This window comes from Bidens hawaiensis, unplaced genomic scaffold (assembly GCF_021521415.1).
Source record: "Bidens hawaiensis isolate Kalapana, Puna unplaced genomic scaffold, B.hawaiensis_p1.1 tig00033212_1, whole genome shotgun sequence".
In the NCBI taxonomy this organism is placed as follows: Eukaryota; Viridiplantae; Streptophyta; class Magnoliopsida; order Asterales; family Asteraceae; genus Bidens; species Bidens hawaiensis.
Genome location: NW_027495690.1, coordinates 13156 through 157334, shown reverse-complemented (window position 1 = coordinate 157334; position 144179 = coordinate 13156). Strand labels below are relative to the sequence as shown.

Below are 144179 nucleotides of genomic sequence, written 5' to 3'. Positions count from 1 at the left end.
TAAACTTTTCTAGCTTCTTGCTAGAGTTTTGTAATGAATTTGTTGGTCTTTCAAAAAAAAACATTCTTTACCCTTACGTACACCTAAAAAACCAAATCTTTAATTTACATAATTGTTTTTCTTTCTCTGTTTTTTTTTCTTTTAGTTTATAGATTATTGAAACCAATTAATTAGTTAATTAAATTAAAAATATAATTATAAAATTTTTACATTATATTTGTTTTGGTTTGCTTATTTTAGTTATTTACGTTTTGTAAATATTGTATATTTAAAACATATTAAATACTTATTTTAGGGGTATAATTTAAGTTTTGTATTTATTTTATTTACAAAACAAATTAAATATTTATTAAATACTTATAGGGTCATTTAATAATTTAAAGTATTATAATTGCACTTGAGTCATAATGTTATTATAGCATAATCTTCAGCCACATATATAATAATCTATATGCATTTTTGTAAATCTAGGATCGTTTATAAATTTATTTTATATAATTGATTTATTTGATTGTGATGAATAGTTAAAAAATTAAAATAAAAAATAAAAGATAAAAGATAAAAGAGCTACGACTACGCTAAACATGAATTATCAATGGTTAAAAACCCAAGCTACCTCAACATGGCCTTCACTTATCATTATCTAACCCTTCATCAACTTATGTAATTCATTGATTGATGATCAAGAAATTGGCTAATGCATGTTATGAGATTTTCCGTTTATCTACTTCTACCAAGACCAAATCGCCCAACTCCTTACTCTAGAACTACGTGGATAAGATGATGAAAAAGGTTCGACAATGGTGGTGTGACGATGTGGTGCATGAGGTTAAGGAATTGGTGCAACGTCTGATGCCAATAAGTTATGATGTAATATAATTGATTCGTTACTACTATTAATCGTTAGAAAATATGAAATTTAATCATTAAAATAGTATGAAAGTTTATAAACAAAAAAGATTTTTTCTTGTTTATTCTTTTTGCCTTAGGATGAATAGCATTGTCGCGTTGTCGCGTGTATGATTTTGAAGAAAGCAATATTGCACGTAACTATTGAAGCAAACACAATGAGCTTAGGCCGGTCCATATAGCCCTACAATTTGTTAACATAATTGTAGTTTATTGAAACATTGCCAACCAATGACCTTCATTGGTGTCACATCTTGTCCACTGTTCAAAAATCTTGTTCATGACTTTGGTGTCACCCTGGACCTTAGCATTCATTCTTCCCGTTCATATCTCATTCAATGCTTTCTTTGAGTATATGTACGTGTTATTTAGCCGACACAACACACGCGTGTAATGCTCAATCAATAGCTATCTTCGATTCGTATTATCTTAAATGAGTGTTTGTAAACCAAATTCTAAACTGATACAAGGAATTTTAAAGAAGAAAAAATAATGTTGGGATTAATTAAATAAGAAAAAAAATAATGTTAGTATTATATGAGGAAAAAATAAAGGTTTATAAAAATACCCTCAAATCATGTGACTTGCACGTGGAATAAGGTTATCAAAACTAACCGTGTTAAGTTACTAGATTAAAATGTAACAAAAATAAAACTAAATGACTAAAAAAGATTTAAAAATATATATATTGGACTGAGAATGAGATTTTGAGCAAACTACGGTGACTAAAACACTACTTAACCCTAATTTAAATATTCTTGTATAACTGTAACATTATATATATTTTACCATTAAAATTAAAAAAAAGCATATACTTATCTATAAAATAGTTTAAATTACATAGAAAATGAGAATACCATTTAGCTTTTTTTTTAGAAAAGCAAATTTCATAGAAAACCATTTAGCTACTTTATTTATGGGGCTTTTTATTAACAGAAGTCCAAACCATATCGACAAACCGGCCTATACATGTATGATTTAACCTGTCTCTTCTAATAATGACGTAATACATGATAAAAACATATAAACAACAAATTGATCAATGAAAATGATATAAATAAGGATACATATAGAAATAGTTTATAGATTTAAACAAATTAATTAATAAATATACATATTTTCAACCCTAGATAAGATGAGTTGGAAAAAATGGGAGGAAGACTAGTGGAAGTAAATAATACCCTATTTGGACCATTTATTGTTTCTTCAAGGGGGTACATAGTGGTAGGTTTTGGACCATCGTATCCAAACTAAATATAGCACATAAAATAAAATAATATTGTATACGTATAGGTAAGTATGTTGTCTGTTTGCCTTCTATTTCGATGTAAAAACCAATTATATATTTAGCGTCTTTAATTCTTTATTGGTTTTGCATATATACCAGCGTTTTAAAACCATTCTTTCATCGAGCTGGCTCATTTACCAATATGATTTATCGGTTAAAAATTATAATTTATGTACATTGGTTTCCAACTATAACCTAAAGGCTAAAACCCACTTTTCAAATCTTCCGTATATATGAACTTATACCCTTCTCATATAAGGGAAAAGTTAAAATGCAAAGAGAGATTAAAATGAGAAGTGTAAGAATGATTTGTGGTAAAAAAAACTCTAAAAAATTCAAAAAAATAAAAAAAAATCATAACTCAAAATATAAATAAAAAGTGAAAAAATTTAAACAAAAAACCAAAATGTTTCCTCCGTCATTCAGGTTCAAAAAAAAAGGAAAAAAAACGACGAAAAGACACATTGCCGAAGAAAAAAGACACAATGACGAAAATAAACGAAAAACACAATTATACATAAAAAAATACAATAGAGCGCAAAATATAACACAATGTCGAACAAAATATAACACAAAATCAAGAAAAAAAGACTTGTGTCAAGGAAAAAGACACAATCAATTACAAAAATAAACAAAAAACACAATAATAAATAAAAAAGACACAATAATCTTTTTCCTCACGCGGTATTTTTTCCTCAACATTGTGTGTTTACTTTTTCGGTTTTTTATTATATTTTGAGTTATGATTCTTTTTATTAAATTTTTTCAAGGTGTTTTTTTTCTACAAATCATTCTCATCTTTGCCCCTCTTTTAGAATAACCTGGCCCCTCATGGAAATCAAGAACTCAATGCTATCTCCTTAATTTGCAACTTCTGTCAATGCATATCAGACAACCTCTTTATATGGATCCGGCAAGCTCTATACAAGTACGAGCTTTTAACAAGTCTACATGTACTATATTTGGTTCGTTCCGCTATAATCCATCTGTTACCGATCCATATCAAACAATGACGCAACTATTATGAAAATATCACTAAACATGGAAGATGAAAAAAAAAGGACAAACTATTTTTTTTCGCGGCGTTCTAGTATAAATTTTTATGACAAACCGAACGAATACCGACATTCGTTTTTATGGTAATTTTAGTGCTAGAGTACTATTGTTACCCTAATGAACCAAACCGAATCGATACCCAACTGAACTCCGATTGTGTCCATGCCACATACGACTCAAACTTAAAAGTATTTGATAAGATAAATTTTAGTTGTAGTGAACATTATAAACATATGTAAATTACAAAAATGATGAAGAGAAACACAAAGTGTAGGGAACATATTTATGAATAGTTTGCATAGTAAAAATGCTTTATGTAGAAGCAACAATGTAGCAAACATTTTAATAGTTTTTGAATGGTCACATTATTTTGTGAGAAAAAGTAAACAATGAAAACAAAATTTGTAAATGCATGTCATAACTCATAAGGAACCTAAGCCACCAAGTTTGCCTTGGATACAAGGTAACCTATCTAAGCTCTTAAAGATGTGGATGCAGCCCTGAGTGTGAATGGTCCAGAGTTAACTACTATCATCCATTGACTCAATTAAACCTCTTTCAAAAACTATTTTAAACCACATGTTTCTTCTTTATGGTTTATACATAAAATTTTGTATTTTTTATACACTCAAATACACCTATTTTGTTAAATCTTAATACTAAACATATAAATGTATATAATTCGTATAATATACATGTTTAAAACATGTAAAGCCATCAATAATGCTCGTTTGCTTGACTGCGAAACAACTTATGGTCTTCGCACGAATGAATTATATTCGCTGCATTAGTTAGAAAATTCGTAACGAACCAAGACTAGGACTTGACAAAAAGAAAGAAAGAAAGAAAGTGACAAATCAAAAGAACATGCACATATAAAGAAGAATAAACTTAAAAGAACTATGGTGATTGAAAATAAAACACATACAAAAATATCCACTTCTCCCCACATGACAATTCAGTCCACTACATTATATGGTATGATCCATCACAACCCAAATCAGAAATCCAAAGTTGGACCCTACAAAACTCCCATATTGAAAGCACAGAATCTCATCATAAATCTCAGCCATTGAGAGTTTTTTTTTTTTTTTTTTTTTTTGGGGGGGGGGGGGGGGGGGTGGGGTAGGATTATATGTATAGGTGTATGTGTGTGTGTATATATATATATATATGAACTCAAACTTAGTGGGGAATACCAAATTTGGAATCTGATAACATCAGAAGAAAGCAGAAAACAAGAAGCAAGATAAAGATCCTTCCCACATGCATAAGCAACAGCAGCAGCAGCATACACCTCCTGTTGTCCCCATGTACATGCCCACTATATTACTATAGAATAACATTCTTTTTTTAGTAACACCTTTGTTATTCACTTGTACCTTGTTCAAGAAAGTTTGTACAATGCTTCTCTGGATAAAGCTCTAGTCTTTCTTTATAAAGAACCTGTTTTGCAACTTGCAAGTGACTGTCTTTACATAGCTTTCTTGTTCTTCATCAACTTGCACACAAAAAAAATGACATTTTCAAGGTTATTACTTATTAGTAGTACAAAAAGATTGATCTTTAATACCCAAGAAATGATTTTTCTTACTTTTTATATCATTTTTAGCAAAGGGTATTTTAGTAATTTACTTGCTGTTATTTTTTGTGTGAATTTTCAGTCTTGGAGACTATGGAGTTGCAGAAATCACATGGCAGAATGGTCAACCAGCCATGCATGAGTTTGGAAGGACTAATGAAACACTAGAGTCCATTGTTCATCATGCTACAACAGTTTACAACCAAAGTCAAAGTCAAGAACTTGACTTTGACTTGCATACAAGTCAAAATCTGCCAAGAACTTACAATCTAAGCTCGAATGTCGCGTGTTCGAGTGGGAATTGGGTCGATACCGCAGGCCCGAGTTATTTAAAAAAGCGGCCTAGATCATCTGCTATTGTCCATGATCAAAGTGTAGGAAATTTGGCTTTGCAGCAAGAAGATAATAATGACACTACCATGATGACGTGGCCTTCATCTGAGTCGCCTAATCAGAGCTTGAAGAGTAAAAACACAGATGATGATTTTAATTGTCAATATGAATGGGTAAAAATTTTCATAATTTTATGAAAAAAAAAGTTGACTTTTTAAGTCATTTGAATTCATATTTTGAAAATTAATGTTTCTTGATTTTAAACAGGAAAATAAAGAAGAGGAATGCAGGACCGAGGATGAAACGGTTCGGTCTCGATCAAGTAGGAGAAGCCGAGCTGCTGCTATTCATAACCAGTCTGAACGGGTAATTTTGTTTTTATGTTTTATGTTTATAATATAAAAAAGTACTAAAATTTGATACGTTGAACGCTAAATGTGATCTTATACGATATATCGATATTCTAGCGACGAAGAGAAAGAATTAACAAGAAGATGAAAGATCTACAGAAGCTTGTGCCTAATGCTAATAAGGTTAGAATTTAAAGTCAATCCTATCAATTTTTATACCTAAATTCATTATTCATTTTTCGATAAATTTTGCTCCGAAAAAGTTTATACATAGAAAATAGCATAAAGTAAATTGGGTTATCAGAAAACATTTAAAACCATGATCACTTGTTATCCATATTTAAATTTTAAAATTAGTATTTTGACTTCAAAAGTCAACATGTATCTATGAAAAGTGTCTAAATTTGGTAATTGTTTATACAGACAGATAAAGCTTCAATGTTGGATGAAGTAATAGATTACTTAAAGAAGCTTAAAGCACATGTGCAAATAATGAAAAACATGTCAATTCCAACTCATCAAATGATGATACCGGTACCGTTACAATTGCAGCAACAACAACAACAGCAGCAGCAATTTCAGATGTCAATGCTAGCCCGAATGGGAATGGGATTAGGCCTTCAGATCGGTATGCACCCGCCAGCTCAGCATCCTTTCATGGTCCCACAAACAATGATTAGCCCCCTCCACGTAGGCGCCACGTCACAAACAATCCACAATCACCTGCCTGCCAACACCACTGTTCCTTTCAACGATCCACATAGCGCGCTTCTAGCACAAGTATGTCAAGAATCAAATTTTATTCAACTTCATAATAACTAACCATATTAAGTTTTCTTTATTATTGCAGCATATAAATATGGATATGTACAACAACATGGCAGAGTTCTATAGGCAACAGGTCAACCAAGGAAAGTCAATGGGCCCGAGCTCATCGCAGCCGGACCATGTTCCGGGCGAGTGATGCTAAAGAAAACTGTCTTGTAGTTATTATTAATATGTCTATTATTACAACTTAAGTATGCATTATATGTTGATCATGTAAAAGTTTTTTTGTTGATTTATTCATAGTATTAGTATCTATCCATTGTACCGGTTTGTTCCAAAAACATGTTACACTAAAGGTGTCATCTTTATTGCACACAGTACAACCCATTGATGATAAATATGGGAAAACACCAATCTAACCAATTGACCAACCATTTTAACAAGAATGAGCAAATTCTCGCCCAAAAAAAATAAAAAAAATATTTTATTACATTCTCGCTGAGTCAGCGAGATAATATGGCAAATTCTCGCCTAGAGAGAAAAAGTATGTGACACGTCGGAGAGAAACTATGAACTATTCTCGCCCAGGCGAGAATTTGAAAAGAAAAATTAAGAAAAACAAGTCAATGTTCATTTTCGTAAAAATATGTGGTCAACTGGTCATATCCGTAATTTTCCTATTAATATTGATAAGTAAAACACAAAAGACAGTGGATAGGTTTGACAAAAAGTGGGGTCAGACCATGGATTTCAGTGATTCTAAACCACAAACTTTGATGTTCCCATAAAACTGGATCAATAAATTATCCCCAAAAGATTTGATCTTGGTTTTCATGGCCTCAAGAATGATCTTGAATTTGAAATAAAAATAAATAAAAAATAAAAAGTAAAAAGGAGTAATAGGATAATCTTAATAATTGAAAAACTCAATGTAAGTGTGCTGAATAATGGAGAAAGAGTTTAGTTTCTATGGAGTTATGAGGTTGTTCCCAGCATTAAATCACACAGGCTGGATTCATGTGAAATGATTGGATAAATGTTGTACTATTGAGTTGCCTGATGCTGACATTTACTCCATGAATGGACTCCACTTTTGTGTCAATCATTTCCATTATCTGTCTGTGTTACTTCACACAACAAAACATACTCTTTCCTTGCTTAATATATTATATCAACCTAATAACCAAAAAGGTACATGTTTTTATGCTTAATATAATACTATATATATTAAATAAGTTGGTTTTTGGTGAAAAGTGTGTGAATTATATCTTGAACTTAAAATCAAGTTTTTTTAATGTTTAAGATTGAGACAATATTGTGATCATAAAAAAGTTAAAAATTGTTAAAAGGGTAAAAAAAACAATATTGTTAAAGAATTGTCTTTGTTTAAATCTATTTTTACAACTTTTTTTTAAAAAAATTATATATTTCACTATATTTAAAAACAATATACCATTTATTATAATTTATTTGAGTATATTATTGTTGTATCTCAAAAAAATTTCTGAACTTTGATAGTAGTTGTTGCATAATTATAAATTTATAATACATCTTGGTACATTGTCTATCCTGGTTCATTTTGTTTCATGATATCTTTTTTTGTTCTTTTTTTATGTATACAGATTTTAATAACAAAGAGCATGAAAGCAAATAAGAAAGTTAAAATAAAAACTTAGGGGTTTGGTATTTTTAAGATGTATCAGATATTGTCATATGACTTTTAAAAAAGGATGCTGTCATATGACATTAGAAGAGAAATATAATGATTTTTCAAATATGCTTGGAAAATAACGCCAGACACGGTGTTTTGTATGACTTAGTAGGTTAATTTGGGTCACATATAATATTTTTACGGATCGGTATTGAAGAGGTAGGTCCCCGCAAAGCCCAGTTGAATCCGCAAGACTCACCTTGAAGAGGTACGTTTGCGCAAAGACCAACTGGATCCGCAGGACCCACCATGCTCAGAGAGATGAAGACCTTACACGCAGTAAGCCAGCTGTTCCCGCAGGAAAGCCTCCCCTGGTACAGTACCCTGCCTGTCCCCGCAGCTGTGGGTACAAGCCAAGAAGGAAGGCTACCCGCACTAACAGTAAGGCTACACGCATAAGGCACTAACTCTTAATACTTCAGTAATGTCACCTGAAGAATGAACGAGCAGGGCGGGAATATTCCCGCCCAAAAGAGCCAGTCCGTACGCTTCTAGAATATCTTTTGTACTATACCTACCAAGGTATGGACAAATGGACAAGATCTGACAAAAGCGACCCATGAACCAATCACAGGGTGACAGCTCACCGACAATAGTACGAGGAGGAGCACGCTCCAGTACAAAATGTCACTATCAAGCCGCTGCCTACCCACCAACTCCCATCGTGGCACGAACGTAGCCCATAGTTGGTGGAAAAGGAATATTATATACATCTGGCCGTACCTGCTTGGAAACCTACCTTCGGCTATAAATACTCCAACACCTTGGAACGGTATCATCATCTTCTCTCTAGCTATTTCTCTCTATATACACTTATATTCAGAGCAATCTAGTCTGATTCTCACGCCGGAGGGTGGTCACAAGGAGGAACCCCCCCCCCCTTCTCAGTGACGAGCTCACGGTGCTGTTTTGCAGGTTGAGAAGAATAACCATCTTTGCCAGACCTAACCCTCGTGGGAAACATCTATTTAACCCTAAGATTATCCTTAATCTGCCGGGGTCATTTAGTGTTTCTTCATTGGCGCCATCCGTGCATTAAGCTAGAACTAATTATTTCTCAGTTTTTTCAAACTTCTGGAAATATGGTTAAGGTTACTCCGATGCCAAGGCCACTGAGTGACCAAGAAACTCCGGTAACCACAACCCCAGCTACTGGGGGGAACACCGGTGAATACACGATTTTTACGAACACTACCCCGGTTACCCAAGCCGGGGCAAGTGCAGTAAACAATCCTCCCCTGGGATTCATTGATACCCAGTTGGAGAAACAACAGACGAGGCTTCCCCGACAAACACTAGATCAAGTTAAAGCTTGGGCGGAAACACGTCAGAAAGAATTCCAAGCCGAGTTGGACGAACGTTTACGTTCACTCCAACAGGCCAATGACGGATTCGGAAGCACTCGACAACAGCTCAACATGAGCAATGATTGCGAATATGCGGATGATGAAGATTGGGAAGAATCTGACAGTGACGCAAACCCTCGTCATAAGGCGAAAGGGAAGCGTAAAGAAGCAGACTTCCACTCGAGAAGGAATTTCGAGGGAACCTTAACACGAGGGGAAACCCACGTGACTTCTCCAAAACTTTCAAACCAACTGTTGCGAATGCGGGAACGTCCAAATTTGCAAGGGACATTGCGGAAGCAATCGCTCCAAAGAGTGCCAAACAGATGTCCAACATAGGCACTTACGATGGCATATCTGACCCGGACGATCACTTGAACAGATTTATAGCGGGGGAAACCGTCAGTAATTGGACGGAACCCACATGGTGTTACATGTTCCAGATGACGCTCGTGGGGGCAGCCAGAGCGTGGTTTGATCGTCTACCGGTACACCACATCTATGATTGGGCAGACTTCCAGCACAAGTTCAGCCAGCACTTCAGTCAACAAAGAAAATATACTGAAGAGCAATGGACGATCCTCAACTGCATCAGAGAGGAAGACGAATCTTTGCTAGACTTCATCACTCGCTTCAACTCAAAGAAGCTAAGTCTGGGCACTATTAGCGAAGATCTTGTTCGCGCCGCTTTTATCCAGGGCGCTGAGTACCCAGAGCTCATCCGCACGTTGACGGGTAAAGATGGCATGCCATCCACGTGGGATGCCATCATGACGGCAGCTAAGCGCTTTGCCGAGACGGAGAAGCAACTGGGTAGAAATCTTCCCCAGAGCACAAACCTCTACACGCAGAGAACAAGAGAAAATAACGTCCGTACCGCCCGATAAAATAAAAAGAGGAAGCTTGGTATTTGGCAGTCAAGGATAAACTTTGACACCTCATCCAACTCTCGCCCTCTCTTTGGCGGAAGAGACAACACGCACTCGTCGAACCGGAATACCAGATGGACGCCACTCACCAAAAGCGTCACCGAGATATTTGCCACCGAGAAACTCCCATGGCCAAAGGCTCCAATAATCCGACAGCATCATAACGTTGATCAGAGCAAATCCTGTGACTTCCACGGGACAAAAGGCCATACCACAGAGGAGTGCACATCTTTGAAGGATATCGTCGAAACATTCGTCAAAGATGGGAAACTCACACACCTCGTGGCGTCAATCAAGAACGGAGGGAGGAATGACAATCGGTGCAAGGGCAATGGACGAAAGCCCGTCGACATCAGCATTCACATGGTTCATGGCAACGTCAGAGGAAGAAAACAACGAACAACAGAGCCAAGTGCGTGGAAGGAAGCTGAAGTGCGCTTCCCGCGTGTGCCAGGAGGGCCCAACAAAGAAGGCCCCATAGTCATCAAAAGCCAGCTGGGGCACTACATCACCTCCCGCACTCTTGCTGATAATGGCGCTTCGTCAACGGTCATGTATAGGCAGTTCTTCGACAAGCTAGACGACGAAGACAAAGAACGCCTAGAAACGGTTTACGCCTCGATGGAAAGGTTTGACGGCAGCACAAACACCCCCTTGGGTATCCTATCTTTCCCCGTCACTCTCACGGACGGGAAGTACTCCCGCACAAAAGACGTGGACTTCGTTGTAATGAGGAAGCCACACCACACATACGACATTCTCTTTGGGAGAGATGGGATGGCAAGATTTAATGCCGTGGTGTCTTCGGTCCATGGTATGATGGGATGGCCAACAGCTGAGGGCGTTGTTATGATCACGAGCATTCCCCAGGTATGCATCGCATCTGTCTCATCTAAACCCAAACCAAAAAATGGCTAAACCAAACAACTCTGAACCAGAATAATGGGCCTTCAATGGCAAATACCTTGACCAGGCTGTTACCATTGGCCCAACGATCACTAATCCCATACGCACCTTACTCAAACGCTTGTTGCAAAATAATGCCGACATCTTCGCGTGGACACCAGCTGACATGACTGGTGTACCTCGAAGTAAGGCTGAACATAAGCTCAAGTGTGACCCGGCGTTTACGCCGGTCATACAAAAGCGTCGCGTAATAGGTGCTGAACAGGCTAACGCGTGTAGAACCCAAGTCAAGGAACTTCTTGACGCAGGCATCGTACGCGTTAGTAAATATCAAACATGGGTTGCAAATCCCGTCATGGTACCAAAATCCAACAAACAATAGCGCATGTGCATAGATTTTAAAGACCTAAACAAAGCATGTCCCAAGGATTGTTACCCGTTACCCGAAATTAACCTTAAGGTAGATTCATTAGCACCGTTTCGCCTTAAATGTTTCCTTGATGCGTATAAAGGATACCATCAAATCCACATGGCTGTTGACGATCAGGATAAAACCGCATTTCGGACGCCCGATGGCACATTTTGTTACCAAATGATGCCATTCGGACTAAAGAATGCCGGATCCACATACCAACGCCTAATGGACAAAGAGTTTCATGCCCAGATCGGGAGGAACTTAGAGGTTTACATGGATGACTTGGTCATCAAAAGCCTCGAGCCAGAAGCGATGTTGAAAGACATCGAAGAAACTTTCAACACGCTCAGAAAAATAAACATGAAGCTCAATCCGAGCAAGTGTTCCTTCGGGATGGAAGAAGGGAAGTTCTTAGGAGTCATCGTTACCAAAGATGGCTTCAGAGCGAACCCTGAAAAGGTCGAAGCCATTATGAAAATGGAATCACCTACTACCATCAAACAGGCTCAGACACTGAATGGACGACTAGTCGCACTTAACCGCTTTTTGGCAAACCATGCGGATAGGTCATTCCCATTCGTGTCAACATTGAGAAATTGCTTGAAGAAAACGCACTTCCGCTGGACACCAGAAGCGGAAGCAGCTTTTCAAGAGATTCGGTCACGCTTGATCGAACTCCCAACGCTCACAGCACCAGAAGTGGGGGAGGAATTAATTCTCTACCTCTCCGCCACAGACAGAGCAACCGGGGCAGTCTTACTAATAGAACGAAAAGGCATCCAGATGCCCATCTACTATGTAAGCCGCGTCTTAACAGACGTAGAAACCCGGTACTCTACCCTGGAAAAATTAGTCTTAGCGCTTGTACAGGCTTCACGCAGGCTAAGACGATATTTCCAAGGTCACTCAATCACCATTCTCACAAACTTCAAACTTGCAAACGTCCTAGGCAAACCCGAGTTGTCAGGGCGCCTAGCCAAATGGGCAATTAAGTTGGGGGAATACGCGATAAAGTACAAGCCAAGACCAGCCATAAAAGGCCAGGTCTTGGCCGACTTTATTGCGGAAGTCCCCGCATCACGAGAAAAAGAGTGCCAGGAAGAGGCTCAACCCTCTCCAGCACAAGACATTAACGATGTCTGGCGACTCTATACTGATAGAGCAGCCAACGACGAAGGTTCAGGCGCAGGGTTGAAACTAACTAACCCAGCAGGCCAAGAATACACTTACGCTATTCGGCTGGATTTCCCAAGTACGAATAACGAAGCGGAGCACGAAGCATTCTTGGCCGGATTAAGAATTGCGCGTAAGATGGGGGTGAAAAACTTGGAAGCCCACGTGGATTCCATGCTAGTAGCCAACCAGATAAACGGGACGTACACGGCCGTGAACGACACAATGGCCCTGTACCTCGCACAAGCAAAAGCCCTTATGCGCGATTTTAACGATTGCAAAGTTATGCACATCAAGCGAAGCGAAAACAAATCTGCGGATGTGTTAAGCAAGCTTGCATCGTTAGCCTTCACCCACTTGGGTAAGGACATTCGCGTTGAACTTCTTGGAGCATCATCAGTCCCGCACAAGGAAATTTGTGTCATCCAAACCGGCACAGAAACATGGATGACGCAAATCATAAATTACCTTGCGACGGGTGTACTACCAGAGTCAAAGACACATGCAAGAAAGAGACGCTGTAAATCATTGAACTATCAACTTGTTGACGACATACTTTACAGGCGTAATTTTCTTGGCCCACTCCTCAGATGCGTTGACGACCAAGATGCCGACTACCTCCTAAGGGAAGTACACGAAGGCATCTGTGGAGTACACGCAGGTCCACGCGCAGTTGTAGCCAAGCTAAACAACGCGGGATACTTTTGGCCGGGGATGCATACGGATGCGCTGGCCTACATCAGAAAATGTAGGTCCTGCCAGCTCTACGCATCCAACACGCATCGCCCGAAGAACGAACTTGTTCCAGTCACTTCTTCATAGCCATTCCAGAAGTGGGCCATCGATGTGACAGGCCCATTTCCAACAGCAGCAGGGAACGTTCAGTTCCTAGTGGTAGCCATCGACTACTTCACCAAGTGGATAGAAGCAAAACCCCTAGCCCAAACAATCGCAAAACACATCAAAAATTTTATTTGGGAATTTATTATTTGTCGTTTTGGACTTCCACAGAATTTAATGAGCGATAACGGCACCAACTTTGCTGACCAGAAGCTATAAAAGTGGCTGAAAGAGCTTCAAATCACTCACACCTTTACCTCAGTGGCACACCCGCAGGGTAATGGTGAGGTGGAAAGAGCAAACAAGAGCATCTTCGACGGCATAAGGAAAAGACTCTTGGAGCATAGATCCGGCTGGGTGGACGAGGTTCCACATGTCCTTTAGGCAAACAGAACGCTAAAAAGGCAAGCACGGGCGAAACCCCGTTCAGCCTCACCTATGGCACTGAAGCCATGGTTCCAGTCGAGATCGTTCTACCCTCACCAAGAGTCATAACTCAACCAGAAGACAATGATGCGGAAAGACGGTTAGACCTTATGCTAACCGAAGAGCGCAGAGACTTAGCCGCAGCGCGTGAAGAGAACTACAAGCGACAAATGAAAAAGTACTACAACACGCGGGTGAAACTCTGCAACTTCAATGTCGGAGACTACATACTGCGTAACAACGAGGCTTCGAACCAGGAGCGCCCAGGAAAGCTGGCCCCGGTCTGGGAAGGGTCATACATTATTAAAGAAGTTATGGGAAAGGGCGCGTACCGGCTCGAAAGGCTCGATGGCACCCCCATCCAAAGAACATGGAATGGAGCTCAATTACGCAGATGCTACATGTAGATCAATTCCAAACTTGTAACGAACAGGCCAAGAGCCACTTCTAATGGAAATGATTCTCCTTATCACATTGATGTCGATAGCCTTACCTTTATACTTATGAACTGACCACACTGATATGCCGGTATTCACCGCATAAATAAGTGAGGGAGGAAGTAAGTCGTTGCGTGTGGAAAGCAACACAACCCGCATAAACACAAAAACAGTAAAAATTTCTAAGGGGAAGATGAGGAAAAACTCCACGCAGTTCAGATATAGATAAAGTTTGGTCATCCTACTAAGTGAAAGTGACGGTCCTACCCGCACAATCATGATAGAGGAAACAGAACATTAATCTATTGTCTGGCACGCGTCGAAAGGTTAACTTATTCAAAACACTTAGAAAATTGCTAAGTTAAACTAAAATATGCATGAGCAAATAATATAATGTTTACAAGGCAAGGCGTTAACAAAACATTTATATTCACATTAAAAGCTGTTCAAAAATTACAAAATGGCTAGGTATTTACCCGCCTACAAAAAATTACAAATCTATCCTAACGGCTTGGAGGAATCTCAAGATTCAGGCTTCGGGACCACTCCCTCCAAACCCACTTCAACCCGCACCATCAGTTGGCTGCGGCTGTTCGAAGAAAGATTTGAGAACGGCTAGCCCGTCATCAGCAGCAACAACTTCGTTCACCTTCTCCACAACCGGATGAGAAAAAGCAGCATACTGGTTCACGGCTTGGTCGTAGGCAGCTTCAGTATCAACATCATGTAGAGGAAATTTGGAAGGCGGGATGCCTTTCTCTGCAAATCCTAGACCAAGTAAGAAACCAGCCTTCTCTCCATCCTCATGAGAAGCGTTGAGGGCTGCACTCATGGCATCATCATAGGATGTGTTCGCGAAAATTCGATGCACAACCTACAAAAAAAAAATTCTAAGTATAAAAAAAAAGCAAAAAGCAAAGAATAATGGAGCTATGTGTACCTGCGGCAACGCTTCTCGTAGAAGCCAATCCTTACTGGACAGAGCCTCTTGAAGGGTAGCGTGAGCTTGATCGCGTGCGCGTTCTGCTTCATTCTTGTTTAAGTTGGCAAGCAGCACTTCCTTGGCAGCAGCCTCCTCAACGCTTTTAAGCTTGCGCTCAGTGCGATCAAGCATACCCTTCTGATCCAAGAGCTCCTGTAGCTTCTTGGCATCCTCCAAAGCCAAAGCCTCATGAGCCTGCTGAAGCTTCTCCAGTTTAGCTTTTAATTCTTCATTCTCAGCGCACAGAGGCTTAGCAACAGCTTCAGCTTTGGTGGCCCTTTCAGTTGCATTACGCGCAGTTTCCTTAGCCAACCTAAGCTGTTCGTTAATAGCTTGGGTAGCCTTGGAATGGGCCTCACGCCTAGCTTGAATTTCAGCCTCAAGATCCTTGAAGGCTTTATCTTTCTCCGCAGCGGCGGCGGCAAGCTTCTTGTTCTCCTCCCGCAGCGATCGCACCTGAGCCCCCTCCAAGCTACGCGCAGGATCCGGGCGAGAAGGATTCGGAGCTCAGTGGACAAGCGGCCTTCCTGGTAGCTAACCATCGCCTCCCCCAATGCACCACTTGGAGCGGCATGGCGTGCCCAGTCGACGCAGTCTGCGGTAGTCCGGAGAGTTGTTCCTCGGCGGATATTCCACCTTGGAGCATAAACCTCATTGGAATCCGAAACTGCAAAAATAAAAAACAGTTAGGAAAAAATGACAAGAATGGATAACAGGCCAATGTAACCCCACGCACCTGTAGGGTCGATAACAGGCCGATAGCCGCTAAACCCATCACCCGAACCTAAAGGATATCCATCCAAGAGGTCAAGGAGATGGGAAGGAGGCAAAGATTGGACCCCCTCATCAACAGAGGTAAGTCTAGAGGTCCCAACTCTAAACATACCTGAAGAACCGGCCAAAGACGAGGTAGTCGTTGACGCCGGAAGTGACGCTGAAGAAGCCACTAAGGTAGAGACCATCGGAGATGAACTCATAATCGTGGTAGCCGCCGCAGATGAGCTCGCAGAAAAAGTCACCGCCAGTCCGGTGAATGATGTAGTAAAGATGGCACTGACAGCCGGCGGAGAAGTTGAACTGCTCAACGCAGCAAAACTGGACGCCATCGTCGGCACAGCAGCCATGACAGATGACGTCATAACCGGAACAGTTGCTTCAACAGTATGAGCAACTGAACCAGCACCAGAAACAGGCGCAGCCGCCTGGGTCATCGCCTCGGATAGGTTAACCAAACCTATCGTCGTGGTTCCTGAACCGCTTCTTCCCGCACCGCTCTCGAAAGCAGATAAGTCCACTCCTGCATGAAGAAAAACCAAAGATATAAAAAACAAATGCGGAAGAAATGCGGAAAAGGTACACAAAAAGTATACTTACTGGCTTTCTTGATCCTGAAAGACCTGACAGGCGGAGATGGACCCGAAGAAACTGGCCTCTTCACGCCAGTTACCTTCGCAACGCTTGGCGACTCGGAAGTGACAGTCTCAACCTCTGAGACAATGGTCTCGTCACCACCAAGGTTCCCAGCCGCCTCCTCACTTTCAGTCTCGGAATCAGACTGATTCCCCAGGTCAACGAAGGTAGCAACCTTCGTTTTGCCCTTCACACCAGCTGCCTTCTTCTTCCTCACAATAAAAGGCCCATCTGCGGATCCCTCATCAGAAGATGACAAGATCAGAGGAATTCCAGCAGAAGTTTGAGCGTGAAGAGGACGAGGGTTAAAGAACTCCTTACCTGGCCGAGTGGCGCTTAAAATCTCGTGGCCTGGCGGGTAGACCTCCACGAATCTATCCGCAGTCTGCTCCAAAATGGGCAACTCGTTCTCATCAAGATCACGAGTACCCAATCGCGCGGGACCACCAGTCTCCCGCGGGTGCAAGAGCGACTGTAAGTCGTTCCCCTCTGAAATAAAACGATAAAAATGTTAGAAGGAAAACCCTAAACCAACACAAAAGACGGGGCGTACCAAAAGGAAGATAGTTCAAACCGTATTCGAGAACGATGGGTATTTGCGGCGTCCCAGACCCGGCTTCCTTCCACACGCGGCTCATCCCAAGCATGACCATCCCAGACTCCGCGAAGCGATAAACCGAAGTCTGAATCTGGGAAATTTTGGTGAACCATTCCGTCTCCTGGTAGTTGGAGGCCGGAAGGTTAAGAAGTGCCCTCCCATTCTTGAACGTCATCGCAAGGGGAACGACGCGAGCGGAGATGTAGAAGAACTCACACTTCCAAGAGCGAAGGCTACGCTCAGTAGCACAGATCGTCAAACCCTTGATCCGAGTGACAAGGGTATACCAACCCTGGACGCACCTCCAAGTATAGAAGGTCATCAGGCGGTCGACTCGGGGCTCGATACCCAAAATACGGCACACCCATTCGAAATGGCGAACTTTGGCAATCACCATTGGGTGCACCTCTGTCAGATGAACACCATGTTTCTCCAAAACACGGTATACGAACTTCATTAATGGGAATCTTAGATTCCCATATAGGAAGAACGAAGCGTAAACCCCTATCTTGCCCTTAAGGGCATCGTACACCGTCTGGTTAGCCTCCGGAAACTCAGGCTCATAAGGCTCCAGCATGAACTTCTTGACGATGTAATGGTATACATCGACAGAAAGAGTACACTGACACTCGCCAGCAGTACTCTTATCGTCTTTATCGGACGTAGACATCGGGTTCTCGAGGTAAACGTCGGACTCCTCGACGTTAACCTTTGGGTCATGAGTAGAAGAAGACATTTTTTAGTGTTAAGAAAGCGGTTTCAGGAGAATGCTCGCCGGAAAAGATGAGTATTCGCCGGAAATTGCTTAAAAGGAAAAGAAGAGTGAAGTGAAGATGATGGATGAAATACACCCTCTCCCCCTTATATACGCATCGCAATGAATGCGATGAATTTAATGCGGATGAGAGAGAAGGCGCATGAGCAATGACACGGCGACACGTGTGGATAAAGCAATGACAGGTGTCAAAAGGGCGCGTGCCATAAAACTCGCGCCCACGCGCCTGAAAAAGCATCCTGATTGACCACATGCTGTCACGTTGTCGTAACTTCCTGTACGTCCTGAAACCGTCAGAAGACGCCAACGTCCCTTCAACCGTTTGGACTGTCCTTATCATTTCACCAACTCTCCGAATTCCAAAAAGATTCAAAAATAAGAGGGAATATACCCCCTTACCTTGGAAAGCAAGAAACCGTAAGACAAGTGCGGGTACAGTGTCAAGGCGAAACCCTTCACATACTTAGCACCTGCAGGGAATTGAAGCCAAGAAGATACCTTGGAAAACAAGAAACCATAAGACAAGTGCGGGTACAGTGTCAAGGCGAAACCCTTCACATACTCAGCACTTGCAGAGAATTGAACCCAAGATGGATCTTATGGGTCATGCTTGCGGAAAGGGAAATAAGACCCCCGCATGGCGGGAACGTTGAGAACTAGATTGTTTGAAGCTTCAAGGTGGAATTGGTTGTTTAACATAACTGATCACTATGTCTAAAACTACCAATACCCCGTGGAGAATCTACACAAGCGAAACTCAACGCTCCCGACTTGCGGAGAGGTTACGCACCTACCCGCATCATACCCAAAGATCAGGCAGAAAAAGTCGGGAATTTTCTGCAAGTGACATTGGGAAAACTGCGGGAAGAATCCCCACGGAGAACCTTAAAAAACGAAAACCCCTTTAAAACCCCTTGCTTAAAGTCCAAAAGTTCACCTCACTTATTAATAATTCATGAGAAGAACAATGGACTGGGGGGGACTTGAAGAGGTAGGTCCCCACAAAGCCCATTTGGACCCGCAAGACTCACCTTGAAGAGGTACATCTGCGCAAAGACCAACTGGATCCGCAGGACCCACCATGCTCAGAGAGATGAAGACCTTACACGCAGTAAGCCAGCTGTTCCCGCAGGAAAGCCTCCCTTGGTACAGTACCCTGCCTGTCCCCGCAGCTGTGGGTACAAGCCAAGAAGGAATGCTACCCGCACTAACAGTAAGGCTACACGCATAAGGCACTAACTCTTAATACTTCAGTAATGTCACCTGAAGAATGAACGAGCAGGGCGGGAATATTCCCGCCCAAAAGAGCCAGTCCATACGCTTCTAGAAGATCTTTTGTACTATACCTACCAAGGTATGGACAAATGGACAAGATCCGACAAAAGCGACCCATGAACCAATCACAGGGCGACAGCTCACCGACAATAATACGAGGAGGAACACGCTCCAGTACAAAATGTCACTATCAAGCCGTTGCCTACCCACCAACTCCCATCGTGGCACGAATGTAGCCCATAGTTGGTGGAAAAGGAATATTATATACAGCTGGCCGTACCTGCTTGGAAACCTACCTTCGGCTATAAATACTCCAACACCTTGGAACGGTATCATCATCTTCTCTCTAGCTATTTCTCTCTATATACACTTATATTCATAGCAATCTAGTCTGATTCTCACGCCGGAGGGTGGTCACAAGGAGGACCCCCCCCCCTTCTCAGTGACGAGCTCACGGTGTCTGTTTTGCAGGTTGAGAAGAATAACCATCTTTTCCGGACCTAACCCTCGTGGGAAACATCTATTTAACCCTAAGATTATCCTTAATCTGCCGGAGTCATTTAGTGTTTCTTCAGGTATGGGTTTAACTGAAAAGTCTAAAAAAAAAACTTCAACAGGTCATTATGGGCAGGCTGGAAAATTTGCTGGTTATAATGGGCAGGCTGAAAAACGCACTAGGATTGTAAGTGAATGTTGCAAAATGTACTTGATGAGATTCAAAGCAATTTCACTTTGCAAATGGGTGCTACATTTGAGAGATGGGACAATGATGCTAACTTGGCGGTATTAATTAGACGGATAGTTGTATAGATATAGAGATACTACTGTATATTTGTATAGAGTTTGTGTAACAGATTTTGTTTAGATTCCCTTTTATCATCCTTGTATGTAAGCTACTCTTGTAGACATTTTGATATAAGATTAACAGCAGATTTACACTAACCTCATTACAACACTAATACGCGGAAGCGTACGTTGCTCTCATAGATCAAACCAAAGTTGGACTAGCACACATTAATACGATGAACTCAATTTCAAGGGTCGGTGTCTAAATTCTATGTATCTTGATATTTCAGAAACTATTATTGGGAGTGGATGTTGCAATCCTTAAGGGTTGGGTGCCCACCAAAGAGAGACACCATAATGTTAGTTTTCCTACTGGTGTTATCAATGGATTGTTGGTTTTTATTTTTTCAATTTTGTTTGGAGTACAATGATATAAATCATTAAATGCATCTGTTCATTGTAGAAGTTCTGGACTTCTGGCTGCTACCTGTCTCATTTGACCTCGAAATCTGGGCCGCACTATAAGGATATGTGTAGTGAAGGAGTTACAAAATGTGGCGTTTTGCTGTGACGTCCAATCAGCAAAGGGTGGGCTTTTGTTTTAGTGATGTAGTGGTGTTGTAGCCTAATATATATATATATATATATATATATATATATATATATTTATAGAGGATGGTTTAAGAGAAAAGTCATTTTACTGCGAGAAATGTAAGAAATGATTTATAACCATTGATTAAGATTGATCTATGGACTAATTGATTATGGCATAATTGTAATTATTGAGTTCAAGATTTTAATGGTTTTTAAGATAAAAGGGTATTGATGTAATTGCTCTCCCCCCCATCAAACACGATGTAATAGGCTAATCTTAACTGTAATCCCCCATGATTTCATCATCCCTTCACAGTTTCCAAAATTTGACAAAGTTGATTTTTTAACACCAATATACTAATTGAAATAAATAATTGACAACGTATATCATTTTAATTTAATTCATATTTTTCACTTAAGTTCTGTTACTTTTTTTAAAGTAACTAAATGCAAAACTTACATAAAAAGCTTATTTACAAGAATATATGATTTAACATAATAATGTGTGCACATTTTTTTAAAGCGTAACTTTTACGTCAAACTCATGACTATTATCGAAATAGTTGAACATCTAAATTATTCTTCTTTTTAACATCTCAAAAGCTTGCATCCCAAAATTTATTATGTATTATTTAAAATCAATCTTATATTTACGTCAAACTCATGACTATCATTGTAGAGATTATATCAATAATTCAATACTTTGCATTGTAGAGATTATATCAATACTTTGCAGTGTAGGATTATTTTATTGTGTAGGGATATTGCATTGTGTAGGTGAGTAATAATAAGTTCACCTACACAAGTAACATTAACATAATTATCTACATTAATTCTAATTATTTATTTTAATCTTATTTTGTGTAGGCAAATGTAGGTAAATATTAGTTACATGTAGGTCAAAATAAAATGAAATAACAATTGTTTAGGCGAATATGAGTTATGTGTAAGTGAATATTAGTTACGTGTAGGTGAAAATAAAATGAATTAACAATTTGTTTGGACGAATATAAGTTATGTATAGATGAATATTAGTTACGTGCAGGCGAAAATAAAATGAACTAACAATTTGTTCAGTCGAATATGAGTTATGTTTAGATGAATATTAGTTACGTGTAGGTCAAAATAAAATGAACTAACAATCTATTTTAGGCGAATGTGAGTTATGTGCATGTGAATATTAATATAAAACTTTTATGTTTTTAAACTTAATTAAAACATAAAGAAATTAAAAAAAGAAAAAAGGTTATCTGAATGTTATCTTGTGTGACAATAGTTCATCTTGAAGTATTGATAAATTTTTAATTTAAGTAAAATTTCATACTTAAAATCATTATTTTATAAAATGAGATCTGGAAACTAAGAAAAAAGGTCATCTAATGTTATTTTGTAGGATTTGTTTTAAAATTTTAAATAACTACATAACATATTAATAAAGTGATAAATATGAATAATTTTGTTTTAATGATTTGAGGTGCTTGATCAAATAAAACAATTACAGCATTCTAACAATTTGTTAATTTTGATGTCATGTTTTCTTTAGATTTATATGTTAATAAAATAGTAGATTGAAAACTTTCAAATATATTAATAAAACAGTTTCCATATATAATTCTTATGAGAGTTTACCATGCTGTCCCTATATTTAATTAAAAAAGAAAAAGAAAACAATTTTTGATTGACTTGATTCATTTCTCTCATTTCTTGTAATAATTTGATTTTTTTCTTGAACTTAAACCTATATTTATATATATATATTACACTCACATAGTATAATAATAATAATAATAATATAAAGTCAGATTGATTGGGCGACAAACTCCCCCCCCCCCCCCCCCTATCGGCCCTAAAATCGCCCATGTAGCCCCTTCTCGCCGGAAGTCGCCCTTTTTCGCCACCCACCCCACACGGCCTAAGGTATAACTATATTGCCTTCACTATTAGAGAGAATTAAACATTACCATAAAAAAATCCAATATCATAAAGTAAATAAAGAGTAGAGTCTTCTTTTTACAAGCATTGAGCAGATACTTTATGTTTACATCCCAAAGATTGAACAAGTTTAAAACTTTAAACACAAATACTAAAAAGAGGTCCAAAATCAAGAACCAGAAGCCACCTCAAGTGATGATTTCTCTTACCAGCCAATCAAGACTCGGGTACGCGAAATAAAGAACAAGAAAAGACGGAAGAGCAAACAAAATTGTGATGAGTATATACACAACCAAGATGATTGCACTCGCGGGTATTGCATACAGAACAATCAGAAGAAATATCAACACCAGCGGAAGCTTAGCCGTTAAGTGAACAAAATAGATTAATGACTTACGGATGGTCGTCTGCAGCCTCTCACCATGGGACCCACCTTGACGGTTAGACTCACCAACACGTGGCCTCGCCAAACCATTACCATGACCATGACCGGTAACTAAACCTCGAGCCCAAGACCAACCAGGGCCCGGTACATGGTCATTACAAGAAGACAGATGAGATTTGACCCGATCACCATTCAAGCTCTCGACCATCCAAAGAAGAAAGTAATTCTTTTTTGGAAACTTCAGATTCCCTTTATAAACGAGGCGAAACGATAACAAGTTGCACCATGGGCAAGATATGAAAAAAGGGAGCTGGATCGGAAGAGTGGGTAGTTTGACAACAGCCCATTGCAGCCCGAGAACACAGTTTTTACAGAGTGTGTGTCCACACCATAAAACATAAGGCACATTTTCCACAATATTGAAAGATTCCCAGCAAATTGGACACTCTAAACCTTCTTCCCTGCTGTTATTTACAGAGATCTCATCATCAGAACCGTCTGAAGAAGTTTGACCAACCCTTGCGGAGTCAATTCTCGGTCCGGATGCGCCCGCTATAGCTTTCGACCCAAAACCCCACATGTTATAAAAAGTATAAACAATATATCGTATTCACCTTCTACAGAATTATTAGCAATAGCTGCTCATATCCACGCCTGCAACATCTAGACATGTTAACAATTCCATTCTGTTTCAAATTCATATGCTTTTTAATCAAAAAAATTAAAACTAGGGCTGTAAACAAAGTAACAAACCAAACAAGACCTTGTTCATGTCTGTCCGTTAAGCTTTATCGAACAAGTGAACAGTTCAAAAACAGCTAATCGAACAAAACTTTATGTTCGTGTTCGTTCACTAAGGAAATGAGCTTGTTCATGAACAGTTCACAAGCACAAATAAACACAAACTATGCTTTATTTGATTTGATTTGGCTAACCGAGAATGGTAGGTGTCAACGATTCGGTCAATCTACCAGCTTTGTGGTGGTGTTTTCTTAACTAACATTCATATTTATATGCTAATTTTACATATAAACAAATCACATAACACTCATATATATTAAAAACCTTTAAATGGCAAACCTAAACAAACAAACACTAAAGAACACCATCGGACGTAAACGAAGACATTATCGAGCGTTCACGAACACAATTGAATGAACATCACCTCCGTTTGTGTTCGTTCATTTAGTTAAACGGACGAAATTCCGTATTCATGTTCGTTCAGTTATTAAACAAAAAAACTTCTCGCCGAACAGTTCGCAGCTCTATATTAACACCGATTACATGTGAAGTCCAAAGCCGAACCAATTATCGGTTAAAACAACGAAATGCAAGTTCAGTAGAGTAAGAAACTGAAAGCGTGTAATAATAATGTTTTCAATAGGCAAAAAAAAGGCCCTAAAATATAATCAAAGAGAGAACAAATCATATACAGAGAATCAGAACATATTCAGCAAGCAATCTATCTACAGTACATCATATGCGAATCTAATCCAAATCATATAAACATAATATCTAATAATATATTCAGCGTTACTAATAAAAAAAAAACCTAATCAATTCCTATCACATAATAAACAATTAAAAGCTAAAAGCAATCTAATTAGACTGAAAAAATATAAAATCGTGTACCATCCGTTGGATATACGCAGTGGCTGTATGATTAAACGGTGAATTAGATATATATGTATATATGAACAAAGGACGTCGGCAAAGAGATATGACCACTAAGTGTGAACTCTCAAGGATCATGAAATGAATCTGCTACGTCGCGGGCCCGTGTGTGTTTCAGTAGTTTGGGCTAAGTTAAGATCGGGCTTGATAAGCCCAAGTCAAAAGTTAAATAGTGCCCAAAAAGGTCAACCACATTTTATTACTAGGGCCCGGGTGCAAGAAACCGAAAATCCGATCCGAAACCGAAACATCAAACCGTAATAAAAATCGACAGTTTGGTTTATGTTTTTTTAACCGAAAAATTAGACCAAACTGGAACCGAATTTCAAGATTTTTAATAAATAGGTAACTCAAATAATTTGTGGCCAGATGTATAATTGTCACTTAGTTAATAATTAATAAAATTATTTGTACCTATATTCATTATTTTCGGCCTAACTTTTTTTTTCGGCCAAAAATCTTCAAACACAAATGACAATAATAAAAACAAACTGAAACCAAACCGAACCCACAACCGAAACCGGACAGTTTTAAAAATCTAAACCCTAAAGTTTTGGGTTTTGGTTTAGTTTTAGCCTAAAACCACACCAAACCATACCGTGCACATCTCTAGTTTTTAGTAGAGGTGGGCAAATCAGGCTTTTTTAGAAACCGGTTCCAGAAATGGTCCATAAAAGTTAAGAACCAGCTCGGGTAAGAACCGGTTCAAATATGGTCCAAGTTATGACCGGTTTTTCCAGGTTTTTATCAGGTGGACACAATTCCACCGGCTCTAGGCACGATTTTCTAGATGAACAATACCTTATTTGTACTCACAGGTCAAGAAATATTGAGTCCAGTTCCAGATTAGGCACACCGGGCCGGGTCTGAAATAGGGTTTTTTTCCAACTTATTTATTTATTAGTGGTCAACTTAAATAGTGTAAGAACGAAAGGCATAATTTTGACATACCCAACAATGTTCAATCATTTTTGCTTCTTTTCTAAATTTTATTATTAAAATTCAATTATCGCTAAAAAAAGAAGCTTCATAACGGTCCCATTTTGAACCCCCTGTTATCTTTTTTAAAAGCAAGATTCGAGTGGTTGTGTCACACACAAAAGCTAGATAGGAAGTATGTGATTGCAAAAAGAAAACTAAGAAGACACTCGCACGTGATGTAGTATATATCGTAAAGCATATAGATGATGAAACGTCAGTGTGGATACATCACCAACATTATTAAAAAGTATCAAAGTGAATTGAGGGTATTCGGTTCCGTTTGCAATCGTTATAAAATTAGTCAAAGGCAAACTGGTTATTTTTCTACTCTAAAATTTCGTTTTTATTTTTTTTGGTTTATATTTTTTTTAAATATTTTATGGAGTCTAGTTCTTAAACATATCCAAACAAGTAATCCTTTGTGAAGAAACACTAACCTGACCCCGGGCAGATTACTGGTAACCTGGGGGTTGGAGAGATGTTTCCCACGAGGGGTTTGACCCTTGGAAGATGGTTCTTCTGATAACCTGCAAAACAGACACCGTGAGCTCGTCACTGAGAAGGGGGGGGGTTCCTCCTTGTGACCACCCTCCGGCGTGAGAATCAGACTAGATTGCTCTTTAAATATAAAAGTATATTAAGAGATTGCTAGAGCAGATATCAGGTATATATGATGATAATATGATAAGATATGATAAGATGAGATGATCATACCATTTGTGGTATTTATAGCCGAAGGTAGGTTTCCAAGGGGTTTAGCCGGCCCAACACGCTACCAACTGTAACCTATGCACGTGCCCTGCCTGTGAGTGGTGGATAGGTAGCGGCTGACACAGAGCAGGCGTGTCGTGCACTCTTCCTCTTCTGCCAACTACAGGCTAGGCACGTGGTATGGCAGGAGTTGGTGGGTAGGCGGCGGCTATTGGTCACAGTGCTGTGGCGTGCTGTCTGCCATGCTGCTGTCAGTGAGCTGTCGCATCTCTGATCAGATCTTTTGCCCATACCTCGTCAGGTACAGTAAAAGATCCTTCAGTATACGGACTGGCTTATTTGGGCGGGAGTATTCCCCCTCCCGCCTCTGTGCGGGATTGCTCCCGGCTTGGCTCATTCCTTCAGGTGACACTGAACGATTGAGAGCTAAGTGCCTTGTGCGTGTAGCCATGCTGCGCGGGTGGCCTTCCCTAATGGCTTGTATCCGAGGCTGCGGGGACAGGCGGAGTCCTTCACCATTGGGAGGCATTTCCTGCGGGACCAGCTTGCGTACTGCGCGTAAGGACGTCACGTCTCTGAGCATGGTTGGTCCTGCGGATCCAGTTGGTCTCTGCGCAGACGTCCCTGTTTAAGGTGAGTCTTGCGGGTCCAACTGGGCTCTGCTGGGACCTACCTCTTCAAGTCCCCCCAGTCCAATGTTCTTCTCATGAGTGTTTAATGAAGTGAGGTGAACTTTTGGACTTGAGCAAAGGGTTTTGAAAAGGGTTTTGTAAGGTTTTCTATGGGGATTCTTTCCGCGGAAGTCCTTGTCACTTGCAGAAATGCCCGAGTTTCCTGCTTGGTCTTTGGGTATGATGCGGGTAGGTCTGTAACCTCCTCGCAAGTCAGGAGCATTGAGTCCCAGTTGTATGTATTTTCCATGAGGTTTTGGTAGTTTTGAACATAGTGATCAATTATGTTAAGACCACCAATTCCATCCTGGAGCTTCAAACAACGTAGTTCTCGATGTTCCCGCTATGCGGGGATGCTATTTCCGTTTCCGCAAGCATTGCCCAGAAGATCCTTCTTGGTTTCAATTCCCAGCGGAGCGCTAGGTATGTGAAGGGTTTTGCCTTAACACTGTACCTGCGCTCGTCTTACGGTTACTTTACTCTCAAGGTATTCCTGGCGTCAATTCCCTGCGGGTGCTAGGTATGTGAAGGGTTTTGCCTTAACACTGTACCCGCATCCGTCTTACGGTTACTTGTTCACCAAGGTTCTTGGCTTCAATTCCCTGCAGGTGCTAGGTATGTGAAGGGTTTTGCCTTAACACTGTACCCGCAGCCGGCTTACGGTTACTTGTTTGCCAAGGTTTATTTGGCTTCAATTCCCTGCGGGTGCTAGGTATGTGAAGGGTTTTGCCTTTACACTGTACCCGCATCCGTCTTACGGTTACTTGCTTGCCAAGGGGTAAGGGGTATTTTCCCGCTTACTTTTTAATACTTTCGAATTTTGAATTTTGAAATTCGAAGAGTTGGTGAAAAGATAAACCTCTGAAACGTCGTGCGACGGTTTCTTCTGACTGTGTCAGGACGTGCAGGAAGTTATGGTGACGTGACAGAACATGGTCATTCCAGTCGCTTTTTCAGGCGCGTGGGAGCGATTTTTCGGGCGCGTGGCCGCGAAATTACTGGCACACGTCCTTTCAACAGCTGTTGCCAGCTTGCTTTTTGCCACGTGTCATAGTTTCATTGCACATTTGATTTCTCTCTCCTCCGCATTAAATTCACCGCATTAATTGCGATTACTATATAAAGGGGGAGAGGGTTGTTTGCAATTCACACTTTCCACTTTCATCTCTTCTTCTCAAGTAATTTCCGGCGAATTTTTCTGTTCAGTAAAGCATTACCCTGAAATCTCTTTTCGTCTTTCTTCCACCATGTCTTCTCATGATGCTGATGACCAGAAGACTGCTGGCGAATGCCAGTGCTCTCTTCCTGTCGATCTGTACCAGTATATCATCAGGAAGTTCATGCTCGAGTCTCTCGAGCCTGAGTTTCCTGAACCCCACCATACTGTGTACGATGCCCCTAGTGGCAAGATCGGGGTTTATGCTGCATTCTTTGTCTACGGGAACCTTAGGTTTCCGTTGACAAAGTTTGTGTACCGTGTCCTAGAGAGGCACGGTGTGCACCTGACAGAGGTGCACCCCATGGCCATTGCCAAGGTCCGGCACTTTGAGTGGGTGTGCCGGATACTGGGCCTTGAGCCCCTCGTTGATCGCTTGATGACCTTCTATACATGGAGGTGCATCCAAGGGTGGTACACTCTTACAACCCGTATCAAGGGTTTAAAGATTTGTACCACCGAGCGGAGTCTTCGCTCATGGAGAAGAGAGTTCTTCTTCATATCCGCTCGCGCCATCCCCATCGCCATGAAGTTCAAGAATGGCCAGGCGCTTCCGAACCTTCCCGCCCTCAACTACGAGGAGGCGGAATGGTTCTCGAAGATTTCCCGGGTCCAGTCCCCGGTTTTCCGTTTTCCGGAGTCGGCGATGGTGATGTTGGGGATGAGCCGGGTGTGGAAGGCGGCGAATGCGGATAAGGTTCCGATCGTCCTTGAATATGGTTCGAACTCTGTCCCTTATGGTACGTCTTGTTTCATTTTGCTGACTTCGATTTTTACTCTTGTTGATTTCAGAGGGGAACGATCTTCAGTCGCTCCTGAACCCGCGGGAGGAAGATGGTCTCGCGCGGATGGGTACTCGTGCTCTGGACGAGAACGAGTTGCCCATCTTAGAGCAGACCGCGGGTCGGTTCGTGGAGGTTTACCCGCCAGGCCAAGAGATCCTGAGCCACCGACGGCCAGGTAAGCCTATCTTCTACCCTGAACCTCTCAATGCTGTGCCTGCTGCTGGAGTTCATGACATTTCTTCTTCTGAGGAATCCGCAGAAGGTCCTCCACTGGTGCGGAAGAAAAAGGCTGCCGTCGGGAAGGGCAAGGAGAAGGTGGCCTCTACGGCCGACCCGGTAGTCCTATCTGACTCGGAGTCAGATAATGCAGAGGTGGCGGGGAAGCCCGGTGGTGAGGAGACCACCGCTCCGGAGGCTGCAGGTGTTACCTCCGGGGAGGCAGCGACGACGACGGTTACCGGTGTCAAGAGGCCGGCTCCATCGGGTTCGCCCCCGCTCGTCCGTGCGTTCAAGCTCAAGAAACCCCGTGAGTACCCCCATAATTCTTGTCTAGATTTGTTGTTTCAAATAAATTTTTCTAACACTTTTGCTTGTGCAGGTGTGGATGTTGACGCATTCCAGGGTGGAGTTGGAGCAAGTATTCCCCCGCCAATGACGGTAGGCTCGGTCAGCCTTCCCGAGGCGTCGACCCAGGCGTCTACGCCTGCTTCCGCTGGTTCCAGCCTTCCTGAGGCTGTTCCAGCTGAGAAGGTGTCTCCGCCGGCCATGAGTGCAATTTTTACAGCATCTTTCACGGAGCCGGCGGTTACTGTTGCTGAGGAGGTGGCGCCAAACATGGCTACCACAGCGGCTGCCACTATACCTGCGCCACCGGCACCGACGGCCGGACCATCAGGTATGCGCCAGGCTTCCCGCCGATCTATGCCACCTTCCCGTCTGCCTGACCTGTTGGATGGATTTCCTTTAGGTTCAGGTGATGGGTTTGGCGGCTATCGGCCTGTTATTGACCCTACAGGTACGTAGGGTTCTTTTTCCCTTATATATTTTTATCATCTTTTCCTAACTGCCTTTGTTTCTTTTGCAGTGTCGGATTCCAATGAAGTGTATGTTCCAAGATGGAACATACGCCGAGGAACAACCCTTCGTACCCCTGTGGAGTGCGTGGACTGGGCTCGCCACGCTGCTCCTCATGGTGCGTTGGGGGAAGCCATGGCTAGCTACCAAGAGGGTAGGCTAACCAATGAGCTTCGGGTTCTCCAGGCCCGGACGCAGCCCCGCGTCGAGCTGCTTTGTCGTGAAAACGACAAGTTAAAAGCAGCTCGCGCCAAAGATGTATCTGAAGCGCGGGCTCTTCGGGAGGAGAACCGGCAGTTGGCCGCTGCCGCAGCCGAGAAGGAGAAGGCATTCAAGGCCCTCGAGGTTGAAGTCCAGGCGCGACTCGAGGCCCGCTCCAAGGCTGCCCAAGCTGTGAATGAACAGCTTCGGCTGGCCAAGGAGACTGCGCGAAACTCAACTGAGAGGGCTGCCAAGGCTGAAGCTGTTGTTGAGCCGCTTCGCGAAGAGAATGAGCAGCTTAAATGCAAATTAAAGGCTCTTCAGCATGCTCATGACGCCTTGGCAATGGAAGATGCCAAGAAGCTGCAGGAGATCCTTGACCAGAGGGGGGTGCTTGACCGCACTGAAAGGAAACTCAAAAGCGTCGAAGAGGCTGCCGCCAAGGAAGTTCAACTTCCAACCTTGATAAAAACGGAGCCGAACGTGCTTACAAGGAAAGTCAAGCTACCCTCCAATGGCTGCTTCGAGAAGCGTTGCCTCAGGTATCTTTATCTTTTTCTTTACGCTTTCCGCTCGTAATTAGAAAATGTTCTAACTTGTATTCTTTTGTAGGTTGCGCGTCGGGTCCTTTCAGAGACCTCTTATGACGATGCGATGAGCGCAGCCCTCAACGCTTCTCATGAGGATGGGGAGAAGACTGGCTTCCTGCTTGGTCTAGGGTTTGCTGAGAGAGGCTTTCCGCCCTCCAACTTCCCTTTATTCAATGTTAATACTGAAGCTGCTTATGACCAAGCTGTGAACCAGTACGCTGCCTTCCCGCATCCAGTGGTGGAGAAGGTGAATGAGGCTGCTGCTGCTGATGATGGGCTAAACATCCTTAAGGCTTTCCTTGGGCAGCCACGCTCAGACGGTGCTGGTCCAAGCGGAGGTGGCCCTGAAGCCTGATCCTGAAGATCTCTTCCCACCGCTAGGATAGACTTAGCTTTTTATAGATTTCTTTTAGGCGGGTAGTTACCCGGCCACTGTTGTAATACATCATTGAAATATTAATCTTTTTGCGTATAAGACTGTTATTTCCTTCTTTGGGTTCCTTGCTTTATAAACTTATGACTTGCATACTTAGTTTAAATTAGCAATTTTCCAAGTGTTCAGAATAAGAACCTTTGAACGTGGTTGATAGTGGGTTAAAGTTTCGCTTCCTCCTTCGTGATTGTGCGGGTAGAACCGTCACTTGCACTTGGTAGGATGGCTAAACTTTAACTTTTATCTAACCTGCGTGCTGGTTTTTCTTACTTTTTTAGGATAAGTTAACCTTTGAACGTGGTTGATAATAGGTGTGAAGTTTTGCTTCCTCTTTCGTGATTGTGCGGGTAGAACCGTCACTTGCACTTAGTAGGATGGCAGAACTTTACCCTTATCTGACCTGCGTGTAGGTTTCTCATCTTTTGAGGATAAGTTAACCTTTGAACGTGGTTGATAATAGGTGTGAAGTTTTGCTTCCTCTTTCGTGATTGTGCGGGTAGAACCGTCACTTGCACTTAGTAGGATGGCAGAACTTTACCCTTATCTGACCTGCGTGTAGGTTTTTCTCATCTTTTGAGGATAAGTTAACCTTTGAACGTGGTTGATAATAGGTGAAGTTTTGCTTCCTCTTTCGTGATTGTGCGGGTAGAACCGTCACTTGCACTTAGTAGGATGGCAGAACTTTACCCTTATCTGACCTGCGTGTAGGTTTTTCTCATCTTTTTAAGAATTTTGTTTTGAACCGTTCGACGCGCGGTTGTCGATAGGTTAGTGTTCATTTTCCTTTCATGATTCATGCGGATAGACCGGCACTTTCATTTAATGGGATGAACTCTTTCAACTGACCTGCGTGAAGGTTTGCCACGTTATTGGGTTCGTGCGGGTAAGACCGCCTTCCCACGCAACGACTTCACGTAATTATGCGGTGAAAACCGGCATATTAGTGTCCAGAAAAGTATAAATGTAAAATCATCAGCTTCGATATTCTTAAAGAGAATCATTTCCATTAGAAGTGGCTCTTGGCCTTCTCTTTACAAATTGGAATTGATTACATGCAAACTGTGTAGTTGAACTCCCTTCCATGTTGGGATGGGAGTGCCATCGAGCCGATACGCACCTGGTTCGGGATCTCGTTCTTTACGCAGCATGTAGTCTCGTTTTTGAAGCTGGAATTGGTTCGTGTTTTCCCCAGCTGGGGTTCTATACGCACTCGCCTGCCTAGCTTTTATTTCGCCACGAGGTGCGCGAGCGTCCCATCTCTGACGAATGTTTCGACCATGTCTTTTACGTCTATGCATTCTTCAGTGTTGTGGCCTTTTGTTCTGTGATAGTCACAGTACTTGCTCCGATCAGCATCGTGACGATGCCGGATTACTGGAGGCTTTGGCCATGGGAGCTCCTCAGTAGCAAATATGTCAGTGACGCTTTTGGTAAGTGGCGTCCATCTGGAGTTCCGGTGCGGCTTTACATTATCCCTTTCACCCAATCGGTGCTGTAAGCCGGATGAGGTGTCAAAGTTTACCCTTGACTGCCAAATGCCTTGCTTCCGTTTTTTGTTCAATCGGGCGGTGAGGACGTTGTCCTCTCTCGTCCTCTGGGTGTAAAGGTTTGTGTTCTGCGGAAGGTCTCTACCCAGTTGCTTCTCCGTTTCCGCATAGCGTTTGGCTGCTGTCATGATGCCATCCCATGTGGATGGCATTCCATCTTTACCCGTTAGGGTGCGGATAAGCTCTGGGTCTTGCGCGCCCTGGATGAAGGCTGCGCGAACAAGATCCTCGCTGATATTGCCCAAACTTAACTTCTTTGAGTTGAAGCGAGTGATGAAGTTTGGCAGAGATTCATCTTCTTCCCGTGTGCATTTGAGGATTGTCCATTGCTCCTCGGTATACTTTCGCTGCTGGCTGAAGTGTTGGCTAAACTTCTGCTGGAAGTCTGCCCAGTCGTAAATGTGGTTAACCGGTAAACGATCAAACCAAGCCCTAGCAGCCCCCACCAGCGTCATTTGGAACATGTAACACCACGTGGGTTCCGTCCAATTGCTAACGGTTGCCCCCGCTATGAACCTGTTCAAATGATCGTCTGGATCAGATAGGCCGTCATATGTGCCTATGTTAGGCATTTGTTTAGCACTTTTCGGGGCAATTGCTTCAGCAATGTCCCTTGCAAATTTGGACGTTCCTGCATTTGTAACGTTTGGTCTGAACGTTTTAGAGAAGTCTCGTGGACTTCCATCTATGCTTTTTGGTTTGAAGGCTTGTCCAAAATGCCTTTTCGGTTGGGTTTCCGTTTCTTTACGCTTCCCTTTTGCTTTATGACGAGGGTTCGCGTCGGAGTCGGATTCCTCCGAGTCATCCTCCCAGTATTCGAATTCGTCGGTCTGTTGCACGGAACGCAAGCGTTCATTTAACTCAGCCTGGAATTCCTTTTGTCGTGCCTCCGCCCATGCCTTGACTTCGTCGAGAGTCTGGCGGGGGAGTCTTCGTTTTTCAAACTGGGTATCGGTGGATCCCAGTAGGCGGTCATTTACTGCACTTGCCCCTGCTTTAGTAAGTGGGGTAGTGTTCGTAAAATTTACTTCACTTGCTCCGGCTTCGGTGGCCGGAGTAGTGTTTGTAAAAACTGTGTTGCCGGTATTCCCCCCAATAGCTGGGGTTGTGGTTACCGGAATTTCTCTAACCATCTTTTGTATAAAGTTTTGAAAAAACTGGAGAAAATTGTAGTTCTAGCTTTATGCACGGATGGCGCCAATGAAGAAACACTAACCTGACCCCGGGCAGATTACTGGTAACCTGGGGGTTGGAGAGATGTTTCCCACGAGGGGTTTGACCCTTGGAAGATGGTTCTTCTGATAACCTGCAAAACAGACACCGTGAGCTCGTCACTGAGAAGGGGGGGGGGGGTTCCTCCTTGTGACCACCCTCCGGCGTGAGAATCAGACTAGATTGCTCTTTAAATATAAAAGTATATTAAGAGATTGCTAGAGCAGATATCAGGTATATATGATGATAATATGATAAGATATGATAAGATGAGATGATCATACCATTTGTGGTATTTATAGCCGAAGGTAGGTTTCCAAGGGGTTTAGCCGGCCCAACACGCTACCAACTGTAACCTATGCACGTGCCCTGCCTGTGAGTGGTGGATAGGTAGCGACTGACACAGAGCAGGCGTGTCGTGCACTCTTCCTCTTCTGCCAACTACAGGCTAGGCACGTGGTATGGCAGGAGTTGGTGGGTAGGCGGCGGCTATTGGTCACAGTGCTGTGGCGTGCTGTCTGCCATGCTGCTGTCAGTGAGCTGTCGCATCTCTGATCAGATCTTTTGCCCATACCTCGTCAGGTACAGTAAAAGATCCTTCAGTATACGGACTGGCTTATTTGGGCGGGAGTATTCCCCCTCCCGCCTCTGTGCGGGATTGCTCCCGGCTTGGCTCATTCCTTCAGGTGACACTGAACGATTGAGAGCTAAGTGCCTTGTGCGTGTAGCCATGCTGCGCGGGTGGCCTTCCCTAATGGCTTGTATCCGAGGCTGCGGGGACAGGCGGAGTCCTTCACCATTGGGAGGCATTTCCTGCGGGACCAGCTTGCGTACTGCGCGTAAGGACGTCACGTCTCTGAGCATGGTTGGTCCTGCGGATCCAGTTGGTCTCTGCGCAGACGTCCCTGTTTAAGGTGAGTCTTGCGGGTCCAACTGGGCTCTGCTGGGACCTACCTCTTCACTTTGATACGAGTTGTGTTGCTATATTATATTCTAAACATACACCAAATCAAACCTTAATCCTTAAATAACTAAAATAATCATTTTTATTGGTTTTAACGTGCATGCGTGTGGACAGACTAGAACATGTTTTGGGTGAACATCCTTTTCAAAAGCACCCCTACACTTTTCCAATATTAAAGTTTCTTTATTCTCATTTCATTTTCAGTTTTTCACCTTTTATCTTTTTCTGGTCATAACCATTCATATATTTGACCAATGGCTTCTTTTATATCTTAACTCCCTAAAATAAGTTTATCATTTCTCATAATCAAGTAACCAACCTCATTGTTAACATGAAATTATTGCTAATTAAAGGCATATTTGAGGTGTGATGGAAGTTCTTTAACTCACTATTTTCTTATAGATATCAATTGATCGAGTTATGGATTTACGATCTAAAATCTTACCACTTCAGTAAATTTATAAGAGTTTTGTGGATTATCACATTTCTGACCTAAGTTTCCTCCATTGCCTAATTGAGTGTATTTGAGAATCTATCCTTCTGTCTTAGGCTAAGAACTAAAGAACCTAAATGGTGATGATCCAAAACCAACGGTCACGAACATAGCATTGATTCAAAATCCTCCTTAGGATAGGGCTGGGAATGTTTGTAATTGTAAATTAATCAACAAATGAAAGCTCAGTTCATAAAAGTTAAATACAAATTTGTGAATACACCTTAACTATCACAAGATCATATAGAGACTTAAAGCCTTATTACCAACAATTTGATTTTTGTTACTTGTTTTTATTTTGAAGATCGATGGTTGTATCCCATATACAAAGTAGTCCATAAGACAGACCCTATGCATTTGCAAATTTTGAATCAAACCACGACTTGTCCCAACAATCTTTTTAACCTTGATTTTTTTGAAGGATATGAATACTAGATCATGATCTGGGTCTAACAAACGTTAGAAGGTTGTATTACCCGAGTCATGATCTAATAATGAAAATCTATAAATTGTAACTTTTCTTCCATTTTTTTTGGATTCTTTATCTATCCGACCTGTGTGTCACCTACACCTCTTATGTATTAAATAGTTAAAAAATTCATTTACAAATCGACTAACTTCCTGATCCGATTCTCGCAGCCCTCTAGGTTGAATCTTAACATGTTCCCATAAATTGAATTATAATAAATTTAACAAGAATATGAATAAAATCTTTTAATTAGTAAAAAAAGGTTCACGGATTAATGTCTCGATGCATTTTTAATAATATATGAAGTTCACGTTTAATATATTAGAAAACCGTAACCCACGTGGGCTGAGAGTTGAAACAAAACACATTCATGGCATCTTTTTAATAAATTACATATAAAACATACAATACTTTTATCTGATATTATATTTTGATAAATCACACAAAATTTACTTGTTGGTGCATGATGTCAGTAGTTCAGTGTCGAGTGTCTGTAATCGTGTTAGTTAGATTTGTGTTTGTATGTAAGCGAAGTTGCTAACAAGTTCGCTTATATGGGCGAACTTGTTAGACAAGCGAAGTTAGGGACAACTTCGCCTGAACATGCCAGGCGAAGTTGTCGTGTCTATATAAGCTATTTTGTTTACGGCTTATTCATTATTAGAGTTTTGTTATTCGTGTATTCGAGTCAGAGAGTTTGTATTCAGTGATCATAGTATCACGTGTTTACGGTTGGAATACAACGTGTGTTTGATTATCGTATCGTGTGTTAGCTCGTATTGTTTTCTATACTCGTAACGTCTTACGTAGGGATTCCGCACCTACGTAGAACGCGATATCTCGTGTAGATCCGGCTGGGAACCTACAATTGGTATCAGAGCTTTTGCTCGATTGTGTGGTTCGGGATTATCACGCGGGTGTAGAAATCGTTCCGTTCGACTATTCGCGGGACAAGTTTTCTGAGTTTTTGTGCTATACTCACCTCCTACAATCATAAACAACCCATAACACCTTCACAAACCTCGAAAAACCCAGAAATCTAATCTGCAGAAAGTTCGTGTTCATCAGGCGAAGTTGTCGTCACTGTTAGTAGGGTTTCGGCGAAGATATAAGGTTAAGCGAAGTTATCCACAACTTCGCCTACCTCTTCAAGTTCGCTTACCTCAAGCGAAGTTACCCACAACTTCTCCTACCTCCCAAGTTCGCTCAACTTAAGCGAAGTTGTTCTCAACTTCGCCAATCCGGCGAATTTAAGAAAGTGAGCGAAGTTACAAACTCACGCGAAGTTAAGTCTTAAGCGAAGTTATCCACAACTTCGCCTAACAGTGCTGTTTGAAAATAAAATTTTTGATTTTCGGATTTCTTTGAGTTTTGTGAAAGATGTCTTCGATAAACATTACCGAACTGGTAAAGATGGAAGTAGAAGCGGGTTCGGCTACAAAGGCACCTAAGATGTTTAAGAAAACTGATTATGTAGCGTGGAAAGATCGTTTTGAACAATATGTCAAGTACCAAGATGCTAAGATGTGGGTGTGCATACAAGATGGTTACATTCCACCTACTGCTGAGTATGAGGGTCGTGATCAGATCAAGAAATACAAAGAGATGGAAGAAGAAGAGAAGAAAATGTATGAGGCCGAAAGCAAAGCTCATGCAGCAATTACAATGGCTCTTCCACAAGAGATTCTGCACACTTTCAGAAAGTATAAAACTGCCAGAGAGCTTTGGGAAGCGCTTGAAAACCGGTTTGAGGGCAATGTGGGAATTCGTGCATCGAAAATTAAACTTCTAAAAACCCAATTCTCGGTCTTCAAGTATCTGAAGAATGAATCACTTGATGATATCATCACTAGATATTATCATCTGATGACTGAACTCAGCAACTATTCAATTGTTTACAAAGAAGATGAGATTGTTGAAAAGCTTCTTGATGCTCTCCCACCGAAATAGGAGATGTATACTGTGTTGATGAGAGAAGACAAAGACTTTGCTGACTATGACCTGGAGACAGCTGTTAACAAGCTAAGAACGTTTGAACTGAACATGGTACGAAAGGAAACACCTACCGATCAGGTTCAAGATCCGGGTATGTATGGTGCAAAGGTTAACTCAGGATCAAGTTCGAAAACTGAATCATCTGCTTATTACTCTAAGGGAGAGTCAGGCGCTAACTCAACACACGAAGGACATGTATCTCTCAACATGAACGGTGATGTGTGCTTTATAGCTGGAGGATCAAATGCTTCTCAACCTCAAGCGACCAAGAGTAGTTTTTCCCCAAGTGTTTCAAACAACAACTACTCGAAGATGCCCATGAGTGTTAAATCTGCTGAACAGCAGTTTGCTCTCTATGCATCTTTTATTGCTTCGTATGAGAATTACATTCAGGGTAAGATTGTTGATCCTGCAATTTTGGATGAAGACTATGATCAGATCGATGCTGATGATCTGGAGGAGATGGATCTGCAGTGGCAGATGGCTATGATTGTCAGAAGGGTTAAGAGGTTCATGAAGAAGACTGGCAGGAAGTTTGTCGGAGAGAGGCCAGGGTTTGATAAGTCGAAGGTTCGCTGTTACAACTGTCAGCAGAATGGCCACTTTGCAAAATAGTGCAAAAATGAACGTGTAGAACGCAGTCAAAACAGATCTACACAGCAGAGTGGTAGTGGTAATGACTATAGAGCCATGATTTCCAGACAGAACGAGGAGTACAACTGGAATCTGCATGTTGAAGAAGTATTTGAACAGGCCAATTTGGCAAACATCGAAACTGCAGATAGTGAGAAGGGAACTGGCGAAAATGAAGCTTACATGGCAGATGTGGCAGACCAGCTCTCCGAGGTAAGTACCGAACTCCCTTGTACTAAGTGTGAACATCTGTCTGAACAACTGACAACTATAACTGATCAGTTTGTTAGTTTGGATGCGCAATTTAAAACTTTAAAAGAAGATCATCATTTCACTAAAGCTAGAGAAAATAGTTACAAAGTAAAAATTAAAGCTAGTGAGAAGGATATTAAAAGTCTTAAAGCAAAGCTTGCTGAAAAAATTCAAGTAATTGATCTTAGCTATGAAGTTCTAGAAGAGAAAACCAAACTAATAGCTGAAAGGGAAAAACAGATAGCTGATCACCAGGTAAAAGTGGTAGAACTTAACAGGAAACTTGAGCAATTCAGAAATTCCTCCGCTATACTTGATCACCTCGTTAGTGATCAAGGTTCCCCAAAAAGGGGAGGAATTGGTTATCATGAAGTTCCACCACCTTTCAATCATAATTACACTTATGATCCTAGTAATCAGAAATCTGTTGATGTTGACTATGGTCAGACAGTTCCAGTTAAAGTTACTATTAAAGAACCAGAAGTTAGTAAGCCTGTTGCAAGTGTTAAGATTTCTGCTCCGAGTCCTGTCTCATCTAACTCAGACAAGTCTTCTGAGTCGAGTGAGACAAAACAAGAGGAAGTGTTACCAAAAAGTGGAGATAAAAATAAAACACCTGAAAAGAAGTCTCCACTAAACCCGTATGTCCCACCATATGTGAGACAAACGGGCAGTAATACAGCCTCAACATCTAAGACAACTTTTGATAAGAAAGTTGGACACATGAGTTGTTTTAGATGTAATCAATTAGGACACCTTGTTGCTGATTGCCCTCTGAAGCAGAAATTCAGAGGTGTGAGGACTTCAAAATCTGAGAAAAGAACTAACGGTATTCAATATAATGGTAAAAATGAAAACCCATAAAATTTCAGAAAATGGACTAATCCAGGTTTTCAAAGAAACAGATCTCAGTTTTTCACTGCTAACAACAAAACCTTAAGTAATAATTCTTTTAATTTACGAAGGTTTGGATGGCCTCATAGTCAATCCACAAGAAGGTATCCTGTTAGGACTCACAGAAATTATTATGATACTAACTTTGGACAGCCAAGGTACGGAATGTATCGACCCAAGACCAATCGGTCTTGGGTCCCCAGATTTTAATCATCTGATTTAATCGTGCAGGAACAGTTGAACAGGGCTGCCAACAATCAATGGGTTGTGGATAGCGGCTGTTCCCGGCACATGACGGGTAACAAGAAATTGTTACACGACTTGAAACCTGTTCAAGGAGGAAGAGTGAGTTTCGCAGGAGAGAGCGGTGGAAGGATTACAGGAATAGGGACGGTGTCGAATGGAAAGATGATTTTGGAGAAAGTAAATTTTGTTGAAGAACTGAAGCACAATCTACTGAGTGTTTCGCAGATCTGTGACAAAGAGTACACCGTACATTTTACAAAGAATGAGGCGATCGTGCTATATCCTGGTTTCAAGATACCAGAGAATTGGATTGTTATGAAGGCTCCAAGAGTGAAGAATACGTATATCATGGATATGAGGTCGACTGAGATGGCCACAGAAGAATCGTGTCTTCTGTCAAAAGCAACTGAATCGGAGTCCGAGTTGTGGCATAGGAGAATGGGGCACATTCATCTTCGGAAAATGAACTACCTTGTCAAAAATGGGCTTGTGCTGGGTGTTCCCTTGAAGAATTTCAACTTTGAAGACAAATGCTTATCATGCAAAAAGGGAAAGCAACACAAGAAATCTCATCACACCAAGAAGGTCAATTCAATTGTCAGTACCCTAGAATTACTTCACATGGATCTCTTCGGTCCCGTGAATGTAAGAAGTCTAGGGGGAACATCGTATTGCTTGGTGATCACTGATGATTTCTCTCGATATTCCTGGGTATATTTCCTGAAGTCAAAGGATGAAACAGTGCAGATGGTAAAGAATTTGATTACCAAGGTTGAGAATATCATGGGGAAACGGGTTAAATTCATCAGGAGTGACAATGTAACTGAGTTCAAGAACTATGAGATGGAGATCTTCTGCTTACAGAAGGGGATAGAACACCAATACAGCGCACCGTATACACCGCAACAAAATGGAGTGGCTGAGAGGAAGAACAGAACCTTAATTGAAGGAGCCAGAACCATGCTGGCTGATTCGAAACTTCCCGTGGTGTTCTGGGCTGAAGCTGTTGCAACAGCCTGTTATATCCTTAATAGAGTGTTAACTGTTAAAAGATTAAATAAAACCTGTTATGAACTTATGCATGGGAGAAAGCCCAACTTGAGTGGTCTTGAACCATTCGGGTCCCCGTGTTCGATATTAAAGACCAATTCTAAATTTGGTGAAGTAGCCGACGAAGGAATCTTAGTCGGATACGTTGTTGGGACTCCCAACAGACGGGTCTTTAATACATCGACCAGCAAGGTTGAGGTGGTGTGTAACACTGATATCACAAGTTACAAATCACCAAAACCAAGCACGGGACCCGCTGGGGTTTTCGACTATGATAGACTTTTTAAATCTTTTAACATACCTTATTTGGATTGTGCAGAAGTTGAAGACAGACTTTCTACGAAGATGATTTGCGATGAGGAAGACACCTTGGTGCAACGACCACAGTATGATGAATGTCAGCCTTCCTCGTCAAATGCTGTCAATACCCCTGCTGCCTCTACTGAAGAGGAATTCATCAATCCGTTTCACTCTCAACATCAATCACCCATTGATGAGCTATCTTCGAACTTGGAAGATAATCTGAATGTCAGTTCGGTTCCGACTACGAGAATTCACAAAGATCATCCTTTGGAGAACGTGATAGGTGATCTGTCCGCCGGTGTACAAACAAGAAAAGGCTTGAATGAGCACACCTGTGTTTACACATGCATTAAAGACACGGGCATTATCAACGAATGCTTGTACACCTGCTTCATCAGCCAGATTGAACCAAAGAACTATCAAATGGCTCTTAAGGACAGCTCGTGGGTCGAAGCCATGCAAGAAGAGTTAGCTCAGTTTAAGAAAATGGAAGTATGGAACTTGGTTGCAAAACCAAGGAATGTGCATGCGATTGGCACAAAATGGGTCTTCAAATGTAAGAGAGATGAGAAAGGGATTGTTATCAGGAACAAGGCGAGGCTGGTTGTTAAAGGCTTTAATCAACAAGAGGGGATTGATTACAATGAGGTGTTTGCTCCTGTGGCAAGATTGGAAGCCATTCGGCTGTTTTTGGCATTTGCTGCTCATAAGGAGATGAAGGTCTTTCATTTGGATGTGAAGAGTGTGTTCCTAAACGGTAAAGTCGACGAGGTTGTGTATGTTGAGCAACCTCCGGGTTTTCCTGACCCTGACTTTCCCGATCACGTGTACAAGCTAAGTAAAGCGCTGTATGGACTACATCAGGCACCTCGTGCCTGGTATTCAACCTTATCAGATTACTTGCTTGAGAATGAGTTTGAAAGAGGTAAAATTGATAGCACATTGTTCTTCAAGAGAAAGGGTAGCGACTTTCTGCTGGTGCAAGTCTACGTGGACGACATTATCTTTGCTGCATCAAAAGTCTCCATGTGTCAGGAGTTTGAGGCCGTCATGAAGAAGAGATTTGAAATGAGTGCTATGGGTGAACTAACTTTCTTTTTAGGATTGCAGGTTGATCAGAAGAAAGACGGGATGTTCATTCATCAGACGAAGTATGTCCATGATGTTCTCAAACGCTTCAAGATGGAGGACAGCACTCCATATGATACTCCAGTCTGCGTCAATCACAAATTGGGTGCTGATTCAGACAACGATGCAGACGTGGACCCAACCCAATATCGGGCAATTATAGGTTCTTTAATGTACTTAAATGCTTCTAGGCCTGATATAATGTTTGCTGTTTGTCTTTGTGCACGCTTTCAGGCAAACCCAAAAGAATCTCATTTGAAGGGTGCGAAGAGGATACTGCGGTATCTCAAAGGCAAGCCGAAGCTGGGGTTGTGGTACTCGAGAGGAGGAGACTTGGAGCTAGTCGCGTACACAGATTCTGATTATGGAGGGTGCAATCAGAGTCGGAAGTCAACGACAGGTGGATGTCAGTTTCTTGGTGGCAGACTAGTGTCCTGGCAATGCAAGAAGCAGACCTCAGTCGCAATTTCAACCTGTGAAGCAGAATACATGGCAGCATCCAACTGCTGCTCCCAGGTTCTTTGGATTCAACAACAGTTGCGCGATTATGGTCTGAATTTCTCACTTACTTCTATTTGCATTGATAACACTGCTGCTATCTCAGTAACTAACAATCCCGTAAAGCACAGTAAAACTAAACATATTGACATTCGTCATCATTTTATACGGGATTGTGCTGAGAAGAAACTGATTGTGCTCGAAAAGGTTGACACGTTAGATAATTTCGCTGACTTGTTCACGAAAGCGTTTGACAAAACTAGATTTCAAAACCTTGTTGAGCTGAATGGGATGATCAATCCCGAGTAACCATGTCATATGTTTGTGTTTGAATTAAAAAAAAAAAAATTCTAGAGTTCATAATGTTAATGATTATCAATCAAGACGCAAGAAGGTGAACGGGAAGCAGAGTCTAAGATCGAAGAGTAATTACTACTTAATCAGACACTACGGGTTGAGGTCAATTCAGGGTGACTTGGGGAAAGCCAAATACGCTTTGAGAATAGATAGGAGGCATCATAATCTCTGAGTTGTTGCCCACTTAAGTTTTGAGCTTAATTGAACCTAACTCGTATCACAGAAACGATGAAAACCATTTTAAGTATATTACCTGCTTACAACCTGTTTCTTTAAGTCATAATACAGCTGAACACGGATCTGTGTGACAGTCACGTAATTAGTATGATTCCTGTTCGGATCTTTTCTAAAACATGGTAGTCCCTGTCAAGACTGAAATTTGATCCCGTGTACTTTAATTTTTCAAATTTTTGTTACTTTTGTAATTGTTTGATTTTATACCTGGTTACGTGGTCTTGATCGTATCATTTAACGCTTTAAAGGAAGTTTTTTAAAACTTTATTGAAAATTGTTCAAAGTATAGGGGTTTGTTTTGTAAATACCGGCGAACTTGTTCATAACTTCGCCTGGAATAGGCGAAGTTATCGATAACTTCGCCTGTACTAACTTTGACCCTATATAAAGAAGTTTTTAGGTCAAAAAGTTTCATTATTTCAAAACCAGCGAACTTATCCTCTCCGAGACCTAGGCGAACTTATCGAGCATTTCTCTTCGATCATCTGTGTTTTTCTTACTTCGATTCTAATCAAATTCAAGGTGTGTAGGGTTCGATTATCATATTATCATTGTCTATTGAGGTTAATCATCGGTCGTTTCGACTCGATTCACAACCTCGTTCTTTCGAACCTTAAACACCCGATTTCAAACTTGTTATTACGTGATAGTAATTTACTTGAACGTCTAAAACTTCATAAAATCATGTGTTACGGAGTCCTCGATCTCCAAAATCATCATCTACACGTCGTTCGATTATCCTAACTGTTGCCGATTCGAATTCGGCGAAGTTACAGGTTAGGCGAAGTTATCCGTAACTTCGCCTGATTATAGATTTTGAAACAGTTTATGAGGCGATGTTGTGGTTAGGCGAAGTTATCATTAACTTCGCCTGGACCATTTTACTTAACAGTTATCAGACGAAGTTTAAGTTGAAGCGAAGTTGTTTCCCAACTTCGCCCCACCTTTAACTTCGCCTATGCAGAATAGATCACAACTTCGCTCATGGTAACAGGCGAACTTGTGACTTGCTTTGACGTTTATCTAACTTAACCTGTTTGTTGCAGATATGGCTGCTGTTGCTGGAGCAGGTGGTGCAGGCGGTGATGACGGAGGTGATAACCAGAGGCAGTTCTTTCCGGGTCACAACATGTACATAACATTAGACCCGGAGGCGAGCGGAGTTGATGATTTCCGCGAAATCATCACTTTTCTTTTACGCTCGCGGATATTCCACGCGATTACAACAACTCTGCCGATATCCTTGCCCAACATTGAGGATTTTTGGCAGACCGTGGAATATGATTGTAGAGTCGAACCCCCGGTGATGCGCGCAACAGTCAACAATCAGATTGTTCATTTCTCTTCTGAACAAATCCGGGCGGCTTTACGGTTTGGAAATGAGACAAGGGATGACCCGATAGAGTTTGTAGCTCCTTTCCGTGATGGAGCTTTTTTGAGAATGGGATACCCTGGTCCCTTGGGGGATACGCAGAGGAGGAAAGGATTTTTACTTGACCAGTGGCGCTTTCTCATGCATGTTATGATTGTTCGCATGTCAGGGAGAAAGGCGGGCACTGATGGCATGGGCGCGACCATGCAGTCAGCGATGACTGCTCTGACTTACAACAAGCGATACAACTTTAGTCAGATGGTCTTTTATGAGATTGATCGTCAAAGAAGAGCGATGGCGCGTGAGCGATTTATCATGTATCCAAGATTTCTTCAAATGATCTTGAATCATGTTGCTCCAACGCTTCCTCAGCGCCGTCCGATCCGATACGTTGAGAGTATGAATAAACGGATCTTCGCCCAATGTAGATCCTCCAGTGCGAGGAGCAAACCTGAGCTCCGTCCTCGACATACTCCACTTTTTGGGTACTTGATCAACCCGGGGTATGTGCCTGCTCGTGGGGACGAGTTTAGGGACCCGGCACCACAACAGGCAGGAGCACCTCAAGCTATACCTGCTACTCCTGTTGTGTCACCGGAGGAGAACGTTGACCTTGACGCAGCGTTTGGCGGTCAGGGATTTTTTGACATGGATCGGGTGGATCCAGAGGAAAACGTACAGGTCTCGGTAGCCCAAGTGTCGACTGTGAATGTTACTAGGACAGCTGCTATGGTGGCTGGTTCTGATTCTGATGATGAAGTGGCAGAGGCAAGAAGGATTATGGTAACTCGAGAAAGACTACATGGGAAAAGAAAGAGAACAGATGATGACAGCAAGTCAGATTATGAGGAAGAGGTACAACAGTTGATCCGGAGGTCAAGAAGGGAACGGATAGGTGCAGGATCGGGAGCCGGTGAGAGCTCTAGGGTGGTACGTTTCACTCCACCAGCACTATCCGGTATGACAATGGTTCCCTCAACATCACAGGTTACAAGGCCAAGCGCTACGGTTGTTCCCGTGGTGGCTACCTCATCTACATTTGGCCTCCCACCCACTACTTTCCAACTTTCGACTCCTGAGATCGTTTCGTTGCCGCCTCCGACTGTTACTCCAACGGAGGTCGTGGCACAATTTATCGAGTCGACTGTTGTGGCCACTGCAGGGTTATCGGTGACGATACCACCTGCGTATACGTCTATTTCTACTTCTGAGGTCCCGGTGACATCGGAAATCCCTCCTCAGTACACTCAAGATATATCACATATGAGGTTCGATTTCGATGCAACCCTATCAGACTCTGAACGAATAGCAGCACTTGAACGGGTCGTGGCAGAGCAGTCAAGGATTAATCTTATCCAGACCCAGGCTATTCAGCGCCTAGTTGCAGAGAATCAGATGCAGTCGTCCCTGCTGGTAGAACATGGAAAAATCATAGATGCTTTCAAGGAGTTCTTGGCATCTCAGGGGGAGACGAGCTGTAAAGGCGATGAGTTGAGGACCAAGAGACGAAATGATAGAGACGATGATCCCAATGCATCGAAAGATGCAGGTGGTGAGTTGCCAAGAACTGATCAAGCTCTTGGAACTTCCACAACTCAGGGGGAGTCGACAACTGCAGCTGGTGGTGATGATGTGGTGGTAGTGGACGTAGAGGAGATGGATGATGGTTTGGTTGGTGATGATGATGTACTACCGAGTGATGTGATAGAGAAGATTGGAGAAGAGATTGTGATTGATAATGAGATTGAAGAGGGAGAGATAGTAGAAGAGAATGTGGAGCATGAGATACCAGATGTTGAGAAGATAGATATGAGTCAACAGATTGGAAGTGATGAGACTGAATGGGAAGAGCAGCCTAGATGGAAAGAAGGCTATGCTCAGTGGTTCGTCAAAACGAAGAAACCGGCGGTTCCTACAATGTTTAAGAAGAGTTACAACATTAAAGGCTATGCTGAAGCGAAGAAAGGAATTATTTGCTGGATATATGATGAGCAGTTGAGGCTCTTCGTGATTAAAAGGTATGACGGTGTTCAGTACTTTAGAAGGATGTTGAGATCGTTGAATACACTGCCATAATGTAAAGTGAAAGACTTAGCCAGATTGGGATTGATAAACAGAAGTGACGATAATATGGCTAGAGTCATTGGGAAGATTGTGTGGAAAGAGAGTATAAAAGAGAAGAAATTTGAGCTGTTGAAACCACAAAAGGGAAAACTTGTTGAAGACAAGGATAGAGGTTTGAGAGCAGACGGAAAGCCTTGGATGATTATGAAGTATAAACCGATCAGGTGTTTGAAAGAAGTACCGATGAAATTAATGCCCAAGGATGTGCTTAAAGACCTGAAGTGGTGGTATGTAGATTGTGAGACAGCTGAGGCAGTGATGGAAGACGAGGATGAACAAGAGGTGCTAAGAGTTTATGATCCGATGCACTTGGTAAACTTATCGCAAGCTGATTTGCAGGTGTTGAATGATAAGAAGATATTTTATATTCCTGCTTGGAAAGACGAAGCGAGGAAATATCAAAGAGTTGTCTCGGTTTGTGTTCGAGAAGGAGTGCATGCTTGAAGATAGAAGATTGAAGATTACTAGACACGTGTTTGAAGCTAAAGAGATGAAGCTAATGCCAAGGGGGAGTCTGTTGGTGCATGATGTCAGTAGTTCAGTGTCGAGTGTCTGTAATCGTGTTAGTTAGATTTGTGTTTGTATGTAAGCGAAGTTGCTAACAAGTTCGCTTATATGGGCGAACTTGTTAGACAAGCGAAGTTAGGGACAACTTCGCCTGAACATGCCAGGCGAAGTTGTCGTGTCTATATAAGCTATTTTGTTTACGGCTTATTCATTATTAGAGTTTTGTTATTCGTGTATTCGAGTCAGAGAGTTTGTATTCAGTGATCATAGTATCACGTGTTTACGGTTGGAATACAACGTGTGTTTGATTATCGTATCGTGTGTTAGCTCGTATTGTTTTCTATACTCGTAACGTCTTACGTAGGGATTCCGCACCTACGTAGAACGCGATATCTCGTGTAGATCCGGCTGGGAACCTACATTACTTAAGTTGTTTTCTTTTAAATAATAAAACTTTCGTTTCAAGTTTTTTTATTTTTATCTTTGTGGGTGATATATAGATTATTATTAGGAAAATCAGAATTTAAAAATCAAAACTATCACTAATTGGCCTATAATAACAAATTAACAATGCTATCAATTCGACCGCTAAGAGTAATGCATTAAGAAGCATAGTCATCATAAAACCTAGAGAGTAAAGTGTATATTTTACACATTAATCCTTTATTAAGTATAAAATTAAAACTATGATATCATAAACATTCTGAAATGTAAAGAAAAATAACAAATAAGTGAATAACAACACATTGTTAATTAAAGATGGACTAGACCCCACAGAGATTGCCCCTACTTGAAGCCAAGGGAACATACTTGGACTCACCAACCCCCTTTTCAACAACACAATGTTCATTTATTTGTTTTTTCATTATTTCCCTTAACCAATTACCAATTATGCATAATTATAATAATATATAACAAGAAATAGCTAATATATATACACACAATTTCCCTTTGTTTTATTTTCAATTTAAAAATCAATTAAATTGTTTGTTTGATTTATAACAAAAGATAGTTAAAAGAAATGAGAAAAACATGACATATCTTATTTTTCCGTTTTAGTCTATAATACAAAGACATATCTTATTTTTCCGTCCTTGCGTCTCCTGGCGGCCTAGCACATGAAGAAATCGAGGTTTTTGCCATAAAGAAAATTAATAAGATAATATAATTAAAGAAAACCACCTTGCGCAACTTCATGCTCCGTATCGATGATTTTCCATAAAACAGTTTAAATAATTACCATTTTAACATTTAAAATAAAAATAATTATAACCTAGTAGATCAGGCAAAAACTAGATTTAGAACCAACCACGTAAGAAGGCTTGCAAGACAAACTACATTGATGATTCTTGGCCCCAAATCTAACTTATGATCAAGTTGTGTCGGTAGCTAACTAGCCAACCATATGCACTTTACTTAACAAAATCTACTCCTACATTATGATTACAACCCCTACGTTGGTACCCTTATAGCCTATGATTGCATGTCACACTATTAGAAATATGTTAACAGTTCATGTATAATAATAATCATATCTTAAAAAAGAATTAAAATAAACTAATAATACAAGTTACAACCTACTTTAAGATATACAATGTTGGAAGAATCAATCTTCCTAACTTTGTTTACCTCTTTAGAAGCAATCTTTTTCACATAATAACTTTAGTATAAAACACCACACAACCTTCACACAATATGCACCCAACTCACTCATTTTTAAACTACTTCAATCCCATTTACACACACTATGGTTTCGGTGAGGAATCCGCCCCGGTGTGTGTGTGTCATTGGCGCTGGCCCCTCGGGTTTGGTTGCCGCTCGGGAGCTCAAGAAAGAAGGCCAAAATGTGGTGGTTTTGGAACAAAATCATGATGTTGGAGGGCAATGGTTATATGATCCCAAAGTTGAAGGTCAAGATCCGTTAGGCGTGGGTTTAACTGTTCATAGTAGTAGCTATGATTCGTTAAGGCTCACATCGCCTAGAGAGATTATGGGGTTTACTGACTTCCCATTCTTGATCAAGAAAGGTAGGGATACAAGAAGGTTTCCTGGTCATAAAGAACTCTTTTTGTACCTTAAAGATTTTTGTGATTGGTTCGGTTTAAGGGAGATGATTCGGTTCAATACAAAAGTTGAATATGTTGGGATACTAGACTATGGTGCATTTGGAGAAGATTTGAAATGGATTGTTAGAAGCAAAGTTAAAGATTCCGATGAGGTGGTCTCAGAGGTGTTTGATGCAGTTGTTGTCGCCACCGGACACTATTCTCATCCTAGATTGCCTTCTATCAAAGGTCATATATCATATATATATGATATTTCATAGTTATCATCCTTTACACATACATTTTATATATTGACCTATGTTTTTACTTTCAAACTATGAAGGAATGGATGCATGGAGAAGGAAGCAAATGCATAGCCACCTTTATAGGGTTCCTGAACCGTTTCGTGACCAGGTAACCAAACGGTTGTTTTTAATGTGTGTGTGCACGTGCACGCGTTTATAATAAGTCGAATACTTGTAGGTGGTGGTGGTGGTGGTGGTGGTAGTGGGGAACTCATTGAGTGGGCAAGATATATCAATGGAGCTTGTGAATGTAGCTAAAGAGATCCATCTTAGTTCCAAATCACTTGATGTTTCGGAAGGTTTATCAAAAGTGATATCTAAACATGATAATCTACATCTTCATCCCATTGTAAGATTGATATATAATATATTCATTTCTTGACCATTTGTTTAATAAAAAAAAAGTGTACCATCCAGCCAGTTTAACGAGGTTTTCGTGTTATAGATAGAATGCCTACATGAGGATGGACGGGTTGTTTTTGTCGACGGTTCATGGCTCACTGCAGACACAATCATATATTGCACAGGGTAAAACAAACAAGAATATTAACTTTAGTCTTACACAAGCTTCGTGTTTTAATTTATATAAATATATGTATAGATTTTAAAACTCGTATTGACACGTATTGTAAGTTGTAACAACCAGGTATTCATATTCATTCCCATTTCTTGACACTAAAGGAGCGGTAGCTATTGACGACGACCGAGTGGGACCGTTATATGAACACACATTTCCTCCAAACCTTGCCCCATCTCTCTCCTTTATAGGCATTCCTAGAAAGGTAAACTTAAAAGCCATTTTGCTTTTCTTTACTTGTTACATAATACAACTAACTTATATTTTATAACCACCCATTAATATTAACGGAGTCCCTTCAAGTGTAATACTATTAAAAGCTTGTTTCTTTAACTTATTTTGGTGGCCATTGATTGATGTAGCTTATAGGGTTTCCTTTCTTTGAATCACAAGCAAAATGGATAGCTCAGTTGCTTTCTGGCAAGAGAAGTTTGCCATCAAGAGATGAAATGATGAAAGCCATTCAAGAGTTTTATAAATCTAGAGAAGCCGCCGGTATTCCTAAGCATAATACTCATGATATAGCCGATTTTGAGGTAACCAAATTTGTTTAATTAACTAATGACTCAATATATATATATATATATATATATATATATATATATATATATGAAACATACTAATAGTGAGCAATGTGATGTAGTATTGTGATAAGTATGGAGATTATGTTGGATTCCCTCACTTAGAAGAATGGAGGAAAGATCTTTGTCTTTCGGCTTTGATCAATTCGGATGTGAACTTGGAGACATATCGGGATGCATACGACGACGAATTGCTTCAAGTTGCGCATCGAAGTCCTCATTTTACGCAACTTGAAGCTGAAGCGTTTTTGAATTCACTTTAAATAAATTATGGGTTTGAAATCATATAAAATTATATATTATGATTAGTTTTCCACAAAAGGGCTTTTGTTGTTTTTGAAAGCAAAGATCAATGGCATTCTTTTGCTTTCAAAAGCAAGATAGTACGGCCAAAACAATAGTTTTACTTAGACAACAACCCAACAAGGGCATGGTTTGGACTTGCAAGTGTACCTTGTTGAATTTATAATGTTGTCCAGCTTCTTTACATGATTGCAATGTCAGCACTTTTGTTTTCAGATTTGTTGGTGCTTTTCCTGCCTAAAATGGTCATAAATTGGGGATGGCAATTATAGTTTTTATATAATCTACACACAAGCGCGCGTACGTACTTACGTACAAGATACTAGGGACTAGGGGTGTTTAACAAATCGATTTTAGAATACTAGAATTAATCAAATCGAATTAGTCCAACTTTAAAATTTTAAAGTTGGATTCAATGTCAATCTAGAAATAGATTCAAGAAAATCGATTCGAATTAATTCGATTTGGATTCAGTCTGAGTTCGAATTGATTCGATTCAAATTCAGCGATGATTTTTTTTAATTCTATTACTAAAAGAACTATAAAGTTAAATTTTTAAACATCTTTAAAACAAATAAGCATTCAAAGTGTAACATCCCGAAATTTCTAAAAATATTATTTAATATATTATTTATTTATGATGGAAAAGTTTACTTGAGTTAGTAGAGAATTAATAAAATAATAAGAATGGAATGATAAGTAAGCTAATTAGATGGAGTTAATTATGGACCAAAAAGAAAAGATGGGCCTTAGGTCCATGGGCTTAAGGGAGTATAAATACCACTTAAAACCCTAATCCTTTCCATTTTCATACATCTCTACACCATAGCCTCCATCATCAAAACACACACTTAACCCAATTCCCGTTTTTGAGAAAACCACCCACAATGACACAAAGATTCCCGGAGATCTAGCCGTAGGATCGGTCCCAAATTTTAACTGAGTGTTCACGGTATATAAATGAAGATTCCCACCGATTAGATCTTTGATCAGAGGTCGGGAAGTACGGTTTTTATCAGCAAAACCGTAGCAGCTCAAAATGAAGATTTCCGGCCACTGTTACACTATTCCGGCGACTGTATCGGTGGTTTCCGGCGAAGGTGAGCTGATGGGTTTGTATATCGGGACGAGACGGTTCCGTGGCCGCTTGAATCACTCAAATCGGAGTTCGTTTGATATGGTTTTGAGCATCTCGAGTGATTTCAAACAAAAACCTCAAATGTACGTTTTTGTTAAAAAGGTTTACTTTTCGTGAATGGATTTATATGAAAATTGGTAGGATGATAGATCGGGTCTAGACAAATCGTAAAGTTGCAAACTTGAATATTAAAATGGACTTAACGAACTCATGGTTATGAACGGCTCGTTTAAAATAAACCTTAGATCTAGTATTTAACGTTTTAAGCCTAAAGGTCCAAACTTTATGGTTCCCCGGGTTAAGACTTATCCGGAAATGGATGGCGGAACGTTTACGGGAATGGTTAGCATCATATCAAGGTTTAAATGTTGTTAAAACCAAACCCGTAGCTACTGCTGGTTAACTTCGCTTACTGAATAAGTTCGCCTGCTGGTTAACTGAATAAGTTCACTTGCTGGTTAACTGAATAAGTTCGCCTGTTGGTTAACTTCGCTTACTGAATAAGTTCGCATGCTGGTTAACTTCGCTTATGTAAATTCGCTGACATACAGGTTCGCCTTTATCTAAGTTCGCCTTAATCTAAGTTCACTTATATATCTAAGTTCGCTTATATACCTAAGTTCGCTTGTATATCTAAGTTCGCTTATATATATAAGTTCGCTTACATTAAGACCCGGGTACATGGCGACTCGTATATGTATACTTACAGGTGTACACACGCGATGGTATGCCTTGTAAGGGCTTAAGAGAAGGTTAAAATAAAGGAAAACCATAAAAATGCTAAGTGTAGGTTCCCTGGACGGATCACACGAGATATCTCGGTCTACTCAGGTGCGGAATCCCTGCGTAGATCGTTACGAGCGTAGAAAGCAAATCAAACAAACACACACGAACAAACCGAAACACGTTATATATTAATAACCGAACTCACGTGATATGAATCACTGATACAGACTCTCGATTAACTCAAACGACTAACTCCACGATTTTCTTACTAACAAGCCGTAACCTATATATAAATACACGACAACTTCGCCTGATATGTTCAGGCGAAGTTGTCCATAACTTCGCTTGTTCAACAAGTTCGCCTAGGCGAACTTGTTAACAACTTCGCTTAAACAAAAACATAAATAACATTACAGACTCGATTACAGACACTAGACTATGAACTACTGACATTCATGCACCAACAGACTCCCCCTTGGCAGTAGCTTCATATCTTGATCTTTAAGCACTTGTCTTGTAATCTTCACGCATGCACTCCTTCTCTAACACATACCGTGACTACTCGCTGATACTTCCTCGCTTCGTCTTTCCAAGCAGGAATATAGAATATCTTTTTTTCATTTAACACTTGCAGATCAGCTTTCGATAAGTTAACAAGATGCATCGGATCATACACCCTCAGCACTTCTTGTTCGTCTTCGTCTTCCATCACGGCTTCAGCAGTCTGGCAATCAACATACCACCATTTTAAGATTCTTCAACACATCTTGAGGCATAATCTTCATTGGAACCTCCTTAATGCATCGAATCGGTTTATACTTCATTACCATCCATGGCTTGCCATCTGCTCTCATCCCCCTTTCTTTATCTTCCACTAGCTTTCCCTTCTGTGGCTTTAATAACTCAAACTTCTTCTCTTTTATGCTTTCTTTCCACACGATCTTGCCAATAACCCTTGCCATGTTATCGTCGCTTCTATTGATCAGCCCCAATCTAGCCAAATCCTTCACCTCACATTCCGGCAATGTATTGAGAGATCTCAACGTTCTTTTAAAATACTGAATCCCATCAAAACGTTTCACCACAAACAACTTTATCTGTTCATCATACAGCCAACAAATAATTCCTTTCTTCGACTCAGCATAGCCTTTGATATTATAACTCTTCTTGAACATGGTTGGAACAGCAGGCTTCTTAGTTTTAATAAACCAATGAGCACAGCCTTCCTTCCACCTAGGCTGCTCCTCCCACTCAGTCTCATCATTTTCCATCTCAGTACCCATATCGGCTTTCTCAACATCTGGGATCTCATGTTCAACATTTTCTTCAATTATTTCACCTTCTTCAATCTCATCTTCAATCACAATCTGTGCTCCAATCTTCTCAATCTCCTCAATAGGCAGCACATCATCATCAAACATCACATCATCCTCTAGCATATCATCATCCAATTCTTTCAACGCATCGATCACATCATCATCATCAACCATCACCACCTCATCACCACCAACTGCACCTGCAGACTCCCTCTGAGCTGTGGAAGTCCCAAGAGCTTGAGTAGTTCTTGGCAACTCACCACCTGCACCTTTCGGTGCATTGGGATCATCGTCTCTGTCATTTCTCCTCTTTGTCCTTATCTCGTCGCCTCTACAGCCTGTCTCCCCCTGAGATGCCAAGAACTCCTTCATAGCATCTATAATTCGCCCATGTTCAACCAGGAGGGACGACTGTAATTGATTCTCTGCCACAAGGCGCTGAATAGCCTGGGTCTGGATAAAGTTTATCCTTGATTGCTCTGCCACGACCCGTTCAAGTGCAGCTATTCTCTCCGAGTCTGAGAGGGTTGCATCGAAATCAAACCTCATGTTAGATGTGTCTTGAGTATACTGAGGAGGGATCTCGAATGTAACCGGGACATCAGAAGCAGTTGTGGACGTAACCGCAGGTGGTATCGTGACCGACAACCCTGCAGTTGCAACAACGGTAGACTCTACAAATTGTGCCACCACCTCTGAAGGAGTAAGCGTTGGAGGTGGTAACGACACAATCTCCGGAGTCGTCGTCTGTAGTGAGATGGATGGGATGCCGACAGCTGATGTAGCCACCACGGGAACATCCGCGGCGCTTGTAACCTGTACAGACGTAGGAATAATCGACATACCTGACAGTGCGGATGGAGCGAAACGTACAACCCATGAAGTCTCTCCAGCTCCCATACCTGCACCTGTCCTCTCCCGTCTTGAACGTCTAATTAACTTGTGGATATCTTCTTCCTCTTCTTCTGATTCACTATCATCCACCGTTCTCTTTCTCTTCCCTAACGTCCTCTCTCTAGTTACCAACATCCTCCTCGCCTCATCCATAACGTCATCAAGATCTGAGTCAGCCACCGTCGTAGCTGCTCTAGTAACACACACTTCCCTAACCTGTGCAGCAGAGACCTGCATTTCTTCATGTGGATCAAAACGATCCATGTCGAAGAATCCTTGGCCGCCAAATGCAGCATCAAGGTCTACATCCTCCTCAGCCGCCACCACAGGCACAGTAGGTACATCTCGAGTTGCTCCTGCCTGTTGTGGCTGAGGATCTCTGAACTCATCCCCCCGAGCTGGCACATACCCCGGGTTTATTAAGAACCCAAAGAGTGGAGTATGCCTTGGACGAAGTTCAGGCTTGCTCCTCGCACTCGAAGTACGGCATTGAGCAAAGATACGTTTGCTCACACTCTCCACGTATCTTATTGGGCGTCGTTGAGGCAAATTTGGAGCCACATGGTTCAAGATCATCTGGATGAATCTTGGATACATTATGAACCGCTCACTAGCTATCGCCCTCCTCTGTCTGTCGATCTCATAAAAGACCATCTGACTAAAGCTATAATGTTTGTTATAAGTCAGAGCAGTTATTGCTGACTGCATGGTCGCACCCATACCATCAGTACCCGCCTTCCTCCCAGACATACACACAATCATGACGTGCATGAGGAAGCGCCACTGATCTAGAAGATAACCCTTCCTCCTCTGGGTATCACCTAATGGACCAGAGTAGCCCATTCGTAGGAATGCTCCATCACGAAACGGAGCCACAAAGTCAGTTGGGTCGTCCCGAGTCTCCTCTCCAAAACGTAACGCCACCCGTATTTGTTCAGACGAGAACTGAACTTCGTGGTTGTTGACGGTTGCTCGCATAACCGGGGGCTCAACGCGGCAATCGTACTCCACAGTCTGCCAGAAGTCCTCGATATTGGGTAAGGATATCGGCAGTGTCGTCGTGATAGCGTGGAATATCCTCGAGCGAAGGAGGAATGTGATTATCTCCCGGTAGTCTTCAACTCCGCTCGCTTCCGGGTCTAAGGTAATGTACATATTGTGACCCGGAAAAAATTGCCTCTGGTTATCTCCGTCATCGCCTCCAGCACCTCCAACACCGGCAACAGCAGCCATATCTGCAACAAACGAACCAAGTTAGATACACGTTAAGGTTTAACACAAGTTCGCTTATCACCATGAGCGAAGTTGTGATAACTTCTGTATAGGCGAAGTTAAAGTTGAGGCGAAGTTGAGAATAACTTCGCTTCATCTTTAAGTTCGTCTAATAATTTAAAAATTTAAAAGGTCCAGGCGAAGTTTATGACAACTTCGCCTCACCACAACATCGCCTCAGGCGAAGTTGAGCCTCAGGCGAAGTTACGGATAACTTCGCCTAAACCTTAAGTTTGCCTGAATCTAAATCGGCGACAGTGAGATCGATTCAAACATCGAAAATCTGGTGTTTCGGCCAATTTAGACGATTAAGGAGACTAAAACACATGATAGGAAAGTAATCCGGACGATCAGTTTGCTCATGAACACGTAAAACAAGTTTTGAAATCGGGTATAGGTTTCGAACGTCCGAGGTCGTTAACCGGGTGTCGAAACAACCTAGGATTAACAACATCGAGCATCGAGTATAAGATATAGAACCCAAACACACCTTGAATACTGATTGAAATCGGTAAAAAGATAATCGGATGAAAACAGATTAAGTTCGCTGTGTGAAACGAGGATAAGTTCGCTGTGATTTTCGATGATAAGTTCGCTGTGATTTCAAATAATGAACTGATGACCTTTGAGAATCCTTATATAGGGGCAAAGTTATACAGGCGAAGTTACGGTTAACTTCGCCTAGGCGAAGTTATTCACAAGTTCGCCTGTTTAACAACATCACCTATATTTACAAAATCAACCCTTATAATTTGAACATTTTGCAATTAACTTTTAAAATTTCCCTTTAAGAATTAAATAACACGATCAAGTCCAAGTAACCAGTTATAGAATCATAAACTACCTAAGTACGAAAAAACTTTTAAAAAATTAAAGTACAAGGGATCAAATTTCAGTCTCGATAGGGACTGCTACGTTTTAGAAAAGATCCGAACAGGAATCATACTAATTACGTGACTGTCACATAGATCCGTGTTTAGTTGTATTATGACATATAGAGACAGGTTGTAAGCAGGTAAATAACTTAAGATGGTTTTCATCGTTTCTGTGATACGAGTTAGATTCAATTATGCCTCAAAATTTAAGTGGGCAACAACTCAGAGATTATGATGCCTCCTATCTATTCTCAAAGCGTATTTGGCTTTCCCCAAGTCACCCCGAATTGACCTCGACCCATAGTGTCTGATTAAGTTTGTAAGTATTCTTCATCTGGTTCCCGTTCTCCTTCTTACTCTATGATCGAGAAGTCTTGACATTTTTAGCTATAGAAAGTTCCAATAACTCACAATTTTTTTTATTTTTTTTTAATAACTCACAAATTTACATAGACTTCAGAGTAGTAAATAACCGCAAGTCCCGAATCTGGATCACTGCAGTTTCTTGAAATGCTATCTTCACGGGAATCAGAACACACATGGGCTCGTGTATGACTGGGTAATCGCTTTTCTGCCTATCATTCGGAAAGATATATATGAAGACATGCAAAACTCTTAAGGAGTTTCCACGTAAAATCAAGTAGATTTAGTTTGTATCACGTCTACTTTTACGCACCATAAAAAGTTACCATGACATACAATGACTGTCCTAAAGCCTTTTAAGCCTAATAACTTCACTAGTTAAGCACACAGAATTAGTATATCTATCATTTTCCAAGGTTGGATCAATTTTCTGATTAACATAGCAAACGTACTTCTTACGAAGTAGTAGACTTGAAAAATAATTTCATTTCCCATAAAAATTTTTGACTTCAATCGCCCCGATCAAATCAAGTCTTCAGGTGAACGGCTATCCCGAAGATCCAATGGATCAGCTGGACCGACCACATACAAGTATGTGTCCTTCTAACTAAGTATGATCGACTAATTTTAAACGAAAGAAAGAAAACTCATCATAAACCGCCCCGGTCACTTTCAGTCATCTGGTTAATGGCTATCCTCATATTCTACAAGTAGAAATGAGGACCAAACATATCCTAAGACATGTCCTTCAAACTGTGGTAACCGACATAATTTTAAGCGATAGTGACGCCTTTTTTTTTTTTTAATAGAACATGAAAAGCATGGCTACTCGGGATTGATCATCCCATTAAACTCGATAAGGTTTTGAAATCTTGTTTTGTCAAACGCTTTAGTATAAAGATCAGCGAAATTATCAAGCGTATCCACCTTTTCAAGCACTATCAGTTTCTTCTCAGCACAATCCCGTATAAAATGATGACGTATGTCAATATGTTTAGTTTTACTGTGCTTCACGGGATTGTTAGTTACTGAGATAGCAGCTGTGTTATCAATGCAAATAGGTGTAAGTAAGAAATTCAGACCATAGTCGCGCAACTGTTGTTGAATCCAAAGAACCTGGGAGCAGCAGTTGGATGCTGCCATGTATTCTACTTCACAAGTTGAAATTGCGATCGAAGTCTGTTTCTTGCATTGCCACGACACCAATCTACCACCAAGAAACTGACATCCTCCAGTTGTTGACTTCCGACTCTGATTGCACCCTCCATAATCAGAATCTGTGTAAGCGACTAGCTCCAAGTCTCCTCCTCTCGGGTACCACAACCCCAGCTTCGGTTTGCCCTTGAGATACCGCAAGATCCTCTTCACACCATTCATGTGAGATTCCTTTGGGTTTGCCTGAAAACGAGCACAAAGACAAACAGCAAACATTATATCAAGCCTAGAAGCAGTTAAGTACATTAAAGAACCTATAATAGCCCGATACTGTGTTGGGTCCACATCTGCATCACCGTCTGACTCAGCACCCAATTTGTGATTGACGCAGATTGGAGTGTCGAATGGAGTGCTGTCCTCCATCTTGAAGCGTTTGAGTACATCATGGACATACTTGGTCTGATGAATGAACATCCCATCCTTCTTCTGATCAACCTGCAATCCTAAAAAGAAAGTTAGTTCACCCATAGCACTCATTTCAAACCTTTTCTTCATGACGGCCTCAAATTCCTGACACATGGAGACTTTAGATGCAGCAAAGATAATGTCATCCACGTAGACTTGCACTAGCAGGAAGTCGCTTCCTTCTCTCTTAACGAACAACGTGCTATCAATCTTCCCTCTTTCAAAACCATTTTCAAGCAAGTAATCTGATAAAGTTGAATACCAGGCACGAGGTGCCTGATGTAGTCCATACAATGCCTTGCTTAACTTGTACACGTGATCAGGAAAGTCTGGGTCAGGAAAACCCGGAGGTTGCTCAACATACACTACCTCATCAACTTTCCCATTCAGAAACGCACTCTTCACATCCAACTGAAATACCTTCATCTTTTTATAAGCAGCGAACGCCAAAAACAATCTAATGGCTTCCAACCTTGCCACCGGAGCGAACACTTCATTATAATCAATACCCTCTTGTTGATTAAATCCTTTCACAACTAGCCTCGCCTTGTTTCTTATGATAATCCCTTTCTCGTCTCTCTTGCACTTAAACACCCATTTTGTGCCTATCGCATGCACATGCTTTGGTTTTTCAACCAAATCCCAAACTTCCATTTTCTTGAACTGAGCCAACTCTTCTTGCATGGCTTCGACCCACGAGCTGTCCTTTAAAGCCATTTGATAATTCTTCGGCTCAATCTGGCTGATAAAGCAGGTGTACAAACATTCGTTGATTATCCCTGTCTTCTTGATGCTTGTGTAAACACAGGTGTGCTCATTCAAGCTACGTCTTGTTTGTACACCGGAGGACACATCACCAATCACATTCTCCAAAGGGTGATCTTTATGAATTCTCGTGGTCGGAACAGAACCGACATGCAAATTGTCTTCCAAGTTAGAAGAGAGCTCGTCAATGGTTGTTTCATGCTGAGAGTGAAATGGATTGAAAAATTCTTCTTCAGTCGAGGCAGTAGCGGTATCGACGGCATTTGATGAGGAAGGTTGACATTTATCGATCAGCTGTCTTTGCAATAGATTTTCTTCCTCATCAAGGATCATCTTCGTAGCAACTCTCTCTTCTTCTTCAGCAATATCCATATATGGTATGTTAAAAGACTTAAAAAGTTTAACATAGTCGAAAAACTCAGCAGGTCCGTTGCTTGGTTTTGGCGGTTGGTAACTTGTGATATCGGTGTTACACACCACCTCAACCTTGCTGGTCGATGTATTGAAGACACGTCTGTTGGGAGTCCCAACAACATAACCGACTAAGATTCCTTCATCGGCTACTTCACCAAATTTAGAATTTGTCTTCAAAATCGAACAAGGGGACCCGAATGGTTCAAGACCACTCAAGTTGGGCTTTCTCCCATGCATAAGCTCATAACACGTTTTACCAAGTCTTTTAACAGTTAAGACTCTATTCAGAACATAACAGGCTGTAGCAACAGCTTCAGCCCAAAACACCACAGGAAGCTTCGAATCAGCCAGCATAGTTCTGGCTCCTTCAATTAATGTTCTATTCTTCCTTTCAGCCACCCCATTCTGTTGCGGTGTATACGGAGCGCTGTATTGGTGTTCAATCCCTCTCTGAAGGCAGAAGATCTCCATTTAAAAATTCTTGAACTCCGTTCCATTGTCACTCCTGATGAACTTAACCATTTTATCCATAACGTTCTCAACTTTGGTAATCAAATTCTTCACCATCTGAGCCGTTTCGTCTTTTGATTTCAGGAAATAAACCCACGAATATCGTGAGTAGTCATCAGTGATCACCAAGCAATAAGAAGTTCCTCCAAGACTTTTTGCATTCACAGGACCGAAGAGATCCATGTGAAGCAACTCCAGAGTACTGGCAATTGAATTGACTTTCTTGGTGAGATGGGATTTCTTGTGCTGCTTTCCCTTCTTGCACGCTATACATTTATCTTCAAAATTGAAATTTTTCAAGGGAACGCCCAGCACAAGCCCATTCCTGACAATGTGGTTCATCTTCCGAAGATGAATGTGCCCCATTCTCCTATGCCACAATTCGGACTCTGTTTCACTTGCTTTTGTCATAAGGCATGATTCTGCCGTGGCCATTTCAGTTGATCTCATATCCATAATGTACGTATTTCTTTCACGTGGAGCCTTCATCAAAATCCACTCCTCTGGTATCTGAAAACCTGGTTTCAACACAATCGCTTCGTTCTTTGTAAAATGAACGGTGTACTCCTTATCACAAATCTGCGACACACTCAGCAGATTGTACTTCAATTCTTCTACAAAGTTAACATTTTCCAATGTCATCTTTCCGTTCGACACCGTTCCCCTTCCAGTAATATTGCCTCCACTTTCTCCGGCAAAGCTTACTCTCCCTCCTTGAACAGGTTTCAAATCGTGTAACAAGTATTTGTTACCCGTCATGTGCCGGGAACAGCCGCTATCTACAACCCAACGATTGTTGGTAGCCCTGTTCAACTGTTCCTGCACAATAAAGCAAAAGATTAGAATTTAGGGACCCAAGACCAATTGGTCTTGGATCTAAACATCCCAAACTTTGGCTTTCCAAAGTTAGTGTCTCGATAATTCCTGTAAGTCCTATTAGGATACCTCCTTGAAGATTGATAGTGAGGCCTTCCAAACCTTTGTGAATTGAAAGAATTATAGCTGGTGGTTTGGTTATTAGCAGTGTTAAACTGAGATTTGTTTTTTTGAAAACCTGAATTAGTCACATTTTTGAATTTTGAATGGTTTTCATTTTTAGTAGTATGATAATTACCATTAGGCTTATTCTCAGTTTTAGTAGGTCTTACTCCTCTGAATCGCTGCTTCAGAGGGCAATCTGCAACTAGGTGCCCTAATTGATTACACCTAAAACAACACCTATGTTCAACCTTTTTATCAACAGGTGTTTTAGATGTCGAGGGTACATTACCGCCCGTTCGTCTCACATATGGTGGGACGTACGGGTTTAGTGGAGTACTCCTTTTATTTGTTTTATCTTTTTCTCCACTCTTGGGTAACACAACCTCCTCTTTTGCCTTACCAGACTCGGATGACTTATCCGAATCTGATGAGACTGGACTTTGATCAGAAATTTCAACACTTGAAACAGGCGAACTTGTTTCGCCTCTACTAACATTTGGTTCTTTAACAGTTACTTTAATTGGCACTGTCTGAGCAACCTCAAAGTCAACAGATTTCTGAACACTAGGGTTAAAAGTGTAATTGTGATTGTACGGTGGTGGAACATCATGATAACCGATTCCTCCCCTCTTGACAGAGGAACCTTGATCACTAACAAGGTGATCAAGTATAGCAGAGGAATTTCTGAACTGCTCCAGTTTTCGATTCAGTTCCACCACTTTCACCTGGTGGTCAGCAATCTGTTTTTCTCTCTCAGCAATTAGTTTGGTCTTTTCTTCCAAAACTTCATAACTTAAATCAATCACTTCAATTTTTTCAGCAAGTTTTGTTTTTAGACCTTTAACATCTTTTTCACAAGCTTTTATTTTGACTTTATAACTATTTTCTCTTGCTTTTGTAAAATGATGGTCTTCTTTTAAGGTTTTAAATTCAGCATCCAACCTAACATACTGATCGGTTATAGTTGCTAATTGCTCAGACAAGTTTTCACATTTTGAACATGTAGGTTTAGAACATACCTCGGAGAGCTGGTCATTGACATCTGCCATAAGAGCTTTTTCTTCTTTGGTAACCTTCTTACTTTCTTCAGTGTCAACCTTCGCCAGATTTGCCTGCTCAAAAGTTTCTGTAGAATGCAGGTTCCAGTTGTATTCTCCATCTCCTCTGGAAATCATGGCACTATAATCTTTAGAACCTCCACTTTGCTGTGTAGACCTGCCCTGACTTCGTTCCACACGCTCATTCCTGCATTCCTTTGCAAAGTGACTATTTTGTTGACAATTGTAGCACCTTACCTTTGACTTGTCGAACCCTGGTCTTCCTCCGACAAACTTTCTACCAGTCTTATTCATAAACCTTTTCACCCTCCTCACAATCATGGCCATCTGCCATTGTAGATCCATTTCTTCCATATCGTCAGCATCAATCTGATCGTAATCTTCATCCAACATAGCTGGATCAACAATCTTCCCTTGAATATAGTTCTCATAGGAAGCAATAAAAGAAGCATAGAGACCAAACTGCTCTTCAGCAGACTTGACACTCATAGGCATCTTGGAGTAGTTGTTGCTGGGAACACTTGAAGAGCAACTACTCTTGCTTACCTGGGATTGAGAACCACTCGATCCAGCTGCTACATAGCAAACATCACCATTTGTGTTGACTGACACATGACCCTCATGTGATGAGTTTGCGCCCGACTCTCCCTTCGAGTAGTAGGCAGCCGATTCAGTCTTCGATCCTGAGTTAGTGTTGACTTTAGCTCCATACATACCTGGATCTTGAACCTGATCCATAGGTGTCTCTTTTCTGACCATGTTAAGCTCAAAGGTTCTGAGCTTGTTGACTGCCGTTTCTAGATCATATGTGGGAAAGTTTTTGTCTTCCCTCATCAGCACAGTGTACATCTCCCATTTTGGTGGGAGAGCATCTAGAAGCTTCTCAACTATTTCTTCTTCTCGGTAGGAAATGGAATAGTTGCTCAATTCAGTCATCAGATGGTAGTATCGAGTGATAATATCATCTAAAGATTCATTCTTCAAATACTTGAAGACTGAAAACTGGGTTTTGAGCAATTTTATTTTTGAAGCCCGGATTCCTACATTCCCTTCAAATCTGCTCTCAAGAGCTTCCCAAAGCTCTCTTGCTGATGTGTACTTTCTAAACGTATGAAGGATCTCTTGTGGAAGAGCCATAGTAATAGCAGCATGAGCCTTGCTCTCAGCCTCATACATCTTTTTCTCTTCTTCTTCCATTTTACTATACTTCTTGATTTGGTCACGACCTTCATACTCCATAATTGGTGGAATATAACCATCCTGGATGCATACCCACATCTTCGCATCCTGGTATTTGACGTACTGTATGAACCGATCCTTCCATGCAACGAAATCGGTTCCCTTCAGCAATCTTGGGGCCTTAGTAGCTGACCCTGCTTCAACTTCCATCTTCACTAACTCAGAGATGTTGATCGACGACATCTTTCCCGAAAAGTAAGAAACCTGAAAAGTTAAATTTTTTTTTTATTAAAGTACTGTAGGCGAAGTTACGGATAACTTCGCTTGAAGTAGGCGAAGTTGTAGAGAACTTCGCTGAAGAACTTCGCTGATAACACTGCTGATTAACTTCGCTGATTCTTAACTTCGCTTGAGGTAAGCGAACTTAAGAGGTAGGCGAAGTTGTAGAGAACTTCGCTTGAATTAGGCGAACTTGAGAAGGTAGGCGAAGTTGTGGATAACTTCGCTTAACCTTATATCTTCGCCGAAACCCTACGAACAGTGACGGCAACTTCGCCTGATGAACACGAAGTTTCTGCAGATCTGTAAATCGGATTTTAACGAGGTTTTTGACGGTGTAAAGGCTTGAACACGATGGTAGGAGGTAAGAATGATCAAAAACACAGAAAACACGTCCCGCGAATAGTCGAAACGGGACGATTTCTACACCCGTGTGAATATCCCGAACCACACAATCGAGCAAATGCTCTGATACCAATTGTAGGTTCCCTGGACGGATCACACGAGATATCTCGGTCTACTCAGGTGCGGAATCCCTGCGTAGATCGTTACGAGCGTAGAAAGCAAATCAAACAAACACACACGAACAAACCGAAACACGTTATATATTAATAACCGAACTCTCGTGATATGAATCACTGATACAGACTCTCGATTAACTCAAACGACTAACTCCACGATTTTCTTACTAACAAGCCGTAACCTATATATAAATACACGACAACTTCGCCTGATATGTTCAGGCGAAGTTGTCCATAACTTCGCTTGTTCAACAAGTTCGCCTAGGCGAACTTGTTAACAACTTCGCTTAAACAAAAACATAAATAACATTACAGACTCGATTACAGACACTAGACTATGAACTACTGACATTCATGCACCAACACTAAGTAGAAGTAAGCTAATACAAGGCCGTTAGATTAGATCAGATAAGTATTGATACGTGTAACTTGTACAGTCAGCCGATCTCAGTTAAAGAAGGGATTAACAACTATCGGAGGAAGAAGCAGAGTTCAGGTGAGTTTCTAGCCCCATTTCCTTGTTATGTTTTCGGGGCTGTGTGCATACTCGATGTGAAGTGTGAATACACTTACCTTAAGTGGTAAGTGTATGCTATAGATGTTAAACAAGTAGCTAATATATAATACTTGCCGGTGCGTGAACGATCTTCGGATATTGCACGTATCGCCAAGGTTAGTGACTGTCAAGTGGTTATTAGTGTGTATGATTGCTATTATGTGTCTTGCTTACTATGTAAATGATATAATGATATAAAGTGTGTTGTTGACAAGTAGCAGTAGAGTGTGATAGAAGTGGATAGGGGTCTAGTAAGAGTGTCAAAGTGGCATAACGTTATTCGTTATTAAAGTGGCATAACGTTATTCGTTATTAAAGTGGCAAGAGGCATAAAGTGGCATAAGTGGCTAAGCCGTAGGAGTAATTAAGAGGCTAAGCTGTAGGGGTAATTTAAGTGGTTAAGAAGTAACAGGTTAGACAGTGGACTATGTGCCTTCGGACACGTATATAAATGCATGTAGTGGTTGTATGACAAGTTGCTTGATTAACTAGAACTCACTCAGCGTAGCTGACTTTTAGTATGCACGCAGGTGAGCAAGCTAAAGAGCTAGCATGAGGATGGCACGTGGCATGGATTGAACGGCTGACATCTGAAGATAGAAGAAAAGATGTTTTAAATATAATGTTTGTGTTATGGTATCAAAGAAAATATTAAATGTTTTATAACAAATGGTTAAAGTTTTATATTCCGCGAAAGTTTTAATAAACTCTGATTTGTAGAACTGTGTTTATGAGTAAATCCGACGCTAAAGTAGGGCTATCGGGAACGAGGCCTTACACAAAGTGACAACATTCAAAATATTCAAAGTGGTAACATCCAACATTCAAAATCTCATAAAACTTAACATCTCTTAGAAAATACTCAGTTTTCTTGTTTAACATCCCAAAGCTTGTAACCTATGTTTGTTAAAGAATATCCAATTAGCACACTTTTTCGAGCTCTAGATGAAATATTAGGATCAAGCATGATCGAAAAACACACAAGCAACCCAATGATCTTAAATGTAACAGAGAAGGTTTAGATCCAAACACCATTTCATTTACAGATTTCCGGTTAAAACAGACTGTGTTGTTGTGTTAATCAAATAGTTAAAACATAATCAGACCACAAAAACAAAGGAACGCCTCGCCTCGTTGAACAATGAACCTTAAGGATCTAGCCAGAGTAGCCACATCAAGTAAATGCCTATGTTTCATTTAACAACACCATTCCACTGAGGTGTATGAGCACAAGATGTTTAATGAATAATTCTAGTAATCTTAACAAAATTTTATTTTACTCTATTGTTCATAAACTAAGTATTATTATTGGACCGAAAGCAAATACTGGTATTAAACTGATTTTTTAACAGACTAACAGAACTTTTCAATATTAAAAAAAAAAAAATTCTGTAGATTTTTACAAATATAGCGTGCCAAACTCGTGAACTATTTTATAGACACCCCAAAACCCAATCACGCTACCGAATACTCGTCCCAGCACAAACATGAATGTTGCGGTTTTTAATTTCTCCGTCGGTTTCAAGCTTTTTTTCCAACTCCAAACACAGACCGGGTCAAATTGAATGGGTTGACTAGGATGCACTCTAGTTCATTGAGAAAGTGCCAAGAGGCTTTCGGCCAATCGGCACAATGGAATCAGTGATTTTTTTAATTAAGTGATGAGAGTTCAAGCTACATATTTCATACTTCTAATCATTGGTATTTAATGCAATCATTTTATTTTTTGTCTTGCTTTTGATGTCACGGTAACAAGGCCCAATTGTTTGTTGATTACTTAAAGCCTGAAAGAACAAAAGGCCCAAACATTAAGTCTAGAAATAGTAGCTCACACGAATCTACTTAAGTATATTCTTGTTTTTCATATTATTTTTGGCAAAACTGGTACATATGAAGTTAAAGAATAAACAAAAAAAAGCTAAATAATCAACATAATTTCTTTGAATGTATTGAACACACATGACTTAAAAATTGCGAAAAATAAAACTGAATACTACGCAGATACTCTATTATTATAATTCGTCAGAATGTCTCTCTAAAATGCATAAATATAGCCCACGTAGAACGACCTGACGAATAATTTTTTCATATTCAAGTTCATGATGACGAAAAATCAAATTTTCCATCCATGGCAAAAATTTCTATCTTGTAACTTTTTACACAATTTTTTGAGATTTTTACGTTAGTTCTAAGAATATGTGAAGTTGAAGTATTTTTTAAAATTTTTTATTACATTTTTTAATTTTTAACTATAAATTTAGAAAGATATATAGGTTTGACACTTAACTTGTAAATATACATAACACAAGATATTTATGATTTTTGCTTTTTTTCTAATATAGGTCAATGTTAAATTTGACAATTAAATAACTTAAATCATGAGGTTTTGTTTAGCAGTTGTCAATTCTTGCATCACTGATTAATGTTTTAATTTAGAATCTAAAAAATAAAGTTATTCTTTCAAGGTGACATTAAAATTCTAACACTCAAATTAAGTCAAAAAGAATAATGTTCAGACTATAAGCCAAACATTAACAAGTATATCACAAACACTTTTGTTGACTTGAGATGTTCAATTTCGATGGGAAGATGGTATAAATCAACATCAAAAGACATACGTGTACATAAGTATTACAATTTACAAATCACATCTATCCAAACCATAGATAAACAAATCACATCTCTATCCACAACATTGACAAACATCTCAATAAAAACAACGTTACAAGAAATACAGATTATAAAGCAAACATAAGTTATAAACTGAACATAGAATAACATAAAATAGACTTTCACTTGTTTTAATTACATTGCATCTAATTTTAAAACTCATAATATTAGTATGTTACGAAACCGAAAAGACAAAGGATTGAAACAAGACCATAAAAATGCTCTTTATGTGATAACCAAGGGTTGTAAACAAGCAGAGGTGAGCCTGAGCTCCACAAGACTCGAGCTCGGCTCGTTTTGACTTACAAGGGCTCGAGCTCGGCTTATTTGGAGCTCTTTTTCTAAAGCTCGAGTTCGGCTATTGAATTGTCCTTTCAGGCTTGATGTCGGTTCGACTCGGTTATTATTAATAAATTAACTTATATATGTTTTAAATTATTTTTATATAATTTGATAAAACTATAAACGAGCCTAACCTCGGCTCGAGCTCAACTGCGGAGTGTTAAATTAATATATAGATATCTAAAATAGATAAAACTTATAAATACTCAAAGCTTAAGTTCAAGCTTGATAACTAAACGAGCTTTATTTGAGACTCAAGTTCGGCCCGAGCTTGAAAAACTCGACTCGTTTTGAGCCTTTATCAATCCGAGTTCAAGTGACTCGCGAACAACTCGACTCGTTTACGTTCTTAGCGATTGACTAGTAAGTATACATACATAAATATTAAAATTCTAATGAAGGGTAACAATAATAAGATAGATGATACGTTTTTTTGAACGACTTTATTGCGTGTTAGGCATTCGCACTCTTCGGGGCGAGGGTGTTTGAGATTACTTATTTTCATTAATTTATAACTTATTAACTTTTTGAATATGAACAAGGTATTTGAGATTGCTTCTGATGTGAGTGAGAAAATTTAATAAGTTACACTTTTGTAACTTATTAACTTATTGAAAAGTTATAAGGAGTTGTAATAAGGAATCCCAAGCACCACCTTCATATATAGAGAGTCTCATTGCCCTCACTCTGATTAGACTATGTTATCTTAAACGGTCTCACGTTGTCTTTCAAAGCCATTTACTACTTTACAGTCGTTATGCCGCCAAAAGAGCTGAGCTCTCGGGATAAGTTTTGGATAAAATAGAAAAGTCAATGGACGAAAGGCACATTCTGGGCGTGGTTTCAACGCTAACATCTAACGAGATCAACGGCTGAGGCTAACCCCGTCCCTACACCCATCACAAACCAAAACCCTACTTATAACCACCACACCAACACCAACACCAACACCAACACCAACACCCACCTTAACCACTACTCTTCCGATCCATTCAACACATTTGTTTTTGTTTCAATCACCATGTCGGACGAAGAGCACCAGTTCGAATCCAAGGCCGATGCCGGAGCCTCCAAGACTTATCCTCAGCAAGCCGGCACTATTCGCAAAGGCGGTCACATTGTTATCAAAAACCGTGCTTGCAAGGTTCGTTATCTGTAATTGATTATCGATTTGTTCATTTGTATGTGTGTAATTGATTAGGTTATTTTTTGGTACTGGATTTTGGGGGTTTTTGTTTAGGTTAGGGTTTGTAATTATTGGATGTTGTTTAAAAGTTAAATAGTATCAAACTGTTGCGCAAAGTTTGCTCTAGATCTGTTAACATCTAGCTGGTTTTAGGGATCAGCATATGGTACCGAGTACACATACTATACCGGTACCGTACTGGACTGAACACTGGTAAATTCAGTACGGTATATGGTACACACTTTTTAATAAGTTTGGTACTGAGGGCATATATCCTACCGGTACTGTACCGAATACTGGTAAACTCAGTACGGTATTCGGTACACACTTTTTAATAAGTTTGGTACCAGTACGGTAGTATTGGTTAGGTACTGATTTAATTTGTAGTTGGTTTTTGTGTAGAGTTGATTGATTCAAAGGTCTTAATTAATAAACTGTGTTTGTACTGTTATACTTTTACTCTGATTCTTAGCTGTTTGAACGAACCTAGGTGATCTTTGGTTAAAAAAACTTGTTTTTTAGGCTTCTAAGCTATGTAAACATAAATTTGAAGTTATTTAGATGACAAACTATGTGCTTTAGTTGATAGAAACTAGGTATATACTGTGTTTGTTTTGTTGAAACTTGATCAAATCTTTTTTTTTCTAAAGTAAATAAGCTTTGAATCGTATTTTTAATCTTGGAAAAGTTGTATGATTTGAGTAGTTGTGGTTCTTAAAAGCTATGCTTTATTCATGTTGTTTTAACAAGTATAGTTATATATCTGTTAATTGTAGTGAATTTCACTGTGATTCATGAATATGCTAACTGGAATTACAATTTCGAAACTTTTTAAAAAATTTTTTAGAATTTGATTGTAAATTGACTTGTGCATGATGCTTTTTTTGTTATTAGGTTGTGGAAGTTTCTACCTCCAAGACCGGCAAGCACGGTCATGCTAAGTGTCACTTTGTTGCTATTGACATCTTCAATGGGAAAAAGCTTGAAGATATTGTCCCATCTTCCCATAACTGTGATGTATGTAATCAGTAATCACCATCAAGATTTAAAAAAAAAATTCAAATCCTAATGATCTCTTATTTGTACCTGTTTTGCAGGTCCCTCATGTTAGCCGCACTGACTACCAGCTCATTGATATCTCTGAGGATGGATTTGTATGCTCTTTTTCTTTCTTTCTTTGAACTAACTTATCTTTTAACTCGTTAATTGATTTACTTTTGAAACTGAATAAATTATCCCAGGTGAGCTTGCTGACTGAAAATGGTAACACCAAGGATGACCTGAAACTGCCAACTGATGATGCTCTCCTCACTCAGGTTTGTCGTTATCTTCCGTTTCTTATCAGCTATCAATGTTTCATTGCGAAGTTTAAAGGTGCGATATTTTTGTTATTGAAACTGTGCAGATTAAGGATGGATTTGCAGAGGGGAAAGACCTGGTTGTGAGTGTGATGTCTGCCATGGGAGAGGAGCAGATCTGTGCTCTCAAGGACATCGGTCCAAAGTAGTTTCCTGATATTTATTGTTATGTTAAAGAAGACGGTCGGTCAGTCGGTTGTGATATCAGCAGAAACTTTTTTCTGTTGTAATACTAGCATTTCATTTTTATTTTCTGCACTAGTATGACTAGTCCATTCTATTTGGGCTACGAACAAGTGTATGTCACTGGATTTTATCTGCTTTCAGTTACTCTTTTATCTTATTTACTCTTTGTGTTATAACTGGCTACATAACTTGTCTGGTTGAGTACCCTTATACCATTTGTATCGGTTGCCGGTGAACCGGATCAATGGCTGGATTTGATTTTTAGTATTTTAGTTTTGCACTACTGAATATTATTTAATAATTGAGGTGTTTTATATGTTTTATGCATGTTGTATGTATATTGGTTTATTTCTAAATTATTTATACCGTGTGGGACTGATAAGCCTGCTGCCTGCCGGTTTGCCGTTCACAAAACATTGATCCAAACAGCTGGAATATGATATATGATTGTTGAGTAATGATTCACAAATAGTTACGGTAGAATGGGTCCGAGTGTTCGACTAAGGTCAATAATTAGTTTTGACTCCATTATAACAGAACATAATTATGCAGAATGCATTTTTCTCTGTGGTTGAAACTTCTATCAATAGTTCAATGTTTTTTTTAAACGTTTTTAGTGAAATGGTAGAAGCAAACCATTAAGAAATAGTAGACGTTTAGCTTATGTCTTCTTTCTTATTTTTACTACCACAAAGCTGGTGATCCCGGCCCACCATCAATTTTACTGAAAACCAACCGCCTAAAGGCCCGTTGTGGTAAAATTGTTGGCTCGCTCACACCATTTTTTCTCGAACGAGACTCAAACCGACGACATTTCCTAGAGAAAGTCACCGCGATACCGTTGAGCACTGCTATTTTTTTGAACAACCAACGAATCCTCCAAATAGGCTATTGGCTAAATTCACCGCATCGGATACACTCGCCTTCGATCCAGGGAAAACCCTCTCCTAAGGCAACGCCCGTGAACACTCGCCTTTCGATACAGGGAAAACCCTCACCTAACGCCAACGTCCGTGAACACTCGCCAAATGCACGAAAGTGCGAAGAGATAAAACCCGTGCATTTCAAATATCCAACTAGTGAACGCCATCTACTCGTCTAGTATCCCATCATCACCTGGTAATGCCGTAATGGTATCACCAAAACTCAATTATGGGAGCAGAAGCCGAACCCAAATTAATAGAACACCAACTATCTTCTTTACCACTACATCACCAGCTCATTGGCTAGAGCACTGCTATTAAACATAAAGGTAAAATATAATATTAAAAACTCAAAACTTGTGAAATTAAACTATCTGTGTATCTTATACACCAAGTAATGCTCTTATTAGAAGTTAAAAAAATAATGACAAGCAAATTGTGTATCTTATACACAAAGTAATATTCAAAGTTAAAACTACGAATTTCTATACTTTTAATATTTTCAACGCTGACTTCAACATAAATTTTAGAATTAAGAAAAACAAGTTTTGAAATCTAACTTAAATATATAAATCTCTTGACCTTTATCACAAAATATGATGTTGAGCAGGCATGAATATTGATTATATTATCATTACTACTATTATTATTTAATTTATAAACAACCAAGCAAACATGTGAGTATGTGACACACATCTATAATTTCCTATTTGCTGATAAATAAACAAATGTTTGTTTTTGTTATTTAAAATGTTCAGTAAATAAATCATATAATGCATGTTTTTTTTTAAAATCACAGATATCTCAATATTCGTAAATATATATATGTATATACATGTGCCAAACTTATCAAAGAGATGAGATGCCTGGTAACCAATGGTTTTAGTACTAAAATAAATCTTTATAATGAACGTTAATCAATATATTACTTTAAAACCATAGCCAAATCAATAATGATGACAAAACAAACATACCAAACAACATGAGTCCCATTGGGTTACTAAGTTCGTTATTTATTTTTACAAGTAATTATACATGAATCACTAGTGTAACCGTAATTTTGTATACAATTTGGATATCACAAATCTAAATTAAACTATAACTCATTTATCAATAATAATCCGTGTTGACAATATGAACAATGACATTAGTAACTTTTACTTTTTTTTACAAGGACAACCCTACTCTAACGAAAAATTAACTTCGTTTATGTCGACTTAAAACAACTTACATTCATGCCGTCTTAAAACAACTTACAATATTTAGATCGTTATAAAACCCAATCACTTGCTTATTAGAGGCATATGAAGTTACTTTTCGAGCAAAATGAGATTGCCCTCATCATCGAAGATGAAAGCCAACATTAGGGCTAGCAGTTTAGACACGATACACGAATACATGACACTAACCTACACGAATTTAATAGGTATCAGGTATGGTCTTAACTGGTTTCGTGTACTAAACATGTATATATAAATATACCTGTTAAGTACCTACTAGTACTTGATTAGATTTTCTTATATATATATATATATATATATGTATGTTATATTCGTAAATAGTTAACCATAAAGTTTTATACCAACAGTAGAACACGGCGCGCGTCATTCCAATCCAACATTAAGCAGACGATGCACAACGCCTTCTCTGGTTCTCCCTCTCCGGTGGTTTCCCTCCACATCTCCGGTAGTCGCAACCCTTTCATTCTCCGGTCTACCTCTTCGCATCGTTGATTCTCTAGTAGTCCGGCCTCCTCACAGTTGCAGTAGCTCCAACGGCCGGCCAAACCTTTCTCTGATCTTGCGGTAGGTTTGTGTCTTATTGTGATGTATACATGGTATTAAAATGTTTGTGTTCCGGTTTGACATACAGATACACGATTAGTTTTCATTTCGTGCTCGTATCAATCTTATACGAGTGAGTATACACGATATGCCAGCCTTATTCAGCATCGACGTTAGTTATATTATTGTTGTTATAAGTATAAGTTAGTATCTAATGTAAAATTTCAAACACAATTAATAAAGCCATAAATGATGGTCATATACACTCGATGAAGGCACATATTACATAATATATTAATGTACCCCCTTGACAAAAATACACTCCAATAATAATAAAACTTTCATCTTTCATCTTTGTTTTGTTTATTCAAACTTGAAACCCTTAAATCTCTCACATATCTCCTTCATGATCTTTCCAGAGTCCACGTGTACATCATAATCACAGATTCATTTCATTCGCATCTCACTTGGATTCACACAATTGCTCCATTAACTTGTCACAATTGTTGATACACTCAGCTGCTGAGATTATTATTATTAAACAATCAATTAGAGATCGAGTTCGTCAATTAGGTTTTGGATTCAAATTCACCAGTGAAGTTAGAGCCGTACGAGATCGATCTGGAAATTAATCAATTATTATTATTATTATACAGTCAACATTAGTGGCTGAACAAAATTGGATCAGAATATTGGATCAGGTAACAGCGCCATTAGATAATGGCGCTGTTCAAGCGGTTCTTCTACCGGAAGCCACCAGATCGCCTGCTCGAGATCTCCGAGAGAGTTTATGGTACGTGTATCTATCTAATGTATCTATCTGTCTATATAATTAAACACTAATAATAATTAGGTTTAGTTTAGTTTAGCTTCCTGATTTTGTTGCTGAAATTGTTGGATTATTATTATTAATTATTATTGATCCTCTTAATTAGGATGTGCGTAAGTTTAGTAAGCTGGTTTTTAGGTCTGCAATATCTTATCTATGTCCATGTGTTGACTTGGAATTTGGGGGAAATTGGTCAACAGGTTTGAATTATTAGGAAAACAGGTTGTCTGCGTGTTTGAGTAATAGTTATACGAAAATGTAGCTTAAGATTTTTGGTTATTCTATAGATATATAGTTGCATCTAGGGCTATGAATGAACTGAACGTTTGCAAATTTGATTACTAAGTATACAAAAATGTAGCATAACTGCATAAGATCTTTTTGGTTGTTCTATAGATATAATGTTACATCTAGGGCTGTAAACGAACCGAACGTTTGTGAACTGTTTGACGGGAAGTTTGTTTATGTTTGTTCGTTTAATAAATGAACGAACACGAACATAGGCCATGTGCATTCAATTGTGTTTGTTTATATCCGTATATGTTTGTTAAAGGTTTTTTGTTTATGTTTGTTCATTCAAGGTTTTTTGTTTTTCTATAGTGAGTTTTCTAATAATCTTATCGTATAGATATAAGCAAAATTATTAACTATATATGAGCATTATATGATTAAAATATATGTAAATTAAACATATGAATATGAATGTTACAAAAACAGCAACACAAACTTGGTATTTGGACTGAACCATTGACACTGAACAATGTCAGTTTATGTAGTTGATATCGCCAATATATCAATATCGGTCATAATATTGATCCCGATGATCGATATTTGACCGATATATCGACTTTCCCAATATCAGTTTTTTAAGTCCTAATTTTAATTTTTAGTGTTTAATGTTAGTGTTTCAAGTCTTAATCAGTTCCTACTTGCTACAATTGTTAGTGTTTTGTAAGTTGCAAAAGGGTAATTTGTAATTGGTAGGAGAGTATACTAAATTGTAAGCGTTAAATTGCTATATATATACACATTCTGCATGATATTAAAATTATCGATATCCCACCGATATCTCACCACGATAACCGTTATCTCAAATATCGGTCCTTGACCGATATCCAATATTTTTTCACATTAACTGCATAGATGTCAGTTAGCCAAATCAATTAGCACATTGTTTGTGTTCGTGAACTATTCGCTAGTCCAATAAAATCTTAACAGAAGAACATGAACAAGGTCTTTTTCGGTTCGGTTTGTTTACAGCCCTACTGGCTTACATCCATGGGAAGAAAATATAATGGGATAGTGTTAGGCAACAAGTATTTAACTACATTTAAAGATTTATGATTTAAGTTAACGGTTTTAAATATCGTTTGCAGTTTTTGATTGCTGCTTCTCAACTGAAGTACTTGAAGAAGATGAGTACAAGACCTACATGGGAGGGATTGTGGCTGAACTTCAAGACTACTATCCTGATTCATCTTTCATGGTTTTTAACTTTAGAGAAGGTGACAGAAGGACCCAAATTTCAGACATATTATCACAATACGATATGACAGTAATGGAATACCCTAGACAATATGAAGGATGCCCAATGTTACCATTAGAAATGATTCATCACTTTTTGAGATCTAGTGAAAGTTGGTTGTCATTAGCTGGTCAACAAAACGTGCTTTTAATGCATTGTGAAAGGGGCGGATGGCCAGTTCTTGCATTTATGCTTGCAGCTCTTCTTTTATTTAGAAAACAATATAATGGTGAACAAAAGACTCTTGAAATGGTGTATAAACAAGCTCCTAAAGAGCTACTTCAGCTTTTAACACCTTTAAATCCACAACCTTCTCAATTGAGGTATCTTCAATACATTTCCAGAAGAAATTTAGGATCTGACTGGCCACCTTCAGACACACCGTTAGGTCTGGATTGTATCATACTTAGTTTTCTTCCTTTATTTGGTGAAAAGGGTTGTCGACCTGTAATTCGAATCTATGGTCAAGATTCATCTTCAACAACAGCCAATAGGAGCTCTAAACTTTTATTTACATCCTCCAAAAACAAAAAACAAGCCCGCTACTATCAGCCTGTGAGTTTTTTTATCGGACAATTATGAAATCTAAGTTTTTGAAGCTGATTCTGATGGCTGCAATTCGAAATATAAGATAATTAGTTTCATTATGCGAATCCAAGCACTCTCTAATATTATATATGTCTGTGGTTGCAGGAAGAGTGTGAACTGGTGAAAATTGATATTCGTCACCGTGTTCAAGGGGATGTGGTTCTTGAATGCATACATTTGGATCATAGTAGGGAGGAAATGATATTTAGAGTGATGTTTCACACAACGTTTGTGCGAAACAGTGTACTGAATTTGAGTCGTGATGATGTTGATGTTATGTGGGATGCACGGGACCAGATACCAAGGAACTTTAAAGCAGAGGTAGTTTTTTGGCTCTCTCTTGTTACTGAAATGCCCTTATTTTGGAAAATCTAGAAGCTGAATGCATAGTTATATATGTATCAGGTACATTTTTCAGATGCTGATACTTTACAATCTATGATCACCACAGAACAAGAATCCGAAAATGAGAATGGGACAGAAAGTCCTACACATGAGGAGTTTTTTGAGGCAGACGAGATTTTTAGCAACGCGGAAGGGCAAGATGGTCATTTACCTAAAGAAATTAAATTGGGTGTTGAGAATGGTGATATTGTCTTGAAGGGTGAGCCAGAACCAGAAGTTGATGCATTTGAAGACTATGATTCAGATGACGGGAACAAAAAACCTGAAACTAAGGTTTATGAGAATGATTTGGGGGATGTTAATGGTGGTTTGAAGCTCACGGTGGCGGTTGCTAATGAAGATAATAAGTCAGATGGGAATGGGAAGGAAGTAAAGTTGGCTGGGGTAAAAAGTAAGCAAGAGAAAGAAGAGGGTGCAGGGAAGAAGTTGAGTAAAAAAAGTTCAAAAGTTGGTTTGGATGGAAAGCAAAAAGGTAAGCCGGAAGTTGGGGCGAATACAAGAATGGCAAAACCGAATGTGGTGTCATGGTGGATCCCACCTAATAAAGGGTCGTATACAAACTCGCTGCATGTGTCTTATCCGCCTACTAGATATAATAGTGCACCTCCTATGTTAGCTGTATCAAAGGAGGAGAAAAAGTCGGTTGAAGGTACTGGTAATAAAGCAGAGAGTACAACTAGGAAACAAGCAGCTCAAGTAGTTGACTCTGCAGCTAAGTCAGTGGGTTCTTTTGTTAGTAATTTGGAAGCAAAATCACCAAAGGTTACCTCACCGCGTCCTCCACTACCACCACCTTCTCCTTCAGCTGATAGAGATACTTTTGTAAAACCTACAACCAAGGCCTCACCACCACCGCCACCACCGCCACCTCCTCCTGCATCCAACGTCTACAACACTAATGCAGCTGCTATTCCACCTCCACCTCCGCCTCCGCCACCTCCTCCTTCATCCAACATCTACAACACTAATGCAGCTGCTATTCCGCCTCCGCCTCCACCTCCACCTCCACCCCCGCCACCACGATATGGTGTCCCATCTTTTTTGCCTCCACCACCACCCCCACCTCCACCTCCACCCCCAATGTATGGATCTTCTTCATCTCCTCCACCACCCCCGCCCCCGCCTCCAATGTATGGATCTTCATCTTCTCCACCTCCACCTCCACCACCACCTCAAAGGTATGGTGCCCCTCTCCTCCTCCTCCTCCTCCACCACCACCACCACCAACATATGGATCCCCATCACTGCCTCCACCACCACCACCGCCTCCACCTCCCTCACGGAGTGCTCCTCCTCCACCTCCTCCGCCTCCAATGTATGGGGGACCACCTCCCCTACCTCCATTACGTGGAGCACCTCCTCCTCCACCACCTCCACCTGGAGGTCGTGCACCCGGACCTCCTCCGCCACCACCACCTCCACCTGGAGGCCGTGCACCGGACCTCCTCCACCACCTCCACCTCCACCAGGTGGCCGTGCACCTGGGCCACCTCCTCCACCACCACCTCCGCCAGGTGGCCGTGCGCCTGGGCCTCCTCCACCCCCACCTCCACCAGGTGACCGTGCACCCGGGCCGCCTCCACCACCACCTCCGCCAGGAGGCCGTGCACCTGGACCGCCTCCACCACCTCCTCCGCCAGGAGGCCGTGCACCCGGGACCGCCACCACCACCTCCACCAGGTGGCCCCCGTCCACCTGGGCCGCCTCCACCACCTCCCCCCGGTGGCCGTGCACCTGGACCACCTCCTCCACCTGGACCACCAAGACCTCCAGGTGCTGGCCCTCCACCACCTCCGTTGGGACCTCGTGCACCTGGCCCTCCAAGTAATGGACCTATTCCACCTAGAGGCCGGGGATTTGCGCGTCCAGCTGGAACAGCTGCAGCACCACGAAGATCTAATTTAAAGCCACTGCACTGGAGCAAAGTTACTCGTGCATTGCAAGGAAGCTTGTGGGAAGAATTACAAAGACTTGGAGAGCCCCAAATGTACTCTACTTTCTGTCCTCTTAATGTGGTTTTCATGTCAATGAACAATATTCATTATTTTCCTTGTGAGAAATTAAACAACATATCTTTGCAGACAGTTTTATACACATTTTTAGATATATTTCATTCTAAGACGGGTGTACATTATTGAATTGTAGTGCACCAGATTTTGATGTGTCAGAACTTGAGACGTTATTTTCTGCCACAGTCCCAAAGAAAGACGCTTCAAAAGGAGGAGGGAGGCGCAAGTCTACTGGTTCAAAACCTGAAAAAGTTCACTTGGTAATGCAATCTTAGTTTATGAATTAAATATCTTATCCATGAAATTGCGTTAACTTCATTTAGTTAATTGACATTTTTTTTATAGCAGAGGATATTTTTCATGGTGCAACTTGACATATTTTAATGTGAATAGTATAACTGGATCGCAATAATCACTTTAGAATATAGACTACAGAATTTCATGCAAACATCTAGTGGTTTCACTTTTTTCATGTTGACCTTACTTTTTTCCTTTTGCAAACTTGTTCTTTAGGTTGATCTGAGGAGGGCTAACAACACGGAAATCATGCTTACAAAGGTTAAGATGCCACTTCCTGACATGATGGTAAGTGTGGACTTTATATTCTAAAGTGATGCTTGGTACTTCTTCCTAATTAGTGACATGTCTGAATAGATTCTTCTCTATATGCATGCTATAATGGATATCCAATATATTTCTGTGTTAGAAGATTTGGTTAGAAGATAGTTCTAAGTGTAGGTCTTTGTGTTTTATACACAATTGCACTAATTATCAGGCATGCTTCATGCATCAGTATGGTGATTTCAAAGATCATAAATTTTAGTGACTTCTTATTACTATGTTTATATTTATTACAGTGTATCTTAGTAAAACATAAATGGTTTTATGATAATTTTTTTTTTATTATAAGTACTTATTTTGTAATGTAAGTACTTGTTTGATATGAATATTTGAGCATGACAGATTTAAAAAATGCTGCTATCTTTAAGAAAAAAAATATAATGTGACTTGTTTTATAACATAAAATTTCTAAATGATTTCAACTTTTTTGTATCATATATTTGTATCATATATAGTAAAGGATAGATGATTTGTCAACTTAAAAAATTTGATTGACTTCTTGATGTAATCTTTTAAAAAAATTTTACTCTTTTATCACTGCTAATATTCAAAAAATTGTTAGCGAGTTGAATAAAAACAAAACTTTACTTGAAATTGGAATTACAGGCTGCTGCTTTAGCTATGGATGAGTCAATTTTAGATGGTGATCAAGTAGAGAATCTTATCAAGTTTTGTCCTACTAAAGAAGAGATGGAACTTCTCAAGGTATTATGCATAATCTTATTTTATTTACTCTGTTACTAATTTAGAGGTCACAATATGCTCGGGTTGGGTTAGTGTGATTTTTTTTCCATAAAATGATATAGTAGGTATTTCATTGATTATCTAATTTGCTGCCGTTCTATTTATGCATTGCAACTGTCAGAATTATACAGGTGACAAGGAGATGCTGGGCAAGTGTGAACAGGTTGGTACCCAAAGCATGAATTATTTCATCTTTTTATTACAATTGGGATGTCAAATTGTTAATTCTTACATGTTATTTAATTTTTTATTAATAAATTTTGTTTCCCAGTTCTTTCTGGAGCTAATGAAGGTGCCACGTGTGGAATCAAAGTTAAGGGTTTTTCTGTTCAAAATTCAATTCAATACACAGGTAAATTTTTATAGTATATTTTGAGTAATCTAATAGCATTCTTTTGTTAAGTTTTCTTTTCGTTTGTTACTTTTGTATTATTATAATCTCGTTGTGTCCTTTTCTTTCAGGTTTCAGAGTTTAAAAAGAGTCTGAACACTGTAAACTCTGCATGTGACGAGGTACTTAAATAAGAAAGTTTACGCTGTTTCATGTTTATTTACCTTATACAATCCTGTTTCTGGTATCAGGTCCGAACTTCTCTTAAATTGAAGGAAATCATGAAAAGAATTTTGTATTTGGGAAATACATTAAATCAAGGAACTGCTAGAGGTAAGAGTATCAATATTGAATACTACATGTACTTTAATAACTAAATTCCTATAATGTGTATTTCACATTTGGTTCTATACAGGTTCTGCAGTCGGTTTCAAGCTGGATAGCCTTTTGAAACTCACTGATACACGGGCCTCTGACAGCAAGATGACTTTAATGCATTATCTTTGCAAGGTACAAGTTGCTTATGCATAAGTATTGCCATTTATTTAATGTCTTAGATCTTTATCATATGTATATCATCATTTTACAGGTTCTTGCCGCCAAGTCACCAGCCCTTTTAGATTTTCATGTGGATCTTGTTAGTCTGGAGGCAGCAACTAAGGTTCACTTTCACTTTTTTTCTTGAAGTTTAAACTTTAATCACTGTTTATTGTTGGTGAAGAAAATGATGAACCGAAGTTTTCAATTTCAGATACAATTGAAGTCTTTAGCAGAAGAAATGCAAGCCATTTTGAAAGGACTTGAAAAGGTTAAACAAGAACTTGAAGCATCCGCAAATGATGGCCCTGTATCTGAAGTTTTCCATAAGGTAAATTATCTCTTTCACACCAATAATGCAAATATTATTTACTTAATTTTACATTCTGCTTATTAATTCTCTTTCTTGAACTGTTTGAAGACTCTAAACAATTTCATCGGGTTTGCTGAGTCAGAAGTGACGTCTGTAAACAATTTGTACAATGTGGCGGTAAGAACCCTTTAAACTAATTTTGCAAATTGACATATTTTCAAGACACATAAAATCTAACTATCGGTTGATCTGTAAATCATTTACAGGGTAGAAACGCGGATGCCTTAGCCCTATATTTTGGTGAAGATCCTGCTCGTTGCCCTTTTGAACAAGGTTAATATATAAACTATAAAGCACCCGGTATACCTTTTTCATATGATTAAATGTTAGAAATAAAAAAAATGACACATGGATATTATATGTGTTTTGCAGTTACTCAAACCCTTTTAAACTTTGTGAGGCTTTTTCGAAAAGCTCATGAAGAAAACTTTAAACAAGCTGAATTAGAAAAAAAGAAAGCTCAAAAAGAGGTCGAAATGGAGAAAGCAAAGGGTATTAATTTAACAAAAAAAGGTGGAAAATGAGCTGAATGGAATTTATTTATTTATTCTGCATACAATCCGATCACTTGGGTACGGTCAATGCAAACCCGATGCTAGCCGCACCACAAGTGAAGTGAACCAATAGGCTGCATGCACTACCCCTCTCTGTTCTGTTGAAGTAAATACAAAGAACAAGATGTTCTGAGGGAGAGATGAAATTGATGTGACCTTTAATCCTATTATCAGTTGACCACATCAATGGCGGTTTGACCTTTGAAATAATGCGCCCAGACGTAGGGAGTGTGAACCGGTAACTATGTAGAGTACAGTGATTAGCCATGTATATATAATTTTTTAACACCATATACTAACATTGATAATTGATTTAGGATAGAAACTAACCATGAAATTTGTTGTATATAAATGTAGATTGACAATAGATAGTAGGCTTAAATTTGGTGTAATGTTGTAACAAGAGTGAGAAGAAGGTGCAAATTTAGACAATTTTTTGTTGACTTTCAAATGAGAAAACTGTTAAATGTAGTTTTTGTGTTCATGTGTTCTGTTGTGATTTATCTTGGATTTAGACATTTTTTAAGGTAGTTCTAAGTTCTAACATTGTGCATCGAATGGTCTTGAATCAAAACCTGTGTTTGTTTTTGTCTACGTAAACGAAAACACTTTTGTAAATTCGTGCCTGATAGAATATTTTTCAGAAGTTTGCCTTATTTTGATTAAAATTTAGGCCAAATGGCTAAATTTGTTGAAAACATATATAAACCGAAATGGCTAGTTTAGTTGCGTCGACTGAAACAACCAATTTTCACCATTTTAAGGTTTGATGATTGGTATTGGCAGTTTGCCATTTTAGATCAAAAGAATTTTTCAAAAGTATTAATCTTTAACCAATGATAACACTTGTTAACATATATAACATATATATAATGCATTCCCTTATATTTCTAAAGTGATAATAATAATAATAATAATAATAATAATAATAATAATAATAATAATAATAATAATAATAATAATAATGAATGTTAAACAGCCAGTCGGTTCTAAGTTGCAAATCGTAAAACCGTTAAAACTGAATTGTAAATAGAATCGTATATACAAACAGGCCGATTTTCTTCTATTTGGATCTCTTGTCAATTTCAAAGGTTGCTAGAGAGGCCTAATTACTTTTTCTTTAAATGAAATTTAGCAAGGGGCCTGGTTAATTTTCTTAAAACTAAACTTTTTGTTACTCTAGTCATCTTGTTTTTGGTGGGGTGGGCTAGAAAACAAACCTTTTTGGTTAATATTGATTTTAGGAAAGAGTAACGTAGGAAAACAAATATCCTGAATTGAAGTTATTACACGCAAAAGGAAAACGACTTGCAACTATCAACACACACATTGTGGTCACCATGCACGTTTAATCGCTTTAATTTTTTATTTTGATTTTTATTAGCAATTGCTCACCCGTTTACTACTAGTTTGATATTAGGGCCGTCTTCTTGATTTCGAGTGCCCAAAACAAGTACAAAAAATAAACGTTATATAATTTTTTTTAAAGATCGGTAATAATTATAATAATAATAATAATAATAAACAAAATAAAGTTATTAATAACGTACACAACAACACAAATAAAACTAAAAATAAAATATTGATTTTTTTAAAAGTAACAAGTTAACGATAACAAATAATAGAATGATTCATGATTTTATATTTATAAAAGCTTGTTTGTATTATTTATAAAAAGAAAAAAAAATGGAAAGTCATTTTGAAAAACATAGGAGAAAAAGTGGACGGAAGAAAATAAAAGGTATATATAGTAAAATATTAATTTAATTATCATCACCTCTAAACCAAAAGGTCCATCCCGCTACAAGTGCAACTCTATTTTCGCCGGAATAATTTTATGCAATATTTCTTTTTCCCTTCTCTTTTTCTCATTATTTCACAACCCTTAGACAAAATTGCACTTGTTAATGTATGAAAAAAACTAATATACTTGTATATAATTTTAAAAATTTTGTGTCCATCGAAATAGTGCCCTAAACGATCGCCAAGCCTAGGATGGTGTCTAGGCCGGCCATGTTCGACAGGATCACCTTATCCGAATTTGAATCCTCTTACTCATATTTATACACTTATAAGGATCGAACTCATGACCTCCCAAAGTCCCAATGAAAAAACACAAATTTTAATTAACTTTGATATGACCAAGGTAGTAGAGTTCATGTACACTTTAAGTTCATTTCATTTTCTATTTACTCTTTTTAAATAGATAATCTAAATACTCAAACTTCTTTTATTATCAATCATATTTAATGCTTTTTTTTAATCATCCTGACATAATATTTGTTTATACGTTTTAAGTTTATTCTCTTCTGTTGAGGTGTAAATAAGGTAAACCACTCGTGAGCTAGTGAATATCGTCTCATAAAAAGGTTGAAATAAGCCGTACTTAAGCAAGTTTGAATAAAAGGTTTACTTTCTAAGACTCTCTTTTATATCAATACACTAGTTATTATTATATATAAAGCTATAATGAAGTAACTCCAACATATGTATATATATTATACGTACAAAATTATAATTACAAAAGCATATCAATAATTGTGTACCACAATTAAATATTTGATACAATAATGGGCCGACCTCAAGCTAAAAATTTTATTAACGAGCTGAGCTCAAGCTTTGAACATAAAGCTTGAAAATAGCTCTCTTGAATTAAACGAGCCAAACTCAATTCAATGAACTAAAACCCAAACTATTAACCGCGTACAAAGTTCATTATAGTACCAATTTGTGCATGGTTTTTTGCCCACCCTTATCTAGGGATGAGCATATAGTACGGGGTACTTGTATTAAACCGGTAGAGAAACAAACATTTTGGTACCGGTATCAAGTTGTTAAGAAAATAAGAATCAGTACCATGGATACTGGTATTTACGTAATTTTTATGTACCAAGATTTTAAGAAATACGAGTTTGGTATTGGTCTGATACCGAGCTCATCCGTACCCTTATCCAAGTATTTCCTATCCACCTACCATATGATATAAATTATGATAAGCACTTAATTAATTTATGTTATGTTGTAATCTCTCAATCAAAACAAAAAACAAAAATAAAAAATAAAATAAACCAACATTGTGTGGTTGTTTACTTGTGTTTAAAATACAGGATTATACGAATAAAAGTCATAACTACTTTCTATACGAATTAGTATAAAAAAATAACGACGACGACAATAACAATAATAATAATAATAATAATAATAATAATAATAATAATCAGGTAAACATGGTTTTTTGGATAGTGACCTAATTATTAGTGCTTGTTTTCTAAGTTACGCCCAACTAACTTTTTTACCCAATTCATTAGTCAACCGTTGAACATACCTGATTTTAATGTTGTTTTAAATTTAGGTACGAAGTTCCATTGCCAAAAAAAAAATTCACTTTAATACTTTATTCAAGTATAATATATTTCTTTTTTCTGGATTAGGCTTTTAGAAAACACTATATTTATGACAATAAAGATACGAATCAATAATTTACTACAAACCATAAGAACCAAAAATCGAATGCACTAAAAGCTACCGAAAATAGATTATTACAAATCTAGTAAAAAAAATTAATTAGTCCTCATAGCATTGTTTTTCAAACAAAATTATATACTCATTCTGAAATGTTATTTGATATGTAAATATTAAATTATAAAATCAAAATTTTAAATTGGAATAGAAGGCAAAAGACAAAAACTTACGCTGATAATCAACAATAAAATTAAGTAGTTTAAAAACTATACTCATAGATCTTGGATACAACAAATATACACGAGTAAATAGATATAGAAGAATTGTTTCAAACATTATAAGTTATTTACTAAAAATGTATTTAGTAAGCCTAACGTATTCACTTTTAAGTTACTTCTCTAAGGGACATGGTGTGACGGTAAAGGTCTATTATGAAGATTGAGGGTTCAAATCGTGCAACGTACATATAGTAGTGATGTATAGTTACTGATAACAAATATACACGAGTAGTTAGATATCGATGAATTCTTTCGAACATTATAATACCGAAATCGATGAATCGAAGTGTACATTGTATTATATTCAGTCTAGCAACTATTTACTACATGAATCTAATCCAGAGGAGAGTTCATCAACTCATTCTCACCCTGCGATTTCAATCCAATTCCAAAATCAAAAACAAAAAAAAATAATAATAACAAAAAAAATAAAAATAAATCAAAACATATTTTTTTCCAAACACTTTACCAATACAACATCTTCTTTAATCCTGCATGATTCTTCATCACCAATATTATTCTGATCATAAACAATCTTACACTTCTTGAGGAACTCACACCCGATTACGACGTCAATAATGATGAGAATAGAGTACAAATAAGCAATGAATAGTCCTTCAAATACCATGCTCGAACTTGGTTTATCAACTCCGGAATTGGAAAAGGGTTTGATAACCCGGAACTGGAACAGGAATTCAATTCCGGCCAACGCAATGTTAACCAGAAGTGATATCGCTAGCGCGATTGATGTTCTCCCTCTGATCATGACACAAGCTTTGAGAAATGAGATGAACCCACCACTCATTTCCATTCCGGAGAGAATTAGAGCCAAGTTGCATGTGATCAATGCATTTGTTATAACTATGGAATACACGATTCCGCCGAATAGAGTGAAGATAATAGAGTGGATGTTGTTAATCATGTGAAGGTTTTGTAGACAGTTGAAAGCTATAAAAAGAACCCAAAAGGAAGTAGCATTTGCTGAGATTATTATTAAGGTGTTGCAAATTTGTGTTTTGAGGATGGAATTGAAGATTCCGGAGATGGATGGAATTGAATTCCGGTGGAATTGGAATTGGAATTGGATTATGGTTGCTTTAGCTAATAATAGAAAGGATAATGAAAAGGGTAGGACTAGAATGGAAGAGGAAATGGTTTGGGAGAGTTTGAGGTTGAGAATGGAAAAGAATTCCGATTCCGGGGGGAATCCGGCTGCGTCGAAGAGAGACCGGAGTCGGGTGTGGACGGAAAGGGAATCAGGGAGGAGGGAATTGGAGATGAGGATGGAAGTGGAAAATGGGAGGGCTAAAATGGCAGCAAAAGTGAAGTAATTGTAGTGATTGAGGAATGTGTGGATTGATGTTCTGATGATTGGAATGGTGGATTCCATTGGAATTGGAATTGAATTCCGGTGAGAAGATGGAAGTGAGAAAGAGTGGATTTGATGATAATATGATATGGAGGGTGTTTGGTGCATTAGATGAATGGATGGGTAACCAACTAAAAGCTAACTAACAATATACATGGAGTTGTTTAGGCTTAATTTTATCATGCTTAAATTCTAATTTTTGATATAAAATATATGATATTATTAGTTGCAATAGTTTTGAATAATAAGGGGTTTAAATCTTTAATAATAAAACAAGAGTAGGAGTATTATTATTATATTGAAAGAGATAAAAAGTTGAAATGTCATGTGGGTTGCTTGGTGATGCAAAGAGGTTGATGTGGGGCTTTTGTTATAGGTTTGGGTGGAGTAGAATGGACTCATGTTAGGGGTCTCACCTTTCAATCATTACAAGTTAAACATATGGGTGTTTATGGGTTAAGTTTCGGGTTTCTCGGTTTTAGTTAAATAAAAAACTTGACTGAGCTTAGTTCAAAGTGATCAAAAGTGAATTTGAATTCGTTTTCGGTTTTGTGCTGAAAAACCGAATTTTAACAAGATGAGTGTTCGTTGACTCTGGTTTTGGGCTAATCGGTTTGAATACATATGAATTCAGTATCTTTGGTTTGACAATGATAGGTGAGCCTAAAGAAAGGTAAATAGGTGGTTTGAGTTGAATTGGATATTGTTTATAAGATGTTAAAGTGTACATTATTGTTAAATTTTGTCAATTTGGATTGGTTTCTCTAAGCTAATAAATATCCAAATATCAAAACATGAAAATTCTGATAACAAATAAATTATAATTATAAATATTATATAATGATGAAAAGAATAAGTTTTATAAACTATGGGGGGATAAAAAGCATGAAGGTAAATTGTATTTTAGAATAAATAACTCTTCACTATAAGCATAAAACTAACAATCAATTATACCATTTTATATTTTTAGTAAGTGATTAGGAATAACTCTAGGTCAAATGGAAAAAAAAGGTTAGGCTAAATGTACCCCCCTGGTTGCTTGTCATACCCTCCCCCCCCCCCCCCCCCGCGTTGGAAAAACCAACTTTCATATTAACTATTGAAATCATATGATTACCAAATTAGCACAAAAGTAAGAATTTAATATTATTTTTTTTACAAGTTGCGTTTTCTTTTTATGATTTCGAGTTTAGGGTTTTGGGTTTCGGTTTTAGGGTTTAGGGTTCGGTTTAGGGTTTCGGTTTTAGGGTTTAGGGTTCGGTTTCGGGTTTAAGGTTCGGGTTTAGGGTTTAGGGTTCGGTTTCGGGTTTAGGGTTTAGGTTTTAGGGTTTCAGGTTTCGGGTTTTGGGTTTTTGGTTTATTTTGTAAAAGATAAAGTGGTAAAATAAGGATATTATAATACATATACTATTAAAATTTAAAAAATATATTATAAATATTTATAATATTAATATTAAAAATATTAATATTAAAAAAATAAATTAATAGTAATACTTGATAGTTTTTAATTTGATATATGTAGTGGAGGTTATCAAATGAAAGTAATGTTGTAGGGACTAATATGTATATAAATAATGTTAAGAGCTAATTGTAATTTATGTAATAAGTTCATGGAAAGTATATTTAGTAAAAATGAAGTATGGGGTACGTTTAACAGCACCAAAAAAAAATTGTTTTTGTTGCTCAACTACCATGTCAAGTTTTGCATTAATTACTAATTATAAACTTAAGTAAAAACATTCAATTATTTTACTTCATGATTTCTAATTTTTCTCATGTCAAAAATATTTAACATTTACGTATTATAACATTTACTTAACGGTATTCAATAAAGAAAGTTTACCCGTATGTTGTGGTGGTGATTGTATAATTTATAAGGTTAGACTATGTGTTGGTGTGGGTTGTTTTTGTAAATCGAAACGAAAGAAAAGACTAAAAGATATAGTGGTAATCAAGAGTTACATGACGACATAGTCGAACCGAGCCCAATACAAAATACTAGGGGTGTAAACAGAGACTGTGTAAAAAGTTGTTTATGGACTTTTATGAGAAAAAAAAAAGTATGTTGTTTATTATACTATTTTCCATTTATTAAACACCCTCATTTGTGGCTCGACATCAAGCAAAGCTCGTCTCAATTCAATCTTTTAACAAGTCGATATCAAGTAGCTTACGAGTTAGGCAGGGCCAGCCCGTTAATATTACAAAGTAAGGGAAAAAAAGTATGTTGTATTATCTTCCAATTAAGTTATTTTCGTATCGTATTTTCAACACGTTCGCTTTTTGTTGGTTTCTTTTAAAAGCAAATCTAGTATTGTCATTAACCAGCCTATGTTATAATATATAGTGTCTAATTAGACATTAAACTATTTTGATTGTATATTTAACTTATTCATTTAATTAAATGTAAAAAGAATGATCTGAATAAAAATTTGAAATTTTGAACCCAGATATTTTATTCTTTTTAAAGGCCTCAGATTTTTTGTTCGCTTTATGCCACCAAAATAGTTGGGCCAACCCTGAAACTAGCTTGGCTCATTTACAACCCAAACATACACACGTCAATTCTCCAAAACTTCAAATCAAGAAAGTAATCATGTATGAGTACAAAGCAACAATTATCACATGCATATAATGACTAAAATCCAAATATAACGTAATATTACAAAACAATTTCAATCAAGGACCGGTTACAGATAGATACACCACTTGAAGACATGTTAAATTATGAAGTAATGAACCCACCCATGCTATTATAACTTTGTATAAAGGATAAAAGATTGGTATGTTAAGTAACTTCTACCGTATCTATAAGTGATGTTAAAGTCATTGATATAATTAAGTTGTATATGTTACATAAAGAGATAGGTGACAACGTAAGTGATGTATGGTTTATTATTAATTTATGACGACCAAGATATTTTACCCGTTATTTGTGATGGTTTAGAAAAAACTGCGATTTGTTATAATTTCTTGAAAGTGTTTAGAAGTAAAGTAGTTTGTCATTTACAATGTAAAATAATGGTTAGAAAGCCATTAGGTTATTTATACGAAGTATCTAAGCAATTTTGTGTTTGTTAGCCGTTAAAAAAAACAGAAATAAAGTAGTTTAAAGTTCAATCATTGCAAGTCGACTTTTACTAAAAGAAAGAATATCAACCATTTATTCAATGCGCCTTGTTTGAATATGGAGTGGGCCATTGGGATACAAGGATGTGGGCTACATTGGGCTTAATGGGCCGGATCTCATTTAGCCCCAATCTGAAGCATTAAGCTTTATTTGGATTTTGGACACCGTAATGACGCACCAAGAACGGGCGATTCATACCTTCGAATGAACCAAAGATGGCTGAAAACGAATATGTATAATATATTCAAAAATGCCTATAAGAAAATGTACAAAACCAAAGGTTGATTTTGTAATCAAATTCAACAGATGCAAATTGACACTCATAAAGTATTAGATAACATACATATTGGATATTTGATGGTCAAATACTCAAATGCTGGATGAAAAAATCAAACACTTACAAATAATAATGTAGGCTTACTAATTGGATGAATATGGATGGATTCAACATTTTCTTTGAAAGATATATTTTAAAAGGAAATTAAGAAGGTGATTGGTGTTTTTTTTAACTTAGAAAAATAATATGCATTTGTAGATAATGAATGCAATGTAACAAACATAGTATATATCAAATGTTTGTTCTTACTTTCATTGCAAGGCATGCCCTTGTTCTTCTACTTTTTACTTTCATAGTTTCGTGTCATATGTACACTCTTTTGAACCTATGCAAGGAGCATCAAATATTTACATATAATAATGTTGGTTATTTTAGTGTTATTGGATTAACTTGTCGATCGAGAAAATATAGAGATTAAACGAGTTAGGTGACACGGGAGTGCGGGCTAAATTTAATTCTAAATGTTATTTGAATTTATTATCTGGCTATACTTGGGCTTAAGTATAATAATAGGTGGCCTTCTAAATAATTATTTGGGCTTATGTGGGATAAGAGATGGAAATCGGTTTACATAAACCGATGGTTTTATTCTCTGGGATTCCCAACTTGATCGCATAGAAAGAACAGAAGAGGCGGTTACTTTCTCTTGTTCTTCATCACAATCACAGATTCTTCAAAATTCAATTCCAACTACATAAATCTCTGTCTTATCCGATAAATAATTGTGTGTAACCCGTAAATAGGTTTATCTGAAAGTGATTCACGATTCAGAGATTAATCCAGGCAATTGTTCAAGAAAGTAATATTGAAATCATGATTATAGGTTTGCATCATTGATCGAATTCATTCCCCAGGTACGCAATTATACAATAAATAATGGATAATCATGACATAATTTATGGGACTCATTATATGTATTTTTTTATCCCAAAGTGTATATAATTAGAATTTTCATTAAAACTTTATTGACTCGACCAGTAAACAAATTACTCAAATTAGTTGACATATTGAAACATGATGACACAATATACCTAGAACCAACACCGAATGTGACATGTAGCACGACAAACTAACATAGCATATGCCTAAAACCGGCATGAATGCCTCAATTTCTAAAAAAGTACATAGATTTATTTATGTTGTTACTTTAATAAAGGTTGTTAAATACTTAAATTTAATAACTTATAGAAACAATAATGTCAAACAATTAAATAAAATGTGTATCGGATCGGATCTCGATCTTGTAATTATAAAAGAGATTCCCGTAATCAAAAATCATGATTTGAATCACATTATCAAAACAAAGTCAACTCGCCGCGGCATGACTCGCATCAACCCGTGACATCTTGCCCGTCAACTGTTTGATAAAATGTCTAACCGAAGACTAAGTGACCCTCTATTCACTTTTATTTTAAAACAATTTCAAAAGCTACAATATATTAAGGATTTTATAGTAGTGTAACAAAAAAATTCTACAATGTTTTGAACCAAATCAAATACAGGTAACAAATTAAACTATAACTTGTTCAAAACTCAAAAACCCTTAAATATTATCACCTCTTGACAACAATGGTTGATCAGTTGCTACTTGCTAACCCGTTGAGCCGAATGCCGAATATCAAACTCGTCTACATACTGCAAGGGATTCGTGGTCTCATTCCTAATCCGTTTAATCTTCGGGCTCAAAAGTCCCCGATGCCTAAACCCGTACAACTTCAACACTTGATTATCCGCAAAATTAAACGCCCGTTCCATACTACTCAAACACCTTTGAACCGGGTAATCCCCGTAACTCCCACACGGCTTACACCCGACAAAATGCGTCACAAACGGCCATCTCTCATCACCCAAACCCGGGTGATACTTCTCCATCATTTCCTCATACCGGTCCACCAAACCCGCCCAATACCCGTGTAGAAAATAAGAGTTTTCAATAAAAACTTTCTTCATCCACTCGGGTTTCGTAATCAATAAATAGATTAAAGCCGATTGATCATCGGCTTCAAACGAAGGCCGTCCTTTCAAACTACCCGTCAAAATCTTCCCCGCTTCTTCACGAACGGGGCCTTTCGGCCCCATTGGCGCCCAATCTTCGAGTAAATCCAACGACCATTGACAATTCCGAAACAAAAAACTCCCGGTGTTCAAAGCAATCCAAGACTTTTGATCAAACAACAAATCCGGGTACCCGTGAATAACCATATTATGATCATTATACTTCGATAACGGAAGCTCGAACACCATATCCGTAAACAATGCATCACTATCCATCCACCAAATCCACTTGACTTCCGGATGCGACAACATTAGCCTCCGAATCAAAGGCAATTTCGCCCAATAACCCGACAACTCCTTATCCAAATGAGCCATATTATACACAATCTCAATCCCATGAATCCTACAATAATCAATCTTATTCTTAATGGATTTCAACAAGTAATGATCACCAATTGCATTATCACACGGGCTCGGTGGAGACCCGGTGACAAGCATTATTCGGGCTTTCCCGTTAACCACATTTGGAAAATCTTGATTATGTTCAAGCCATAAACCCCTCTCTTGGTCCCAATTTGAGATCTTGGCACCAAGGGTATAAGTGTCATTTAAATAATACTAGTTTGGTTTAAATTTATAACATCTTCAGGATCGTCCTCAGGATCCTGATCGGATCGGATCTGGGCTAAGATCCGATTCGTTTCTTCGATAATGGCCTGGGTTTCCAGTCGGAGGACAAGGAACCGAAGCCGATAGTGCCACGGAGGACAAGGATTGTGACTAGGCCACAAAGGATGGTGATCTTGATGTTGTTTAAGGTTTTGTGGATGTGGCGTTTGCCGCGGGTGGTTTGGGTGGTTCGGGTTGTGTTGCCCATTGTTATTGTTATTGTTATGTAACCTGGGGGTTTGGAGATGAGTGTTTATGGGTGATTGGGTTCCATGATGAAGTAAGTACCACCGACTGTTATTGTTTAATGTTTGTTTATAATGTTTGGGAGTGGATGTATATAATATAGGTGAAGATTTGATTTGGTAAAAATGATAAGTTTGCAGCTTTTGGAGTGGATTTGTTTGGTACGATAAAGGCGTAAAAGTATTGTGTCATGTTTTGTTTTGTGTTTTGTTTACTTTTGTTAAAGCTAACTGGTGTTTGACTAGGACAGTTGTAAGTTTGGTTTGAGGATCCATGGCCATTTTACAAGTTGTTACTTATTATTAATTTATTAATAAATAATAAACTAAGAATGTCTTTGCATAAAATTAAAACTCATATCTCCAATCTAATCTAATTTAATATAAACTAACTATACTTTTAATCCATGTTTTTAGTAAAGATAAGGTAGAATTTTTTTAGCTAACATGATGGGGGAGACGATAAGTTTTGAGCTAACATATGGATAAGCAACGAGTTTTGAGCAAACATATGAGACCAGTGGCGCAGCTTAATTGGGGCCAGGGGTGGCCCCTACCCCTCCGTTTTTTCGTTCGGTGATGTAAATTTATCATTTTCCGGTCAAAAATTTGTATACATAGTGTAAATTTGCCCGTTCCCGACTGAAATTTTGAGCCCAGCCCCTCCGTTTTTCGCTCGGTGGTGACAATTTATCCTTTTTCACTTGAAAATTTTTATAAATAGTGTAAATTTACTCGTTTCTGGCCGAAATTTTGAGTTCGGCCCCTTTGTTATTTTCGCTCAGAAGTGTAAATTTATCTTTTTTCGGTCGAAAATTTTTATACATAATGTAAATTTACTCGTTTCCGGCCGAAAGTTTGAGCCCACACCCCTCTAGTTTATGAAATTTTTTATACGTGTTGAGTCCGGCCCCCTCGACGTATATGTCCAAGCTTCGCCACTGGGTGAGACGACGGGTTTCGAGCTAACATGGTGGGAGACGGCAAATTAATAAACATGTCGTCTCGAACTCCTAACGTAGAGCCGACGACCCGTTAGTAAGGGGACAAAGAAGGAATTTGATTTTTAAGATACATAATTGGAATCTCTCTTTTAAAATGAAACATCTTAGGAATTTTCCTTTTAAACTTCTCAATTTGAGTACCAGAATTTTTTTTTCCGTTGCAATTAGATCCAACCTCTTGCTCCTTCACTCCATCTCTCTAAATTGGAAAATATATAAAAATATCATATTAATAAAGAGATATTTCATTATTGTTCCCATAACTTCATTTATAAACACGTGTTTGGCGACATGTTTAGCCTCAATGCGTTTTTCACGACCTGTTTGTCTACCAAACACGTCTTTCATGACCCTTTAGTCCCCAACGCGTCATTCACGACGTGTTTGACCTCTTAATCGTTTTTTTTGTTTTTTTTATATTACATTATTATAATTAATTTTACTCATATTTGTTTTTTTTAATAATTTTTAATATATTTTCTGCAAACCATCCCTATCTTTCACTCCTTCACTCCGTCTACTTGCTCGGGCAGTTTTATATTCGTAATTTCACCAATAGTGTGGTTTACAAGATAGGTTTACAAGATAAATAAAGGAGGTGATATAAAAAACTAAGATGTTTTTTAAAATTTTATTAAGGGTGTTTATAGGCCTCATAACTTTTATCAAGTGAAATATTTTAAGTAATTCTACTTTAGATATTTGTTGCTAATAGAGTTATGTGCATGTTATTTTCTTCTTAAGCTTATTTATGATACATCCAAACCATGACCATTCCTCATTATTATGTATAGGACACTTGACATGTGACTGAACCAAATATTGTAATCAAGAAACAGGGCACACGACTTCAAAGTTTGATGTAACAACACAACATATTATTACTTACAACAGCAAACATTCATGAAAGGTTATAAACTATAGAACCAAAAACCTGTCATATTATATATGTTTATAGTTTCAGATTGTGAAAGGTTATAAATGTATCGAAGCATATCGATTTTAATATAAATAAGAAACACAGATAAATAAGTTTTAAATCAACTGAAATTCTACATTGCACATCAACACTGTCAGTGTTAGTCATATATTAGCCATAACTAACAACTCCTTCCAACCGTCAGCTAATAATCAGCTACTATGAATAATCAACTTCTTAGCGACTAAACGGATGCCAACGTTTTGTTGATAATTGTATAACTCTAAAGAGAAGTATGCATCCACCAAGTACCCCGGACGAAACAACGAATTAACTTGTACCACATCAGCATACCGATTCGAAACAAGTTGTTCGCTGCACGGAACTGATGATAAATTCTTGTAGTAAATCTCAGTACTCCATCTGGTACTATCTTCCGCCATAGTCGGTAAACTGCACAAACCACATATTAACAAATTAGCATGTTTAAGCAGCAATACTCAAAAGTCGAAAAAAATTAACCTACTGCAATCTAATAGTAGGCGAGTTAACAAAGCCCGGGTTTCTAGTTACAACGGGTCTCCACTGAGAGTTTCCATCATCCACAAATCTTTTAGAAATATCATCACACGCATCAAGTATGCGACAAAGATTTGAAGAGCTTGCATCGACTACAAAACTTAGGCGTGGGTTTCCAACATGATCAACGAACTGTGTGCATAAATCGAACCGGATTTTCAAGCCAACGCAATGGATCTGCATAGGGGTGTTTCCGTGAAGTATTCGTATCTTGTTGGGCCCGTTAATAAACGGAGCAACGGTTACAGTTATTGAAGGCAATGAAACCGAGTCAGGGTGTATGAATTCGTTATTGTTGCTGAACGCGGTGGATAGAGTGGTGGTAGATGATTCTTGCATTATGGCTTCATTTGACTGAAGGGTTTCGGTCTCCATTTGGTCTGCAGATGGGCCCGTTTGAAACGGGCTGGGTCGAGGGTTAACAGATTCAACTTGGTTTGTAGAGTAATTTCTGTTATTATTATTAATGGTACTAGCATTCAAAGGAGGCAAATTGTTTTCGGGATTTTGTTGGCTTGATTCCTGCATGAACATTTAAAAAAAGTGTTTCAGGTCAACCCAACCCGTTGACCGAATGCTAAGACGACAATGCTTAATACTTCAAGAATGAAAAAATGAATGCTTTAATGAGAAATTACCAAGAAAAGAACCGTGGCACAACACTTGACGACTTCAAAATTCAATCGAACGTCATCTAAACTCCTGTAAGTAATTGTTGAAGAAACAGAAGTCAGTCTTAATTTTTTTTTCCTTGATTATATAAATTTTGATCTTAAAAAACGAAAAATTACCGATGACTTTGCTGTCCAAGCCCAAAATGTGCAGCTATAGTGGCCATCTGAATACATGCAATTCATTAGCATAGGAAAAGTTAAATAACTAAATAAGTCACTTGACACAGTCATATCATTATAAGGTTTTCTACAAAGCCATTAAACGATGCACATATCCGATATGTGAACAAAAATCAGATCTTGATCAAAAAGTATAAGAGCATTTCCCATGTGATAATTTCTATATATTTATTCGTGTCAAAGATATCAACCATATTTTGGACACATTTAAATGTTGTGTACTTCTAACACGACCTGTGTAACCCATTTATCTAAACGAGTCAAACAGGGTTGTAAAAGAGTTATAAACAGGTTTAATGGGTCATAAACGGTTGTAACAAATGAGTTAAATTTTACCTAATAAAACGTATACTTTAAATAATATTTTGAACTCAGGTCAACTAAAACATGACACATTTATCAAACGGGCTAGAAATGATAAAGAAAACCTGATTATTTACATGCCGTGTTAGCAACTAATGTGATATACTGATATTTGATCCTAAACAAATCTATCAACAAAACCTTTCATACATAAACATCATATATCAAGATTCTAATCATTTATGATAAAATAAAAACTACATAAAAGGAATTTGGAAATACACCTTCATGTTACCGGCACTCCTCCCGAACCTTTGAGTCAATAAAACCAATGTATCAATGGTTCCCTTCGGTACCGGAGGCGGCCTATTTATCTGCTCATAGGCCTCTTTTAACCTCACACAATCAAACCTTAGTATATTATGACCAGCCCATATTCTGCCTGCATGTCAAACAAACCATCATACATTTAGAAACCAGATTCATTGTTCACCAAAAACTAATCATTAGGCAACAACAAAAAAACATTGACATCTAATCCCAAACTATTTCAAACGGCTGTTTGGATAGGTTAGACGCCATTTCGACAAAAAAATTTCAAAGTTTGACAGACTGTTGTAAAAAATGGCCGTCAAGTCTGACAGGCAGCTCTTTAACCAAAAATTTTCAAAGTTTAATCCTATATGTTCCGATATTAATCCCCTAATAATCGTTAGTCCCCACTTCACTTATTATTTTTGGGCTAATCGGTCAATGGTCATATCCTGCCAAAATCAAGTTTAATCGGACTTAATCGGATTTTTCTAATGAGATTCTAGCCTAAATCGGCGGTTTCCGGCCAAAATCAGCGGTTTTCAGTGAGATTAAGCCAACTTCCGGGCAAAATGTGTTTGCGTATGTATAAACTGAAAATTACATATAAAAATGTATGCGTTTATATATATAAGACTAAAAATTATATATTAAATCGATTAATCACTAATCCCCACCCTACGGCCCACTGGCCAACTAGCGATTTTACAACATTGGTTCTGACCATAATTTTCAAAGTTGACTTTTTTTTTCAAAACAGTCATTGACTAATAAAATACACAAAAATGAAGATAACTTTACCATGCAAGATGTCATAAGCACCAATCATTAGGCAACTACAAAAACATGGGTCACCTATACATGTCACATCATGTGACATCTAATCCCAAACAATTTCAAACAGCTATCCTGATATGTCAAATGCCATTTTGACCAAAAAATTTCAAAGTTTGACCATCTTATTGTCATAATGGCCATCCAGATAAATTTCATATAACCGTTTTGACAAAAAAAATTTCAAAGTTTGACGGTCCAGAATGATCATTCTGACCATAAATGTTAAAAGTTTACCTTTTTTTTTCAAAACGGGCATGACCCATAAACACAAAAAAGAAGATAACTTTACCATGCAAGACGTCGTAAACCTTGTCGGCAATCTCTGCGAACGTCGGGGAGGAAACGACGTCGTTAGCAGTGATACCATTGGCGTTAACCGACGATGGTGTAATGAGGGAGAGATCAAGTGGTCTAACAAGCGTATCGTAGCTGTCAAGTTCGGTTAGCTTCTTAGGACATATTAATATGGCCCCGAATTCCAAAATGGCATACGGCTGTCCGGTTCGGTCGGGATGGTGGTTTCTAAGTCGAAGAAAACAATCTCGGATCGGTCTACAAGGGAACCCATATTAATATTATTATTATTGCAAGTGTGTGACAAAGAGATGGTTGTGATTAATTTGGTAACTTATAAGGTGTGTTTTTGTAGTTGAATTTGAATATAAAGATAAATACAAGAGGAAGTGGAACTCATGAAGGAAAGTATAACGTGTAAATGAGAAACATCATGCAGAGATACTTTGCCTCTTGTAAGTTGGTTACTTGTGTTATAAGTTATTTCATTGTTACATTCTTACGTGAAGATGAAGATGAAGATGAATGTGTATATTTATAGGCTTGCAAGACAAAGAAACCGACCCACTATGCCCACGATGATTCGAAGTAACCACCACAGCTAAGTTATATGAAAGTTATAATTTACCAAATTTAATAACGTTTTACACATTTAAGTGTGTTAAAGTTTTGATATAGAATTTCAAAAGTCTATAACTTCCCAAATCTCATTGTTATGTATTCAATTCAAATTAAAATATCAACATACACAACTTAAAACTTCCAAATTAAAATAAATAACATGTTTTCAAAGATTATTATTGGCTTAGTTAGTAAATATATACTAGTGAGGATAAGTGTGAGGCAAAGGGATCTACTAGGGTTCAAACAACATATGTGACATGAATTTTGTGAGAACGTCTATGAGGTCATGGCTCGATAAAAATAAGTGTATGTCACTCATAGGGTAGCACCGCGGTTATAGGGTTTGAACTCGAGCAAGATGGGTTATATGCGTATGGTAAGCCTTTCGGAGTCCCTTTGACTACCAATTGCAATCATGGGCGGATCTAGGTGCATGGGTGCGGGTTCACGGGAACCCACTGAGTTTCGGATTTTATATAGAGCGTCCATATAAAAGATGAGAGTGAACCCATATATAAATTGTGAGTGAACCCATACATTAACTAGAAAAGTGGCCTGGTAATAAGCCCATGTTCGATTCCCTCTTAAAGCCAACCTTTATTTTTATTTTAATAACTGGTAACTTCCGGTTTTATTTTTTATTTTAGCTATATGGTTATTAAGTAATTATGTTTGTGATACACCATGTAATATCATTCAACCACAAATTGAACAATGGTTATTGTGCTTTAGTCCAGTACTCCATTTTGTTTATGTTGGTATGCTTATAAGCCATTTCTGATACAATAAAAAAGAATGAAAATTATGGAGAATTTCCCAACCCCTGGTCTCCTCTATTAGTTTCTTGGTGACAAAATGATCTGATCACGCAATCACAAATGATGTTAGTGTATATATGGTCATATATTGTACAATTCTCATATAATTGTCTTTCATGATTGATGCAGTCGATGATGCTACCATCAAACGTGTAGCATACAGATTTGTATTTGACCAATTTACACCTCTTTCGGCATGTCATTCGCAACATGGTTATAATTTATAATCTGTATATTTAAAGTTTTGTAGCCGTAGTTTTAGAATATTCATTGCTTGATTGACAAATATGAATTTTTATTGATTATCTATATGTTGTTTGTTGAAAAATTGAATATTTATTTCGAGGTATCCATGTCCACAGAATGAATCGGGCCGCCAGTCACGGCCAAGGAGGCGTTTACGTAAGCCAAATCGATTTAAGCATAAGTCCATGATCATGCTTTATAAATTGACACTGTTAGTTGTATTTTTTTCACATTTGTTAACGTCTAATCACTTTGCAAGTTTATTTGCGTGAACATGTTTGTTAAGTTTGACAATTATTAATATCAGCTTCTAATGATGATGTTTGTTTTTTATTACTGTAACGTATATTTATTATGTGATAAATCTAACCGGTGATAACCTTCGAAATGACCCGTACCTTCAAATGGACTCGAACCGTCAACTGACCCAAACAGTGAACCCATTGAAAAAAAATCTTGGATCCGCCACTGATTGCAACGAAGTCTTTAAAAAAACATGCCAAATAACATTTTTTTATTAATTTACTTTTTAATTATTTAAAGACTATTATTCAAAAAAAAATGTTTAGAGAAGTTAGAGACGACACCATGAATTTAGGGAATGAAAAGGGAAGATGATTTCACGTTGATTTGGAATCGGGTTTCCTCTGTCCAAAACGGAGGACCATCAAGGTTTGGACCAGATCCGACCTGAAAACAAATCACAACGTTTATAAAAACTGAACCCCATACCATTCCTAATGTTCGGATTCAGACGAATTGAGTATTACCAATTAGCCAGGTTAACCATTAAATTATGAAGATGAAAGTAGCTATCACACGGGCTTGAAGTAATCATTTTTCTAACACACATCTAGAGATGCACAAACCGAGTATTTTCATAAACCGGAACCGGGTTAGGGTATAGTCAGGTATTTGACCTGGTTTTCCGGGTTTTTTCGGGCATGGTCGGGTTTTGACCGGGTATTTTTGGTTTCGGCGAGCCTGGGTCGATTCCGGTTCTGGGAAGAAATCATAGTACTTCTGGTCATACCCACAAGTCGGAGACGAGTAAAAACTTGTTCCGAGTCAGATCTGGAATCGGATATTTTGTGCACCTCTACACACATCACTTGTTAAAATTATTATTTGGGATTTTGGGCCTTCTATGTTGTTCTTTCTTGGGCTAAATCGAAACCTTAAATACCCAACTTTTAAAAACCAAAAAAAATCATCCAACGTTGTTTGGAACCAATCACGCACAACGTGTCACATTGCCACCGACACCAATAATAACAGTCACCGTCAACCACATAATTACAACCCACCACAAAACAAAACAAAAAAAATAAAAAATTAGCCGCAATCAATTCAACATTCAACATTCAACCCATTAATAACCCATCAAAGAATCACACACACACACACACATTTTTACACACACAGACACCAATTCACAACCATTGCTATACAAAAAGTCAACACCTTTGACCTGGGCTTTGTTTCTTATGGTAGTAGACATGAGAAGATTAAACAAGAATTCAAATGATCTACCCAAGTATTCGGATCTTGGTGACCCAGATGTAACCCGGGACCAACCCACAAGATTTGGGTTAAACCCATTGAAGTTAATTGGGGGTTTTGTTGTTTGCTTGATGGGGTTTTCTGCTTTGTTCTCAATTTCTGTTATTTTTAAAGATTTTAGTGGAAATAATAATAATAATATTTGGACTGTTGCTGATGCTAGGGTTCTTGATGTTGCTCATCCCAGAGGTATATTGATACTGTTTATTTATTATTGTTTTGCATTACATTGTGTTAATATTTGTTATCTATAAATAGTTAAACTGAAATGGTCAAATGGTCAAATCTAGTGTAATATGCAAGCTGTAAATGTATAGCATATACCATTTCCACTTTTCCAGATCTGTAAAGTTATTTCGGCCTTAACTATATATCTATAAAGGTTCATATGGTAAAGTTTTATGGATCTGAAGTAATGTGCATGTTGCAAAAAGAGTTATGTTCTAAGCAGTTAATGCGAAAAAATATTCTGAGATATCGGTTATCGCAGTGAGATATCGGTGGGATATTGGTAATTTTAACATCATGTAAAATTCATATATATATAGCAATCTAACACTAATAATTCAGTATAGTCTCATATCATCAACAAATTAACCTCTTGCAAATTGCAAAACACTAACAATCGTAGCAAGTAAGAATTGAGTAAGACTTAAAACATTAACATTGAACACTAAAAGTTGATAATTAAGACTTAAAACATTGATATCGGGAATATCGGTGACATATTGGTCAAATATTAGTCCAATATCGGTCAATATCGTTGATATTATCGGTACCGATATTCTGAACTGATATTCTGATTTATATATCGCCAAGGGACCAATAACCGATATATCTATCACTGATATATCGGTGATATCGACTGCATAGGTTCTGTTATTGCCCTAAACTGAAACTGAAACCGAAGTCATCAGTTATCTTTTTTTTAAGCAGTTGGTTTTCAGTTATTTGGTTCGGTTTATTCGATTAGTTTGTTGGTTTTCAGTTTGGTTTGGTTAATCGCCAAAACCAAACTTGGGCTAAAATTTTTGCTTATTAATACATAAAATACATGAGACGGAGGTATAAAAGCTAGAAATATATGAAATTATGAATGGTTCGGTTTGGTTAATCTCGGTTAACTGAGGGTACAAAATAAACCGATAACCGGTTTTTGGTTAATTTGGTTTTTGGTTGATTTCGATTCAGTTTCGTTGGTTTTTGGTTTGGTCTCGGTTAATGTTTTGGTTACTGCTCACCCCTCATGTATGTTAGAAACTCAGTTATTTGATTATTTACTTCACTTATTTGTGTAGTAGATTTAGTACAAGAAGACGAACCGTTGGCGGAATTTGTAAATCACCAGAAGAAGCTACATTCATCAAATTTTGAGCACAAAGACAAGCTACTTAACGGGCTTCTGTCGGGTCAATTTGATGAAGATTCTTGCCTCAGTAGACACCAACTAGCGTCGTACCGTAAAGAATCACCATACAAACCGTCTTCATATCTTATTTCCAAATTACGAAGATACGAAGCCCTTCACAAACGTTGCGGACCCCACACAGAATCCTACAAGCGACATGTAACAAACCTAAGGAACGGTGAAACGAACCAAGAAACCACAGACTGTAACTATTTGGTTTGGGTGTCGTATAGCGGGCTCGGGAACAGAATCTTGACTTTGGGGTCGGCTTTTCTTTACGCCCTGTTAACGGATCGTGTGTTACTTGTTGACCGTGGAGTTGACCTTGATGATCTGTTCTGTGAACCGTTTCCCGAAGCCTCCTGGTTACTTCCGCTCGATTTCCCGATTATCGATCAATTCAAGAGCTTGAATCAGAACTCTCCCGAGTGTTTCGGTAACATGTTAAAGACTTCAAACACTTCGTTATCATCATACGTGTATCTTCATCTGGTTCATGATTATAACGATCATGATAAGTTATTCTTTTGTGATCAAGATCAAAGCCTTCTTCAAAACGCGACATGGGTAATCATGAAATCCGATAATTACTTCGTCCCGTCACTTTTCTTGATGCCGTCTTTCGAACAAGAGCTACATAATCTTTTCCCGGAAAAAGAAACGGTTTTTCACTTTATCGGGAGATATTTATTCTTCCCCACCAATTCCGTTTGGGGACTTATAACGCGGTACTATGATTCTTATTTAGCACACGCAGACGAAAGAATCGGGATCCAGGTCCGTGTTTTCGACACACGGCCCGGCCCGTTTCAGTACAGTCTAGATCAAATACTCGCGTGTTCATTAGACAACAACGTTCTTCCAAATATCAACCAAAACGAGTCTTTTATCACCTCACCCGGAACCCAAAAGTCAAAAGCGGTTCTGTTGACTTCTTTAAGCTCCGGGTATTTCGAAAAAATAAGAGACATGTACTGGGAATACCCGACGGAAACGGGTGAAGTTATCGAAGTTTTTCAACCGAGTCACGAAGGGTATCAACAAACCGAGAAGAAGATGCATCACCGAAAAGCATGGGCGGAAATGTACTTGCTAAGTTTGACCGATAAATTAATCACGAGCTCGTGGTCAACTTTCGGGTACGTGGCTCAAAGTCTTGGAGGGTTGAACCCGTGGATATTGTACAAGACCGAGAATGAAACGACCCCGAATCCGGCTTGTACTCGGGCCATGTCGATCGAGCCGTGTTTCCACGCTCCTCCGTTTTTTGACTGTAAAAAGAGGACCGGGACGGATACTGGTTTGGTAGTTCCGCATGTTCGGCATTGTGAAGATATGAGTTGGGGTTTGAAGTTAGTTAATCCAGCAGTTGTGACAGCACAGATTAGTGCCACTTTATAAATTTTGTTGAGTTAAATCTTTATTTGATGTATGTTGTAGTGGTTTGCTACCTTATTGATATGTAATGTTTTTTGGAATCATTGGTATAACTGTAAACATGTTTTGACTTTTGTAGGGGTGTTTTAGGCACAATATGCAATGAAATTGTACTGTACTTTTGTGAGCTCAGTGGGTTCGTAAGTAAATGAGAAAAAAATGTACGATTTTACAACAAATAGCTTTCATAGCTCAGTTGGTTAGAGCACCCGTTTAGTAAGCGGGAGGTCTTGAGTTCGACTCTCAATGAAAGCATACTTTTTATTTTTATAATTTTGGAGATTTATTCTAATATAACACTTGTGTTAAACAACTTGTAGATTCATTTAGTATAGTTTAGAAGATTTGAAGTTTGGAATTAAACATGAACTTGTAGACATATTTCCTCATTGAGTATTCGGGTTGCTTGATCATGGTGCACATGGCCTCAACCGTCTTCTTTAACAATAGAGTCACATTAATTTGGCGTTCGTTATTTCAACTTGATCTTAATGAGAAAAAGTAGCGTATATATTTAGTTATTCGCTGCTTGATAGGATAAGTAAATAATAGCAACCGTTTATATTGTTAGTTGATGAGGTTAAGGTCGTGTCCTACTTGTCGACTTTAGAATAGACCTAGATGATCATTGATCAATTCATCGGTTTGAATCAGAAATCTCTCAAGTTTTCTAAGTAACATACTAAAGATTTTAAACAATTTTTCAATATCTATATCTTCATGATAATAAAGAGCTTTTCTTTTGTGATAAAGATCAAAGCTTTCTTCAAAACATTTCATGGGCAAGCAATCGTGAAATGTGCTAATTAATCGATCCCATCACTTTTCTTGATGCCACGATTGGAACAAGGACTAAATTCCTTCCTTCCCATCAGGTTTTCACATTTTAGGCAGGAATCTATTCTTCCTCATGAATCCCATTTCTGGTTGTGTAATGAGGCTAGAGGTACTATAATTCTTATCTGGCATTGTTGACTTGATAAAGTCAAATTACTACTTTACCCTTTTTATATTTATTCTGTTAATAGTTTGTTAGGTAGTTAACCAGTTAGTTAGTTCTTGTTTGTATATAATTTGGGCTTGTATCATTTGGGGATAATCAATCAAAGTATTTCGTTTTATCAATCTTTACATGGTATCAAAGTATGTAACAATAGATATTAAGGAAATGGTTTGTGACACCCGGGTTGGAATGTTTATGGTATATTCAAGAACAAATTACTCGTTTTCCAACAATATTTCTTTTCTTTGAACTACTGTTGATGAATGTTTTAGTAGTTATGAAATGCATACATTCACAGTTTGGTTCCACTGATATGTGATGTTGGAATAATGTAATCTGTTTTTGTGGTGTGGTGCACCATTGCAACCTGATCCACTTGATGTGGTGGGAAATGAGAGTTTGAACAAAAAGGGGATATAAATTTATAGGTTATGTATGCTAACTTGCTTTCATAGCTCAGTTGGTTAGAGCACCCGTTTAGTAAGCGGGAGGTCTTGAGTTCGACTCTCAATGAAAGCAATTGATTTTTCATTTCGGGTTTTAATGGAATGCAGACTCATGCTTAAATGCATTTTGTGAAAATCAAGGTCCGCCTTTTAAGGTGTATTTTAGAATTTAGTGTGAAATTGATGTTTCTTGACAAACACAATTAAAATATTGTTGGTTAATATTTTTTTCCTTAGCTCTTATTATAAGGGTATCTAATGTATTTTTGGTGCATCTTTTAAAGTTTAGTTTTTCACTTCATAAAGATATCATGTGACAAAGCACACAAGGGTGATGTGCTTAACATTTACACTAGCTTTGTGAATGCTTAGATTAGCTAGATTTATGTGTGAACTTGGTTTTGTGCTGATGTTATTGAAATGTGTTGCTAGATGGAAATAACACATGTTGTGTGACTCGATAATTGATCAAGTGATGCAATCTGCTAAGTTTTTTTTAGGAATTTAGTCTATAAGAAGAATTGTATGGGTCTTGGTACCTAACCACTTGGTGTAGGCTAATATGCATTGCTTCAAACACGTCGAAGCTTTGCGGTGGATTATCGTAGAGTTATGGCCCTTGCGAAGATTGTTTTCTGTTATATTGTTGTCAGACATCACATTTTGCTAATTCAGGTAACAATATGTTGATTCACACTTCACTATAAGACTATATAGTGACTAAAAAAATACATTATTGTATCTAAAACAAATAGTTTTTTTTCTATTTATAAAAGAATTAACTTTATAATTACTTTAAAAGAATATTAATTTAATAATGAACTTTTCTTTTTTTCTTTTCAAATATGTTAACGTATAAATGAAATTAATGTGCTAAACGTGAGAATCAAGTAGAGTAATTATATATACAAGTATTAACGTGCTAAACGTGAGAATCAAGTAGAGTATAATTTAGCACGTTAATTTCATTTATACGTTAACCTTCCATATATATATATATATTTATCAACCGTAGAAATATTTAATAGTTAAAATGTATTTTATATCCAATGAGTTTTTAGCTATTGAAGGGGAAGTGGAGATGTAGATGGAGGCTGTGAGTTCTTAAGTTTGAATCAATTTCAAACGGGTTTTATCAAAGTGGGCCTTTAAACGACATGTTTCTTTGTTACAGAAGACGTTGAGCTTGAGCACATCAATGTATATATAGAGTCGCTTTTTACAATTGGGTATAGCTGGGCTTTTTGTTCTTTGGTGGTAAAAAGAAAAAGAATAACTTAATTTGGGGGTTAATTTGAATGAATTAAGAACCCTAAATTCCAAAACTACAAGTCACCGACGATCTTTGATCAGTGAAATCCTTCGTTCGATGTTCCCAAGACGACGTTTAATCTGGAGATCAACACGCTAGATTTTCCCTTCCAAAGGTATACCTTTATATTTATAATCAATTAATTACAAGCTACTTACTTTTACATTACATTACATTCTGTATTAGTATTATAGTTTCTTCAAACTGAAATGATCAGATGCAGTAACTTTAAAAGAATAGAGATTATTAATTAGTACACTTTGAATTAGATCATGAACTTTCACACATATTGATTGTTAGGTTAGATAGATAGTCACACATACATAGATAAGCTATTATCATTATGAGTCTTGACAAAAAAACATCTGCAAGCTATAGATCATCATCATACAACTATTAGTTATTTCAACATAATCACATTAAACCGGATTCAGATGCCATGTATCACAATAGATATCATGTAAGACTTATGGATTGTTGATTTTAAAGAAAGAACTTGACAAAGTCATGATGTAATTGATGCGGAAGCGTAACAATTTCATCTAGTTGTTTAACATTAGAATCACATTGATTATCTGCTGTCTGTTATACCTGATTTTGATGATAGAAAAAGTATTGTGAATACATAGTTAGTAGTTATTTATCGCTTGATAAGAGTAGTGTGAATGCTTCAAGTTCTCTTATTTACTATTGGATCTGTAGACATGTTCTCTTATTTACTATTGGATCTGCTTCAAGTTAGTTATGCAATGGGATCATGAGCTGGGGTGAATTTGAATCTAGTTAATTCAACTGTTGACACCATAGGCTACTACACTTTTTATTCTTTGAACCTGATGCAGAGTCAAATGGCTCAAGAACAAATGCTTATATTCAAAGGCTTTCCGAACCGAATGATTTGGTCGGCAAGCTTTAAAGCTTACACGCGTTTCTGAAACATAGATCAATTAACTAAACATTAAATCCTAGGCCTCTGTTTATACTTTATACTAAATAATCCAAGAGATAAAAATAGGTAACTAAATATCCGCCAAACGATAAAAAGATAAACTTTAACTTGAATTCAAATAAATTGTTCCCAGGGGTGTAAATGACTCGAGCCGAGCTCTGCCTGTTTTGACTTACTAGAGCTCCGAGCTCGGCTCATTTCGAGCTATTTCTAAAGCTCGAGATCGGCTCTTGAGTTGTTTTTTCAAGCTCAGGCTCGGTTCGTTTATTATTTGTTTATTAGTTATATAAGTTTTTATTTTTTATATACTAAGCCTAAGCTCGTCTCGAGCTCATGTAGTGCCTTAAACGAGCCGAAGCTCGTCTCGAGCTCATGTAGTGCCTTAAACGAGCCGAAGCTCGTCTCGAGCTCATGTAGTGCCTTAAACGAGCCAAAGCTCGGCTCGAGCTTGGTTGTGTAGTGTAAAGTAAATACATAGAAGTCTAAAAGAGGAAAAACTTAAAACTACACAAGGCTCGATGAGCCTAAACGAGCTTTCCACACAAAGCTCAAGCTCAGGCTCAATAACTATACGGGCTTGGCTTGAGCTCAAAAAAGCTCGTCTTTTTTCGATCTTTTTATCGACGAGTTCGAGTAGATCGCGAGCTCGGCTCATTTGCACCCCTACTTGTTCCCCACTCAAATGATTCTTCCTCATGGGCCGACTATCGGGTCGGGTCAAATTATGGGCCGGGTGCTCCTGCATCAGAACCTTTGTAGATGAATATTTGTTTTAGTTGTTATTATTCACATACATTCAAGTTGCTTCCGTTGATATGTCATGTTTGATAATGGCTAGACTTGTAGTCGTCTTATTGTGTGGAATGCGCAATGCACCATTGCAACCTCATCCACTTTCTGTGGTGGGAAATGATTTTTTGATAAAATGAAAAGAAAATTTGGGGATGTATATCAGCTTGCTTTCATAGCTCAGTTGGTTAGAGCACCCGTTTAGTAAGCGGGAGGTCTTGAGTTCAAATCTCAATGAAAGCAACCCTTTTTTATCTTCTTTTTCTTCAATATTTGGAACATCTCATGTAGGAAAAATCTTATATTAAAGCTAAAAGCGGTGTCAAAATACATTTTATAAATCTTTAGACTTTAGTTCATATATTTTCTTATCCATTTGTGTTGTTATGGCTAGAACTCTAGAAGTACTGTAATCATTGCGTGTGGCTATTTTAGATACCATATTCACTGCCCCCTTTATAAGACATAACTTATTAAATAGTAACATACTTTGCTTAATAAGTTATAGTTGTTGGTTAAGAGGGGTAAAGTCATGCCCTGCTTTTTGAAAGTGGAGTTGACCTGGATAATTACCTTTTGCGAGCATTTTTGGCTACATCCGCCTGAGGTATATTTATAAGTTATGCTGTTTTCATGGTTCTTGATGTTGCCTCCTGAGGTATATTTATAACTTTATTAATATTAATCAACTTTAATGCATTTTAATCACTAGCTTCTTGCTTCTAAATTATATTATGTGTTATGCAGCTTGTATAAGTGAATATAGCATGTCAGAGTTACCTAAATTTAACTATTCTAGAACTAGAATAAAGCTTTTTAGTTGCCCTTATTAATGTCAATGAAGGTTCATTCATTTTTGAGTCCGCTTCAAATTGGTTCATTCATTCACCTTTTTATTCTTTGAACATGATGCAGAACCAAATAGCAATCAAATGGCTCAATAACTAATGATTATATTCAAAGGCTTTCTGAACCGAAATATTCGGTCGGCAAGCTTAACAGCTTATGCTTATTTTTAAAACATCGATCGACTAACTAGACATTAAAACCTAGCCCTCTGGTTATACTAAATAATTCTAGAGATAAAATAGGTTGCTAAATATCCACCAAAAGATAAAAAGATAAACTTTATCTTGAATTCAAATAAGTTGTTCCCAGGGGTGTAAACGAGTCGAGCCGAGCTCTGCCTGTTTTGACTTGCAAGAGCTCGATCTCGAGCTCGGCTCATTTCGAGCTATTTCTAAAGCCCGAGATCGGCTCTTGAGTTGTTTTTTCAAGCTCGGGCTCGGTTCGTTTACTATTTGTTTATTAAGTTATATAAGTTTTTATTATTATATACTTTAAAATAAAGCAAGCCTAAGCTTGGTTTGAGTTCATGTAGTACCTTAAACAAGCTAAAGCTTGGCTCAAGCTTGGTTGTGTAGTGTAAAATAAATACATAGAAGTCTAAAAGTGGAAAAAATTAAAACTACATAAGGCTCGATGACCCTAAACGAACTTTCCACACAAAGCTCGAGCTCAGGCTCGATAACTACACGAGCTTTATCCAGCCCGAGCTCGAAAAAGCTCGGCTCGTTTTGAGCTTTTTATCAATCCGAGCTGGAGTAGCTCGGCTCATTTGCACCCCTACTTGTTCCCCACTTCACTTTTTCCTCCTCACAGGCCGTCTATAGGGTCGGGTAGAATAATGGGCCGGATGCTCCTGCATTAGAACCTTTGTAGATGAATGTTTGTTTTAGTAGTTACTAGTTATGATGTACATACATTCAAGGTGCTTCCATTGATATGTCATATTTGATAATGGCTAGACTTGTAGTTGTCTTATTGTAGGGAATACGCAATGCACCATAACCTCATCCACTTTCTGTGGTGGGAAATGATAATTTGATAAAATGAAAAGAAAATGTGGAGATGTATATCAGCTTGCTTTCATAGCTCAGATGGTTAGAGCACCCGTTTAGTAAGCGGGAGGTCTTGAGTTCGACTCTCAATGAAAGCATTAGATTTTTAGGTAGCTTTTGTATGTAGAATGGACTTTTACCATATCACAGGACAGCTGTTAGAATTCATAAGTTGACCTTTGCATGTTTTGAACTTTTGATAAAAAAATTGGTTCGATATAAAAGGAAGAAGAGAACACAAGTAGGGTGTATCTTTTTTTTTTAACTTGGTGTGTATTTTATAAGGTGCAACTTGAGAAACCAATTCAGTTGTTTAGACTTTTGGTATTTTAGTTGAATATTTTAAGGCACATCTTGTCATCTTGTATGTTGGGTGTTCTTTGAAGATGGTCTTTTAATATATATTCATTTTTACATGCATTAATTGATCTGCTTTCAACCCACCTATACTATTAACTTATTTCTTAAAAATGTTTATTTGCTATACAACATGTGTTCTCTTTTTTTCTCTTTTCACTAATGGAAGTATGGAACACAATGAATGTTTTGAGATTACATACCATGTAAGAGCATCCACAAGTCATAACAAGCACCACTTTTTGAGGTCCGGGAGAGGTGGCCCTGCAGCGGACGACATCACAAATCCCATCGTTGTGGAGTCAAGTCCGCCTTGGGCAGTTTGTTGCTGTAAACCTGCAACAAACATATGATGCGACATCCCCTCTCACATACACACACATATATATCATATATATACACAGATTTAATATTTTTAATGGGGTTTGTGGATCTTTGTTGTTGTGAAAGAAAGTGAAGTTTTTTAAAAAAAACATTGGAATGCGATTTGACGATGATATAGCGGTTTGTAATTTGTATAGGATTATTGATATAGATGCTTTAAAAATCACCTTCCCTTTAATATCATATCATTTCAAAATGAGTTATTAGACTTATATAAAATGCAACAATTATATTCATTAAAATATAAAATCGAAATTGACATCGAACTTTTAAAACAAATTTTGTATTTCATTATCATTCAGGAAATTTTTAGAAGTATTAAAGTAATATTTTTATTTCTTAATATTATCTAGTACTTAAAAGAGTTAAAACATTCGTTTTTGTCATTTTCACCATTAATTAAAAACATTTAACAAAATGAGGGCCCTTAACAAATTATGGATGATTCCAGAAAACAAATAATATGCCAGGTAATTTAGAACCACAAAAGTTATTATTAATTTAATAAACCACAATATATGGTCTAATTTGATTTGGTGGATTGCTAAAATTGCACCAAGCATATTGTTGAGGGTATTAATCCTTTTGTATATATTTCCAAGAATTTATGCACAAAAAATATATATAATAAATAAAACTAATCTTGCATATGTCCAACCTTAATTTCAACATTCCTATATTTTTCTAAAAATGTTTAATTTAACTATAACACGTAAGTTTTAATACTAATCATACCAACTTGATTTATACATTTATGATTAGATAAACTAGGTGACATAATTGTTTTAATACGTAATTTCAAGTTCAAGTTGTTTTTTAAAGCAATACTAAAAAGAAGTTGAAGAAAAGTATCAAATTGACCGATTCAGTTACACACGTATACACTGAACACAACTAAGGTTTATTCGACCATGTACAATCTTTAACAATAACATAAACTTACGTTTATAAAAATAATACAATTTTATCAAGTTATACGTTAGTTAAGTGTAAATTCTAAGTAAAGATAAAACTAATTTTAACTTGTTACATAACCGTGATTTTAAATGCGTGTTTTAATAACCGGATATTGATGTTTTCTTGATGATAAAAAATCACAAACTCAATTTTGATGTCAATATGTAGTTTATTTCGTAGAGGATTCTTTGTTTCTATTTATGAAAACTCCATGTGACAATTTCAGAAGGTTCATTCGTCACAACAATTGAAGTAGTATCCTATCATTGAGTGCGTATCATTACTCAAAATTATTTTTTTATTCTGATTAACAATATTCATATAATGTACAAAAAGGTTAAAACCATATTAGAATAAGTTGGTCTGTGTAATGATTTCATATTACTTTCTTTTATAAAACTTTAAAAACAGAATAAATTATTAACAATAACAACCATTTCTCATTATCTATGTTGATTTATCAATTAAAACATGTTACCTAGGATTCTAGGAACTAATACTATGAAACAACATCATAATTGTCAACATAACAACACTCCTTACCAACCAATTGGATATCTCATGTCTCAAGATGCATGAATAATATCATATAATGTTGATGATTATTATAATATGACTACTTACCTCATAATTAATACAAAATTAAGTACTAATAATAATCTTATCTACAATCTCTTAATTTTTTTTTTCTTTGTCATATCATATAAGTTTGCCTCAACTAAACAATCAATCATCATACCCTTTCAACCATTCAACATCAACCAGCAAACATACATTCATCTTCCAAACAATTCTTGTTTCCAATTATTAACTTCAATAACTCCAAAGACAATCCAAATCAATTGGTCCACTTGAAGTTGATGGAGCTTCTTGATCTTCAATTCCCCTTGTACCCTTTTCAATATTCACCCCCGTGTCCTCTGACCATGACCCAGTTAACACCTCCGTCTCCATCTTTAACCCGTGACCATACATTAAACCCCTCAACATCGCTTGATCGCACATTGGAAACCGTGAACCCGAAGGGAATTGATGCATAATTGGATCCGATTGGACGTCGAACAACATATTGGAATTGGATTCGATGGCATTGGAGAAGCAGGGCACGTGAACCGACTCGTGTATGTTTTGATTATTAATCTTGACGCCTAAACCCGTCGGAGACTCCAATGGTGGTAGAGAAGTAGCAACGCCACCTGAATCCGTCTTAATCAGCTCCGAAATGTTCACTTTCTTCCCCCCTGAAGTCTTGTAAAACACGCGAGAGATCACCCATTCATTCTGCAAATCAAATCACACATAATCAGAATCATTAATCATATACATCTAAAAAAACAGAGCAAAAACAGAGTAAAGACAGAGCAAAACAGAGGAAAACAGAGCAAAAACAGAGTAAAAACAGAGCAAAAACAGGGGAATCAAGAACAATTACCTTAGTTGATGTTGGCAAGTTTGACATAGATGATTTACCAGCTAATCTATATTCATGAATCACCCAGTTTGTCTTTTCTCCTTTTGGAGCTCTTCCCATGTAGAAAACCAATGTTTTCTTCATTCCAATCAGCAACCGTTTTCGAAAAATCTCCTTATCTTTCCCAGTAGCTTTCCAATAACCAGCCGCGGTTGCTCGGTTTGTCCTTAATCCAGTTGGGTACTTCTTGTCCCTAACACAAAAGAAATACCACTCTTTCCCTCCCAATTTTGCCATCCCTTTACAAACAAAAGTTTAAATATTATTAAGTTGTAACAAACAAATTAAATACAAAATACAAAGTTACAAACTATAAAAGTTAGAAGTTAAAAGGTTAAGGAACTCACAAGGCAATTCCCATGGTTCAGTTTTATTCATATCCACCTCACCAATTGCCTTAGCAACAAAGTTATGATCAACAACTTTTTTCAACAAATAATGAGTGATTAGTTCTTCATCGGTCGGGTGAAACCGGAACCCGGGTGGCATATCCATTTGATCATCCACTTGATCATGACTAGAGAGCTTATCCATAATAATACTTGAATCTTTAAAATCTTGAAACTGAAAAAGATGCAAACTTTATACAGAAAATGAGTTTCTAGGCCAAGATTTTATATGGGTTGAGTGAGAACATATATAGGGGTGTATTGATCTTGAAAGCTATGTGGAATCATTGAAAAAATGAGCCATGATGATATAAAGGTGAAACCAATAGATGTGTATGCTGGAAGATTGAAAGACTTATTAAGGAAAGAAAGAAACAGAATGAACAACTTATGGACATGGGACTATGGGAGGGTAGATATGACATTTTGATATATTCTTAAGTTTTATTTCAATTAATTTATTTAATTAGGTGAATGTATATATACATACTAATACTATGGCTAATAGTATTTTGAATCCAAATTACATGTATTATGTTATGACTTATGGTGAATGAACCTACAAATTTGTATATTATTAGTGCAAAAGATTATATTAAAATATTTATAATTATGTTATTCAATATTACTTTTCATGTGAAAAAAAATTGAAAAAAGAGATTTAGAGGGAAATGTATTCTACACTTCCCACATGTATCATGCCCCACATGTATTATATTCATAAACATTGCTCTAGGTATAAAATAATGTGCATTTTTAACGATAAAAGGAATTTGGTTTTCTTTTGAATTAGCTAAATATATACAATAATAATATGCATATAGATATAGATAGGAAATATAATATTATTCTTTGGTAACAGAATTTGGCGTGACACATCTGTGACTTTCATGAATAAGTCCATGCATTATTAAAACGGATAAAAAGAATGTTGGAAAATTAAATTATAGAAATGTCGTTTTCGTAATAAATATGAAATTGGGTTGATTTTTAGTTTTCATGTACTAGATTAAACTTAACTTTAAATGTAAGTTGTTATTTAAAGTGTTCATGGTGTTTTAACTTTTCTGAATATATAAAGTATAAACATACTAACTGTAATTCTTATAAATATGACTGAGAATATATACAAGAAAATACAAGATAGTTACAATGAAATGAGATGGAATATTTCTTTTAGAAGTTTCCTTGAATTACACCGATGACAAGTGGATTTAGAATTTCGATCAGGATGATACTTTTTCGGTTAAAGGGTTTTAGATTGGACTTAAACCGATGGGACTTGTTGGGACTTCTTTTTCTGAGGGAAGGAACAAATATATGCCTTGGAAGGTTACTATGTTGCTTCCGGATTGTTTTTCGAGTATACTTAAATTAAGTCGATCATTTTTACTACATGGTGGATTATCTGAAGAGCTTGAAATGATGCAATTTTCAGCTCATAATTCAACTCCAAAGTTACTTTGTTTGATTTGATTATTTTGGTTATTTGTTGTGGTTCTCGTCTCTTAATTGTATTTAAACTTCAGTTTAATTGGATCACGTGGCTTAATATGTTTCAACAGGGTGTGCTTTTTTATTAAAGATTGCCTTTATTTTTATTTTTTTTTCAAAGGAAAAAAGAAAACACACACATACAATTGCATATATCTTTATAATTTTCTGCTAATGGACTAATAGTTATGCAGACACCAATTTTTAATAGGACAAAAAACGTTTTAAAAGAAATTGTTACGTACACTATAACATCTCTTTTAGCCTTTAACCCCCACTAATTCACCAAAAGAGATATAATTATTTGATTGCACAACTTTTTTACTTTAGGTTGTTAGGCACGGTCAAAACACACTCGTGTCAACACTATATGTCTATATGATCTTATCATGCTTTTGATTTTAATTAGATAATTTGATAACCAACTTTCTGAGGCATTATCAAAAATAGTTGTTTTAGGTTTGATTTGTAGCATGTTAAATAGTTGTTTTTAAATGTATTATTTCTATACATGACTTGAATTAGTGGTGAGAGAACTAATTAACAAAAACGAAACCGAATTAACATATAAAGGACATTGAAATATCATCCTAAACTAATAAACGGCGGTTCTATTTCTTGTTTTAACCAAATATTATAGTTTAGTTTCAGTTATACCTTTTTTTTTTTTTATAAAGATTTTATTTCTACTGATGAAACATAGATATTACATCAATATAGCAGGTAGGCGGGCAACAAGCTGCGCCGCCACCCCTTTCTGAATTGCAAACCCTAACCTGCTAAAGACATACCCCTGCCCCTTTGGAGTCGACACATTGCTATGCACAACCTTTTGGACCCTGGTTAGAAAACGGATAGCTTCCGGTGCCAAGGAGCCAAATGTATCAAAAGCCAGAGGGACAAAAACATGTTGGTTCTCTTCGCAGGCTTTAGCATGTTTCTCCACCTTCTTCGTTTCAGCCCTTTTTATTGCTTGCCCGGCTACAAACCCATTATCCCTCAAACCAGCTAAGGGAGATACCCCTGTGAGGTCAACACAAGCGTGTTTTCCCCCGGCCCAACCAAAGACGAGCAAATCTGCCGGTCGTAGAGTGGATCTCCCTTCCGTGGGGTCTGTAAGGAAGTTTACGGGGGCTTCCTTTTTAGCTGATATCCCAGCTCGCCTTAAGATGTCCCAAAGAACGTCCCGCACCCAATCATGTCGGTATTTGAACCCAGGCATCTCCTTACAATGAACCGCATGCTCTCCGAATTTATCCAGGCAGGCCTTACGGCAGATCGGACATGTTTCGTCTTCGGGGTACATTGGGACCATCAAACGGTACTTAAGAATGGCCCTATACTCGACCGCAGACATGCTTTGGCCCAAGCCATCAATCGGGATAACGGTCAGAAAATCTTGGGCATGAGGACCTTGTAAGCATTCAAAAACCGCCTTCTGTCGGGGGGACAATCCAAAAACTTCTCCCAGGCTCTGAGCGATTTTTCCAAAAAGGGCATTCGCCAAAGTTTTTTGAGGCTTTGGTGGGGCGGTGTCCATATTAGAGAAACCGCCAATGTCAAAGTCTGGGAGAGCGCCATTTAGGCGTTCCAGGGCCTGCACGTAGTCTGGGTCCAGGTCGACAACTCCGCTGTTCCTTAAGATGTGATTCTGTAGCTTCCAAGACTGAGCCCTCGACGCTACAAAAGCGTAAACCCCGACATCATGAGCCGAAAGAAGGCCTAAACCCCCTAAGCGCATCGGTAAAGATGCAAGTCGCCACTGAAGATCACCAAAGAACGGGCCTCCACATACAACTATGTCTTCGATGGCTTCTCGTAGCCCCTTATCAAAACAGGATACCGCATCATCCATCATATGGGGGTGGCAGGTTCGTAACCCAAAAAGCAACTTAGCAACCCCCATGCAAGACCTAAGCAGGAGGAGTTCGCTCTGGGGATCCCTAAGGCAAGGCAAGAGTTTCATAAGATCAACCGCACGAGATGCTCTCCGCCTCGCCAACTCCTTAATAAAGTAGGGATCTCGACTAACAGCCCCTCCAAGGAGCTTTACCCCTCTCTCTGGTCTACCAATCCCACTAGGGAAGAGCCCATCTTTGACTTTCACCCCGTTACACGTTGGCCAAAAAACCTCGGTTTTCTTAATATTAAGTTGCAGCCCCAATGATGGCCCTTCCGAGTTGATAATGTCTAGGGCTTTAGCGACTTCGTTGGCACCACCAATAATAGTCCCATCATCCAAGTACCAAGCATGAAATGGGAGGTTACAGTCATTTTGTACCCGGAGAACAAGAGGGTGTAATGCTAAGGCAAAGAGGAGGGGCCCAAGGGGGTCTCCCTGCTGAACCCCAGTAGTAGCCCCTATACAGTTATCATCAACGTACAACCTAGCCGGCTGGGCATAAAGGAACTGGACCCATAGATAGATAGACGGGCAATGATGATGAACCTCTCGGAGAAGAGCTGTGCGGTCGACCATATTAAAGGCGTTGGAGAAGTCCACGGTAAGCATAGCTAAAGAGCCGTCCGCGTGAAAGGAGTTAAGAAACCGGTTCGCGCTGTGAAGCACCGCCTCTGCCCCATTAGGGGTCCCCACCCCAAACTGAAAGTCCCCTAAATACTGAGTCATTTCCTTCCCAACCATCTTCATAGCCACTTTAGAAACCAACCTACGCCAGATAGCCCCCACAGCAATGGGCCGAATTCCATTATCCGGCTTTAATAAAGGGGTAAGGGGGGCCGAAGCAATAAACTCAGCGAGCACCTTGGGGCACAGACCCCCTAGCCATAAGTTGACGACATCAGTGATGGCTGAGAGCAGACCCATGGAAGTCACTGATCCCTCACCACTAAGAGCGTCCAACAAGTGTTGCGCCCGCAACCCGTCTCTCCCGCATGAGGTCCCTTTAGGAAATGATCGGATACATCTAAGCACACAGTCCCCATCCACAGAGAGAGTAGGCAGGACGACAGAGCTAGAAGGCAAGGACGGAGGCGGCACCACTGGGTGTTTATCAATGAGGGCTTTCATGGTTGAATCTCCGAGAGGGGCAACCCCACTTGAGCATAAAACCTTGACTGCAGCTGTGAAATGACCATCCTTGACTTTCCTGAGACATTGTTTAATATTAAGGCTGTTTTCAGAACCCTCCTCCCCTCCGACCTCTCTTTTAGAAAAAATGCTCCCCCCCACGTTATCAAAGAGAGAAAGAACCAAATCAGCAAAACCAGATCCATCTTTCCACACCGCAAGTGCTTGCTGAATGCTACTACATTGCAAAGACTTTCGATTCCCTGACCTGCGTTCCTGCCTAGTGGAAGGTTTCACCACCCTTAAAGTACAACGCGGCAACAAAAGTAATTTGACCCAATTCTCAATCGAGCCTGGTGAAACCACTACCTTGCGTAAAGCGCATGCCAAAGTCTGAGCAAACGCCAAACGACAACTTGGGGGGATGCTCTTAACCGTTTGAATGGGAAGGGAGAAAACCCGTTCCAAAAGGGATACATCCCCAACCACTCCTACAGATGGACTTGGGTCCATATCCACAGACACACGATTAGGTTTCTGGATCCCAACAATGAATTCTCCAGCATCTCCAGAATCCACAGAAAAAGAATAGACACCATCAGCATGCTTGCACCCCCTGCTAAGGGCATGCAACGTCATGCACCTCCCACATAACCATTTATCCCCCTCCCGAAGGGCTTCCCCAACATCTATAAACAGGTCCAAATCCTTAGAGATAGCGTCTTTTAAAAGGTTCTTCCGAGTATCCGTTTTGAAATGGGTACTTTGCATGTGCTCAATTAGGCGGAAAAACCCCGAGGACCCAGGTCTACCATCCTTACACTCGTGGAAATGCTTAAAGGGGCATGGCCTTAAACCGTAAGTGGAGCTAGGACCAAGCCCTCCTGCATTTACGTTTCGAATTCTTTTTATGGTAGCCATGTACACACGAGAACAGAAACAAACAAATCACAAAAGACACCGGACCCCTAAAGACCCCGACTCGAGATGAGTTAGAGCAAGAAACAGAGACCAAACCCCTCACACTCGAAGGAGGGGAGCAACTACGGGTTGCTCACCCCCATCTAGCACCCCACAAGTCCAAAACTCAAAACTGAATAGAATTTGACAACCGAATTATCAAACTACATAAAAATCTTTCGATTGTTTATAGGATTAATGCTTTAAACTCATTATTTTCTCTCAAAAAGTATCAAATCCATTATTTTAACAAGTTTTTTTTTAAACCCAAACATTTCAAATCCAAAGTAAAATCGAAAACAAGTATCCATACGTAAAACCTAAAACAAAAACAGGTCAGTTTCCTAAAATAAGAAAAAACAAAATCATGGTTTTAATTTAGTTCAAGTCCAAAACTCAATCAAACCTAGCCATAGAAACCGTACTCGATCCGTTACTCTATTGATGTACAGAAATTGAACACGGGTAAAATATGGGTAAAGATTTTAATGACATACATTATTTACGTGTCATCAATAACAATACTATCGACATATTTAATACAAATTTTTCATCGAAAACTATAACTTGATTTATTATAACTAACAAAATTATATGTCCTTGTAATTTTTACGTCTTATCGAGTTGGTGAGATTTATTCTAATAGATACCATTATTCTTTGTATCATCAATATAATAATGGTTGAGTCTAAGAATAAAACCCGTTGAATATATAGTCATGAAGTAATGTCGTGTTTGGTATGTTTTTACAACATGGAACAGTGTTTTACACCTAACAAATATTGATGAACTCGAACCAAAGTCAAACTTGTCACTTTTAAGTTGAATCTTAATTCATTATCCACTAATTGATAGGCTGCATCAAACATATATAATGCCTAACTAGTTTTTAGTATACTATTTTATTTTTTTAAAGTTGCACTTCTTTTTCGGTTTTTTAGTATTTTAGAACACCAAAAATTGGAATAACTACAAGGATTTTAGTTTTGATCTTACCAATATTGAATCACTAGAATCATATATGATTCCTTAACACGTTTTAATTACATAAATCTCTTAAGATTTCAACTATAAGACAGAAATGTAAGAAATGTTTGAAACTAAAATTTTGATTTGTGTTTTGAATTCAATGACTAATACACACTAATTCTAAGACTAAATCTACAATTTTGTTCATGACTTGAACCTTCAATTAAATGAGAATGAAAATCTTTGATACATACACAAATACTGTTCAACCACATGCTCGTTGATATTATAAATTAGGGTCGAGTTGGGTCCTAACAATATATGCAAATTTTTATGTGGTTATGAAAAGACAAACTTTAATAGTATGTAACTATATGTATACTAGTTTGATCCTCCTGTGTTACGAGAGTTTATTTAAAGTTTTGTTTTTAATCGTTTTGTTATTTTATGATGATTTTTTAACGTAGTTCTGGTTTAATTTAATACATATATATTAGTTTGTTATTATATTTTTTAACGTTTGGGTTTTATTAGTTGAGATGTTTAGGTTTTTTAGATTTTTAACGAATACAAGCATGTTGATTTTTTTTAAATGTACAAACATGAACACAAATATTTGTCTAATGAAAAAGGGGGCGTTGATGTAGTTGACCATGGTGGGTAGTATCGGAAGTTACCGACGAGGCGACGATGGAGATGATAAACCAGCAACGGAGAACATGCAAATAATATAAATTAAATTAGGGTTTGATGATGAAAGTGCTTATCAATAAATTAGATCTTATAACCCATTTGAGAGCTTTTAGAGTTGGTAAGACCTATAACCCGTGAAAATTATTCTTTGATGATTAAGGGGTTATTTTACAAATAAATGAGATGTTACAACCCGTTAAAGGGTTATCCGGGTTTGGTGAGACCAATGACCCGTGAAAATTATTGTTTGATTATGAAATAGCTTTACAAATAAATGAGATGTTATAATCCATTTAAAGACTATCCGGGTTTTGTTAGACCCATACACGCGAATTCGGGTCAAATGCATGAGAAACCTTCATTTATAAATTAAGCAATCTGGTGGCTCTAGAGAATGGGGGAACAACCTGAGAGCGGCACCTAGGATTTTATGATAGACAATTATATAGACAGTTAGATATTTGTGAGCAACATATTTTTTATATTTTTTTTACAATACTAATCTTATAAATAAACTAAAATGAAAAAAAAATAGAAGTTGATTAACTAGTAATGGTTTCCTTGTATCTTTGTTGTTCCCTCATGAAGTTTTCCCGTGTTTATATAACGTACAAATAACATTTATCATACAAACAGTATCAAGAGAAGAGAAAAAAATTGTGTGGTGACATTTTCGTGATTACGCTACAAACAAAAATACAAGTAAAATAACAATAAGTATGCTATACTTTACAAATATCATAATTACAATTACTATACTTAAGTATGTTGTAGAGTAATTACTATTACGCACACTACACCTCTACGTATATGTAAAGTAATTATTATGGCTCTACTAGTATTTTGCTATAGCGTGGAAAATAAAATCAGGCGCTTCGTTTTCTACAATTCAATTCGCATTCTTCTCACATAAAACTGATTTTTTATGTTGTGTAAAGATGAATATTGGTTTTAAAATATCACATGGATTAGAATTTTGTATGTTCAAACATTCTTTATTTGAATATAGTGAAATTGAATTGGCTTTATAAACTTGCTAACCACCTTTAATTACTATATATTTTGTTGGTTTCGTTAAGTTCTATTTAATTGATCAATTTCAATAATTTAGGCATAGTTAAGCAACCCCATATTTGACTATTTCAACATCTTTGCTCTTGGTTCTTTTTCACCAGACATGTAGCTTGAAAGGTGACATTTTGTATGTGCCAACCTGAAAGAACAAGTATGTAGTTGATTAGTATTTTTTGGGAAAAAAAAGTGAAGAAATTATTATCAAATTGTAGAGCTCTTAGCCATCGACCTTTGCGTACCGAAAATGCTCCACTGAGGACAATCTAGAGGGTCAATTGGTCGAGTTACAAGAAAGCTTCTCGATTGCATATATTGGTGAATCTTAAATCTGACTGCCTAGAGAGTCGTCAGACTCCAAAAAATAAGCAAATAAATTATTATCAAGTTGTAGAGCTCTTGGCCTTCGACCTTTGCGTGCCGAAAATACTCCACCGAAGACAATCTAGAGGGTCAATTGGTCGAGTTACAAGAAAGATTCTCGATTGCATATACTGGTGAACCTTAAATCTGACTGTCTAGAGAGTGATCATACTCCAAAAAATAAGCAAAGAAATTAAGTTGTAGAGCTCTTGGCCTTCGACCTTTGTGTGCCGAAAATACTCCATTGGAGAGAAACTAGAGGGTCAATTGGTCGAGTTAGAAGAAATTTTATGTATTGCATATGCCGATGAACTCGAAATCTGACTACCTAGAGAGTCATCGAGCCTGAAACTTCTTGTTGTTCCATCACTGAGTGGGTCAACTTTGTTTTTCATTTAATCAATGGGTCATACGTCAAAAAATATTCAGATTGTTCAAAAATCCGTAGTTATACATTCTACATAACCAACAATATGAAAAATGTTTACATAATTCTAAAATATCTCATTCTAATGAAACACAAACTTTAAAGATGTCCATTTTTCATCAATTTAATACCGATATCATAACAGACTTAACCCGTAATGCATCGCTGCAACACAACGAGTATACTTAAACTAGCTTGTAGTTAACTCTACTATTTTACACCTCTACACGCGAGGTAGCTTCAGGACTTGGTCACTTCACATGGCTTTCGATGTCGTGTCATCTCACCCACGTGGAATCACTTGCACCCAGGAGTACTAATCCACGTGCTCAAAATCCAATATTATTGATGTATTATTATGTATACATAAGATGATACTTTTGTTGTTAAGACTAAGATGTAAGGATTACAAATGACCACGTCAAGTTTATAAGCTCATTAAGATAGACATAAATGTTAGAAAAGTCTTGCAAATTAACAATAGTATTATTGTCATTCCTCTCATTATTTGATTACTATTTAATATAGATTGTCATAGGTCATGGCGTTTAGGTGCAACCATAAAACATGGTCAAAATCTAGTGTTTTATATTCTTAAAGCAACTTCAAACACGCTATTTAATCTTGTGGGTGAGATCCGTGGGAAGTCGCTTCCCGATATACATTTATCAACATGATAATAAACTGACAGAACTACCGATATAAGATTTAAATGACTAAAATTTTTTAGTTCGGATATGAAATTATTATTTTACAATTTGATATATGCAAGAGAAAAAGTTTTATTTAACTGACTCGTTTTCTTGTAACATTGCAACAACTAAACACATAACAAAGCACGAGCTATGTTAATAGATCATTCGACAACCAAGTGAAGTGTTGTTGAATTATGATTAAACAAATAAACCAATCTATGAAGTTGATAAATGCGCGTCGTACCAATAGATGAGCTACGATTTGATAGGAGTCCAATAATCGATGACTTACTTTTGTCACGAAAGGTTTTGTGTGATAGTGAGAACATGAGGGGTTTTTCTAGTATCGTAAAATGAAATATTGCTACTATAGATAAGCATCTTAATAACATATCAAAGAGACATAAGGAACTCTAGTCGTCATATATAAGGATCTTCAAGACCTTTTAAGCAAACATCTTTTCGAATGGTCATTATGGTTCATTAGCAATCATCAACTGAAATGCCACAACCTTTATAAACCGCGAATGCCAACGACCAACATGAACCACCTAACGCCCATGACATGTGAGCTGAAATTGGTCAAATGGAACTAGTAGTCATAACTCGTTCAAAGTATGATTCAAATTTACCATATGACATCCTAATTATTCCAATTAATATTCCCGGGTATTTTTGAACTAGCCCAATAGGTTGAAACCCAAATTATTGTAATTTTTGAATTAGCCCGATAAGTTGAAGCTCTTCAAACTTCACAATTGTACATGGGTTTTGTTAGGGGTGTACACGAGTGTGCGGTTCAGTTTGGTTATTAGTTTCAATTAAATTAACTGATCGGTCCTCGGTTAGTCGGTTTACTTTATTCGTTTATTTGTCGGTTTTCGGTTTAGTTTTGTTAATAATCAAAACCAAACTTATACTAAATATTTTGTTTAGAAATATATGAATCTGAAGCATGAATTGAAAATATAAATATATAAAATGAACAATGAAAGTTTAAAAGTTAAAAATATATGAAAATATTAATAGTTTGGGGGTTCGGTTAAATTTGGTTAACCGAGAATAAAAATAATAATAATAATAAGTTAATAACCCATTTTTGATTAATATCTGTTTGGTTTTATCGGTTTTCATTTCGGTTTCGATTTACTTTGCTGTTACCCTGTTATTGCTCACCCACCACCGACCACTTGAAATTGACGGACAGCTACTAACAAACCCTAAATCAATCTTCATTCTTCAATATTCAATAATCGCCTGTAAGTTATAAAATTGTATGATTCATTCTGGGTTTTGGATTGTGAATTGTAAATCTTACTCACAAATCTCAATTATTTGAAAGCATCGGTTAAAGTTACAATTTTTATTAATATTATTCACTCAGGCATTTCATCAAACACTTGGCAGGCATTGAACATTTGAACAATTGTAAGACACAGACCAAATGAGTTAAAGAACACCTGTGCTCTAGTAATTTGCAATGCTATATGGTAAACAAATAACAACATCCATCAACAAAACCCTTTTCAGATCACTATACATTCGACACAAAACCACGATTACTCAACCCGATACGCCAACGACAAAATTGGGTAGTTTTCTTGTAGTTGCTTCCATAGTGAAATCCTTATCCGAGCCCGGAGGCACCCGTAACCTTAACGATGAAGAAACGAGTCGGTTTCAGCTATCCGATTCGCTGGTTCTCGAAATTCTTTCACGAAACTCGCTTGACGCATCGACAAAGATTGATTTCTTCAAGTGGTGTTCGCTTCGGCGTGATTACAAACCCTCGGCTTCTGCGTACTCGCAGCTGCTCAAAACTTTATGTATTAGCCCGGTGGTGTATAAAGATTTAATCTTTTACTTTCTTTCCGCCATGAATCTCGAAGGCGTGATTCTTGATTCATCAACGTTCAAATGTTTACTAGATTCTTTCATAAAGTCCGGTAATTTCGACTCCGCGCTCGAAGTATTGGATCACGTGGAGAATATTATGGATAAGTTGAATCCGGATGTTTATAATTCGGTTCTTATTGCGCTTGTTCGTAGTAATCACTTAAATATGGCGGTGTTTACGTTCTTTAAGCTCTTGGATTCGATTACCGAGCAAGACGTTAGCTTTATCGATCTTGCTGCGTGTAACGAGTTGCTTGTCGCGTTAAGAAAGGCCGGCATGAAATCAGAATTCATAAATGTTTTCAACAAGTGTAGGGAAACGGTTAAAAGTTTCCCGGTTGATGTGTGGGGGTATAATGTGTGTATACACGCGTTTGGTAATTGGGGCGAGCTGAAAACTTCGTTGAATCTTTTTAAAGAAATGAAGGAAAAGAGTGATTCTTCGGTCCCGATTTGTGCACTTACAACAGTTTGATTCAATCTCTTTGTTTTAACGGGAAGGTGAACGATGCGCTTATCGTTTGGGAGGAGTTGAAAAGTTCGGGTCACGAGCCGGATGATTTTACGTATCGTATAATCATACAAGGTTGTTGTAAATGTTATAGAATGAACGATGCCACCAGAATCTTTAGTGAAATGCAGCATAACGGGTTTCGCCCCGATACGATTGTGTATAATTCCGTGCTTGACGGGTTTTTGAAATCCAGAAAAGTTACGGAAGCGTGCCAACTTTTTGAGAAAATGGTTGATGACGGTGTGCGGGCTTCTTGCTGCACTTATAACATATTAATCGACGGGTTGTTTAAAAACCGAAGAGGTCAAGCTGCGTACGCGTTGTTTGGAGAGTTAAAGAAGAAAGGTCGGTTTGTGGACGGGATCACTTATTCCATTGTCGTGTTTCATTTATGTAAAGATGGAATGATTGAAGAAGGTTTGGAGTTAGTCGAAGAAATGGAGTCAGGATTTGTTATCGATTTAGTTACGATAACGCATATTTTAAAAGCCGTTAACGTCGAAAGTCGAACGGATTTGACGGAGAGAATCTTGAAGCGTATTAAAAATAGTAATCTGGTTCCGTCTGTTCTCGAATGGAAGGCTAATATGGAAATGTTAACGAAAGACCCGAAAAACAGAAAGAAAGATTCCACGCCCATGTTTAAAAAAGGTGACTTTAACGAAATAATGCCGTTAATTCCTTCACATGAATCGGGCTTATCTTCGAGTAACAAACCTATAGACCCGTGGTCATCGTCGCCATACATGGATCAATTAGCCGACGAAGCAAAATCGCAGTCGGTTATTGGTTTCATCAAAGGGAAAGCGCGTTAATGAAAAAAGTGTTGATTCGTTTGATATTAATATGGTGAACACCTACTTATCGATATATCTAACGAAAGGAAAGCTAAGTTTAGCCTGCAAGTTATTCGATATATTCACTGATTTAGGTATTGATCCTGTGAATTATACTTATAATTCGCTAATGAGTTCGTTAGTGAAAAAGGGTTATTTAAGCGAGGCGTATGGAGTTCTTTCCGAGGTGATATCTGCTGACGTGGCAACGTACAATGTGATATTCCAAGCGTTAGGCCAGATGGGTCGGGCCGATCTGGTCGGTGCGGTTTTGAGGAAACTAACCGAGGGGGGGTTTCTTGATGTGGTTATGTATAATACTTTGATTAGTGTATTGGGAAAAGGTGGACGGTTTGATGAGGCGAATAGGGTGTTTGAGCAGATGAAGAAAAGTGGAATAAACCCGGATGTTGTTACTTATAATACATTACTTGAGGTTAATAGTAAAGCGGGCCGATTGAAGGAAGCCAGACGGTTTTTGAAGATGATGGTGAACGCGGGTTGTGCTCCGAATCATGTCACGGATACAATTCTCGAGTTCTTGGAGAAAGAAATTAAAAAAGAGAAAGAAAAAGAAAAAGAAAAGTGAGTACTTTTTATTAGTTTTTGGTTATTTGCATTATGCAAACATGTTTAGTAGGCCTTTAGTTGTAATAGGATGTTCTAACAACCTTATTTTGATAAGAATGATGGATCAGCAGTCAATTACAAACAATCAAAGTATAATGGTTGTATTGGTTTTTATTAATCCCAGCTATCATCTTTTGGTCATTGTTGGTCCCCGCTAATGAATTGACTGATAACCATCCCACCTTTTATTATCATATTTGTTCCCAACGGTCCTCGACTAATCGAATTCTAACGCCGTTAGTTTTAGGTTGCCGTTAGGGGTGCAAATGAGCCGAGCCTCGAGCTCGGCTTGTTTAACTTATACAAAGCTCGAGCTCGGCTCGTGAATAGATTTTTAAGCTCGGGCTCGGCTCGGGCTCGGCTCGGTTACTATTTATCAATTTTTTTTATATAAATATAATTTTTTATATATATTTTTTCTATTATAATATTTTATGAATAAATAACATACATTATTTAGTTATTTTTATTTATTTTTTCATAACATTATATATTTTAAATAATAATTCTTAAATATATATTTTTAAAAATTATATAAATGACAGGCTCGTTTAGGCTCGCGAGCCGGCTTGAGCTCGATAATTGAAGCTCGGGCTCGGGCTAGTTTATTAAACGGGCTTACTTTTAGGCTCGAGCTCGGGCCCGGGCTCGATTTAGCTTGGCTCAATCGAGCTTTTTAACCAGCCGATCTCGATTAGCTCGCGAGCAACTCGGCTTGTTTGCATCCCTATTTGTCGTAAACATGTTTTTGCCCGGAAAACTCAACATTTTCGTCCCAAACATAGGACCTTTAGGAACCTTTTTCTAGAAAGCCCCAATTATTGAGGTTGCCGAAACCCTAGAACCATCTTCGAATCGGTTGGTGGTGGTTGGTTGGTGGTGGTGGCAGGTTCAGGTGGTTAAGATTGAGTTTTCCGGCAAAAAATGTGATTTTTCGGGCCAAAACCATCCGTCCGACTTATAAGTAACGCCGTTTGGATTCCGTTAATAGCGGACCGAAATACATTAAAAGATAGGACCGTTATCAGTCAATTCGTGAGTTGTGACCGACAGCAACCAAAAAATGATAGTTGGGATTAATAAAAACCTATATAACATTTTACAAGTCCTGGATTATATTTAAATTTTAATACTTAATAAATAAAGATAAAAGAGCAATTCAGTTTGACTTTAAAGATGAAGAAGCATTTATGTTGTTGCTGTATAAAGATATAGAAAGAAAGAACATTAAGTGAATGTGTATGACTGTATGTATGTTGGACAATAATAAATGGTCCCATGATCATGGTCACATGTTGTCATTGGTTTTGTTGTGTTTCTCATGAGGTGGTGTTCTACAGTACAGTACAGTCTGCACCTCCATCAAATCTGATCTGAATCTCATGATCAAGTTTAGTTTGTCATAATGCATGAATCATGACTTGAAACTTATGTACATACATGATGTATGTATGTATGAGTGTGACATATAAATCGTAGTGAAAGCAACAAGTGTATACATGTATGACAGTATTTTACCTTTGGGTAAAGAATAGATGGATACAAAACATGGAATTTAGAGTGGACCGCTTGGTTTGTAATTGTTCATTGTGTGCTGTCCTCTAGTTTCTTGCCTCAGCCTCCATCGTTTTTAGTATATCTCCACCGTTTTTTAGCACGGTGACTTACTTGTGTGTTAGGCTATTGCACTCTTTAATTTAGAGATCCATGTTGCCTCTCTCTCTGGTTATATTATGTTGTCTTAGTCGGACTCACTTTAACTTCAGAGTTTTGAGTCTCCACCGTTAAAATGAAAGTAGTTATTTAAGTACTCTAATTGTTAGCTAAAAATACAGTCTTTTTATAAAATGTAATGCCTTGTTCGTTTATAACTTGTATTAAAAAAGTCCCCAAAAAGTATTAACTGAAAGCTCGGCTCCACCATATCAGTGTCACGTCACATACTCTATTATTTATATTCCCCTTTCCTTCCTTAAGGGATGTTGCTGTCTTTAATTTCTGTAAACCTTTTTATAAATAAATAGGAAGTAATTTTTTTCTTAAATAACAAAGTAAATTTATTTAAGAATACAAAGTTTTAATTTAACAAAAAAAACATGTTATTAGTAATAAAAAATAAAAAGAAACTAGATAATACGAGTAAATGAAAAATATAACAAAAAAAAAACATAGTGAAAGTGTGAAACAAATTTACCTCCAATGTCTTGTGATCTCCATCTTTTGTGTAGTATATCTTCATCGGTACGATAATTCATGTTCATATCCCTCAAAATACTACTACAATTCTTATTCAATTGGCATATGATGTAATCTCTTGATCCACTTTCTTGCACAAAATAACCCAGCACTCGTTTTTCAAAAACCATATGATCTTTGATAATTTCTGGTCACATGGTCTTTGGGAGCATGGATCCAAGCTATTGTCAATGCAGTCTCTTATTGATTGTTCCATGCTCTTGTGCTCTTCAAACTACTTGACTCGAGAACGAGATTGGGTGGTTTTGTGCTCTTGGCTAATGTTATGTTTGTAAGAATAAATGCGTATAAAAATAGTTTATAAGATTTGTATTTACAGGGTTTAAACTTTCCTTTAAAAGATAGAATATAGTCGTTGTCAACGGCTTGCTCGGCATAGCCCCCCCCCCCCTTCTTCTTGAAGCCACAAGCATGGGGTGGCATTCGTCGCTTGACTTCTTCGCCAATTTATCATCCCCTCCTCATTCTCGTGTCGACACCCTTCACCCTTAAGGTACCTAAAAATTGTATGTTAAAATCGTATAACAAGCTATCTTTTAGTAAAAGTAAAATAGGTTTATCATTTATGTCAAACATGTTTAAAATTCATTTTAAGTAAAAAAAACATTATAATACATTTGTATATAATGCTTGACATATATTACAAAAATTAGAAGAAAGTAAGTAGGACATAAACGTTTTATGCATCACATTAAAATTAAAATATACTATGTCCTAATTTTCTAATTTAAATTTTATAGCGAGTGTATACCTGTTTATATATACAAGTATACATCCAATGCTACTATAGAATACGTTATTAATATTAACCGCTAGAGTTGTTATAGAGATAGGAGATTCCTTAAATTCATAACATATTCCATTTCATGATGGAAAAAAATCCATTTTCTTAAATCGCTTAGAGTCTGGGAGAAGTTTTTGGATTGTCCCCCCGACAGAAGACGGTTATTGAATGCTTACAAAGTCCTCATGCCCAAGATTTTCTGACCGTTATCCCGATTGATGGCTTGGGCCAAAGCATGTCTGCGGTCGAGTATAGGGCCATTCTTAAGTACCGATTGATGGTCCCGATGTACCCTGAAGACGAAATATGTCCGATCTGCCGTAAGACTTGCCTGGATAAATACGGAGAGCATGCGGTTCATTGCAAGGAGATGATGCCTGGGTTCAAATACCGACATGATTGGGTGCGGGACGTTCTTTGGGACATCTTAAGGCGAGCTGGGATATCAGCTAAAAAAGAAGCCCCCGTAAACTTCCTTACCACGGAAGGGAGATCCACTCTACGACCGGCAGATTTGCTCGTCTTTGGTTGGGCTGGGGGAAAACACGCTTGTGTTGACCTCACAGGGGTATCTCCTTTAGCTGGTTTGAGGGATAATGGGTTTGTAGCTGGGCAAGCAATGAAAAGGACTAAAACGAAGAAGGTGGAGAAACATGCTAAAGCTTGCGAAGAGAACCAACATGTTTTTGTCCCTCTGGTTTTTGATACCTTTGGCTCCTTGGCACCGGAAGCTATCCGTTTCCTAACTAGGGTCCAAAGGGTTGTGCATAGCAATGTGTCGACTTCAAAGGGGCAGGGGTATATCTTTAGCAGGTTAGGGTTTGCAATTCAGAAAGGGGTGGCGGCGCAGCTTGTTGCCCGCCTACCTGCTATGTTGATGTAATATCTATTTTTTAAAATTGAAAAAAAATGATTGATTTGTTAATTTATAAAAAAAAAATTATACCAACTTTGATTCTGTGTAAGTGATAAATATATATTATCGAGTAGAGGATTGGAATATTCGAAAAATATGGTATTCTGGAGACGGTTTCTTCGGTTTATCTTCCCCATCACAAGGCCATAACATGGCATTGAAAATTGAAATTAGATTAAAGTGAGTGATACTGATGAAATGATCAGTTAGTAGTAGTCATCTCATGTGCCACAACCAACGAATTAAGTTTATAGGAATATATGACAACCAATTTTATATTTTATTCTTCATTTCTATTTCTTGTTTAGGTTTTGACAGAGCATATATAACAAGGTCTTTGGTCACGGACCGTTCGCTAGAGGTGTAAAAAAACAGGTTTTGTAACCGTAACAAATGAGGAACTAGTATGACAATAACCGGAACCGATTTGGAACCAGAACAGGTTTGGGAAAAAAATCTGTTTTGACTTATGTTGATTCAAACTGAAACAGTTTTGAAATAAAAAAAAATCGGTTTTGTACACCACTATTGTCGATGACATGTATGATGGTTTGCGTGATCAGGGGATGAGACAGGAAAACACGTGCTTTGTGGTCCGTGGAGATAGGGGCGTACATGCGTGGTTTGGTTTGGGTCGGTTTTTGAGATAAAATTGTACCAAAATCGGAGAAATTCAATTTCTGGATTTTAGAAAACGTTCAGATTGGGTCTTTCAGTTTTCGGATTGGGTCCGGGTTGGTTTCGATTTTTCCGGTTTTGTCATTTGAGGTTAAAAACTTTGGGGACGAAAATATTTTGGTCCAAAGTAATGAATTTAGGCCTAGATCATTTTGCTAAGTATTAAGTAATTGGTTATTGTACATTTGGGTTAAAGTATTTGAGTTGCATGGGTTTTACAAAAACATAAACAAAACCGTTGGTTTTTGTTTAGGTTCGTTTTTTTAGGTTTCAGATCGTGTTTTTTTTTTCCAGTTTCATGTGCATCCTTAAGTGGAGAGGAGAGAGCGGGATGAAGTTGGCGAGGAAAGTCTCAGGCAGCCTGACGTGGTGGTTCGAAAATATATCTCCCCGAAATATAGATGATCTTAGACTTGATATAATGTTTTGCAACAAAAGTTTTCTACTCGCTTAGATTTGAAAAAATAAAAATAAACTTAAATAATCAGTTTACCAACACTTTTAGAACTAGTTACGAAACTAGACGCTATTTGTGTGTCAAACAAAACCAACTATATTTTCTGGTAACCATTTTAATCATCTCCAAACAACCCATTTTCATAACCCAAAACCGACACCACCACTCAACATCTCCACCGTTAGCTATCGTAGCTGAGCATCTGAAGTACCACTTAGACTACCGAAGCCGACGAACGCCGCCACCGCCGCAACACCACCAAACACTGATGTCTTTTGCAGGTAGCCACAACCCCTCCCCATACTTTCGTATACAGACCGGTTCTAGTTATGTTTTGATATGGACTTGGGAAATCACTCTATCAGTGTCGTAAAATATGTAACCGCATTTATAAACAATGGAACTCTTCCCTCATGTTTAATGATAAACAAATCTTACATAATGATATGATTAAGTTTTTTTTTTCTGCTTATCAGTATTAACCGCACACCTCGGGTTGAACATGACTCACTAACGGTTTTCTTCGATATGTTATTTAGTTTTTAGTTATGTTTTAAAACCAACCACTTAGATAGCCCAACTCACCTACCTCATTATTTCATGAACTAAGTAGGTTGACTATCATGTTTAGAGTTACTTTAAATATAATCAGAAGAAAGTTGGATATGAAAGACTTAACTAAAAGTAAAACTATAGAATATTTCATAAATTTTACTTCTATTTAGCTAGTGCCTCAATATTTAAAACGTTGTTTAATATTGACCATATATTTTATAAACTAAAACTTTTATGAAATCCAAAGAAATATAGATTTACAAGCTATGCATTAAATCTGCCACTTTTCTCTCGGTCACTTTTCTCTCAGTAAAGTAATAACTAACATAATTATATGTTATTATATGTACAACTATAAATGAAAAAGAAAATAAAATAAAATAGATAAAATATGAAAATACACTTAGAGATTTTCATTCATAACATATACAGATTTACGTCCACCAAAATATGAATTTAATAGGTGGCATATAGATGCTAAAATATAAAATTAATGTGACTAATAATTAAGAGTTACAAGTCAAACCGTACATGACTAGAGTCTTAATTTTTTTTAATCATACAAAACACTAATACTTCACAAATTATAGATCTTTAAAAAAATATTAATTAATGTAAAGCTAAGTCTCATCAAACCTGAAATACTTGTAGGTCTTTACAACCCCTTAAAAGAACAAGTCTGATTCTAGTGTAAATTTTCATTTAAGGTACGGATCCTAACCCCTTCCTTATTGTTTCGTTTGTTATAAACCCTGTTGATATTATATATATATATATACCTTTGGAACTCCTAGCGTTCTTTGACAACTCGATTCATTTGGCCGTCCGTTCAATTCATGTTCTAATTATGATTTGTTATATGACTTAATAGCATGCGATAGAATTATTATTATATTGTGCTCATTATTGCATGCTTCAATGATAAGGATATGATTATATATTTTCTTTGACGCTTCGAGAGCGTACTTTGGATATATTGTTGTAGTGTTGTTTCAGCTGTTATAATCTGTTACCCTGAGCATGTTCCTACTTGTGGGGGTGACCACAAGCACGACATTGCGGCATCGATGGCGTGGCACCGGCCGTGACGGTGAGCCTAAATCACGGCGTCTCCTTAGTACTTGTGAGGTACATGAGGCCATTAGAAGGCGTATGGACTGGTCCTAGGATATATGTATATGACTATGGTGGATGGTGTGTGATGCCCATGCTCCCTTGCACGTTCGGCACATAGGGTCTGCAGCTCTACGTGCATGTTTGTAAGTAATAAGTTATTCGGCTCATGGGTACATCCGTATGATACGATTTAGTTTATTGGCTTGCTTTACATTGTGTCGTATCATCTTATGTCATATTATTGTTTGATCTTGCTAGATTGTTATTATTGTTACTTGTGCCATTTTATCCGTACTGAGCATTCGGCTCATTCCGTAAATCTTTTTTTTTAGCAGGTTCACAGATTACTCTAGGCGGGGTGTGAAGAGAGATAAAAACTGAGCTCTAGGACTTTTGGTTTGACAAAGTTAGTCACTTTTGGTAGCCTATGCTAGTTTATCTAGAACTGATGTTATGTAATAAATAATTAAACCTAGGGCTCTGTAATAATGTTTGACTTATGAAATTATGTCTTATGTTTTGATATCTATGATAGTGACACGTCACCCTTCCGGGGTGAGGTGTTACAGATGGTGTCACACAAACAAACAAAGAATGCATGAATATAACATCTCTTAATATAATTGGAAAATAATTGTGTGTGGTAATGAAATAGCAGTATTATATTACTAGCTTCCTCAGAAAAAAAAAATATATTAATTATCTTTTAAAGCTTTGAAAATTTGAATCATGGAGGATGTGGAGCACCCGTGCAGCCTGCTCAAAGCCTAGAACTTTATACCCGGTTGGTCATTTACCCACTAAATTTAAAAGGCACTTTAAATTTGAAAGGTCTATAACTTTAAAAATAGTCATGATAAATAGTTTGTGACAACTGACAAAAGCTTGTGCCAAATTTTGAATTATGTGTCAACGTTACTTGTGAATACCAGGTACTCGTTTAACATCATTTCTTGAGGTTTTCTCAACGTTTTCCAATTTTCATTTTGTTAACATGTGAACGATTTGGCAATGACGAATCTATGAAGGGCAAAGGGGTAGCCCGGACTACACCTTAATTATGTCGATGAAGTGCAAAACTAGTGCAATTTATTTTCCGTTTGAATTACCCTTGAGCAAATATTATGATTCCTAAAGATAAAAAAAGTTTTTAGTTTTTAGATATACATGAGTTTACCTTTTAGATTCACTATTGAAAATAGTACACACATGGGGGGGGGTGCGGTCTTGGCAAACCACCCGTGTACCAACTTTGTTGGGCGCTACACTGTCGCCGGTCAAGCGTGTAGGCAGGGCGGCTATTTTGAGCGGAGTCACTTGTTGCTGATGGTTTTGGTCAAATCTAACGTTGGGAAACCGCTATATAGGCTTTAATAATTATAACATATATAAATTTTTAAACCTTTAAATATCCAAACTCTTTTTACAAACTTGGTACATTAAAACATATATTTTTCTACCAATATTCTACACACAAAAATCTATATGGATTTTAAAAGTTCAAATGTTAGTGGAAGCAAGAGAACATGAGCCGGCTCAAAACAAGATGTTTCGAGAGGAAGCGGTTCGAGGTCGAATCCAAGTATCCAACACTCAGATAAATGCCTGACGAAATATTTTATTTAACTTTGATTTATGTCGTTTTCTACTTTTAGTGACTTTTTATTTTTAATTTAGTTTTTTAAAAGTATAACTTAGGTTGAAAAAAATAATCTATGATAGTTGAAAAATGAGTGTTGTTACTATATATAGTCTTCTAAGATAATTCACTAGTTCTGGTTAATTAATGGAGAAAAATAAAGTTTGATGGAGTTCTAAGATTATCTAGAATACTTTAAATAAGCACCTCTTCCTCCTTATCCTATCTAGGGCTGGCTGCCTGGTAATTTAAACATGATACACAAATACATGATTGAAGAGGTAGGTCCCAGCAGAGCTCAGTTGGACCCGCAAGACTCACCTTAAACAGGGACGTCTGCGCAGAGACCAACTGGATCCGCAGGACCAACCATGCTCAGAGACGTGACGTCCTTACGCGCAGTACGCAAGCTGGTCCCGCAGGAAATGCCTCCCAATGGTGAAGGACTCCGCCTGTCCCCGCAGCCTCGGATACAAGCCATTAGGGAAGGCCACCCGCGCAGCATGGCTACACGCACAAGGCACTTAGCTCTCGATCAGTGTCACCTGAAGGAATGAGCAAAGCCGGGAGCAATCCCGCACAGAGGCGGGAGGGGGAATACTCCCGCCCAAATTAGCCAGTCTGTATACTGAAGGATCTTTTACTGTACCTGACGAGGTATGGGCGAAAGATCTGATCAGAGATACGACAGCTCACTGATACAGTATGGCGAGCAGCATGCTCCTGTACTGTATCACTATTAGCCGCTGCCTACTCACCAACTACTGTCATACCACGTGCGTAGCCGGCAGTTGGTGGAAAGGGAATAGTATACAGCAGGCCTGGTCACTATCAACCGCTGCCTACTCACCAACTACCAGCAAGGCACGTGCGTAGGCTACTGTTGATGAACAGGAACACTGTTGCAGCTGGCCATACCTCCTTGGAAACCTACCTTCGGCTATAAATACCCCAAATGGTATGATCATCTGAAGACAACATTACATTATCTTATATCATCATAATATACCTGATATCTGCTCTAGCAATCTCTTAATATACTTTTATATTTAAAGAGCAATCTAGTCTGATTCTCATGCCGGAGGGTGGTCACAAGGAGGAACCCCCCCCTTCTCAGTGACGAGCTCACGGTGTCTGTTTTGCAGGTTATCAGAAGAACCATCTTCCAAGGGTCTAACCCCTCGTAGGAAACAGCTATCCAACCCCCAGGTTACCAGTAATCTGTCCGGGGTCCGGTTAGTGTTTCTTCATTGGCGCCATCCGTGCATAAAGCTAGAACTACAATTTTCTCCAGTTTTTTCAAACTTTTACAAAGATGGTTAGAGAAATTCCGGTAACCACAACCCCAGCTACTGGGGGGAATACCGGCAACACAGTTTTTACGAACACTACCCCGGCTACCGAAGCCGGGGCAAGTGAAGTAAATTTTACGAACACTACCCCACTTACCAAAGCTGGGGCAAGTGCAGTAAATGATCGCCTACTGGGATCCACCGATACCCAGTTTGAGAAACGAAGACTCCCCCGCCAGACTCTCGATGAAGTTAAGGCATTGGCGGAGGCACGACAAAAGGAATTCCAGGCTGAGTTGGACGAACGCTTGCGTTCCGTGCAACAGGCCGACGAATTCGAATACTGGGAGGATGACTCGGAGGAATCCGACTCCGACGCGAACCCTCGCCATAGGGCAAAAGGGAAGCGTAAGGAAACGGAATCCCAACCGAAAAGGCATTTTGGACAAGCCTTCAAACCAAAAAGCACAGGTGGAAGTCCACGAGACTTCTCCAAAACGTTCAGACCAAACGTTGCGAATGCAGGAACGTTCAAGTTTGCAAGGGACATTGCGGAAGCAATCGCCCCAAAGAGTGCCAAACAAATGCCTAACATAGGCACATATGACGGTTTATCTGATCCAGACGATCATTTGAACAGGTTCATAGCGGGGGCAACCGTCAGCAATTGGACGGAACCCACGTGGTGCTACATGTTCCAAATGACGCTTGTTGGGGCTGCTAGAGCTTGGTTTGATCGTCTACCGGTCAACCACATCTACGACTGGGCAGACTTCCAACAGAAGTTTAGCCAACACTTCAGCCAACAACGGAAGTATACCGAGGAGCAATGGACAATCCTCAAATGCATACGAGAGGAAGATGAATCTCTGCCAAACTTCATCACTCGCTTCAACTCAAAGAAGCTAAGTTTGGGCAATATCAGCGAAGATCTTGTTCGCGCTGCCTTCATCCAGGGCGCACATGACCCAAAGCTCATCCGCACCCTAACGGGTAAAGATGGCATGCCATCCACATGGGATGGCATCATGACAGCAGCAAAACGCTATGCGGAAACAGAGAAGCAACTGGGTAGAGATCTCCCACAGAGCACAAACCTCTACACTCAGAAGACGAGAGAAGACAACGTCCTCACCGCCAGACTAAATAAAAAGCGAAAGCTAGGCATTTGGCAGTCAAGGGTAAACTTTGACACCTCATCCGGCTTGCAACATCGAGTGGGCGGAAGGGATAATGTACAGTCGCACCGGAACTCCAGATGGACGCCACTCACCAAAAGCGTCACTGAGATATTCGCCACTGAAGAGCTCCCATGGCCAAAGCCTCCAATAATCCGACATCGTCACGATGCTGATCGGAGCAAATACTGTGACTTCCACAAGACAAAAGGCCACAACACTGAAGAATGCATAGACGTAAAGGACATGGTCGAAGCATTTGTCAGAGATGGGACGCTCGCAGCACCTCGTGGCACAATAAAGGCTGAGCAGGCGGGTGCGTATAGAACCTCAGCTGGGGAAAACACGAATCAATTCCAGCTTCAAAATCGAGACTACATGCTGCGTAAAGAACGAGATCCCGAACCAGGTGCGTATCGGCTCGATGGCACTCCCATCCCAACAACATGGAAGGGAGCTCATTTACACAGTCTGCATGTAAATCAATTCCAATTTGTAAAGAAAAGGCCAAGAGCCACTTCTAATGGAAATGATTCTCTTTAAGAACATCGAAGCTGATGATTTTACATTTATACTTTTCTGAACACTAATATGCCGGTTTTCACCGCATAATTACGTGAAGTCATTGCATGGGAAGGCGGTCTTACCCGCACGAACCCAATAACTTGACAAACCTTCACGCAGGTCAGTTGAAGGGGAAGAATTCAATTATCCCATTAAATGAAAGTGCCGGTCTATCCGCATGAATCATTAAAGGAAACTGAGTAATAACCTATCAACAACCGCGCGTCGAACGGTTAAACTATGCAACACTGGTGACCGCGTTCACATTACGTGAAGTCGTTGCGTGGGAAGGCGGTCCTACCCGCACGAACCCAATAACTTGACAAACCTTCACGCAGGTCAGTTGAAGGGGAAGAGTTCAATTATCCTATTAAATGAAAGTGCCAGTCTATCCGCATGAATCATGAAAGGAAACCGATCACTAACCTATCGACAACCGCGCGTCGAACGGTTCAAAACAAAATTCTTAAAAAGGATAAGGAAAACCTACACGCAGGTCAGATAAGGGTAAAGTTTTGCCATCCTACTAAGTGCAAGTGACGGTTCTACCCGCACAATCACGAAAGAGGAAGAAAGACTTCCTGTTATCAACCACGTTCAAAGGTTAACTTATCCTCAAAAGGTGAGAAAAACCTACACGCAGGTCAGATAAGGGTAAAGTTTTGCCATCCTACTAAGTGCAAGTGACGGTTCTACCCGCACAATCACGAAAGAGGAAGCAAGACTTCCTGTTATCAACCACGTTCAAAGGTTAACTTATCCTCAAAAGGTGAGAAAAACCTACACGCAGGTCAGATAAGGGTAAAGTTTTGCCATCCTACTAAGTGCAAGTGACGGTTCTACCCGCACAATCACGAAAGAGGAAGCAAGACTTCCTATTTTCAACCACGTTCAAAGGTTAACTTATCTTAATGCCTTAGAAATTTCGAAAAGGAAAACCTACACGCAGGTCAGATGAAGGTTAAAGTTTAGCCATCTTACCAAGTGCAAGTGACGGTTCTACCCGCACAATCACGAAGGAGGAAGCGAAACTTTAACCCATTATCAACCACGTTCAAAGGTTCTTATTCTAAACACTTGGAAAATTGCTAATTTAAACTAAGTATGCAAGTCATAAGTTTATAAAGCAAGGAACCCAAAGAAGGAAATAACAATCTTATACGCAAAAAGATTAATATTTCAAGAATATATTACAAGAATGGCCGGGTAACTACCCGCCTAAAAGAATAAAACTATACAAGTCTTAGCAATGGGAAGGGATCTTCAGGATCAAGCTTCAGGGCCGCTTCCACTTGGACCCGCTCCGTCAGAAGAACGGGGTGGTTCGAGGAACGCTTTGAGGACAGCTAACCCATCATCAGCAGCAGCTACTTCGTCCACCTTTTCCACCACTGGATGCGGGAAGGCGGCGTATTGGTTCAATGCTTGGTCATAAATGGCTTCGGTATCCACATCGAACAAAGGGAAGTTGGAAGGCGGGACGCCTTTCTCAACAAACCCTAGACCAAGCAGGAAGCCGGCCTTTTCCCCATCCTCATGAGAAGCGTTGAGGGCTGCGGTCATAGCATCATCGTAAGAGGTCTCTGAAAAGACCCGACGCACAACCTACAAAGAAAAAATACAAGTATTAGAACCTTTTCTTACAAAAGAAAAGCGAGAAGATAAAGCTAAACATATCTGAGGCAACGCTTCTCGAAGAAGCCATTGGAGGGCAGCTTGGGCTTCGTTATGGGCGCGTTCGGCTTCGCTCTTGTTAAGTTTGGCAAGTAAAACTTCCTTTGCGGCAGCCTCTTCGACGCCCTTAAGCTTCCGCTCGGTGTGGTCAAGCACCCCTCTTGGTCCAAGATTTCCTGGAGTTTCTTGGCATCTTCCATTGCCAAGGCATCATGAGCGCGTTGGAGAGCCTCTAATTTGGCCTTGAGCTCCTCATTCTCCACACGCAAAGGCTCAGCAACGGCTTCAGCCTTGGCAGCCCTCTCGGTTGCGTTTCGCGCAGTCTCCCTGGCCAGCCGAAGCTGTTCATTCACAGCTTGGGCAGCCTTGGAGCGGGCCTCGAGTCGCGCCTGAACTTCAACCTCGAGGGCCTTGAAGGCCTTCTCCTTGTCGGCGGCAGCTGCCGCCAGCTGTTGGTTCTCCTCCCGGAGAGCACGCGCCTCAGATACGTCCTTGGCGCGAGCTGCTTTCAACTTGTCGTTTTCACGACAAAGCAGCTCGACGCGCGGCTGCATCCGGGCTTGGAGAACCCGAAGCTCATTGGTTAGCCTACCCTCCTGGTAGCTAGCCATGGCTTCCCCCAACGCACCATGAGGAGCAGCGTGGCGAGCCCAGTCCACGCACTCCACAGGGGTACGAAGGGTTGTTCCTCGGCGTATGTTCCATCGCGGAACATACACTTCATTGGAATCCGACACTGCAAAAGAAACAAAGGCAGTAAGGAAAAGATGATAAAAAACATAAGGGAAAAAGAAAAGAACCCTACGCACCTGTAGGGTCAATGACAGGCCGATAGCCGCCAAACCCATCACCTGAACCTAAAGGAAATCCATCCAACAGGTCAGGCAGACGGGAAGGGGGCAAAGATCGGCGGGAAGCCCTGCGCGTACCTGATGGTCCGGCCGTAGGTGCCGGTGGCGCGGGCATGGTGGCAGCCGCCGTGGTCGCCGTTGTGGTCGCCGCCGCGGTCGCCGCCTCCTCAGCAGCAGCAGTAACCGCCGGCTCCGTGAAGGATGCTGTAAAAATCGCACTCACGGCCGGCGGTGACGTCATCTCGGCCGGAACAGTTGGCTCAAAGGAACGAGCAACTGGACCAGCGGATGTAGGCGCAGGCGCCTGGGTCGACGCCTCAGGAAGGCTGACCGAGCCTACCGTCATTGGCGGGGAGGTACTCCCCTGCGCTTCACCCCGGAATGCGTCAACATCCACGCCTGCACAAAGAAGAAAGTGTTAGATAAATTTAAGAAGTAATAAATCTGCAAAGACATTATGATTGTACTTACGGGTTTTCTTGACCCTGAACGTACGGACGGGCGGGGAGGAACCCGATGGAGCCGGCCTCTTGGTACCGGTCACCGTCGCCTTCGTTGGTTCTCCGGAGGTAACGGTCGTAGCCTCCGGAACAGTGGTCTTCTCACCACCGGGCTTCCCCGCCACCTCTTCACTATCTGACTCCGAGTCAGATAGAACCACCGGACCAGCCGTGGAGGCCTTCTCCTTCCCTTTCCCGCCGGCAGCAGCTTTCTTCTTCCGCACCAATGGAGGAGCATCTGAGGATTCCTCAGAAGAAGACAGGTCAAGAATTCCAACAGCGGGTACAGCATTGAGAGATTGAGGAAAGAATATCGCCTTACCTGGCCGCCGGTGGCTCAGGATCTCGTGGCCCAGCGGATAGACCTCCACAAAACGATCCGCCGTTTGCTCCAGGATGGGCAACTCGCCCTCGTCCAGAGCACGAGTACCCATCC

The 144179-nt window shown here is 38.6% G+C and overlaps 6 protein-coding genes, 4 non-coding genes and 4 pseudogenes across 12 annotated transcripts; 10 read left to right on the top strand and 4 right to left on the bottom strand.

Moving 5' to 3' along the window:
- Positions 1–4433: 4433 nt before the first annotated feature.
- On the top strand, positions 4434–6637 carry LOC143584633 (transcription factor PIF7-like). Its single transcript, XM_077066642.1, has 6 exons — positions 4434–4566; positions 4918–5341; positions 5436–5534; positions 5636–5701; positions 5942–6298; positions 6369–6637. Exons 1-6 carry the CDS (start codon positions 4520–4522, stop codon positions 6480–6482), a joined length of 1107 nt encoding a protein of 368 aa, XP_076922757.1. The 5' UTR covers positions 4434–4519; the 3' UTR covers positions 6483–6637.
- A 16170-nt stretch (positions 6638–22807) lies between these two features.
- On the bottom strand, positions 22808–23955 carry LOC143584632 (uncharacterized). Its single transcript, XM_077066641.1, has one exon. The coding sequence runs from the start codon at positions 23784–23786 to the stop codon at positions 23010–23012; it is 777 nt and encodes a 258-aa protein (XP_076922756.1). The 5' UTR covers positions 23787–23955; the 3' UTR covers positions 22808–23009.
- Positions 23956–49002: 25047 nt separating this feature from the next.
- On the top strand, positions 49003–51707 carry LOC143584631 (flavin-containing monooxygenase FMO GS-OX-like 9). Its single transcript, XM_077066640.1, has 7 exons — positions 49003–50114; positions 50209–50279; positions 50349–50519; positions 50616–50698; positions 50817–50952; positions 51110–51283; positions 51391–51707. Exons 1-7 carry the CDS (start codon positions 49568–49570, stop codon positions 51589–51591), a joined length of 1383 nt encoding a protein of 460 aa, XP_076922755.1. The 5' UTR covers positions 49003–49567; the 3' UTR covers positions 51592–51707.
- Positions 51708–70047: 18340 nt separating this feature from the next.
- On the top strand, positions 70048–71997 carry LOC143584617 (eukaryotic translation initiation factor 5A). Its single transcript, XM_077066631.1, has 5 exons — positions 70048–70254; positions 71191–71313; positions 71394–71450; positions 71538–71612; positions 71702–71997. Exons 1-5 carry the CDS (start codon positions 70132–70134, stop codon positions 71801–71803), a joined length of 480 nt encoding a protein of 159 aa, XP_076922746.1. The 5' UTR covers positions 70048–70131; the 3' UTR covers positions 71804–71997.
- A 4588-nt stretch (positions 71998–76585) lies between these two features.
- LOC143584616 (formin-like protein 20) lies at positions 76586–83048 on the top strand (annotated as a pseudogene). Its single transcript, XR_013144389.1, has 16 exons — positions 76586–77456; positions 77595–77810; positions 77895–79881; positions 80040–80163; positions 80417–80488; positions 81131–81229; positions 81390–81431; positions 81540–81620; positions 81731–81781; positions 81851–81932; positions 82015–82109; positions 82189–82260; positions 82351–82467; positions 82558–82626; positions 82716–82782; positions 82882–83048. The product of XR_013144389.1 is annotated as a formin-like protein 20 (transcript).
- A 10132-nt stretch (positions 83049–93180) lies between these two features.
- On the bottom strand, positions 93181–94578 carry LOC143584629 (putative xyloglucan 6-xylosyltransferase 3 pseudogene; annotated as a pseudogene).
- A 1919-nt stretch (positions 94579–96497) lies between these two features.
- On the bottom strand, positions 96498–100271 carry LOC143584628 (protein NEN2-like; annotated as a pseudogene).
- A 2483-nt stretch (positions 100272–102754) lies between these two features.
- LOC143584615 (galactoside 2-alpha-L-fucosyltransferase-like) lies at positions 102755–105981 on the top strand. 2 transcript variants are annotated; one of them, XM_077066630.1, is made up of 2 exons: positions 102755–103090; positions 104203–105981. In XM_077066630.1, exons 1-2 carry the CDS (start codon positions 102826–102828, stop codon positions 105708–105710), a joined length of 1773 nt encoding a protein of 590 aa, XP_076922745.1. In that variant the 5' UTR covers positions 102755–102825; the 3' UTR covers positions 105711–105981. The 2 variants fall into 2 exon arrangements, with proteins under 2 accessions (XP_076922745.1, XP_076922744.1); XM_077066629.1 differs by having other exon boundaries at positions 104200–105981.
- TRNAT-AGU (transfer RNA threonine (anticodon AGU)) lies at positions 105928–106001 on the top strand. Its single transcript has one exon. It is a non-coding gene; the product is annotated as a tRNA-Thr (tRNA).
- A 1193-nt stretch (positions 106002–107194) lies between these two features.
- On the top strand, positions 107195–107268 carry TRNAT-AGU (transfer RNA threonine (anticodon AGU)). Its single transcript has one exon. It is a non-coding gene; the product is annotated as a tRNA-Thr (tRNA).
- A 3146-nt stretch (positions 107269–110414) lies between these two features.
- TRNAT-AGU (transfer RNA threonine (anticodon AGU)) lies at positions 110415–110488 on the top strand. The gene has a single exon. It is a non-coding gene; the product is annotated as a tRNA-Thr (tRNA).
- Positions 110489–112170: 1682 nt separating this feature from the next.
- On the top strand, positions 112171–112244 carry TRNAT-AGU (transfer RNA threonine (anticodon AGU)). Its single transcript has one exon. It is a non-coding gene; the product is annotated as a tRNA-Thr (tRNA).
- Positions 112245–114487: 2243 nt separating this feature from the next.
- Positions 114488–116176, bottom strand: LOC143584627 (NAC domain-containing protein 79-like). The gene is made up of 3 exons (XM_077066639.1): positions 115663–116176; positions 115277–115554; positions 114488–115125 (listed from the first exon to the last, which is right to left on the bottom strand). The coding sequence occupies exons 1-3, from the start codon at positions 115847–115849 to the stop codon at positions 114658–114660; spliced, it is 933 nt and encodes a 310-aa protein (XP_076922754.1). The 5' UTR covers positions 115850–116176; the 3' UTR covers positions 114488–114657.
- A 10454-nt stretch (positions 116177–126630) lies between these two features.
- LOC143584623 (pentatricopeptide repeat-containing protein At4g01570 pseudogene) lies at positions 126631–129242 on the top strand (annotated as a pseudogene).
- Positions 129243–144179: the final 14937 nt, after the last annotated feature.

Coding starts and splice junctions, on each gene's coding strand:
- LOC143584633 (XM_077066642.1), top strand. CDS start 4,520: ATGCATAAGCAACAGCAGCAGCAGCATACACCTCCTGTTGTCCCCAT. Junction 5,342..5,435: donor TTAATTGTCAATATGAATGG/GTAAAAATTTTC, acceptor GATTTTAAACAG/GAAAATAAAGAAGAGGAATG. Junction 5,702..5,941: donor TTGTGCCTAATGCTAATAAG/GTTAGAATTTAA, acceptor TTGTTTATACAG/ACAGATAAAGCTTCAATGTT.
- LOC143584632 (XM_077066641.1), bottom strand. CDS start 23,786: ATGTGGGGTTTTGGGTCGAAAGCTATAGCGGGCGCATCCGGACCGAGA.
- LOC143584631 (XM_077066640.1), top strand. CDS start 49,568: ATGGTTTCGGTGAGGAATCCGCCCCGGTGTGTGTGTGTCATTGGCGCT. Junction 50,280..50,348: donor CTGAACCGTTTCGTGACCAG/GTAACCAAACGG, acceptor GAATACTTGTAG/GTGGTGGTGGTGGTGGTGGT. Junction 51,284..51,390: donor ATGATATAGCCGATTTTGAG/GTAACCAAATTT, acceptor AATGTGATGTAG/TATTGTGATAAGTATGGAGA.
- LOC143584617 (XM_077066631.1), top strand. CDS start 70,132: ATGTCGGACGAAGAGCACCAGTTCGAATCCAAGGCCGATGCCGGAGCC. Junction 70,255..71,190: donor TCAAAAACCGTGCTTGCAAG/GTTCGTTATCTG, acceptor TTTTGTTATTAG/GTTGTGGAAGTTTCTACCTC. Junction 71,451..71,537: donor ATATCTCTGAGGATGGATTT/GTATGCTCTTTT, acceptor AAATTATCCCAG/GTGAGCTTGCTGACTGAAAA.
- LOC143584615 (XM_077066629.1), top strand. CDS start 102,826: ATGGTAGTAGACATGAGAAGATTAAACAAGAATTCAAATGATCTACCC. Junction 103,091..104,199: donor TGATGTTGCTCATCCCAGAG/GTATATTGATAC, acceptor TTATTTGTGTAG/TAGATTTAGTACAAGAAGAC.
- LOC143584627 (XM_077066639.1), bottom strand. CDS start 115,849: ATGGATAAGCTCTCTAGTCATGATCAAGTGGATGATCAAATGGATATG. Junction 115,555..115,662: donor TGAACCATGGGAATTGCCTT/GTGAGTTCCTTA, acceptor TTGTTTGTAAAG/GGATGGCAAAATTGGGAGGG. Junction 115,126..115,276: donor ACTTGCCAACATCAACTAAG/GTAATTGTTCTT, acceptor TTTGATTTGCAG/AATGAATGGGTGATCTCTCG.